The sequence below is a fragment of the Setaria viridis genome, chromosome 9 (assembly GCF_005286985.2).
Source record: "Setaria viridis chromosome 9, Setaria_viridis_v4.0, whole genome shotgun sequence".
NCBI lineage: Eukaryota > Viridiplantae > Streptophyta > Magnoliopsida > Poales > Poaceae > Setaria > Setaria viridis.
The window spans coordinates 42,543,015-42,678,751 of NC_048271.2; the positions used below are offsets into that span (position 1 = coordinate 42,543,015).

The following is a 135,737-nucleotide window of genomic DNA, read 5'->3' on the forward strand; positions in this document are numbered from 1 at the left end:
AACATCCTGCATTTCTGATTTTTGGACAATTTAAGGTCCATTTGCTTCTCAAATGGTCTCTTTAAGTTCCAAATGTCCATAAGGTCTAAATTCATGCATTTGCCAACTTTTTCTGAATTTGAAGCTCTTATTTGGCATTTTTGGCTAAAATTTGATCAAAAGTTGACTTTGGCCATAAAAGCTCATTAACCCCCAAATCTTTGTCATATCCTATTCTTGGCCATTCTTGAGTGTTTTTAACACCCCGGGTGCTCTGCCATTCAGTTCTCGGCAGATAGCTCGATAGTAACTTGTTCCCCTCTTTGAGTTCTGATTCGGGAATTTAAATTCATGTTTCTTGGGGCAAGAACTTCTGGAATGGTTAATTAAAGATTCCATTTCTCAAGTTGTCGCCCAACTCTTGGTTGTGGGAGTCCTTTGAATTTTTAAATCTTGAATCTTGAATTTGAATCTTTGGTCAAATTTGACTCAAATTTGACTTTGGTCCATAATACCTCCGTTGCATCCAAATTTCATCATTAACCTCTAAATTACCTTCTTAGGCTTTTAATAACACTGGGTGTTACAAGTGGCACAAGGAGGAGACGGGATGGCGCGAGGAGGAGACGGGAGCAAGACGTCGTCCAAGAGGGATGGATCGGTCCGCCAGTTTTGGAGGAACCATTCCATCCCTCTTTTCGAGGAATATTCCACTTTGATGCCGTCCTCGTTCCACCTGACCTCCAACCAAACACATGTAAAAGTGGGATGACCCCGTCCCGTCCCTCTATCCAAACACACCCGCACGCCTTGGGGCTTAGGCCAGTATATATACAAGCCACCGCTAGAGTCTAGACAGAAAATACATGTCGTGTGACAGAATACATTTAATACGAGCAGCATGGTAGAAAATTAACAGCATATAAACTGAAGAAAACATGTTGTAAGGAATCGAACACTTCTAGAAGACAGCACCAGCACATCACCTTAGCAGAATCCATCCATACTGATGAGTGATGACAACTTCCTCATCCATGCATCCATCACATCAGCCAAGTTGAATTAGCTTGTGTTTACTTCTGCACTCACCTGCAACTCAAGGGCACACTCGAGGTCCAAAAGCACATCTTCCATTGATGGACGATCAATACCCCGATCAGCAACACATTTCTCAGCAGTTTCAATGAACTTGTGGAAACACTGTGCATTAATTCTTCCTTTCATATATGGGCTAACAATTTGATCAATGTTACCCTCCTGCTTGCACTGCAGTGCCCAATCTACCACGTTACCTACTCGTATTGGAAAAATGCAGTTCCTAACTGATCCGGCACAGAGGACCTCAAACAATACAGCACCAAAAGAATAGACATCCGATTTCTCGGTCAGCTGAAAAGTGCGGAAATATTCAGGATCAATAAGACCACCACTGCTCTTGAAGGTTGTGGTCTCACCAGTTGATGGCTCAGTCGTGTAAAGACCAATACCTGTAATCTTGGCAATCCAATCCTCATCCAGCAGAATATCGGATGTGTTAATGTTGCGGTGAATGATCTGTAGCAGATGAAGGTGGTGCAAGCCCCGAGCTGCACCAATGCAGATCTCCAGACGCTGCTTCCAGGTAAGTCGTGGCTCCTGGGTCATGTAGAGGTGCTTGCGAAAACTTCCACGAGCCATGTATTCATAGACAAGGATCAACTCGTCCTTCTCATTGCAGTGACCAATTAGTGGCACAAGATGGTGGTGGCAGAGCTTTGACATAACCTCTATCTCAGCATAAAACTCAGGTGCACGGTACTTGGACCACGGCTGCCGGTGTTTGATAGCAACCTCAGTTGCTCCTCCATCAATTTTTCCATGGTAAACACTGCCAAATGCACCCTCACCGACAAGGAGAGATTCGTCAAAGTTGTTTGTTGCAGCCTTTATCTCTTCAAATGAGAAATGGCGGCATAGGTCTGATGGCAAAATCTTCGTAGCCATACTCACTACAGCTGGAGGTGCTCGCAAGCATTTCCCTATCCAAGAAAACAAATATACTGGTTCTTGTCCCTGATGTGAAGCTTTCTGTAGCATTCGAAGGTTTTCTGCCACATCAATCATTTCAGGACGTCTGTCCCTTTCCATTCTCAGGCATTCAATTGCTAGCTTTGCAACCTCTTCAAGAATAATCATGTTATTCTGATTTGCGATTTCAGGGTCAATCATCTCTCTCAATTCTCTGACCCCCCTTGCAACATCTTCAGTAAATACAGAAACAATGCTGACATCTCCTGCTGTGGCCCTTTTCCTAGTGATCAGTTCCAAGAGCACAACTCCAAAACTGTAAACATCACTCTTCACAGTGAGACGCCCATCCCTTGCAAACAAAGGGTCCATGTAACCTATGCTCCCTATTACATTCTCAGTATATAGTGTCTTGTCCGTGGTGACTAGCCTTGATATTCCAAAGTCTGATAACTTTGCATTAAAGTTGCTGTCTAACAGTATATTAGCAGGTTTAATATCACCATGAATGACTTGAGTATACATGTGAGAGTGCATGTATGCCAATGCCTCTGCACACTCTGTTGCAATCCTAAGTCGTATATCCAAAGGTATGGGAGCATTTTCATGATGAAGAACATCACTCAGGTTTCCATTAGGGATATACTCGGTGACCATAGTTAGGGCATTTTCGTCTATACAATAACCAATGAGCCTAACTACATTCCTATGGTTGATTTCACAGTGGATGGTCAACTCTTTAGCAAAGTTCTCTTTCACATTGTGGATAAACTTCTTCACTGCAACCATACTTTTGTCTTCAAGAACTCCTTCATATACTTCCCCAAAGCCACCACTCCCAAGAATATATCTGTAGTTGTTCGTAATTTGTTCTATATCGCCTTTACTGAAGCATTTTATGTTATGATTACTATGCACTATCCACTTTGATCTATCGGCCCCTTGCATCAGTTCCATCACTTTATTTCCGAGAAGATTCATCCTATGCAAGTAGGGAAGGAGTAAATTCACAGTTACATTTGGATAAGGAGATGATCAGCACAGCAAAAGACAGTAGTCAGTACCTTTGACTATAAACTTTGTTATCGCTATACAAATGGAATTGCCGTGTTTTGTTCAGATTTCTCCCAGAGAACTCAACAATAACCAATCCGTAATATGCAGTTTTAATCCTCCATCTTCAATGGATGAATCACAGCTCTCCTGATATTTTTCTTCAAGAAAAAAGACTAAATGTGGGGGACACACTGACCTATAAGTAGTTCCAGAGCATTACATTCAGTTTTAATGTAACCCAGATTTTACCAGTGCCATGGCAACTCCAAGAAACAAGGAAATATCTAGTAACTAGCATAATGAACACAGCTGATTTTCCTTTAGAAATGATCTGGCCATATCTTATTTATCATCTCCTCTATCTGTTTTATATCTTGTAATATTTCATAGTTATGGCAATATGGCATTGCTTGTCTACAATAGTGGGGTATCAGTGATAAAATTGTGTTTTATTGAAACTGGATTGGATGTTAGTTATGATAGTGATAAACTAGATTAAAAAGGTTTCTTTGTAAAAGGTTTACATTGAAGATTGAAACAGCAGTTAAGTATAGAATTACTCTCTAAAATATGTGAAGGAAGAGAAGAGTAGTAGTGCTAACACCATAAACCAAAAGGTCTGTTTGTCTTAGTTTGTGATGGATTAAAAGCTGTAAAGCAAGTTCTCTAAAAGTTACAGTGATTTGTGTGATTTAAAGGAGTGTTTCCAAGTTCCAAAACATTTTGGATGGTGTGGAGCTCTTTTGTACTTTGTTTTTTCATTTTGCTCAGATTTTAATTATGGTTTCCATCTAGGGGAATAATGTAAAAAAAGAACTAGGGATGATACAGGTCATTTTGTTTAATTTCATTGCTAGAATTGTTGATACAAAGATGAACAAATAGTAAACAGATGTCTGAGGAAATAACATTAATACATGGAAGCACCGTCAATTTCTCATGTTGATTAGGTAATCATTGAAATACTTTACCTATGACAAGAAAGAATCCAAATTTTTATGATTCAGACCATGAAAAGGAAGCAAATGGGAATAAGCTGCATCACACCACCAAGAACTAGACAACCAAGGGTGAGAATCTCTGTTACGACGGGAAGAACCAAAAGTCAACTGGAAATAGCTTGATTGTCATGTGAACACGAGCATTACTGATCACAACATACCTGTCAGGGATGGATTTGCAGATGCCAAAAATGAATCATTTCCCACCAATATTTAGTACTCGCATCGTGATGGTTGGAACATGGATAGCGTAGCCTACAGAGGATTCATGGAAAGGATTAAAGGAAGAAGAGATGCAAATGCCGGGTCAACTTTCGAGCAAGCCTCGACGCCAAAGGCCTTCTTCGTCTTAGGAGCCCTTTGGTCGGGCTTTGGCTCCGGCTTATTTGCCGGCTTATGCCGAAGCCCTACCAAACGCTAAAAATCAAAACGGCTTCTTCCCAGAAGCCGGTAAAAGCCTCTAGCGTTTTTGAACTAGGATGAGAGAGCCGAAAAAAGTGGCTTCCCCCGGCTTCTCTTCCTCCCTTGCGCCAAGACAAATGGAACTATCCCTCAACTTGGCTGGAATTGCAACGAAATTGCCATTCCTACCTCTCTGGTGGCGGCGTGAAGCTCACCGGTGATGAGAGGTCGCAGCTGCCCGGCGCGAATGGTAGCAGGTGCACGCGTGCAGCCGCAGCTGGATGGCGCGGACGGACAGCGGGGTGGAGCAGCGGCAGCGCGGTGCTGGGCAGATCAATGACGGCGTGACCCCGCGGGGCGCACTAGCGGCAGAGCTGCTCAGCGGCAGGTCGAATCGGCGGCGTAGCCTAGCAAGAGAGACGAGAGAGAGAAGACGAGAGAGCGAGATTGGGAGAGCGGACGGTGGACTCCGTATAAGAGGATAAGGATGTACGGAAAGAAAGGGAAATAGGAAAGGAGGAAAGGAAAAAATAGAAAAGAAAAATAAAAAAGATAAAAATAAATAGAAAAAAAGGAAGAAGGAAAAATGGTATTATCTTTTTATTTCACACAAATCACATTATCAATAGAGCCACACATAAAACTTGTATGGGCAAGCAACATACATATGCATGGGCAAAATGGACAATTGACATCTTCTATACATTCTAAAAAGCTAGGAGAAGCCGTTTTGCCAAATATTTTTCTACAAAATAAGCTAGAACTAAAAAAGGCTGCTTTTTCATATGAGTCAGAGCTAGAGTTATTTTTTCACGAGCCAAAACCGTGCCAAACGGACCCTCAGGGAACGCTGAATGCCCTTTTGTCTTTGTATATTTTGTGACAATGTGGGACCCAGAGTTGCGTGTTCTAGAAACAAATTGCCATTAGACTTCGGGGGTCTTGATTTACAAGCACATAATTAATTAGCCATGTTCTAGGGAAAAGCAAAAGATAAATTACCTGTTGCGGTATTTCATCGAGCATGTGTGTTGTGCGCGGCGACGGACCCACGCCCGCCACCGCGAACAGCGCCTGGCTGCCGGTTATCCCAGCGCACCCATGGGTTACCGATCGATCGCCCAGGCGAAGAGGCCTCGCTGTTTTGCACTCTGCTCGCGCGCTCGCTTGGGTGCCCCTTGCGCGTGGGCGCCGCAAGCCCGCGCCTGCAAGGCAGTGTCCGGCTTGCGCCCGCCACAAGAGCATGCCGGGATGACCGGCAGAGGGGATGGAGCGATTGTCAAACAGACGAGCAGGAGCTGTCGTGGCTGGGGCTATAAAGAAGGCGTGTCGTCCGCGTCGATCCTTCTCAACACAAGTTTCGGCCTGGTACAATCGAAATCGCTCGCCCTCCACCTCTGATCATCCAGGGGGATCTTGCTGTGCAAACCGCAACCGCAACCGCAATGAATAACCCCTTGCCTGCTCATCGCAGCAACACAACCACCTCACAGATGCAGGCCTCTCGTCACTGTAACTTGTTCAGCAGAGAACACAGCGAGTCCGTGGGCGACGTTCTACCTGTAATGTTGTGTCTTTCTGGATCCAGTTTTAGCAGCTTAAGGTTGTGTAACCAACACATCTTTACTTGTTCCAAGTGTTTCTGGAACCGACAAGATTGAACGGATTCTCTTATTCTGTTCCTATATACCACTTATCAGTTATCGCACTACGCACCTATCCGACAGTCGGCACGACTTCACGAGCCGGAAAACCGAATTCTACCGGTGCTAGGCAGCATTGATGGAAGCACGGGAAGTCAGTCGAATACTCCATAAAACAGCTCAAGTAGCAGTACATGTCAACAGCAGAGGTAACTGAATCACGGCGCGCAGCAAGACGGGATAATCGCAATAAAAGGACGGTCACTCTCACTCAGCCAGGACGGCGCAGCATGCGCGGAAGGTATCCCTCAGCTCAGAGGAGGTAGCAGTAGGCGAGCAGCGGTGCCACCACGGCGGCCACGAGGGCGGTTGCCGTCATCCGAGAGCTCGCCGCGGCCTTCGGCGGGGACGCGGTCGCTCCGCCGCTCGGTGATCCCCCGGTAGACGCTCCAGGTGCTGCAATCACAAGTTCACAACAAGAAGGTCAGAAGCCGGAACCAACATTTTCGCGGTTGGCTCAACAGATATTTCCCGTCAGATATATCAGGTAAGAGGACAATGGCAGTCTGAAATTGAGACACCATGCACCATGAGTGACAGCAACAATAGCAGTTTTTTCACAACGGCCAAGCCATCGGGTGAGCTGTCAGTTTTTAGATGGGAAACCACGAGACTCGTCAGTTTCCTAGGCTCGCCAACATCTGTTTACACGAGACTACCAAGAAAGCAAACTCTCCTTCCTCAACCGATGGAGGGAAAGCACCAGACATTGCAACTGGACCAAAATTTCTAGCCCCTGGCAAGATGGGCCATTCAGTCCAGCGGTTGCCTTCACTCCAGCACGGCTCTCATAAATCAACATCACTCAAGAGCTTGGTCACACAGATTATTCAACACGTTCCACGGTCTCTCGAGAAAAACCCGAGACAGATAAGTACTCTCTACAAGAACGTGGTGTGGCCCAGCAAAATGCTGGCTGTCCACTTTGATTGCATCCTGATGAGTGATGAGTACCCCCGTGACTTGCCAGTCAGCCTGAGCCCGTGACTACAGTGACAAGAACGGCTGCGGATCTCCAGGAATTAACTAAACAGACCTTTTGCACGGAGATCAACAATCTAGTGCCAGATTAAGGACAAACAATGAAATGTTCCAGGTTGGGATGCTAACCTAAGAATATACTAGTACCATCATGATTCACCCTACTCTGCCACAGAAATGGAGCAGCCTAACAAAATTGTCTCGTCTTCATAAGTGATTAAAGATGGGCTGCAGAAGCAGGTCTTACACCTTTCACACAAATGGCCTAACAAAGTAGCTTAAATGTCACTATCTGTAGCTCAAACCAAGCATACTCCTAGCATACAAGTTAATGCGAATGGCAACCATTACATTTCTAACTAGATCGTTTGCATTTAACAACATGGGTTGATCGATTCATAAAAAAGCTTTCTTTTAATTCATATGCTCCTGTCAAAATCATTTGGTTGCTCACATGTGATCCAATCACTCGCAAAGATGCAAAGGTAACGGAAAACTGAGAATAGTCTACTTTGTTTGCGGGGCAACAAACACTGTGGTGGACCCATTTATGCCAATCCAGTGATCGACACTGGAGTGCCACTCATGGGAAAGAACAATGCCTCTTTGTTTTGAGCGTGGTACAGCTCACCTCCTTCTAGTAGAAAGACAACTCATTTTTTGTTGGCATATGATCTGTCCTGTACTTTGTGACAGCTAAAATTCAGATTTTATTTTCCAAATTAAAGTTACAGTATTACCAGATTTCCGTTCTGTTCATACTTGAAGATCTAATCAAGCCTAACGCAACAAATTCATAGAGCACGATCTAGTACTATGTGTCCATCCATGGTATAATAGAAGGCGTGCAGATCAGACGCATGCCATGATAGCGAAAGAGAAAGGGAGAGGAGTTACCTTCGGCAGGAGAACCCGCGGAAACTGCAAGCAAGCAAATCAAAAGAGACAAATGTTAGATCAGATCGAAATTGCTTAGTGTAGCAGAGGAGAACAGAACCTAACTGATCAAAGATTACTGACTCCGAACATCTACACTTAAATCCCTAAGAGAAATCGAAGAGACGGTGAAATCCCAAGAATTTTTTCATAATTTAGGTATGGTTTCAGGACAAAAGGGGGGAAATTCTTGAAGGAGACGGCATGATACTAAGTTCCGTGTACACACGAGATATGCTGAAATTTAAGCAAGAAGAAACAAAGGCCAGGAAGGAGGAGGGTTCCACGGGGCGGCGCTCACTGTGGCACTTGCTGAAGACGGTGTTGGACGAGCCGCAGGCGCCGGGGAGCGCGAGCACGCGTTTCATGTCGATGGGTAAGCCCAGGTTCTTGTTGCCCGCGAGGGAGCAGAGGCAGTCGACGACGGCGGGATTGGCCACGGCGGTCTTGACCTCCCCGCAGCAGGTCTTGGACGGGCTCTTCTCCGTGCTCCCCGGGGAGACGTAGTTGAGGCAGTCGGCCAGGCCCGCGGCGGCCGCGATGCAGTCCACCGCCGGCGCCGGGGCAGGGGAGTGCGAGCCCTTCCCCGCGGCGGAGGAGGCGAGCGCGAGGAGGAGGCACGCCACGGCGGCGGCGGCGCGGGCTGCGGTGCGTGCCATGGCTGCTGCGGTGGCGCTCGGCTCGAGTGGGGAGGAGCGGAGTGGAGTGGAGTGGAGCGGGGAATGAGGTGATGAGTGGGGGTGGGGGTGGGGGTGGGGGTTTTCGTAGGCTGGTGGGACGCGGCGTGTGGACAGGTCACAGGCGGCGGCACGGCAGGAATGAGACGTGCCCTGGCTGGCTCGGCAGCTGGCTGCCTTTACGGAGAGGCTTGAGACGGGATGACTACGGCGGCAAGGTTGGCATGACCGCATGAGCGGGGGAATCAGAGGTTTGTTGACCGGTTTGCGTGTTCGGTACATTCTCATTTTCTCGTTTGAATTTGAAAGAGTTGTCCTCGGTTTTAGCAGCCAAATGATTTTAGAACTCTTCAGCATTGGTGCAGTGACCAAACGAATCTACTCCATCCATGTATAAATAAATAGTTTTTTATATATCTAGATATAATTTACATTTAAATGCATGGTAAACATTATGTACCTAGAAAAATCAAGCCGATTTAAATTTGAACGGTAGTAAATAATAAGATTCGGTTTGTAATGTGTTTGCAAGAAAACAAATGTCATCTTTTTACTAATACCATGTGTATTTAGACTAAGCAACCGCCGAACGTGCTAATCGGACATGATTAGAAACTCGAGCACAATAGAGGAAAATAATTAAATAGGGAAAAGGAATAAGGGCATGCTTTTGGAAACTTCGATTTCTTTGGGTTCGTGTTGAGTCCTCTGGCACGTCAAAATTATTAGATACTGCTTTCTTTCAAATAATATGCAATTTCTTTTTAAAAAAATAGGCATCCAAATAATAGAATAAGAGTCATTTATAATTATCTTTAAAAGACGATATGTCATCACCATGACATTGCTTTGTGTTGCAGGGCCATCCAATTTAAACTGATTCAAGTGCACACAATCATCGCCGCAACAATGATTGACATGTAATGCACTTGAAGCAATGTAAATTCAGCAATCTATAGGGTTTCCTCAGGACGAATGCAAATCGTTTTTGAGAGGAATAGCTCACAACAGACATCACGCATTTTACATAAATAATTTCAGAAGGTATGATTTATTCCAAACCAGTCTGATAGCCTGTTTGGATCCCTTTATTGTAATCCAGATATTGGTTGTAAAAGCCAAATATCTACAATGCCTTTGTCTCCTCTTTTTCTTTCATAGGCAAAGAGTTGGAGCGACGTAAAATTGTAATTTCTCATCTCAGAATGCTCCATAAGCTAGGGGAGAGGGGATTATGGATTATGGGTGGGGATTCTAGAACCCTATAGTAGAATCCGCTCTGTTTGGTTTGGATAGTGAATTTTTTTACTAGATTATGGAATCTTTATCAGATCCAAACGGCCCTAAGAAAGTTTCAAACAAACAACAAGTAGGGACAGTACCGTTATACAAGGCCATAGTTAAACAATATCTGCTCTGTACTCTCTGACATCTTAAATTCAGATTTTATTTTGCCAGTTTAAGTTACAGTTTTAACTGATTTTTGTTCTGTTCATACTCGAAGATCTAAACAAGCCTAAGAGAACGAAATTCATAGAGCACAACCTAGTACTATGTGTCAATTTCTCCTGCACTTCATATATGGAACTGATCAGACGGATCACGGATGTCGTGTCGTGATACTGAAACAGAAAGGGAGAGGAGTTTTGTTTCGTTTCTTTTCTTTTCTTTGAGGGCAGAAAGGGAGAGAAATGTTGGATCAAATCGAAATTGCTTAAAGTACCAGAGGACCTCTACACTAAAATCCTTAAGAGACATCAAAGAGACAGTGAAATCCCATTGAAAAAAAATTCATAATTTTGGTATGGTTTCTCGAAGGATGAGATGGCACGGTACTAAGTTTCTTGTACACATAAGATGTACTGAAGCATAAGCAAGAAGCAATGCCAGGGAGAAGCAGCATGGAGGAGGGAAGGCGCGGGCGGTTCTCACTGTTGCACTTGCTGGAGACGAAGTTGGACGCGCCGCAGGCGCCGGGGAGCGATGTCACGCGTTTCATGTCGATGGGAATGCCCAGGTTCTTGGAGCCGGCGAGGGAGCAGAGGCAGTCGACGACGGAGGGGTTGGCCACGGCGGTCTTGACCTCCCCGCAGCAGGCCCTGGACGGGCTCTTCTCCGAGCTATCCGGGGACACGTAGCCCATGCAGTCGATCAGGCTCGAGGCCGCCGCGATGCAATCCATTGCCGGCGCCGGCGCTGGCGCCGGGGAGTTGGAGCCCGCCCCTGCGGCAGAGGCGGCGAGCGCGAGGAGGAGCCACGCCACGGCGGCGGCGCGGGCAGCGGGGAGGGCGGCCATGGCTGCGCTGGTGCTCGGGCGCTCGGCTCGAGTGAGGAGCGGAGAGGGGAGTGGAGGACTGGAGGTGGTGGGGGTTTTCCGAAGTTGGTGGGCCGCGGGGAGTGGACAGGTCAGAGAGGAGGAAAGGAGACGTGGACTGGGCTGCCTTTATGGAGAGGCCCCGCTTGACCGCGCTCAGGTTCCCCGTTTCATTTTGATTTTTCCGTTCTCAAGTCGTCACCCCCTTCCCCCAGAAATTCGCAGATCCTCGCGATGGGAGCAGAAGCCGAGGGTACTGCCCCACCGCAGGCCGCCGCCGCCGGCGAGCCCGCGACCGCTGCGAGGGCGCAGCCCATCAGCGCTGCGCAGTTCCTCTCCTGGAAGCAGCGCAAGGTCCTTTTTCCCCCCTTCCCCAACTAGAAAGTTCGCTTACTTCTTATACCATCAATTTTTTTAGGTTTGCAAAATTCACGATTCGATCTAAATTCCTGTGCATGAGTAGACGAATTAAATTTTCGATCTTTATGGTTTCCCCATTCACTAAGCTTTAGAAGTGTCGGTTTTGAGTGCTGGATTTAGGTGTGGTGATGCGATGATATTGCGAATTTAGTTAGAATCCTAGTTTTTGTTAATTAGTTTTGTCCTGAGGTTCTTTTCCGTGGCATGTGGCTTTGTATCTCTAATTTTCTTTAGGTAATCTTTGTCTGTAATTATATTTATTGATTATAGGTTGCAAGTTCCTGGCGGGTTGTCATACTGAAGTAGTTATCTGCAAAGTTCCTGTGAGAATCTAACATTGTGATTGTTTCGGCTAGGGATCAAAACAGATCAAATAGTTCCTCGTGGCTCATTAGCTTCCATTTAGTTAGAAGTGGATGAATTTATAACTTGTTTGATGTGAAGATATCAATGATACTTCTTTATCATACGTGTAATAGTTCCATTTCATTTATTTATCTCAAGAATCGTGAAATGTTGTGAATAAAGATAAGAAATATAGACAATGAATACAAGTACAAATAGAAGAGGAATTGTTAATTGGATCGGAAATCTATGTCATGTCTGTATCAAACGGATACAAGTTACATTGCTACCCCTAGTTTGAGCTGGTTGGTTTGATAATTATTGAGTAATGAAATTCTGTTTAATTAAGACATTTTTCTTTTGATTTTAGTGTTCTAAACTATGTGGTCTTTTTTAAGTGAAATTGTGACCTTACCAAGAGGTTGGAAAGGCCTTGTTTCATCTTTAGTTTGATTTCACATTCTTGTTACTCAAATACCAACTGATCTTGCCAAATTCGTGCACTGTATTTCTTCTGCAACTTGAAGCATATACTTTTTCTTGCAAATCCTGTATATCGTTGTACAAAGTTCTTATGGCCTCTTCTCTGGTTCTGTCTATTGATGTCCATGCCAAGTGTATGCATAATTTTGTTGCTGGCATACCCTGAGGTTATGTTGTCATCTTTCACGGTTTGGGTTGTGACATTTCCCTGTGTGATTATCAATTATCTAGGAAGTTACAACCTCCATGAAACAGAAACAGTTGTTTGCTACCAGTATTACCCTGTGCTCTTTCATCCTTTTTGTTGGAAGTTCTTGCAAATCTTATGTAGTTTTGCTAAAGCAATAAAATCTGGAGAGTATTGCAGTGTATATTGAGACTCAAGTTATTGTTGCATTATGATAAGCTGGATGTTCTTATTCTGTTCTGCTACTCGTGCATTAGAGACTAGAAGAGTAAAGTAAAATGCTATTACTAGACAAGGTATAGCAATTGGTTCCAATATTAGTGCTGATATGAAATTGTATTGAGGTACACTCCTCAAAACAAGAGTCAATGTTGTTTCTATTCCAGTGAACAAGTAGCGTTTTACATTTATGAGTTTGTGATGATCTCAAATTCACCCTTTTTCCAGGGACCTATAAATAAACTTGTAGCGTGCATATATAGATATATGTCAAAGTTATATTGAGTTTATAGGTCTTGGTTTGTTGACTCATGCTAGAAATTTCTCTTCCTTTTTTTTTGTCTCGATTTCATCAGTCATAAAAACCTTTATGTATTGCATTATGCATTATGCATCTGAGTGTATGAGCTTTTTGATGTGATATCATCAAAGACAGTGGAGAAGCTTGAGCAGAGAGTTTGGGGGGGGGGGGTGTGGCAACACTAATTTCAACCCTCAATATCACTAAACAGTGGCTTAATCCATGGAGTTTTTTGTTTGGCAGGGGGCGGGGGCATGGCCCACCCTGGCCACAACTAAGCTTTGCTATTGATCAAAGAGAACTCAAATTGTCATCTTATTTTGTAATTCATTTGAGAGGGCTGGTGTTAGGTAATGATCTGCTGTCTATGTTGAGAAACTCTGTTTCTCAAGTTGAAGAACCCGTCCATTTTCTCTTTCACAGATTCCAGCATGTATAAACGATCACTGCATTGAAATCTTTCCTCATTTTCATTTACGGACAAATGGCTGTTTGTGTCCCACATTCAACTATGGAATCTGTATCCATTGGAAGATAGAATTAACAGTTTGCATTCCAGTTCAACTATCCAAGTAACAAGTTGCAGCAAACCTCTTTGGGAAAACAAAAATCTAGCAGGAATGTAGGATATGCTTTTGTGTTTACTGGCTGGCATAACAGAGCTTGCATAATGGGTCACAGCCTCACAGGACTGACCTTTCTTATAATGTATGTTGCTTAGGATTTGTTTTGGTATGCCACCCCAGCGAAGAGTTTGCATTTGTTTTCGTTTTGCACCTTCCAGATTTGTCTGATTGCACTGGCTGCAGCTTCCTTGAAACATAAATCACCCAACTCCAAAGAAACTTAATCGTTTTAACTTGCCCTGCTTTTGAGCAAAGCTGAACGAGCTGACTTGTTGCACTGGAGTGTTGTGATTCTTTCTAGTGTCTCAATCCATCTACCTACCGTCGTCCATATCTTGCATTGGCTACGTTTTCCAAACTCCCACATGTTGATACTGTACCCTACATCAAATGTACCTTGATAGCTGTTATTCTGTCATGTGTCAGGTGCAAGTTATAGGGGTGATTTCCTGCTTTACTAAAACTGAATGCTACTGAAATTTCTTCTGTTCTCTCTGGATGGTGTAGTTAAGTAGTTTGTTACTACATTCCAAACAGCATAATTGATTACGTGCTGATTTTTAAGCATTCTTTTTGTTTAGTTGATACTCTGAGGTTTGTCAACGACTAACCTCTGCTGTTTATTGTTTTTTCTGTGACTGAGGAATGTAATCTGGTCAGGTATATGCGAGCATTTATCTGATGACTTGTTCGCGTTCCTGACCTGCAGGATGCAGAGGAAGCCGCGAGGAAAGCTGAAGCAGCTCAGAAGCGAGCTGCTGATATCGCATCAGGAGCGGTACAGATGAACGGCCGCGAGCTGTTCCAACACGAGCCCTGGGTGTTCGACAACAACATTTACTGAGATGAGAGCGTCCTGCCTCATGGAAGTTGTAAAACGCCTTGGCAGATGTGATAAACTCGATAACATAATGTACCATGGCATATGTTTATTAGTAATCTGGATGTGTTTGAAGTCATTCAGGAGTTTAGCGAGAAGGCAATGGTTTCAGAGCCCTATTTAGTTGCCTCCTTCCACCAACGAACAAATCGTGTCTGATTGCCCATCTAACAAATTCCCACTGCATTTACTTCCAAAAAAAACAAATTCTCACTGCAGATGCGTCAAGAAATAAGCGCATATTCCCTCATGGTTCATGGAGTAAAGCTGATTACACGTGCCAGCTTGGGTAAAGCTGGAGCTTAGCCGCAAGATAAGAAGCATCGCAATCGTAATAAGACTTGCCAAAGCACATAGCCTGTCTGCACTCTGCAGCCGCCGTGCCCTTGCACAAAATGTCAAAAAAACATTTACCGTAACAGTACACACCAAAACACATCTGCGGCCAAGCTCTGTATCCGCCAAAGCAACGCCGCGGTAGCATGCGGCAGAACATGGCAGGCCGGAGTTGCAGCAACCCTTCGGCTCGCGCTCGCCTGCTGGTGGATGGAATGGTAACCTGCACCGCTGCACGCGAGACACAACTCTGCACGAGTCGTTCTCCTCTTCCCGGACCGCGCTTGCACAACCCAGCCCTCCGCGAATCGTGGCTGCGGCACGGACGCGCGCTGCACAGCGCGCGGCTTCTGGCACTCGCCCAAACCGGCTCCCCCCCACGGGATGGGAACGCGCGGGGCGTGTCGACTGGCAAGTGACCGGCGGCACCCGGCAGCGGTCGAGATGCTGTGATCGTGTGACCGCCTGCGCCGCGGCGATGGTGAGTTGCCGAATTGGTGGTCCTCATCCTCCACGCGCACTACGGATGCTCGACGAAATGCCTCAACAGCCTCCTTGGTCAAAACATCGAGAAAGGCGGGCCTACCTTCCGGCGGGATGGGACGCGGAAAAAGGAAGTTTCTCAGTCCTACTCCTACCACAGGGGGGCCGCATTGGCACGGCACACGGTTGACCCGTTGACCAGATATTGTCTTCAACCTTCTGCACACATAAGATGGCTTGATGCTTCCTTCCATGGCAGCCAGGTAAGCGTCGTGCACTGGAGGAGGGAGACGATTATATTCGACCTTGGCACCCGCAAACCCATCCGTAGCAGGTATGTCGTGATCAACCATGCTCGCTCGATCGTCATCCTTATTAGAAGCTACCCCTTTGCAATTTTAATCCTAGATAGACATTATATCCGTCTAAAAATTCTCCGGATACCTGCAACTCAGCTTATCCGTCAAGTTTCCCTTTTACCTGTAACACCCCGTCCTCCAAAGCCGCACCCGTCCAACCCTTCCGAGGGGTGGGCACGCGTACACATAGCACCCTACTTACACTTTCGTCCTCGCTTCGTGTAAAAGGGTTAACCCGAAGATGCTATGGCTGGTTGACAAAGGTTTATAAATTAGCTCCACTCTTGCTCAACTAGCAACGTAATACTAAACATGCGCGCTTGCGCTCATGGGCCACACTGGGCCAACCAAATTGGGCCGGGTGTCACAGCCCCCTTCTTTTGAGGAAACATGGCTGATCAAGAAATTGACCTTGCTACTACTTGCATGCCTTCGATCTTCCCTTATATGAACATCTGAATGAAAAATAAGCTCCTGTGGATTCAGAGTATACCACTCATCACCGTAAACTTAATACTTAGTTCTCCTGTAGATAGTAGGTACTGCTATTAACTCCCAACATCTGAATAGATTCTCCGATTTACCCAAATTAATTGCCATATTAGTCCAATTTCTTTTTGAACCAATCGAAAGCTAAGCAAGCAATGTCATGCTGTTATTGTTGTTTCTAATGAAAGGCACACCTATTTTTTTGGTCAACGGACATTTGTTTCTGACTTTCAACTACACGTCACTACATATCTCGTGGATTCTTGGAACTCCTCTTGCACTGTAAAAATCTGCGAGCCTGTTCGCTTCAGCTTATTCAGCTGGCTTATCAGCCACCAAACAGTATTTTTCTCTCACAATAAATCAGCTGTTTCAGCTTTTCAGCCGGCTTATAAGCTGAAGCCAGCAGGCCCGCATGCGTTGGATGAAGCTGAACTGAACTAATACTTTGGAACCACCATTTAAGTCAACAACTCCCTGGTTTTGGTCTTTTCTGATCCCCAAAGAAACATCAGAGAGCTGGAACTCATTCGTTGAATTGGGTGGAAAAGAACTCTTTGTTACAGGCTACTGGCTAAGTGGCTAACTAGGTTCTCAGAACCTGTTGACATAAACAGTGCACTGCCAGAAGTACCAATTAGTACAAAGAAAAGAACTATAAAGACCAAGGTTCTGATTTTTTTTTTCTGCATCGATCATCTTCTGTGTGTTTTACTTAAGGCTAGCTGTCATATTTATGAACTTCACTGTTTCCACAGGAGTAGTCCCCCACAAACGTGATGGAACTTATCCAAGAAGCTGATAGCTCCAAATGGATGGCGCATAGTAATCATAGCATAAAATGCTTTACAGAAGGTGACATAGACAGAATGACCAACAACTATAGAACTAGTCTTGGCAGTGGTCATTTTGGAGAAGTATATGAAGGGGTTCTTGATGACGGAAACATGGTTGCAGTGAAAAGGTTTATCCGCAATGTGAAAGAAAACTTTGCTAAAGAGTTGATCGTCCATCGTGAAATCAACCACAAGAATGTAGTGAGGCTCATTGGTTACTGTGAAGAGGAAAATGCCCTTATGCTGGTCACTGAGTATATCGCTAATGGAAATCTGAGTGATTTTCTTCACAATAACAACGGTCCCATCCCTTTTGATGTGAGACTTAGGATTGCCATCGAGTGTGCGGAGGCGTTGGCGTACATGCATTCTCACATGTATACTCAGGTTATCCATGGGGACATCAAGCCTGGTAACATACTCTTAGATAGCAACTTTCATGCGAAATTGTCTGACTTCGGAATATCAAGACTAGTCAACACGGATAAGACATTACTCACCAAGAGTGTAATAGGGAGCATAGGTTACATGGATCCTTTGTTTGCTCGGGATGGGTGCCTCACTGTGAAGTCTGATGTTTATAGCTTTGGAGTCGTCCTCCTTGAACTGATCGCTAGGAAAAAGGCAATAGCAGTAGTCGACAACGTCAACATTGTGTCTGCATTTACCAACGCTCTTGCAAGTGGGGTCAAAGGTGTGAGAGGGATGTTTGATGCTGAAATTGCAAGCAAGGATAACATGAAGATTCTTGAAAGGGTTGCAAAGTTAGCAGGCGAATGCCTAACCATGGAAAGGGGCAAACGGCCTGAGATGGTTGATGTCATGGAACGTCTTCGGATACTAAGGAAAGCTTCATATCAGGATCAAGGACAACGAGTAGATCTGTTCTCTTGGGTGGAAGAGCAAGCCAACACCTCCAGCAGCAGCGACCATCGTCCCTGCCAAGTTTTCGCTGTCCGGCCTGTGTCGTGAGTTCTCTCTTGCAGAGATGAAGGCTGCCACAAACAACTTTAATTGGTCACTCCTTATTGGTCAGGGTGCATTTGGTAGCGTGTACGATGGCAAGATTAATGGTGGCAAAACCATTGTGGCTATCAAGCACCGCAACTCGGACTCTTCGCGAGGTGAGCGTGACTTTCTAACTGTGATAGGGATGTCCTCGAAGCACCTCCGTTATAATGTTTTACCACTAGTCAGTTACTGCGATGCGATGGGTGAGATGATCCTCGTCTACAACTATATGACATTAGCAGAGGATGCAAAATACTACATCTCTGAATACTTAGAGCACCCACGATTACATGAGTTCATAACCTCATTTTACAAACTGCCGTCAAGAATTTGCAGCAGCCAGCTGAGCTGACATAGAGTCGTTTTGTGGCTTACCCATCCCAGTTTCGAACCGGATCAGTCATTCTTCAGCTTCCTTGTGGACCTAATCGCGCATCTCCCTGTTCCAAACCCCCGACAAAACCCGTCAACTCTGTTGCTGCCGCCGAGCGCCGTCATGTTCGCCAAGGCCCGCCCTCGATGGTTCGCTAAAAAAGGAGTCAGAGGCATTGGACAGAAGATACTTGACGCGCTTGTTCTGCCCACGCCGGTGCGGGCTTGCGTTTGCGTCACGGGCGCACGCTGCACGGCGTCCCTCGCCGCCGCCCCCACACCCACGCCAGCGCACGCGCGTCGACAAGCACCGATCCAGATTCCAGACCCGCGCGCGAGCGGGGGTTGACTGGCGACGCGCTCAAGACTCCGTTCTGCACGCGCAGGTCAAGCGCTCGATGGATTGCCTCAGCCGCCCTTGGTCAGACCCGTCCACTTCAGGAAACCGTCCAGCGACAGGTACGCCTAATAGAACAATTCCCACACTACAGTGCCCATTTTGCGCAATGACATCGTTTGATCAACTTGCTTGAGAGCTACCTGCCATTTGCATATGTTTCTACTTCTTTTTTCGATGGCGGTGCGAGCATCAACCGTTTGCGGGAGATGATCTGTGCTTGGCGTCTGCGTTTCCATCCATAGTTGCAACAGGTGTCCATACGTCATCTCGTTAGATGCATTTGCAACGAAATGAACTAAATAGGGGTTTGCAACAAAATGATTTAATTATGGGTGGCAATGTCAAACTTCAAGTGACTTATGGGGGGTTTATGCAGTTTTACCTAAATTACCAAATATATCTCATTGATGCTTTGAGTTGCCCCTGCACTTGTGTTGGACAAAACTTAAGTGCGTGATACTATCTGGGAACAATTTTAGGTCGGCCAATGTTACGAACCCACAAGTTTAATTAGTTTCAACAAACGGAGATGCAGTAGGATTATGACAAGGTTCTGAAAGTTTCTAGGTACAACAATAAAGGTAGTATAAGGAAAGAGGAAAAGGAAAGTGGATGAGGGTGACTCTCGACTCCCCTCAAGCAGCAGGTTGCCGCCGGTTCCAGTTTCTGGTTCTCCGTTGTCTTTCTCAGGAAGCCGTTGTTCCCTTGTACTATTGTGCTGCTAGGTTCGCTTGGCCCATGTCCAGAGTAGATTCTCATTCATCGGGTTAACCCCAAGCATCATAAGTTGTTGATGATCAAGCAGGCAGCAGCTAGGGAGGGACGTCCTCTAGATCTTCGTTAATAGTTCCCATGAATTCCATCCACTTCTGATCATCTGCATGTCCCTCTGGTAGAGGGTTCCCCATAGACTTGTATATTTTTCTTGGAGGGGAACCCAGTGATCCGGATGCTCTGACATGTTCAATACGAGATACAACCTCGGAAATTTTCGGCCTCAAGTTGAAACTAGTGCAGCAATCCATTGCGAGATGCAGGAGTTGTTCCATCTCTTGTGCCGCTGCGCTATGCTGCGCGACGAGTTCCACGTCGAAGACCTTGGTCATCCAGTCCTCGCGTGCGATAGAATGCACCCACCGTGACAAATCCAGGCCTTTGCCACGGAGGGAAGCTTCCGCCGGCTCCCTAGCCGTTAGGAGCTCGATCAGCAGGATGCCGAAGCTGTACACGTCTGCCTCCTTGGTGACTCTTGTGTCGGCCGTAACTTCCGGAGCGAGGTAGCCTGACACCCTAGTTGCATCAACGAAGGAGGACATGTTGAGGAGAGTGTAGACGCCATGCTCCGACAACCGTGCCTCATAGTCGCTGGTGAGGAGAATGTTGGAGGACTTGATGTTACCGTGGCAGGCCCTTGGTCCTGCCGAGTGGATGGCCGCCAGACCGTGCGCCACGGTGAGGGCGATGGTTGTCTGCTGCTCCCAGTCCAACTTAAACTTGCCGTAGTCCCCGTTTCCTGGCCACCACAATGTCATTATTGGTACTGAAACACTCCTATATCAAATAATGATGACTGGAATATCTCTCAGGTTGTGGGTTTACCATGAAGCAGCAATGAGAGGCTCCCCATAGGCATGTAGCTGTACATTAGAATCTTCTCACCGTTGCCGAAGTGATGCCAATGCAGTGGCACGAGCAGCTCGCTCTTGATGGCTTCGATCGCTGCTATGCGCCGATCAAACTCCGCCTCTGGCAAGTCTACGTTCTCTATCAACTTCATAACCATTATGCCTTCCCTTTCTGTTGTTGTGACCTTCCACGTTGTCCCAAATGAACCACTTCCGCCCAGGAGAACAAGCTCTATCATCGTCGCTAGTGGGCTAACCAGTTTTCCAGTGCTTTCCTGCAATGCTAGTTTGTTCTGAATTTCATATATTTTGTTTGCTGATACGTCCCGCTTTTGTGGGCTAACAATTTTTCCAGTGCTTTCCTGTGATGCTAGTTTGTTCTGAATTTCATATATTTTGTTTGCCGATACGTCCTGCTTTTGTTCCACTGCTAGCTCCGTTTCCTTCACAGGAATGGACGGTTCAGCTGGAGCACTTCCCCAATGAACAATGCTAAACCTTCGAATCCTCTCCATCTGCTGCACCACCTCAAATATCGTTGGCCTCTTAATGGCTGTCCGTGCGCAGCAAACCGTCGCGAGATGCAGAAGTTTCTGCATTTCTACTACAGCGCTTTTCTGTTGCTTATGGAGCTCTGCATCAAGCACCTTGGTCGTCCATTCCTTGCGGGGAACGGACTGCACCCAGTGTGGCAAATCCACGCCCTCCTTAAGCAACATGTGTTCTGGTGACTTGCCTGTGAGAAGCTCGAGCAGTAGTATGCCGAAGCTGTACGTGTCACTTTGCTTGGTGACGTCGCTGGAGATAACGGTGACCTCCGGAGAATGGTAGCCACTCACACTGGAAAGGGATATGCAGCTAAGAGTGTGGAGGCCATGCTCGGACAACCGCACATCGCAGTCGCTGGTGAGGAGAATGTTGGAGGACTTGATGTTGCCATGGCAGACCGCTGGTCCAGCAGAGTGGATGGCTGCCACACCATGTGCCACATTGAGCGCAATGCCTACTCGCTGCTCCCAGTCTAACCGAGCTCCAGCATAGCTCTTGTCTCCTGAACCATAAAATATTCAGTTGTATGGGATTAATCGGAACAATTGTGCAGGATAAACTTCTTAAATAAAGAAGGCAGGGACATTATGTTACCATGAAGCAGCGCTGCAAGGCTCCCCATGGGCATGTAATCGTACGCTAGCAACCACTCATTGTTGCTATAGTAGTAGTACCATAGGAGTGGCATGACCAAGAGATTCTGAATGTCATTGATCACTGCTATACGCCGCTTAAACTCCTCCTCCGGCAATTGGAAATCTCCCTTCATCCTCTTCATCGCCAGCACGGTTCCGCTGTCCAGTGTGACTTTGTACATCTTCCCCAATATGCCTTGGCCGATAACTTGTCCCCGTGACTCCAACAGGCCCTTGATCCTTTCAGCTGAAAAATCTAGTATGTTCTTCCTTCCCCAAGAAAATAGGCCTACTCTTTCTTGTCCTTGATGATGAGCTCTCCTGAGTACCTGAAGCCGTTCTGCCACAATTTTCATCTCAGGACGCTTGTGGATTTTCATGCCTAAGCATTCACCTATCAGTTTGGCAATCCCTTCAAGAATCTTTGTGTTGCCCCCATCTGAAATTTCGGCATCAAACATCTTTCTCACCCTTCTGTATCCTTTTGAATGTGATAGAATGAAACTATCAACGAGGCTTAACCCGTTATTGTCTGTTTTGACTTTTTTCCTTGTGAATATTTCTAGGAGGACAACTCCGAAGCTATAGACATCACTCTTTGGGGTGAGATGCCCGGTGCGAACGAACAAAGGGTCCATATAGCCAATGCTTCCCATCACATGCATAGTGTATAGAGTGTTGTCTGTGTTGACTAGCCTTGATATTCCAAAGTCTGAAATTTTAGCATTAAGCTTATGGTTTAAAAGTATATTGGCAGGCTTGATATCACCATGGATGACAGGGGTGTACATATGTGAATGAATATAGCCCAGTGCTTCTGCACACTCCATTGCAATTCTTAGTCGAGTGTCTAGAGAAATGGGACGAACATCTCGGTGAAGAATGTCGTTGAGATTTCCACCAGGCATGTATTCAGTGACCATCATCAGTGCATTTTCCTCCAAGCAATAGCCTATGAGCCTTGTTACGTTCCGGTGGTTGATTTGAGAGTGAACGATAATCTCTTTAGCCAAGTATTCTCTCATCTTGCTTTCATTGTGGTCAAGTTTCTTGACTGCAACCATACCTTTGTCCTCGAGGGTTCCTGCGTAAACTTTTCCAAAGGCTCCCTGTCCGACCATAGTCCTGTTCTTTCTTGTGATCTTTTCGATTTCATTTTCTGAGAAACGCTTTATATTATGACTGTTAAGTGCTGTCCACTTCAATTGGTCGGTCCCGTGCAATAGCTCTATCAAATTTTTGTGCGGCGGATCCATCTTATGGAAGTAGTAAAGTACTGTCACTTAGCTTTAAGGAATGTACCGGTGACTCCTTGGCCTAAAAAGCTTTTGAAAGTATTAAACTGGAACTCAATCAAGCAAATTAATGTTTTGTTTAGCACGATTTCAGCTTCAACATCTCTATATAACAAAATTGAAATGATGAAAACAAACAGGATTTAGCAGATTATGAGTAAACAAGAGCTGAGATTAAACTTAGAATAAAAAGTGATGCTACCTCCCACTAGCTTGCCCACAAACTTGCCACTTGCATGCTATATATGGCTTATGCAACAATCTAGTTAGAACGTAGTCACAGTATGAGACGTGCCATTATGAAATAGGGACTGCTATTTACTTACTCTCAGGCATTTAGTTATCAGCCCAGATTCAGTTATTCTTCTGATCTTCTCCAATCACTTGCTACAGCAAAGCATAGTATAATCAATTTACTTAATATAAGCTCGTTCCATCTTTCAGAAAAAAGTATAAGCTGGTTCCTGGTATTCCAATTAATTTTCTACAACTTTTTTTCTTACAACTTTCACCTCAACATCACTAGTTTCAGTTGTAGAATTAATCAAATGTGAACATAGCCTCTCTTATTCTTCTTCTAACTTTCATAATCTAAGGTGTGGTAGTAATACTTGCATTCAGTAATAATCTAATTCTTTTCAGTTGTCCACTTGTCCTAGGAAATGAGCCTACCTTAGTTAAGTTCGAATATATGTTGAGGAAAATTTGGGTGCCTATTTCTTCACAAAGTAACCCCCCCCCCCCTCCCCCCCCAAAAAAAAAGTTCCTCCTAGGTTGGTCTAGTTCTTTTAGTTGGTCTAGTTCTTTTAGTTGTTCTGTTTTGTAGGTGCTAGGGGCCATCCACATTGCTGATCCTATCATCTATTCGAGGACCCTTCTTGTTAGTTATTGGACATACTACCCAACTATATGCTACTTGTAAATCGTGTTAGTACTACGTATATGTTTGGAATTAAGGGCATGGCAAAAGACATTGTTGATCATGTTTACTCAACTTCTATCAAATGCAGGTGAATATTTTTTTATAAGCAAGTTCTAATAAGAAGATCGTGGGAATACTGTTAGACAGATTACCTTGGCCGGCCCTTGGGCCTTGGGTGCTGGCCGCACAGGTCTGTTGCCGTGCGCCGCCCCTTAGGGATTAGGTAGGTATTATCCTATTAGGCTAGGATCTCCTGATTGGTGATTTTTCTATAAACCCTGGAGACCCTAGCCTATATATGTAACCCTGGTGCTTTGCATCAATCAATCTACTATTCTCGAGCCATATTGCTTTTATGGTATCACGAGTTCAGGCTACCGCCCTCATTCACCTTCCTCTACCCTAAACCCCATGCGCCACCCCCTTGGCTGCGCTACCCATGGTCGGGACCCTTCCTCCCGCCGCCACCACCACCGATCAGGAGGGCGTCGCCCGCGAGCGCTCCTAGCGCCTAGCTGAGCGCGAGGCGGCCCTAGCATGCGCCCTCAGGTCCGAGCAGGAGGCGGCTGGCACATCAGCCGAGCACGACGCTGTCGTTGCCCGCGTCCGCGATGCCCATGCCCGCGTTGCTGCGGAGCGCAAGGCCGCCGCTGCCACCTCCCCCGACCCGGAGGCTCCGAACGGCGACGCTGACACCGCCACGGAGGTCGACGCCACCGCCAAGTCCCACGTCTCCAACCATCAACTCGATGACGCCCTGCAGTTCCACGAAGCTGCCGCCGTCATCAACCTCCACGCCCAAGCTATCGCTGTCCAGAACATTCGGAGCTTTGTACCCATCATCCTCGACGTCTCCTCGGGGAACTACACTCGCTGGTGTGATTAGTTCCTTCTCACCGTCAGCAAGTACTCCCTCCAGGATCACGTTCTTCGCGATGCCCCGGTGATGATCCTCCCGGACTGGACGCGCATGGACTACGTCGTCAAGTCCTGGATCTACGGCACGGTCTCTCCAGACCTTGCCAAGATCGTGATGGAATGTGACAAGCTTGCGCGTGCCTCCTGGCTTGCCATTGAAACCTAGTTCCTTAGCAACCGGGAGACCCGCGCCCTCTACCTCGACGCGCTGTTCTGCAACTTCGTCCAGGGCGACCTCTCCATCGCCGACTACTACTGCCGCTTCAAGAGCATGGCAGATGCGCTCAACGACTTGGTCGAAATCGTCTCCGATCGCACTCTCGTCCTTAACGTCATCCACGGCCTGAACAACCACTTCCTCGACATCGGGAAGCACATCCGGTGTGGGCGGCCCTTCCCCACCTTCCTGGCTGCCTGCTCCGAGCTGCTCATGGAGGAGCTCATCATGGCGCACCGATCCTCTGCGCCATCCACCGCCCTCCTCACCGGGACTAAGCCAGGTGCGCCAAGTGAGCAGCGCCTGCCCGCCCCTACTTCCTCTGGCGGCTCAGGCTCCGGGGGTGCCTCCAGCAAGCCCCCCAAGTCCAAGAGCTGCCGCAGCAAGCGTGGTGGCCATGGCTCCACCGACGGCTCTTAGCCACCCTCCAGCGGCGCTCCACCTGCCGGCTCCACTGATGGCTCGAAGGGGACAGGGCAGGGGGTGGCGCCCTAGCTGTCTCTCCACAACCCGTGGAAGGGTTTCATCCAGATGTGGCCTAGACCCCGGCCTCCCCTTGCGCCCCTACCCCAGCCCGGCCAGCCTCAGCAGCAGGCCCTCCTGGCGCAGGCTTACGCGCAGGCCCCAGCGCAAGCCTTTGCCCTGCAAGCAGGTTCAGTACATCCAAGCTGCCCAATCGCAGCAGGCCATGCTGCCATGGTCCAACCCAACGCTCTACACCCCTGCCGCTCCCTCCTAGGATCAACAGTCCCTAGCCTCCTCCTTCAGCACCATGAGTTTGCAACAGCCTCAACAAAACTAGTGGTACTTCGACAAAGGTGCTACTTCTCACATGATCTTCAGCCCTGGCACTCTCTCACACACTTCCACCCTACAGTATCCTTCTCTGTCTTTCATTGTTGTCAGTAACGGTTCCTTACTTCCAGTCACCGCCACAGGCACTGCGCACCTTCCTGGTCATTTTTTTCTTAATAACGTGCTTGTCTCACCTCGCCTTATTAAGAATCTTATTTCTATGCGCCAATTCACTTCAGACAACAACTGTTCAGTTGAGTTTGACCCTACTGGTTGTTCTGTGAAGGATTTGGAGTCCCAGAGAGTTCTCACCAGGTGCAATAGCTCAGGCCCCCTTTACCCGCTTTGCCAGCCCGCCACCTCTGCGCTCGTCGTCGATCCCTCCTCGTCGATGTGGCACCGGCGCCTCAGTCATCCCGGTCATGAGGCCCTATCCAAGCTTGCCTCCATGATCCCGTTTTGTAATAAAGAAACTAGCCCTTCACTTTTTCATGCGTGTTAGTTAGGTCGTCATGTTCGACTTCCATTTCATGCCTCCACCTCTCGTGCTGCTAGCAACTTTGATCTTATACATTGTGACATGTGGATGTCTCCCATCGTTAGTATTTCCGATTTTCAAATACTACTTGGTCATTCTGGATGATTGCTCCCATCACTTGTGGACTTTTCCCTTGCGCTTGAAATCTGACACATTTTCTACTCTGGCTAATTTCTTTGCTCATGTGGCCACTCAGTTCGGTGCTAAGATAAAGGCAGTCCAGTGCGACAACGGGCGCGAGTTTGACAACTCCAGCACCCGCACGTTCTTCCTCACCCATGGCATGCACCTGCGCATGTCCTGTTCCTACACCTCCTCCCAGAACGGTAAAGCTGAGCGCATCATTAGATCAACTAACAATGTTATCCGCTCCTTGCTGTTCTAGGCCAGGATGCTGCCATCCTACCGGGCTGAGGCCCTCGCCACTGCCACATACCTCCTCAACATCCTCCCTACGAGGACACTTCAGTTCGCGAGACCGCACTTTGCGCTTCATGGGAAACTTCCATCCTACGATCACTTGCGCATCTTCGGGTGCACCTGTTACCCGAACCTGTCCACCACGGCTAGCCATAAACTCGCCCCCAGGTCCACTCTCCGCGTTTTCCTTGGCTACTCTCCCCACCACAAAGGATACCGCGGCCTTGACATCACCTCCAACCGTGTCATCATCTCTCATCATGTCATCTTCGACGAGATAGCTTTTCCCTTTGCTGGACATCTCTGCGATTTTGAGGAGACTTTTAGCCCCATTGTGAAGCCTGTCACAGTCTGCACTGTTCTATCACTGGCTCTCTCCCGTGGGTGGTCTATTCATCAGCTCGATGTGAAGAATGCGTTTCTTCATGGCACCCTATCGGAGACCGTTTACTGTGCTCAACCCGCTGGTTTCGAGGGTCCCGCCCACCCTGACTTTGTCTGACGGTTGAACAGGTCCCTGTATGGCCTCAAGCAGGCGCCTTGGGCATGGTACAGTCGATTTACAGCATACCCGGTGACTCTTGGTTTCGTGGAGGCCAAGTCAGATACTTCGTTGTTCGTCTACAGCCGTGGCACTGATCTGATTTACCTGTTGCTATATGTTGATGATATTGTGCTTACAGCCTCCTCCTCAGACCTTCTTAGGTGCACCATCCTTGCTCTGCAGAAGGAGTTTTCCATGAAGGATCTTGGGGAGCTGCATCACTTCTTGGGGATGCGAGTTCAATGCGCATTGGTCTTCTCCTCTCCCAGCGATAGTATATGCTTGACATCCTCGAGCGCGTTGGTATGACAGATTGCAAGCCTTGCTCAACTTTGGTGGATACTAATCCTAAGTTGGTGACTGATGGTCCACCTGTGAAGGATGCCTCTGGTTTTCACAGTATCACTGGTACCTTGCAGTATCTGACTTTCACCAGGCCTGACATCACCTACGTTGTTCAGCAGGTTTGTGAACATCACCTACGCTGTTCAGCAGGTTTGCTTATTCACGCATGACCCACACGAACCCCACCTAGCTGCTCTGAAGCGGATTCCTCAGTACATTTAGGGCACTTTGGATCTTGGCTTGCTGCTGCGCTCATCTCCCAGTGCTGAGTTGATTGTGTACTCCGACGCTGACTGAGCAGGCTGCCCTGAGACCCGGAAATCCACTTCTGGTTATGCAGTTTTCCTTGGTGACAACCTGGTGTCCTGATCTTTGAAGTGTCAGAACACTATGTCACGATCTAGAGCTGAAGTTGAGTACTGCGCCATTGCTAATGGTGTTGCTAAAGTTGCATGGCTGCGCCAGCTTCTGGTTGAGCTTCATGCTCCACCTCGGCGCGCTTCCTTAGCCTATAGGATCTCCTGAATGGTGGTGTTTCTATAAACCCTAGAGACTTTAACCTATATATATATATATATATATATATATATATATATATATAACCCTGGTACTTTGTATCAATCAATCTACTATTCCTGAGCCATATTGCTTTCAAATACAAAACGTCTAGCTCATAAATGTTACACAAGTTAATTATTCCAGGTATGTCATGGAGAATATTGGATTGAACTATGACAGGATGCAGCTCAAAATGATATTTGTTCTATATATCTTGCCCTGTTCCTCTTTTCTAATAAACAACTTCATGTTCTCCTATTACTCATACATCAGCGGCAAGAACAAGTATCATTGCTTTGAGTACTAGGGACTGACTGCAACTATTCTCCCCACTCCCCAGAACAGCACTGCTGCTCTTTGATTTGTGATTTCTCACAACTAAGACACAACAGAAGACTTGCTGCCGCTGTTGCTGCCATTACTGAGGTCTGCTGCTGCCACAGCTGGATCAACCGGTGGCGAGTCGACCCAGGTCGTGCATCATCAAGTGAGCCACATGATCGAGCTACTGCTAAGAAAAGAGCAGGAAGATGCTGATCTTACCCTTTGCTAGTTGAAGATGTGGTGCAGCATGGAGAAAGAAGATCACTAGATGACAAATTGAGAAAGTTCTTGCTTGGCTTTCTGATGCAGCAAAGAATGACTTTTCGCTTTGTGGTGCATCATGGAGGAGGATTGCTGATTATGAGGGTTGAAGAAGAAGGGCTTCTATTTTTGTGATTTGTGAGTGCTGCCCACGACATGTAAGATAACGACATTCGGTCATCCACCATATGTAATATCCGTTGTGCTTAAACCTTATAGTTGCTCTAGTGTTATAATGGTTTAATGGGATAATGGTGAGTTGGCAGGGTGCCTTTCTTTCCTATTTCCAGAAGACCTGTGCACAAGGATGACCTGTGCACATTGCGACAACACGCAAAGACAAAAGACATATTCGCGTTGACTTGTTTTATTTAGCCACCATTTGCACCTGTCTTCTCCACCATACTGGCCTTCATGTAGTGCATGACTTAATGGCTCATGGACGAGAACAACGCATTAGGGTGGTACCGTGTTACCAAATTTAAAATGTATGTCTATCGTGATCGAAAAATTCCAACAAAAATATGAATGGATAGCTCATGTCATGCAAAATTTGAGATGCAACGGAAACTTCTCATGGACATCTGCGTGAGAGCCTCTACGAAACCCATGATGGACATCTGAGTGAAACCCATGAGCCACCGTTTGTTTGGAAACAGCGTAAGGGATCTGGTTGGTTTGGTGCTGCCCGTGGGCTGCACTGTCTTCACAGTTCACACGAATGCAGAGCGCGCCATCATCCACACACCGTTCCCATGAAGCTAACAAATATTCAAATTGGATGAGGAATGGGTCGCCATGATTTCACACGACATCGACACGATCCGTTAAACACCACAATATTTAGCGTGGACGATCCTGAATATACCTCAGTGCTGCTCGACTAAATGAGAAATCAGGTGTGTAGAGGTGCAAGCCGGTTGGTGTGCCTCCCCTCGGCCCCTCCCAGAGGTGAGGAGCGCACCCCGCCCGGACTACTGGTGGGCCTCTCTGCTGGTCTCACCTAGTAAAAAAATGTATTCAGTTTGAACTCATAGTTTGAGGACTGATCAAAGGGAAAGATAAAAATCAACATAGTTTGAATAAGTTTGTCGGAACCTGTGAGAAATGTCTTGCCAATCGGAGTATTGACCACCCATCAATGGTGGATGTGATTTCGTACCTGGAGTACGCCCTTCAGTTGCAGGAGAGTGCAGAGGCGAGCCAACGCCTTGCTGCTAGCGTGTGTGGTAACGCCATGAGTCAGGATATTGACAGCAACAAGGATGACATGAGCTGGTACCTATCAACGTCTTCTGGCAGCACCTGAACTCCACAAGACCATGAGAAGCAGGGAGATTAATAATCCCATTGCCACACCATGTTTTCATGAGTCTCAGGTTTTGTGATGTAGAGGCCGGAATATTGAGCTATTCCTTTATAAAAAAAATGAGTCTCAGGTTTCATAGAAGGGGTGTTCATGACCCTAAACCGGCTAAACGAGCCCAAACCGGATGAGGAAAAATGCACTACTCCCGTTTTGCTTCTTCTCTAGTTGACGTTCATAATTAGTGTTTCCCCTTCTGGTTTGGACTGGTTTGAGTACTAGTTTAGGGTTTTAAATACCCCTAGTGTCAAGGATCTTGTTACCTACTACTTCAATTATTACAATCTCCTGTTGGCTTGTAACGTATATATTGCTGTTATTCACCCAACGAATAGTGCTATGGAGTGTATGGAGAAATAAACTGATACCCAGGACCTTTGATTCACAGTTCTTTTTTTTTTAAAAAAAGAAATTCCTTTAGGGTTAGATTGACTGATTGATGATTAGGTATAAAGCATTCGGTGAGGTGGCCCTGGGCCTAACGGCTAGATGGTTTGCACTGACCGGATGCTCAGTGCAGAAGGCAAGAAATGCACTCAAGGCTAGTGAGGGATATGGGTACCTACGGGTCCCCACTGATTAGATACTGGTCGGACTTGACAAGTGGGCCCACATGATCAGGACGTGCGGGCCAAGGATATGAAGTTACTTGGAGTATACGGTAAGGCAACTAGACTATCCAAATCTACTCGAATACTGTGGGACGTGTATGCTAATCTGACTTAGATTACCTTCCATGTAATCCCGAGTAGATTAGATTCAAACCGACTTGTAACTCTTGGTCGCCAGACTATATAAGGCGACCAAGGGTGCCCCTAAGGGCAACGAACAACAGATGGACTCTCATACCAAGTAATACAATCCACGCATACAGGACATAAGGTATTACTCTTTGGAGGCCCGAACCTATCTAAAACCTCCGTGTTCTTTCGTGTTCTTGTGATTACCATCGAGTTCTTGATTTCGTGACCATCCTCACCTACAAATCAACCACCTAGGTAACTCCCTAGGGATTGCTGGATCCATAACTCCGATAGCTAGTTTCTCATGTTGGGGCTACACATACCTCCACGCACGACAAATTCAAGGATGTTAGATCATTTGGAGGATGTACAACATACTCCTACTTGATACCTTCCACCAAAAGGTTGACAATTGATACAAGATTTATGCCTTGGTTAATGATAGTTTTTGCCGCTTAGAGCATCTCACTAGGTGTTAACCTAGTGTTAAGCAGCGTAGGATCACAGTCCCTATCCATCATCCTGCGCCTCTTCCACCAACCTGAATCGTCAAATGCACAATATCTAAGGTCAGTCTCAATGAAGTTTTATAGGAGTTTCATGAGCATTAGATTTGTTACCACATCAGCAAATTGTCTGATTTGGCAACATCATTATAAGGGGAGTTTCATTAGATAAGAGTGGAGTTTCATCCATATGACACCTAGCAGACACAGTTACCAAGTTTTCAACCTTAATAACAGTGTAATGAAGCACACCTAACTCATAAATTTATAAATCCCCTACCTGTCAAAGAGGCATTAACTATGAGGAAATGGAAGAGGAGGAGGCCAATCTGGCTAGCTTAGGAGAGCAGGGTGAATATTTGAGTGAGGAAAAAATGGATAGTTCAAGCCAACACTAAGATGCAATATAGAAAATCAGTTGAGTTTTACACGACTCTTCGACAATGTGTGGAAAAATACTACTCCGTATACTCTAAAACCAAGCTCTGCTATGCATACTGATAGATCACGCTGTCGAACACCATTATTTTTTTTGCGGGTGTCGAACACCATTATTACACGGCTTACACGCACACACTCATCAAATTGTCAGTCAATCCTCCAAAAATATTATTGCATTGGGTGGTGTTGCGTGTTCACCAAGTAGATTTACGGATAGAGTTCGACGATCGACATGACCCCAAGAACCGACACGATTTTGTAGTCCGTGAATCCGGCTCTGGAGAAATGTCCTTCCACTCTTGCTCATCGCGCTCAGCGCCGCCGATAAACATGATGTAGAAATCAAAGAATACCTGTGCCTCTTTATGCTTGATGTCTTGCGGCCCGTCACCAACCACCATGTCTATTATTACTATCTTCCCCCCGGCGTCCCGAGGAGCGACAGCTTGCTTGCAGTTCTTCAGTATCTTGGCACACTCGTCATCACCCCAGTCATGTAGAGTCGACTGAAATAAGGAAGCATCAATCTAGCTAAAATAAATAAAATTTGCCATTTCACATCATTTTTTTAATAATTTGGTAGGTACACTATTATATTCAAAGGAAATGGAATAGACGAGGTACCTTGAGAAAAACAACTTTTGCCGGCGGAATGCTCTCAAACATGTCACCCGGGACGCACTCGACGTTGGTATCGGAGGGAGCATCGGCGACAACAACCTGGGGGAGATCCAACACGCTGCACTTGATGTGCGGGAACGCCGCCGCGATGGCGGCCGCCGCCGACGTCGACCAGGGAGTCCACCCCATCGAAGACCTCGCCGCACTCCCCGAGGAAGATGGGCATGAGGAAGCGGCTGTCCGCGGCCAGCGCCCTGTTGACCACCGCGTTGAGGTCGATCGGCGTCGTGGTCGTTGCGCTCCCAGACCATCTCGCCGTACGCCACGGCGAACGGGGACGGGCCCGCCGGCTCGTCCAGCCGGAACCACGCTATCATCCCCTTGACGAGCGGGGATACGAGGATGGGGGGTGGAGGTTGACGCCCATGAACGGCGCCAGGCTCGCCGGGGCCGCCGCCAGTGAGCTCTCGTCGCGGCTGACGAGGAGGCGGGAGGCCGGCGTGCTGCCCGTCGTCCAAGCACGAGGCGGTGAAGGTGCCCTGCTCACGGAACAATGCATTGCATTTATATAGCGGTTCTGCACACGAAGTGTTCGCCCGTGAGTAATAGGGTAAGGATACTGTTTGTTATCTATTTTTAATGACAACGCTAAAATAATCGGCTTGTCAGCCAAACTATAGCCGGCTAGCATGCAGCGCATTAACAAAGATGGTGGGTTCAAATTTTAAATGGGATCGAAAATGGCAAACTGTAATGCACACCAAACACGTTCCCAACTTTGCGAGCGAGCGAGAGAGAGAGATGGTAAAAAGCACAGAAATTTTGAAATTGTGCTCAAGGACTTGCATCAAACGAGGAAGAGGCCGGAACTTAGGGGGTGTTTGGGAGGGGTGGGCTAAACTTTAGCCCCGTCACATCGGATATTCGGATACTAATTAGGAGGACTAAACATAAGCTAATTACAAAACTAATTGCAGAACTCATAGGCTAAATCGCGAGACGAATCTATTAAGCCTAATTAATCCATCATTAGTGAATGGTTACTGTAGCACCACATTGTCAAATCATGACCTAATTAGGCTTAATAGATTCATCTCGCGATTTAGCCTAGGGGTTGTGTAATTAGTTTTGTAATTAATCTAAGTTTAATACTCCTAATTAGTATCCAAACATTCAATGTGACGGGGGGCTAAAATTTAGCCCCCTCCTTCCAAACACCCCCTTAATCTTTGTTGCCAAAGAGACGAGACATATAATTTGAAGTAGACTATGGAAGGCGGATTAGTTCGTTCCTTACGCTGAGAGGCACTGACTGGAACGCCATTATATTGCTACTGGGTACTGGCCTGGTGCTCAGTGTCGTGCTCGTTTCGGAGCTGGTGTTCTTTAGATCAAGATTATCCTTTTGGAGTTTGGAGCTTATTTTTCACAAACCAAAGATTCTGCTTTGGATGACGTCCATGGACAGCTGAGTCGAACCAAGCAGGTCGCAGAGAAGTAAAGAACACATACTTACTACCAAGGTGGTCCACGTGTGGAAATCATGCAATAAATTTCTTATCCTTTTTTTTTGAAAAAAAAATATGAGTAATATACTTACTGTCCTGATGTGGCGACAGGCCACGCATGCCCGGCAAGCGAAAGGTTCTCCGCAAACAAAGAGGTTTAGCAGTGGAACGACTAAACTATCTGCATGGCAGAGGTTTAGCAGAAAAATATTAGCTAATGATGTTGTTTAATTTATTGGCTAACACTGGGTTTTGATGGATCAGACCGAGAAAATAAAGAGGCGATCAGGCAATATATCGGAGTGGTGAGTACATTTATGCTGCAAAGGTTCCCAGCAAACAGACAGTACAACACATGTTTGAGCAGCAGCGGAGCGACAGGTGTATGAGCAACTTTTGTTGCTTTATTAATTGTTGAACAGTTGGGGTATGTAATTCTTAAACTTGACATGTGTCTTTCGGTGGTCAGTAAATCCCTGCGTCTCGTCTGGGCCAAGTGAGTTTGCACACCAGGGACACGATCCACAACCCCATACTAAAAACTTTTTAGTAAAAAGAAAGAAGAGAGGAGGGTGCCGAATAATCGTACAAGGAAAATTGCAAATGTAATTACCGGAAAATAAAGATACTGCACTAGCTTGCCTCGTCACCATGAATACCAGTGCGAGTGCTTAACGTCAATTGAAATAAACTGTGGAATCGCGGTTGAAATAAAGCAACTTTTTACTGATTAACTCAATTGATCTATCCATGTCCAACTAACTAGGATCGCAAAAATTGTTCATTTTGTTTTCAAGCATCATCTAGGAGTAGGAGTAGACATTTTCAGACTTTCCACATTTAGAAATCTTATCATTTTATCATCATGTGCACTGTGTGTGGGAACATAACAATAATACACACACAAATGTACTGCTCCATCCGTTCCAAATTGTAGTTCGTTTTGACTTTTGTTCATAGATATTATTATGATATTATTATGCATTAGGTGTATAGATATTATTACTGTAATAATATCTATACACCTAATGCATAATAATATCTACGAACAAAAGTCAAAACAGCTTACAATTTGGAATGGAGGGAGTACAATATAGCCCAACAATAAATCCTATCTTAACCGGTCCAAATGCGCAATATAAGCAAACATTTGCCAATTCTTGGCCCATCTTGATCTAGCATGCCCCTAGCTAGAGGGCTTGCGGAGATCGGAAGATGAATAGATAACAATCAAATCAAACTGTCAAAAATAGCTTTGCATTTTCCACGATAAGTCAACAACATTTTGCATTTTTTCACGATAAGTCAACAACATGATGAGAAAGTGGAGGGGGGCAAGTTTGAAGTGCAAATTCAAATCTAAGATGCAGATATGGGAAAGGGAAATGCATAAATTCTATCCGTCCTTTTGCAATCCGAGATGGTTTATAGATAGAACATGTTCCTATATCCAAATAAATCCGCGCTATTCTTTCACGACGATACGGTTCTTCTACAACGCCATGCCAGCACAACCTTAAAATGAACACAAGTCGACACGTGAGAGCAATACTGCGTGTCCTAGTCAAGAAAGCGTAGTCCCATTCCCCTCCAACTTGGGAGGCGCATTTGTTCCAAAGCCTTCCTCGGGGACCCCACCTGTCTGCGGCGTGACCCCCCCAAAGCCGCAACAAAAAGATCCAACCCCTCCATCGCCTCCCCCCTCCGCACCGCAAACCGCATCATCCTCTCCCTCCTGCTCGCCCTCCCACTCCAACCGCGCCGTGCCCCCAAACCCTAGCGCAGCCGCGGGGGGAGGCGCGCCGCGCGCAGCTCCAGTCCCCCACAATAGTTTCGGGTTCGGTCCGGATTCTCCCGCCACTCCCCCCTCAAACCCCGGCCTCCCTTCTCCTCCGCCTCCGCCGTCCTCTGTATTTTTTCGAATTTCGTATTGGGAATTTTTGTGGTGCTTTTTTGGTTGTTTGTTTCAGGAGCGCGCGGCCTCGGAGGATTCGCGGCGGCTGGTGCGTGGAATCGATTTTAGCATTCGCGCGTTTTGCGATTTTTTTTGTCGGTTTTGCTGGAGGCTCGGTTTCGATCTGACGGTAGCGTGTTTCTAGGGCTAGGGTTTTGGCGTCTCGGTCGAGGGTGGTGCGCCATCTGCTCCGTGGGATCTCCCGGCATCAGGATTGCTGTCAGGTGAGCCCCGTGCCTGTGCCCTTCTGTGTTACCCGCGCGCCTTGCGCGATTTGTTTGGTGCCCGGTATTTTAGTAGTGGCGTCGGGTCAGGTTTTGGATATATCTTTATAGTTTATTTGGTTTTTGCTCCTTATGCGTTTCCCTCATGGAACCCTGCGATCTAAGGAGATGTAAATGTGCCCTGCATAGTGAAAATATTTTGCTTTCATATGCTAGTGTTCGCTGGAGCTTAGTGCTCCAAAATTGGTAATGTTGCTCTGTTATTTTCTGGCTGAAAGTTGCATACTGTTATCATTTATCATATATTGTCATTTGTGCCATCTATTTTGTTCAGTTTTATTGGAAGGCAAGAACATTGTTGGTGTTATAGATGAATAGTTATCTTTCATCAAGACACATTGTCTAGTTTTTGCTTTTGCTGACTTTACTCCTGAATTATGCTCAGCTGTAAAATTGATAGAATGTAAGCGAGAGTTCTATAGTGCACTTAGTGTTCAATATTCCAGGAGCTGTAGTTGTTGAAGTATTTGAATCCGCTGTTCCTTTTCTCTGATTAAATTATTCTTTAGTGACATACCATTATAATTTTCAGCTAAAAATCTTTAGGTTATTTATTTATTTATTAATTAATCTAGCTATTTACTGGACTCCATAGGCAAATTCATGATTTATGCTATTTATTTATTTATTTTTGTCAACGGAAAAATATTGTACTTTACCAGGGAATGATGTAATTATAATATTAGTGAGATCTGATAATGTTGAGTCTGATTTTATTGTTTCTTCTGTTGTGCAGTCATCATGTCATCATATCCTGTGCTAAACAACCGTCCAATTGATCAGTGGAGAGTTACTGATCTGAAGGATGAACTCCGTAAAAGGAGGCTTCCTGTCAAGGGTTTGAAAGAAGAACTTGTGAGGCGACTCTTTGAATCCATTCAGAGTGAAACAGCAGCTGACGAAGCTTCTGAAGACGTGGAAGCAAACGCAGATGATCAGTTGCCTGATGCCAATGCTAGTGAGGAAACTACAGTTACCATTACAGAAGTTCATCAGGAATCTGTGGTTCATGTCACTCAGCAAGTTGAAGTTCCTACCACCGAAGTTAGTCAGGAATTCACAATTTCTGCCACTGGAGGGACCCCCAGTATCGATGTTGAAGCTTCCTTAAATGAGGCCTCTGCTGCCAAAGGAGAAGTACCTGATTCCATTGTTGGAGGAAATTTAGCATTTGAAGAAGTGCAACTGCATACTGAAAGTAATAATGAGCCTGTTCTTGAGAAGACCTCAGATGTAGAGACTAATGAGGCAGTCATTGTCAATGATGTCAGTACTGATGTGAAGTCAGACTTGGCCACTTCTGAAGTCAAGTCTGATGCCACTAAAGCAAGCAAAATTCAAGAACAGGATTCAGCACCAGCACCTGTTGATGCCATCACTTCAGATGCTGGTCCTATGGATACCGATGTTGTCACAGCTGCACCAGTAAGTGATGATGGGGAGAAACTGGCACCCAAGGATGATTTGGGTGACAAAGTGTCAATGTATGATGAAGAGCACAAAGATTCTGATACCATGAGCGAGGACTGCGAGCCCATCGTGTCAAAACCAAATAATCAGGTACCTGAGGTTAGCCCAGATTTAGGGTCTCAAATTAAGTGTGAGTCGATTTCTAGTGATCTATCAACTAATAAAAAGAATAATATAGAAGATAACTTGAATGCTAATAATTTTGATTTAGAACTAGAGGTTAAGCCGAAGATGGTCGAACCATCATCCGGCATTACTCCCTTAGGTGGAGATTTGCAGCCATTGGATGATGACAAAGAGCTGGTTAAGGACCAGTCATCTGTGGAAGACATAGATTCCACCGCTAATGAGGACTCATACAAGAAAGATAGTCCTGAAGGTTCTCCAGAGAAATTAAATTTAGACAGGAGTTCAGGTGATGAGTCAATGGAGGAGGATGTTATGGAAATTAAACAAGTTGAGTTGAATATGAAGTCTGATGATCTCAGAGGAAAGACCGAGCTTAACTCAGAAGATGTGAAATCGGTGACCCTCCCTGATTCTGTTGTTGAGGCTTCCTCTGTTGATACCAAGGAGGTTATAGCTGAAGAAAAGTCAGCAGCTTCAACAGAAAAGAGGAAACTTGAAGGTTTGTTTCTCTGCTACAAGTCCTTTCTGCTTGATTTTTGCCCTAAACTATCGTTATGATTTGCTACAGTTTTCAACTCTGCCTTCAGTGCTATCAACACATACTTGTCCATGTTTATAATTTCGCCTAGCATTTAAGTTGTGTAATCTTTACAATTCTGGTCAGCATACAAATGCTGCATGCATGTTTGTACGAGCTTGGCAGCTTTGCTTTAATATGCAATGGCTTTGCAAACATGAGGAACCATTACTCTTCCATTGGCACTTGAAAGTTTTAAGGAATAGCTCATGGGAACGTCAGCAGATAATCCAAAAGGAAAATGCTTAGAACAATCACATTGCTTCTCTAGTAGAAATCTGGTGTCTCTTGATTTTTTTTTCTTTTAGCACTCTTATTTAGGAAAACCAATTAAAGCCTTCAGTTCTGGATAATTTGATTGAGAGTTGTATAGATTGCATTGAGCTTGGAGTTATTTTAGTGTTCGTTTTTCTTCTCATTGTTCCTAAATTTTCTATATGCATTAATGTAGCAAGCATATGATTAGTGGTCATCAAGTTTCTTAAATTTGGATATAGTCATTGAATGTCCAAGTCTGTAAGTTATATTCTAACTCCTGGATGAATGCACAGCTGAAGAGGTTGTTGCAAACACTGAACCAATCAAGCGGCAGCGCCGGTGGACTGCAGACGGTGCCAAAGTTCCAGAGAGACAAACATTGGATCAAACTGGTTCTGATGCTCCCAAGGATGTTTTTCAGCCTGCTCTTAAACGCTCTTTTGGGAGGTCCGATTCAACAGCTAGTGTAGATTCTCCTAAGGAGCGGATTGGTGAGTCATCGGCTCCTTGCGGAACTTAAACCTTATCTATAAACTTTGTCAGTGAATATCTTTTAATGTATAATTTTTCTTTGTTGTAGTGCCACCGTCTCAGAAACCTGCAACAACTTCTTTGAGAATTGATCGATTTGTACGCCCATTTACTCTGAAAGCTGTGCAGGAGCTTCTTGGTAAAACTGGATCAGTACAAAACTTCTGGATGGATCATATCAAGACTCATTGCTATGTTACGGTATGTTTTCTTTGCTGGACCAAGACTTGTGCTCTTATCTTCAATTCGTTATTTATTGCATCATCTTAAATGAAAAATCACAGCTGCCCCTTCAGCCTCATTTATGCAGCAAAGCTGAAATGAATTATCTTTCAAACCATGCCAAGTGTATTGATCAAAGCATTCAAAATTGTTGCAATAGACAATCCTGATAATGTAATAATATCGAGGCCTTGTGAAATTTGATTCGTATACAGTGCCAACCACTTGAGAATTTAGTTTTCCCAGCTGGCTTTTAGTTTAAAGTATTTCATGTGTCGTGTGTGATTCACTGCCTGTTTATGTTCGGACTAAATTGTATGCATGTTCTCACTAATTGTTATGCTGACTATGCCTCATCTTGCACTCCCTCCTAATTTGCAGTTTTCCTCGGTTGATGAAGCTGTTGCTACCAGGGATGCTGTTTACAACCTACAGTGGCCCCCAAACAATGGCAATAAGTTGATTGCTGAATTTGTTGACCCTCAGGAAGTGAAGCTCAAGATTGAACCCCCTCCCCCACCAGCTGCTCCTGTTAGCCCAGCTGCCGCTGCAAGGACGCCTCCTGTTCAACAGGCTCAGGCTAATCAAAATGTGCCGCGCCAAGCTGCTACACCGAAGGAGCAACTGCCACCCCCACCGCCCCTTGCTAAGCCCCCTACTGCTGACCCAGTAGCATCAGCAAGGGAGAGGCTTCCGCCCACTCCAAAGAAGCCGGAGCCTCCTGTTGTGACGCTTGATGATCTCTTCAGGAAGACACAGTCGTCCCCGAGGATCTACTATCTGCCTTTGTCAGAAGAGGAGGTGGCAGCCAAGCTCGCCGCACAAGGCAAAGGGAAAAAGGAATAGGAGGCATTGGTTTCCATTTTTTGGCGCCAGTGTTGCGGTAAGCATATATCCTCTTGCAATGTCTTATGCTGTTTTTTTCTTGTCAGAATGATGGTGACAAGATCTCATTCTGTTTTCCTACAGGAACAATGTTGCGGGTGGTCACAGCAGCTGGCAGGTGTTACTACTGCAGTCCATTTGAAATAACAGGCGTTGTTGACTGCTGCGGTAAGGAGTAGTTGTAGGGCTGTTATGTGAAAAAGACTAGTGTAGAAGCAGCAGCAGCTTGTATTTCCTACAGAGTAGTTTTGATTGGGTCTCCGCCTAGAGCGTCTGAGGTACTCGGTTTAATTTATGCTGTCAGATACTGTTTGAGACACTGGTTTTAGTTGAGTCTTGGGAAAATACTGTTGAGATGCTTGGTTTAATTTTAGTCTTATCGTCGGTGTTGCACAATTGCTGTCCTTGGAAAGGTGACATGACCAAATCATCTGTCAAAAAGATCCTGCAGAAGAAGTTTGTGTTGCAAAGTACACAAAGTACTTCAGTACTTGCTGTTAGGGAAAAAAATCGTGTTTTCCGTTTGGTTAGTTGCATTTGAGTGCGGCGAGTCAGTGATTGATTAAATTGCATTTGAGTGCGGCGAGTCAGTGAACGCCTTCTACATTTTTTTTTTGGATAATAGCCTTCTACAATTCAGAGTAGGGATGAGTACTTAACGCTTTGCCAAATGCCGAAATATATTCAGTAAAAAAACATGCTTATACAAGGAAAAGAAAAATAGCAAGTCCGTATGTAATCCTTTCGAGAATAGAAGGTAAAGTTTTCTATGTTTGCCGAGTCTTTTTCAGCCAAGTTCAACTTTTCGACAAGGAAACCATCCTCTTGTTTGCCAAGTCTATTTTTCAGTTAAAAAAAATGCTTAAAGAAAAAAAAGGTAATCCGGATTATGTTCGGGGTATTGAACCCGACGTGAATCGAACACGCAACCTTCTGATCTGGAGTCAGACGCGCTACCATTGCGCCACGGATCCGGTTGTGATTGAACGGTACCCATTATTTTATATAAACATTTGATATCTGTTAGGGGCACCAATGGTTCGATCCGAACCTTTCCACCTGACCCACGCAACTAATAAGGAGCGATGTATTGATTCCATTTGCTAACACTACTTTGGTCCATATGATCCGATGGGTCTCACGGTTCGAACCTGATGTACGTGACGCTGATGAAAATACGTGACCGTGACAGACGTAATGCGGCGCCTATTCTTCTTACACAGCACCATATATGTATACAGCTATGTAAAGTCTCTTGCTTCCAACAGTATCGAGATTCTTGCTCGTGTTGGCCCATAGAAATCAACAGAAAGCTAGGCTTGATGTTTTAGAGTTCAGCGGTTCAAGCAATTGATTGGAGCTCTAACAATTCAAAGGAGTTTCCATACAGGGAAATTGCCAATTTTCCATATAATTAAAGGTAGAACAATTGTTTGCTTCTACCACATCACCCATAAATTATAAAACAAAAGAAATAGCTGGTCAAGAGATTTATTGCATAACAGTGAAGCACGAAGACCACCAGCTACTCAGAGTATACTACATCTGCATGTGAAACCTTTCCTTTGTCCATTTCTTGGCCCAAAACATCATTCTCCAGCCACAAGGCAGCAAGAACAAATCCAAAAATTCCTGTGAATGAAACAGACAGAAACATATTTATTCAGCTAACATGGCAACATAATATGAGTATTCAAAAAAATGGTGGATTAACTATAGCAGCCCCATCATGTGGTTGCAATAGGCACTACTGGGCTTATAAACTGGTGGTATACAAGTGCATGTGCATACAAGGCAGAAGAATGAGAGCTAAATGGATATGGTCACACAATAAGAGCCAATAAGCTGGAACAGAAATGTTTCAGAAATACTCATTTTTCACCTTTACTGACCACCACCAACTATTTCTGAACACTAGACAAAATACTTCTGCACAGCTTGTACTACAAATCTGTAATTTCTAGTATATGATGCACTACTACACTCTGCCACCATCATACAGGATCTCCTATGCAGACTCGATGCTGGTAAAAATAGTAAGGCACTCGTTGGAAAACGGCAAGTCCACAAGTGGCAGATCAATTATGCAGTGCTATACTATGTCTCAGTATGACTGTATGCAATCTAGTAATAGCTACTCATGTATGTTGAATGATCCTTATGAGGAAAAGATGACTCAAAAGTTCATTGCATTAACAACTGTACATGTTGTTACAGATTAATTTTCTACATAGTGATTAAGGATGTTTGCTCCAGATAAATATCAAGAGAAAAATTAGGACTTCATGCCTTGTTAGTTTAGAATAACTTTTCTAATGAACATCCATAAAAATGTTTAAAGCTACATTATTCCTGATAATTAGCTAAGATACATCCAGTCCTAACAGATCAGAGAATAAGTGGACTGCAGTTCAACTGCAGTGAACAAGCAAACACAGATCAAGAGAGGGAAAGACTGTTGGACCAGTGGTGTACATCGTTTCGAATCAACCAAGTAATAAGCATTGAGTTTCACATCAACATTGTTCATCCGAACCATAGAAATTGATGCACCGCACTTAACCAGACAATAAACATCAAACAGAGGTAAATGATTCAGCTGGCGTGGGAACTGGAGTGAACACAATACTAGATCGATTGCCCGCACGTCATCAATCCCCAAGGCCCGCCCAAATCGGACGGAGACCTACTCGAAAACCCCCGGGGATTGGCAGGAGAAATCAGCTTACCTTCTCTGCTAGGCGGATGAGGGGCCGGTTTGCCGTGGTTCTTGGAGATGGTGGAGGACCGGTGGGTAGCGACCGAAGTGGAGGAGCTCGAGGAGGCGGACGGACGGGGAACCGCTGGCGGGAGTGAGGGTGGCGTTGACGACAGGGGTGCCGACGGAGGAAGTGGGCGACGGACTCGGTGGGGGCGCCGTCGCTGCATGCACGGAAGATCTCCGAGGGGTGGGTCGAACCACTCGCCCCCAAGGTTCGAGTGCTTTCGATCCGCTAACCCTAACCTTGGTCGTGGACCTGATGAGGGGCCCAATAGGGTCATTTTTTTGGGTCGGGTCGACGAGTCGATGGGTCGACCCGCACCACACCCATCTTTACATATCTGTTGCGAGGGTGATAATAATCGTCTCTCTAGTCATGTATATCTCCGGAAGGGCAAGGGCTTGTGCATGCATGCAAAAGTTTTAGCCACACATTCTACCTGGATCTATAAATTAAACTTGAATAAGCAAGGGAAAAGAGTATCGGTGGCTTACAAAACAGGAATGACATTGCGAAGTGGCAATTGGAGTTTTTGTTAATGGGTTTGAGCAATATGTTTGATGATTGCCATTTGTGCACGACTCTCTTTAGTCATCCATCCAAGGGACTGATCCATTCCTATACTTGTTTGAGATGTCCTTTTGAAATTGATGCCATATCCCCTCAAAAGAAAGAAAGAAAGAAAGAAAGAATGGACGAATCGCGAAGCTGAATTTGCGATCGACCGGCAATTCTCGACCGGACGGCCAAATCTGCGACACATGCGCACGCAGCTGTCTCCACCGCACTTCTCCGCACCCACATGGTAGGTCCCACTAAATTTCTTTGGATCTCTCTCCCCCTTTCATTTCTCCGTCCCTATCCTCTGTCCTCTCTTGGCTCCTCAGAGGCTCAGATCCCTAACGCCTCGACGAGGAGCTTGCAGCCCAGGAGCTGAGCGGCGAGCGATCGGCGCGCAGCCCAAGGGAGGTCGTCACCCAACGAGGTAGCCCGCGACTCTGACGAGGAGCTCATGCCCCACGGGAGCGGCGGCTTCACCTGGAGGGGCAGGGTGCGATGGTGAGGTGGGCGGCCTAGGTGAGGGCGTCCCCCGACGGGTCATGCTCGCCTCCACCAGATCCGGCGAGCGCCGCTCGTTGGCTCGAGCAGAGGGCAAGGCAGCGGAGGGGCTAGCCATCTACCGGCGAGGCAAAACGACGCTGGCCGAGCTCGCTCTTCGCCGGATCAGGCGAGCTACGCCCAGCTCCCGTGGCGATGGGGACCGGTTCCCCCAGGCGGCGCACAGCTCCCTTCGGCGGCGTGGCGGCATTGGTCAGGCGCAGGAGCGGTTGAGATTTTTTTCCTTTTTTTTTCTTTTTTCTTTCCTTTTTTATGACTTTTGAGTTTTGGTACAAATCTTTTCAAAAAAAGTTTTGTACGCAACTTTGTATTCAATTTTTTTCAAAACTTTTCTTTTCCATTTTTTAAGAACTTTATTGAAGTTTTTGTTATCAAATTTTTGCTTCAAAAATTGATGTCCGAATTTTCTCCCAAAAACTTTGGCACACCGGATGCTATAAATTTTTCGTATAAGTTCTTGAGTTTTCAAATTTTGTGGAACACAAAAAAAATTGTACTTGAATTTGCATGTTAATTTTTTTATATAAAACTTTCCTTTTTCCCTTTTTGTTTCTGCTTGTTTTTTTGGTTTGGGGCCCGACTCACGTGGCCACATTAGCAACCCAAAAGCGAATATTACCAGAAAAAGTAATAAGGGGTTGTCGGAGATTGACCGCTCGCCCGTGAACTTGATTAACCTCAAAAATTAGGAAAGAAATCATGTGCCTGTTTTATCCAAGATAGTGCGTGACTGCTGCCTTCGCCACTAAGGATGTCCATTTAGGTCTATAAATTTTCTGGTTCACTGGTGAAAAAACTGAAATTTGCAAATCTAGAATTTTCATTTCAAATTTTGATGAAAAATGAACAAATTTTAGTAATCAAAATTTCATGTCTATAATTAATATGCTCACTCAAGCTACAGCTCAATGAATTGCCTGCTAGATGAGGTCACGTTCAAAGTTTTCACCCCCTAGTCCGAGTGTCTGAGATTGGGTCCTGGACTCCTGGTTGCCAGAAGAAATCTAGGTACGTAAAGAATGGTTTGACCATATATTGAACTAACATGTACCTATATAATATTTTGAAAAATTAAAACTTGTCTGAACCTTTTTTTTTACCAAAATAATATTTCCAATCCACCGGCAGCCCCCAAATTAAATAAATTTCTCTGAAATTTAAATCCCTGCTCTCCTTACTCATCAGAAGTCACAAGCTGCACGCATGCATCACAATGCGCACAAAAAAGAGGACAGCTAAAAGCCTAAAACAAAGGCAAGACTGCACGTCGCAACTATAGTTACTACCACTGTCCACTGAGGTTGAGCAACACGTACGATCTTTCCCATCTGGGCATGAATGTTTTTAACCGGGCAGCAGAGGGACCAATCCAATTTTTGTAGCAGGTGGTTTGAGCCGTTCTCTTCATCGCTCGACGATAAAAACAAAGAACACGCAGACCAAGCACTCCTCCACAACCAAGAAAACAAGAATCCGCGCATCAATCAGTTCTTCCAACCACGAGAGTGCGCGACAGCTAAAGCCTCGTCACAAGCCACCAGCCACCGTGATGGAGTCGGCGGCCCCCAGACCTAAGAAGAGGAGATCATCGGAGGCCCTGCCGCCAACGGCGACGGCGACGCCGAGTTCCGAAGAAGCTGCAAGGACCAAGAAGACAGGCCAAGAACCACCGGCGGCCGTTGCTGAAGGAGAAGAAGGCAGCAGCCGGGGCGGTGGCGTCGACCGCATCAGCGGCCTCCCCGACGCCATCCTAGGCGAGATCATCTCCCTCCTCCCAACCAAGGATGGCACGCGCACCGCCCAAGTCCTCGCCTCCAGGTGGGCTCACCTCTGGCGCTCGGCTCCGCTCAACCTCGACTGCCGCGACCTCCCCGACGACGACGAGGTCCTCGCCGTCGTCTCCCGTATCCTCTCCGCCCACGCTGGCCCCGGCCGCGCTTCTGCGTCCCCGCGGAGCACCTCCTCCACCGCGGTGCCGCCGTGGATTATTCCTGGCTGCGCTCCCCCGCCCTCGACAGCCTCCAGGAGATCGACATGGGCTGCCGCCGGCGATCTGGACCGGTGCAGCTCGGTGAGCGGGCAAAAGCTGCCGTCGTCTACCTTCCGCTTCTCGGCCACTCTCACCGTCGCCACCATCTGCCGGTGTTACGGTGTCTTCCCCTACGGCGCCGGGCAAATGTTCCATCTCCCGCGGCTCAAGCAGCTCGCGCTCGTCCATGTCTGCATCTCCAAGGGCTCACTGCACAACCTCATCTCCGGCTGCCCAGCACTGGAGTTCTTGCTTGTTGACGAAAGCTTTGGCTTTCCTTGCCTCCGGATCAACTCCAATACCCTTCGGGGCATCGGCGTGCGAGCTGCGCGGAGGTCACAACAGCTCGTCATCGAGGATGCCCCTTGCTTGGAGACGTTGCTGTCCGCTGATGGTGCGGGCCCCGCCGGCCTCGATGTGTCCGTGAAGGCTCAAGCTGCGCCTAAACTGGAGACCATAGGCTGCGCTCCGGATTGGTTTGGCAGATTCAGCAGGCACGTGTTCGGATCCACGGCTTTTCAGGTACCTGTGCTGTGTGCTCATTATCTTGCTCCATGTCCTCGTATTTCAATTCGTAAGGCTGCTAATTATGAATTTATGATATGATGCATTTCTGCTACAGATGAAATTTGCATCATTTGCGTTTGCAGATGGCTTAATATTGCATGGTTTGTTCAATGTGTAAAATTGGAAGAACGTGGATGCGTATCTCAGCTGTCCACGGTTGCATGTTTATATAGTCCCAATAGGGTACAAGATTACTAGTAAAGTTGTTGTATGAGTACAGGACTTGGTTATCTCTAACTTGTACAAGAAGATCAATTATATCTCTAGCAAACCGAGTCCTTCTACCTCACAACAACTTGAGTTGTTACAAATAGATCAAATACGATTACAAGTACATTTCTAACAGCCTTCCTCAATCTAAACTTCTCTTCTGTTTGAGATTTATATTAACCCTGAAATCTTCAAGTTTCACAACATGTAGCGCCTTGGTAAAGCCATCTGCAATTTGATCTTTAGTAGATATCAATGGGACCTGCAATTGTTTGTTGGTGACCCCGTTCTCTAACAAAATGAAAGTCAATTTCGATGTGCTTTGCCCGTGCAGGAAAGACAAGATTTGCTGAAAGATAAGTAGCTCCCAAATTATCACACCACAAAATCTGTGGCTGTCTCAAGTGAATTCCAAGCTCATTCAACAAGGACTCAAGCCAAATTACTTCGGTTGTTGCATTTGCCATTGCCTTATACTCAGCTTTAGTACTAGATCGCGACACAGACACAATAGCTTGTTTTCTAGCACTCCGTGAAACAAGATTATAGCCAAAAAGATATAACAAATCCTCCCGTTGATTTTCTATCATCTATACTACCAGTCCAATCCGCATCAAAAAATCACTTAACAAATTGGAATTTATCTTAAAAAATCTTAGACCAAGATCCACTGTATGTTTAACATACCTCAAAATTCATTTCACGGCCGTCCAATGAACAGAGGTTGGTTCATGTAGGGATTGACACACCTTGTTCACCGCAAAAGCCAAATCTGGTCTAGTAAGAGTTAAGTATTGAAGAGCACCAACTATGCTTCTGTAAAGTATACCTTCTTCGGCACCAAGAGGTTCCCTTCAAACCTTGAGAGCTTTTTTGACATTGATAATGGAGTTGGAGAGGGCTTGTAGTTTGACATCCCAACACCTGTAAGGATCTCTTGGGCATATTTTTCTTGAGACAAAAGTAAGCTTCGTTGAACTTCTATGCCCAAGAAATAATGTAAGTCACCAAGGTTCTTTAGAGCAAGATCTTTTCTTAAATCAGAGAGCAAGGCGGTAACTGCTTCTTTAGAAGAATTTGTAACAATAATGTCATCAACATAGATAAGCATATAAATGATAACTCCTGATTTTTTATGAATAAATAGGGAAGTATCTGATTTTGAAGGAGTAAAACCAAGATTGACAATAAGTTTGGTACTTAACCTTGCATACCAAGCTCTCGGAGCTTGTTTTAAACCATAGATGGCTTTGTCAAGATGACACACTAGATGTGGAGCATCAACATTCTCAAACCTAGGTGGTTGTTTCATATATACCTCTTCTTCCATAACACCATGCCAGAACGCGTTCTGAACATCCAATTGTCTAATACACCATCCACTTGACACGGCTACAGATAGAACCAATCTCACCGTGGCAATCTTTACAACTGGACTGAAAGTATCCTCGTAGTCAATCCCGAATCGTTGCTTGAACCCTTTGGCCACCAGTTGAGCTTTGTATCTGTCAATGGAGCCATCTGACTTCCTTTTAACTTTGAACACCCACTTGCAAACTATCACATTTTTACCTTTGCATGCTTCAACAAGATGCCATGTTTGATTTTTGAGAAGAGCACTGTACTCTTCTTACATTGCCTGTTTCCACTTTTGATCCTTGAGTGCTTCTTCTAAACTTTCAGGTTCACCAATCGAGCAAAACAGTACGGTACATCGTACGGTACTGTGCCATCCATAAATTTCTTTGGTTTTGTAATCTCATGTTGTAGACGAGTGCGCCTGGGCGGTGTAGCTTGTGCAGCTAAAGGAGTTGGCGAAGAGGCTGGCGCACTGGATCTAGAAGCCGTAGAGGATCCAGCTGCACTAGAGACAACAGCTAGAGGAGGCGTACGTGTCGCTGGTGGAGAGGGGGGGGGGGTGCGGTCGGAGATGCGTCCCCCGCGCGCGAGACTGTGCTGTCCTCCCACGCGGCGCAGCGGGAGAGGCTCCCAGGTCCTCGGGAGGCGAGGATAGACCTGACGGGCCTGTAGGCGGATCGAAATTGGGATCAGCGCTCGATCCTCCTCGCGTCACCACAGAATCGACTTGGGATCGCACGCCAGGATCTTCTGTGGCACTGTCTCCCACATTTCCAGGAGTTGGAATATCCAATATTCCATTGTTTTGCACTGAATTTTCAGTAGTTGCACCCTGCAACTTAGCGCTATCATCTGAATCATTAGAAGTATTAGTAGCATGAGAGTCAACACAATCAACATCCCCCAGATTTAGAAGATGGGTAGGTAAAAGAATAATTTCTTTACAATGAAGTGCACCAGCATTTGGATGAAGATGTGCAAAAGGAAAGAGATTTTCATCAAACACAACATCTTTGGAAAAATAGATGTGGTCAGTAGAGGGATCAAGACACATAAAACCTTTATGCAGGGAGCTATACCCAAGAAAAACACAACGAGTAAAGCGGAAAGCAAGCTTGCGTGAGTTATAAGGTCGAAGATTCAGCCAGCAAGCACAACCAAAAATTCTTAGAGAGCTATAGTTGGATTTTTCCTGAAAGAGCCGCTGAACAGGAGTATCATATCCAATAACTTTGCTAGGTAGAAGATTAATAAGATGCGTAGCTGTGAGAAAAGCTTGATCCCAATAATTTAAAGGCATTGAAGCATTTGCTAAAAAGGCAAGGCTACTTCAACAATGTGGCGATGCTTGCTTTCTGTAACACCATTCTATTGGTGAGCATGAGGGCAAGAAACATGATGGGCAATGCCAATACTTTGAAACAAAGAGTTTAATTTTTCATATTTTCCTCCCCAGTTAGATTGAATGGCTAAAATCTTTTTATTGAACTGCCGTTCTACAAGATTTTGGAAATCCTAGAATATCCGAAAAACATGTACTTGCTAAAGTCATCAATGAAGCTAACATAGTATATATGTTGACCAACAAAAGCTGGAGCAGGCCCCCACACATCAGAGAAAATTAAATCAAGAGGAGCTTTAGTAATACTATCTAATTTTAGATAAGGCAATTGATGGCTCTTGGACATTTGATAAGAATCACACACCGAATCTAACTCTTTATCACTAGCATAAGGAAGACTATTTGAACTAAGAACTCTTTCAACAATTGGAAGAGCAGGATAACCTAATCTACTATGCCACTTGGAAGTAGAAGGTTTATTGACACCAAAAGCTTGTTTATTGGGGCTTCCTCTTGAAAGATTCAACCCAAGGGGATATAGGCCTCCTCGACATCTACCTCAATGGAGAGTTGTCTTCGTTTCCTGATCCTTGATGAGAAAATAATTTGGATGAAACTCAAGCAAGGTATTGTTGTCTAAAGCTAGTTTATGAACAGAAACAAGACTTTTGCTAGCACTAGAAACATGGATGATATTCTTTAGATGTAGATCTTTATGTGGGGTATGTAAAATTTTGTGACCAACATTACTAATACTCATACATGTTCCATTGGCGGCATGGACTTGATCATGACTAGCATACTTGTCTCGAACAGTTAGCTTCTCAAGTTCTCCTATCACATGATCAGAGTTGTCGTTGTCCACATACCAATTGGAATCATAACCATAGCCTGTGGTTGTAGCTCATGGAGTCTTGTTGCTTGACTGATCATCATCATCATCATACTTGTACCAACATCTTGAGGTGTCATGACCGACCTTCTTACAGATCTGGTACACTGTCTTGTTGCACCCCGCTGCTTAGGCGCATTGACCACCTCGACCTCCTTGACCATGGCCACAATTGTTGCCTGAGGGACCTCGGCCACGATAACCATTGCCGCGGCCATGAGCTGTAGAATTTGCAGAGGATTGGTAGTGACCACCATCCTGAAATATCTCGATGTGCATATCATATGCTAAGCTGGGAGTACATATCACTCATAGATATAGATCCAATACAGTCAAAAATAGAAGATACAAAAGGATTGTAATCATAGTCAAGGCATTCACAATGTAGTTGATCATCTCATCATCTTCTATGATCTTACCAATATTTGATAGCTCATCTTTGATGGAACACATCTTTCTGTAGTAGGTCGAGGAAGACATACCGCCGTTCTTGCTGTAGTAAGAGTTGCATCCGAAGATTTGCAGCATGCGCCTTGGACTGCGCTGAGAACATCTCTTCAAGCGCCGCTCATGCTTCTACCGATGTCATTGCTGTCGCCACCGGTGCTAGAGCTTCTTTGGTGAGGGAATTTAGTAGGTAACTCGATACCTGTTGATCTTTGGCAACCCACGATGCATAGTTGGGGCTGGGAATCACTTCTTTCTTGTCCGCCTTGGCCACCGCCAGGGTCTTTGGCGGTTCATGGGTAGATCCATCTAGGAACCCCATGTATTGAGCACCACGAATGGCTAGAAGGAATTGAACCTTCCAGAGTAGATAGTTGTCACGAGTTAACTTCTCAGACACAACACCAAGCTGCGCCATTGTGGAGGAGGAAGATGCCATGGAAGCTTGGAGGAGTTTATGTATGTTTTGTGGAAGAAGATGCTTTGATTACCATGTAAAATTGGGAGAACGTGGATGGCTATCTCGGCTGTCCATGGTTGCATGTTTATATAGTCCCAATAGGGGACAATATTACAAGTAAAGTTGTTGTATGAGTATAGGACTCGGTTATCTCTAACTTGTACAAGAAGATCAATTCTATCTCTAGCAAACCTAACTTGTACAAGAAGATCAATTTTATCTCTAGCAAACCGAGTCCTTGTACCTCACAACAACTTGAGTTGTTACAGATAGATCAAATACGGTTACAAGTATATTTCTAACACTAGGTACAGGGATGGCACCTAACCAGCTTAAAGACTGTGGTGCACAATGTTAGGATTTTATCTGTTCACTCGTGGAGTTTTAACTTGGACATGGTTATTGACTTGATGAAGTGCTTTCCATGTTCAGAGAAGCTGTATATAAAGGTACTGACAATTCTTCACAGACAGTTCCTAATGTTTAGATAATCTTTCACTCACCTACTGTTACGTCGATCATTGTACCAAAGCAGTTTACTTAGCTTAATTTTCATCATCTTCTTCTTCTTTGGTTGTGTTCTTCTTCAGGGTTCAGTCTTGGGGACAAAGAATCTGTGGTGCCGAAAACACATCATTTTATCCAATGCTTTGACATCTGTCTCAAGACACTAGCCTTAGAAGGTTATTGTGACGCTCGACCCAATTTGGTTAAGATCCAGTAGTGGCTCATGAGCGCAAGTGCGTATGTTTAGTACCACCTTGCTGGTTGAGCAAGGGTGGAGCCAACTTATAAGCTTTTGTCCACCATCCATAGCACCTTCGGGTTAACCCTTTTACACGAAGCGAGGACGAAAGTGTAAGCAGGACGCTATGTGTACGCGTGCCCGCCCCTCGGAAGGGTTGGCGGTGCGACTTTGAAGGACGGGGTGTTATAGTTATCGCGGCACCAAGTCACAGGTTAGCTTTGCCTTATTCTTTCTATTGAATGCGAGAGAGCTAGAGTTAATGAGACTTAGAAGTTGTGGAAGGCAAAAGACACAATGAAGAGTTTCTTGCAAAACAAACAATTGATGCTTCAGATGCAGAAATGGGCTTCCCAAGGTGCTCGGTTAGAATTTGTTCTTTTAGGAATACATGTATGTTTTCTAACGTACTCTCCCAAGATGTAGTGTCTTAGCTGGTTAGTCATCGCATTTAATTTGTCTACTATATAGGTGTAAAAACCATGTGAGTTGATGTCGAACTTCTTTCATGTTATACCTAAGTAAAGTGCATCCTGAACATTAATTACAAGGTGCCATCTATGACTTTCCCAATTGCTGTGCTTACCAATCTCATGTGGACATGTGGTTCCATCACGCAATCAAAATAACAAAGACATCACATTGCTTTCTCATGTTGATGAGCTCCTATTTCAGCGTCGAAGTGTCAAACACCACATAATGCATCACCAATGTGACCGACAGGTTATTGGTGGAAACTTGCTTCGTGACAAATAATTTCACAATATGGTTCCTAAAATGAAAATTGCTTCCTTGTAGTAGTAAAGACATTTCTTGCTCATGAAATACGGGGAGGAAATATATGAAGGACAACAGGGTACTATTAATTAGTGCACACGCCTCACCTGTTTGGAAATGAAAAGACTGAAAAAACCTTTTTTTGAAGCTGTTTACAGTAGAAGTGCTGTTGGACAATCTCAGCTGGAATTTGGAAGCTCAATTGGTTGCATCAGGAAGTAGTACTCTACCATACATGTTCTGATTCTTTCAAAACTGAGCTCTTCTGGAGTTGACCCAAGTAAGAAAAAAAGGAGACCGGAGGCTTTTTTATCATGCTTTTTACTAAGGAAAAATAGCCTGATTCCTTTCGCAGTGTGTACGAGAGAGTAAAGGAACTGCAAGCATAGGCGAACAACTCAAACCAACAATTAATCATACTGGAGTGCAATGGTTGCCTTAAGAGGAATCTGTCCCAGATCTAAGCCATTGAAAAAGGTGAGGACCTTGCCAAGATTATTTCTAGGATCAGAAGACATACAAGCTACGGAATCAAAGAGAATAAGGGCAAAACTGAAACGGCATACAAGATAGAGAAACAAGATGGAAAGTTTGCTGTGTTCCGTTCAAGACCACGCCACTGGTAGTGGTAGGCTTCGTGTAAAGAGAAAAAGGAGGAGGTAGCAAGTTGCCTTGGAAAAAAAACATAGCTCAGGGTGTTGTGGCAACAAGAAAAAAGAAATAACTTCACTTCCCTGCTAATTGCGGCCCCTATAAAAACTAACTTAATTATTTGATTGGGGCCATCATTCCTCATGCACGAGCAATCCAATTTCACTAGTGATATATCACCTTTGTACATTTGCATCATATTGTGAAGTGAGGAACACAAGAAAAGGCAAGAGTGGACATTGCAAACTTTTGATTACTTACTATCCAGTTTCAATGATAAGTTGCAATTGGTGGTCATATCGTAGTTGACTGTAGTTCAGTAACGTGTTTTATATTTCCTAGTTGTGCATGACTCCTTTTAGCCGTCCATATAAGGGGATCTATCCATTTTTGTACTTGGTAGTTGAGTGGCCACCTTAAAAGTTGAGAAACTGCAGTGTCCCCTCTCAACGACAAAAAGAAAGTAAAGAAAGAAAAAGGTGTGTTTGTTCCATCCAGGGTCGAGAGGGACGGCGCAACGCCAACGCTAGTTGCTTACAAGCCACTAGCCATGGAAATTAAGTGAAAGCAGCAGCTTCCAATGCTAAGAATAAGAGGAGATGAGAGCCACTCGAGACTGACAAATTACCCCAATGGCAATGGAGGTGCACGTGCCCAATCTCCAAGCTACAACGATGATCACAGACATTTAGCCATAGTTTTCACTAACGATAAAATAGGTCGGGGGCAGTAGATTTCAGACTGCAGAAAGACATTCTAAATTGAGTGGTGACTTTCTCCTTTCACACAAGCATCACAATGTGCCCACACACATACGAACAAAACTCGAGTAGAACCAAGGCAAGACTGCAGGTTGAGAACTTTTGGCCTTTTTGATCTTTTTTGGTGGGAATGACAGGTCCTGTTCAAAGTTGAAAGGCTCGTCTTGCGTAGACAACGACAAGAAAATAAACTTCAGTTAAAAAGCAAGCAAGAGGCCAGGCGTCTCTGTTCCACTCCATCAAGAGAGAGTGCAACGGGCAACACCTCGTCACCAGCTGCCAGGCACAGTCATGGAGGCGGCGGCTCCCGGTGCGAAGAAGAGGAGAGCAGAGGCGCCGGAGACCGGCACGTCCTCGACGCCGGCGACAGCGGCCACGGATACGCCCACTCCCGAAGCTACACCAATCAAGAAGACAGGTGCACACAGCAGCCAAGAACCACCACCGCCCGGCGCCGGAGGAGAAGACGGCAGCGTGGACCGCATCAGCGGCCTCCCAGACGCCATACTCGGCGACATCATCTCCCTCCTCCCAACTAAGGAGGCCGCACGCACCCAAGTTCTCGCCTCCCGGTGGGCTCACCTCTGGCGCGCCGCCCCGCTCAATCTCGACTGCCGCGATCTCCCGGAAGCCGACGACGAGGTCCTCGCCGGCGTCGTCTCCCGCATCCTCTCCGCCCACCGCGGCCCCGGCCGCCTCTTCCGTGTCCCGGCGCACCACGTCCACGACCGCGCCGCCACCGTGGATGCCTGGCTGCGCTCCCCCGCCCTCGACAACCTTCAGGAGATCGAGTTCTGCGACCATCGTCGGCCGGCTCTGGAGCAACCACCGACGCCTCCGGCGTCCCTATTCCGCTTCTCGGCCACCCTCCGCGCCGCCACCATCTGCCGGTGCCACATCCCCGACGGCGGCCCCGTGCAAGGGATCCGCTTCCCCCAGCTCCAGCAGCTCGGACTCGTACGGGTTCGCATCTCCGAGGGCTCGCTGCACAGCATGATTTCCAGGTCCAGCTTCCCTGCCCTGGAGTACTTGTTTCTTGACAGCAGCCATGGCTTCCGTTGCGTCCGGATCAACTCCACCAGCCTTCGAAGCATCGGCGTCCGAACCGACTACTATGGCCAGGACCTCCGGTTTCAAGAACTCGTCATCGAGGATGCTCCGTGTCTTGAGAAGTTGCTGTGTGCTCAACGTGTAGGCTTCCATGTATCCGTCATGGCAGCACCGAAGCTGGAGACGTTAGGCTCCCTTTCTAATTGGCCTTCCAAACTCTCCAGGTCCAGACACGTGTTTGGATCCACGGTTTTTCAGGTACCTGTTGCGTTGTTCGTCTTGCTGCTGCTTGTCTTCATTATATAGTATAAGCTAATAAGGCTTGCTAATCAAAGCTAATAAGCTGCATTGCAGTTACAAACAAGTCTTGCATAATTTGCATTTCTTGATGGCCTGATGATGTCTTGTGTTCTCTAATAATTGAATAAGGGGTTGGACCTCGTTAGCTTCACGTCGGCGGTGCGCGGTGTCAAGATCTTATCAGTAGATTTGTTGATTGGTAATCTAGATATGGTCATTGGCTTGATGAAATGCTTCCCATGTTTGGAGAAGTTGTACGTAAAGGTGACAGTTCTTCCCGCCCTGATATTCTCACGTTCTGCTGACCTTTTCATTCACTTGCTGTTGCATCGAAATCCTCACGCCAAATGTGTTCTTTCTTCTGTGTTCATTTTCAGGGCAGTATATCAGGAAGAAGGGAAAAGAATCTGTGGCGCCGTAAGCATAGGCACCTTATCCAATGCTTTGACAGCCATATCAAGACACTAGTCTTGGAGAACTACGAGGGCATCAAGTCACACGTTAGCTTTGCCTCATTCTTCCTACTGAACGCGAGAGAGTTGGAGCTCATGAGACTTGAGGTTGCACAGAAAAACTGCAATGAGGAGTTCTTCGCTGAGCAGCGTGTAAAGCTTCAGGTGGAGGGAAGGGCTTGCAGAGGCGCTCGGTTAGATTTTGCATTAAATAGATGTCATTGCCGTATTATACACATCGATCATGTTCATGATTTAACCATAGCCGATCCCTTTGAATGTACATGCTGAAACTATAGCTTCAGTACATATACGCACTTTCATTAATCTTGATGGATTTAAACAAGGTGTGTTATAACGTTTGTTGTTTGTTTTATGATCCATGGGATGATGCTAGGATACCGAAAGTATACAGAGCCTTGTGAAATAGAAAATGGTAGCTTCCTTAGGCGCTCATTTTGGTCACCTACTGAAACTGAAGTTAAAATGATTTTATACTTCATGTGCACCTCCATGACGTGATTATGTGCCAATGCACGATTATGTGCTGATAGTTTATCCCTACCCACATCAAACTTAGGACAAAAACGACACAGATGACCATGACATCAAGCTTAGCTTAGGACAACACGTGAAAGGAATCATCTTCAAATTCTAGTGTTCCGTTGTTTCTCAGTTAGCACGCATGACCACGTGAAAATAAAAGAATTAAACCAACCATTACCGACTAGGCGACCAACAACCACAAGTACACAAGTGTTCAGATCTCTCAGCGATATATACTATACACCACATTTGCCATCAAAACGTATCCTAGCTTAGCACCCAACGCAGCTGATGGAGCTGATCGCTTTGCTCCTGGTGCTCCTCGTCGTGGCCGCCGCCTACTCGGCATCGGCGGCGGCCTCCCATCGCCGGCGCTCGCGGTGCTTCCTCCTCGACTACGTCTGCTACAAGCCGCCGGACGACCTCAAGTTCCCCACGGAGACGATGCGCGCGCTTCTGGACCGCAGCGAGCGCCTCGACGGCCCCGCGCGCCGCTTCCTCCTCCGCGTCGTCGTCCGCTCCGGGCTCGGCGAGCACACCTACGCCCCGCGCACCCTCGTCGCCGGCCGCGCGGACGGCAGAGCCACCCACCAGGACTGCCTCGACGAGATGGACCCCTTCTTCCACGGCGCCGTCGCGGAGCTCTTCGCCTGGACGCCGGGGCTCGGCCCCCGCGACGTCGACGTGCTGGTCGTCAACGTCAGCACGTTCCACCCGGCGCCGTCGCTCGCGTCGCGGATCGCGGGCGCGCACGGCATGCGCGACGACGTCGCGGCGTACAACCTCTCTGGGATGGGTTGCGGAGCCGTGCTCGTCGCCGTGGACCTCGCCCGGAACGCCCTGCGCGCGCGGTCAACGCGGCCGGCGCTGGCGCTGGTGGTCTCCGCGGAGTGCATCGTGCCCAACTGGTATGTGGGCAACGACAGGTCCATGATGCTGGGCAGCTGCCTCTTCCGCTGCGGCGGCGCGGCCGTGCTGCTCGCCAACGACCCGGCGCTTCGCGGGCGGCGCGCCAAGATGGAGCTGCGCCTCGTGGAGCGGGCCACCGTCGCCGCCGCCGACGACGCGCACGGGGCCATCGTCCAGCGCGAGGACGATGAGGGCCGCGTCGGGATCAGCCTCAGCAGGTCTCCCGAAGGTCGCCGTCGCCGCCTTCGCCGCGAACATGAGGCGCCTCGTGCCGCGCGTCCTCCCCGCCACGGAGCTCGCCCGGTTCGCCGCCGCCGTGGCATGTCGAAAGTTGCTGCGCCGCCGCGGGGGCGGCGCAGCTACCGGTAGCAAGATCAACTTCAAGGCCGGCGCCGACCAATTCTGCCTCCACCCCGGCGGCGTTGCGGTGATCGACGCGGTGAAGCGGAGCATGGGGCTGGAGGAGCGCGACGTGGAGCCGTCGAGGATGACGCTGCACCGGTGGGGGAACACGTCGGCGAGCAGCGTGTGGTACGTGCTGTCGTACATGGAGGCGAAGGGGCGGCTCAAGGTCGGGGACAGGGTGCTCATGGTGGCGTTCGGGTCGGGGTTCAAGTGCAACAGCTGCGTGTGGGAGGTGACCGGCGACATGGCCGACAAGGGCGCATGGGCCCACTGCATCGACAGCTACCCACCGGAGAGGCTGGCCAACCCGTACATGGAAAAGTACGGCTACATCAACGGAGGACAAGGCGACGGTGCGCTGCTGGTTCAAATGCCTGAGCACTTGGACCGCGACGGCCCAAAAAGAAAAAGCCGTTTTGACTTTGGATCTGCCTGCCTATATATCGTGTGTGTAGAAGTGGGCTAGAGCCCATCAAAATGAATAGGAAAAGCGAGATTGGGCCAAGAATTCGGTTTGCAAGCGCGCACTCGTGGTTTGATGTCTCTTTCTTTGTGGGCGGGCGCAGGAGCTCTGAGTCTATCCATCTCACGGAAGTGATAGCTAAGAGAACTTCTGTAACGGAGTTGCTAGTGCACGGACATCGACGGACATCCGGACGGACGTCCGCGCCTGGACTCCGTTTCGCACGTCCACGCGGTGATGTGCTGCCCGACCCCACACGGGGACCGCTTGAGCCCCCTCCGCTTCCCACGTGCATGCACGCGGGCCCGCCTGCGCTGAGGCCTGTTTGGCGGCGCCCAGCAACTACGGTAGGTGGGTCTCATTGCAACATGGGCAACACCAGATCTACTTTTGCAATATACAGATGAAACACTTGCAATATACGGCCGAAATAGCTGAAATAATTGAACATACATCTGAAACACACTAGAAAACTTGAAAAGCCATTGCAAATATATGCAACATTCGGATAAAACAGTTGCAACATATATGTGAAACATATGCAACATCCAAATAAAGCACTTGCGACATACGTTTGAAAAACAAATGAAACATTTGGAACAGACGCTTGCAACATATGTGTATAGTTATTGCAATATATGCAATATCTGGATCTACTCCAAGCTGTAATATCACGAAATAATTTGTAAACATCTCGTACAACATCCATAATCACCTACCGCGACATGGAAAATAATTTAATGCAACATTGAAAAATAATGACTATAGCATTATGTCTCCACACACCAGGCAGGCGTCCCTCCTCTGAGCTCGCCGAAGCACCGCTGCATGCCGCCCTCCCGGCAGCTCGCCGGAGTGCCGCCACCCTCCAATTCTCCATGGCGCGGGAGGGAGAGAGATGAACGAGTGGTAGACATGATAGGATCGGAGGGAATGCGGTGGTGGATAGATAAGCCAGATGTCCTGTGGGACTCGCGTTCAATTTTTCACTGGACATCGGACGTCCGAGTCCTAGCATTATCATTACCGTTTCTTAATTTACTCGGTTACATTTTTCTTTTTTTTCAAGTAAGTAGCTGAGGTGGTATTTTTGGAGACTTGGAGGAGGCTTCAATGCTACACGTTTCTTTTACGGGAAAAATGAATTATTATGGAATACCCAGCGGCCGGCACGCGCCGGGAGTCGCTCGTGCAGTGGTTGCTCGTCCCTCTCTGCCATTTATTTGCTACACTACAGGAGTAGTATATCCCCAAGGCACAGCTGAAGCAATTACTCGCAATTACTCGCCGGAGATATCTATCATGATCAATACCGGACTAATATGTCATATTAAATATTCGAAGGTTAATTAGGTGGACTAAATATGAGCTAATTATAAAACTAATTACACAGAAGGAGGTTATTCACGAGATGAATCTATTAAACCTAATTAATTCATCATTAGCACATGTTTACTGTGGCATCACATTGTCAAATCATGGACTAATTAGGCTTAATAGATTCGTCTTGCAAATTAATCTCCATCTGTGCAATTGGTTTTGTAATTAGTCTATATTTAATACTCCTAATTAATACCTAAACATGTGATGTGATAGAAATTTTAGGAGGAACTAAAGAAACAAACACCCCTTATCTGATTTTAACATCTCATTCTTTTCCAACTGTCTAGATACTGATGCTCGGGGAAGCTCCATCCACACCTATCCACAAATTAGTCAACGAGCAGACATTTGTGCCAGTTGAACAGTATAGCCTGCATTATTGCAATCAAGAAAGTAAACGACAACATCTCTCTAGGAACCCTCCTATGTGCGGGAAGGGAACGCGCTATTCTAGCTGAAAATAAAAGAATTCCGCTGCATTCAACAACTATTATAACTACTCTCTCCATTCTAAATTGTAGGTTGTTTTAACTTTTCTATGACTTCACTCCGACCAGCTGTAATTTTGTCCTCTCGTACACACACCTCCATCGACCGTCCATCTGCAACTCGGAGCATCCTACTGCTGATATTTGGTTTGACCTCACCCACATGGTGGGACCCACACATTGATCACACGATTACACAAACGCAATTCCTCTTCTGCTCCCCGATCCCTCAAGCACTCGCCTTCTCTCTCTCCTATCTTCCTCTCAGATAGGCAAACAGCGGGGCACAACATCTCTGGCACCTGCGGTGACCTGTGATGCGGCGGACGTCGGCCGCATGACACGGAAGGGCTTCGGATCCTCCGCATGAAGATGAGGAAGATCCGCGGGCAGCGCCACCTCCTCCCATGGAGTTAACAGTGAGCCGCCGTCGCCCTCCTAACCCTAGCTACCTCTTCTTCCCTCCTGTTGGGGGGAAATATTAACGACCTCCTAATGCCGCTTAAAAACAGCAGTCACGAAGGCCCTGGCCCAACTGCGGTAATTACGATTACCGCCGACCCGGTAGGGGCAGAGAACATCCCACTCCGTCCCGCCCGACCTAGGGCCCCGGGGTCGGACAATCCCGACCCCTCGATGGCGGGACTCCGCCTCGCCCGACCGCGGTCCCAGGGTCGGGAGCGCCCGACCCCTCGCCGCAAGGCTCCGCTTCGCCCGACCCCGGGCGTAGGATGTCGGGCTCATCCCGACCCCTCGATGGCGGAACTCCGCCTCGCCCGACCGCGGTCCCAGGGTCGGGGGCGCCCGACCCCTCGCCGCAAGGCTCCGCTTCGCCCGACCCCGGGCGTAAAAGGTCGGGCTCATCCCAGCCCACGAGACAAGAGTCCACCTCAGGCGCAGATCTCGTGGGTCCCCCTGTCGATCTCGCCATAAATGCGTCGCAGGACTGTCAGGAAGAAGGATGACCGCACTCCTCACGCAACCTGCTGCAAGTTCCCATGCATGGCCGCACTGTACAAGCTACAGTACCTGCGGCCTGCTTCCATTCGCCGCAAGGCACTCATGACCTGCGCCGCCCGGAACAGAGGGAAGACTCGCCCGTTCTCGTGCCCCGCGCGCCCGGCAGCAGGGATGTGACGTCCGCTCTCCGCGAGCCATCAGCAGGGCGGCGGCATCCGCCGTCCCTCCCAACGGACACCAGAGTCACGACGAAACGCCCTCATCATGACCCGGCGGCTACATTCACCGAGGAGGCCATCGACAGGGCGCAACGACAGTTGGCGCGCCACCATCCTCCTCCAGCATGCGCGTCGGCAGACGTCGAAGGCCGGTGAGGACGCCGGGAACCTGGGAACTTGGTTCCTCCCTTCATGTTGTACTTTTTACCCGGCTGTGTTTAACTCTTTACTGTTCTCCACACCCGGTCTCACCTGTAACCCGGTGATCTCCTTACGATATAAAAGGAGCATCGGGGGCCTGAGATGGGGGGGACTTCTTTTTCTCAAGCCAACAACACACTCTCGTACTTCCTGAGAGCACAAGCACACATAAGAGACCTGGGATCAGTTCCCTCTCTCGCCCATCTGTAACCCCTACTACAGAACCCCGCGTGGGTAACACGAGCTGCCTCGATACTGGACGTAGGGCTTCCTTTGCCCGAACCAGTCTGACCCCGTGTCTCCCATGCCACCATCCGAAGCCTTACGCGCATAAAAGAAATTTACTAGTCTAAGTCTTGATCTGCAAATCTTGACGACGACACCTCCAGATCTAGCCAGAGCAAGCCACCATGTGCGGCATCCTTGCCGTCCTTGGCATCACCGACGCCTCCCTCGCCAAGCGCTCCTCATCATCGAGCTCTCGCACAAGTAAGGCATTCCCTAAAGCGTCCCCACATAAGCAGAGACTAAATGTGATATAAATATCAGTCCCAGTAGGCTGATAACATATTTATTCAACAGATGGTTCAAGAACCGTACAACTCCTGAGGGAGCGGGCGCGAAAGTCATGCCAAAATGATAAGTAAATGAACAATGGTAATGATCCAAGCTACAAATGCTAGGCAGCACTCGGGACTACATGCCAGCGGAAGCATCCTGCAAAGGGCCAACGCCACAGGCAACGTTGGGTGCGGAAGCGACCACCTACTCGATGTCCTCGGCAACGAAGTCCGGGTCTTCCTCTGAAGCAACAAAACAAGAGTGAATACAAAAGTACTCAACAAGTCCAACCATGCCCACGGTGGGAGTATAATAAGAATATGCACAAGTCATAATAAGGATAAGACTAAGGTTCATTTGCAATAAAGCTAGATTTTTAACACATGCAGGGGTTCACTTTGAAAAGTTTTTCACAAAGCATTTATTTAGTAACCAAATAATTGAGTGGCATTGATCCTACACGAAGGATCCAAATTTTAGTGCTACCAAACTCCTCGTCCGTGGTAGCTCACGGCACAATTGCCGAACACTTCCAAAATCTAAGACACGCTATGAAATTCATCCATCTCCCAAATACTAGTTATGTGCCCAAACCATAACTTGTCCAATACCGTGGACACAGCTATTCGAATAGGTTTTAAGTCTGCAGATGTGTATACTTTACCCACAGGTAGGGTACTGCAGCACGATCACCTTAGTGTTAGTGCGGATCCTATCAAAGCCATTACCCATCTTAGCTAAGACCTGACTAGCCAACACGGAAGCAGCCAAGGGGTCGATGACCTACCAATGAGGTCTTAACCGGGACCTAAGCCACCCGTGCTTACTCCTTCTCCATGGTCTCTCATTGCTCACCAGCTCTCCTGATGGCTAACAAATTTGCTAGTAGGATTTATGCTAAGCCTTTGCCGCATACAAAGGTCGATTGGTTGCACGATAAATTGAATTAGGCAAGATGACACATCAACACGGTCCTTAATCCAGACAAGATGGATATCTCCCAACCTGCTCAACCACTAAGGTACGAGCCCATCTTGGCATTTCACACAAGAAGCACCCATCTGTCTCATCTAAACATCCTCTTTTTTCTTTCACCAAAACCCCATTTAATTTCACCAAAACACTCACACATTTATCTTTGGCAAATCATTGTATTCATGATTGAGTTGTATTAAATAAAGTAATCAATTCCTAAGCATTCTAGCAATAATTATCTCCTAAACAGAGCATATCATATTTAGAGATAATTTTAGGTCATCAAGGAATAATCATAGCAATCAAGGGGTGGCTATCTAACCAGGTTTTTAAGTAGTAAAACAATATGCAATTTTATAAAACTGACCAATAGGTTGTGTTTTGAAAAACTAGGATAAATATGCATCAAAGGGTGAGATTGGACTTGTCGTCCTCAAAGCCTTCCAGGAGTTCCTGCTTGCAGTACAGGTCCTCAGGCTCTAGTTCATGGTACGGGCCTTCAAGCTCCACTTTGGGATCCTCCTCGGTCACTCCGCGATCTACGACACACACAAGCGGGCACACAATAAATGAAAGAAAATAAAGTTTTACCTTTTGAGCTCGGAGAGAGAGAGAGAGAGTGAACCAAAAATAGAGGAAGGAAGAGTGTTTTCATGGAATTGGTAGATGACTCGGCGGGAATATGTTTAAGAATGATGTGGTCGAATTTGAAGTTCATAGGAGGAAGTTTGGTGCATAAAATATCGACGAGAAGGTGTTTAGGGGTTGCTTTGAAAGGGTTCAGGGACCTCTTTGTAATTATCTCTGGGAGAGGGAGGGCTTCTGATGAAAATAGAAACGAGAAAGGGGGGAAAGGTCTCGGTGTAAAAAGGAATAAGGGAAGGGGCAAAAGGCAAAACAACCTTTCTTCTCCATGGGACAGAAATAGGGGCGGGAGGAGGAAGGGGGCAGCCTGGCCGGCAGCGGCCAGGGAGAGGGGGCAAATGAAGAGGGGAGTGAGGGGGTTCCATTACCCTCCTCACCTTGGGTAATGGCGGCGCGTGAAGGTGGCTCCACGGCGGCAGCGGGATGTGGCGGTGGTGGCAGCACTGGGAGCACAGATGGGGGAGGAAGATGGCTGGGGCTTGGTGGTGGAGTGGAGGGTGAAGTGGGGGGGCCTTTTATAGGCTGGAGGCGATGGGGAGAGGGTGGCCAATGGGTGGCGCACATGGGCGCATAGGGAAGCGGCAAGCGGCGTTAATGGTGGCCGGAATGTACGGGCACAGGGCGGAGCACAGGGGACGCACAGGGCGGCACTCTAGCGGGCGGCGCAGAGACTTGGCGACGGGCGACGCACCGGCGGCAGGGGCGGTGGCGTGGCACGGTGGTGAAGCGCGTGCGCGGTGTGGTGGGGCCAGGGTGCGCGCGGCGAGGCGGGCATGCACGTGGGGCGGGGCGTAGATGCGCGCGCATGTGCAGTGAGCGTGGCGGGCGCGGCATGCGGGAGCGGGGCTAGGCGGGGGTGAGCGCGGTGGGAGTGGAGCTAGGCTATATCCATATGTTACCTCTGTGTACGCGAATCGTGCAAGGATGGGCACTTGATGAGTTTGCTTGGGGGGAGGATGGTGGAAATTCGTTGGTGGATTTGGGAGTGTTGGGATTGTGTATTACTTTTGACACGTTCTAGCTTATCTAACCATTTGTATGTGTACATCGGCCGAGTTAATTTAGATTAGCACTTTTCGGATGAATTCGCACAAGCTGAAATGAATCAATGGTATGTAGCCAATACAGTCAAACCTGCAATATTGTATAATAGTCGTCTCTAAGGATTTGGGAATGGGTTGTGGTTCCTAACGGGTTGAGAAGGCCCCCAGTTGAGTAAAGTTTTGTCTATGTCATGTGAAGAATTGGAAGGATCAGATTCTGAACATGTAGACTTGTATGTGGCCATGTAGACGGCATTTTTTTGTGAGGTTATCATACTGAAAATGTTCATTTCGAAATGAATGCGTGTGTTTCAAGAATAGTAGTAATGGGTATGTACGGACACGTTTCATCTGCAGCTGATGCACTTCCAGTGTGCTCTTACATGTCCATGGTTTTAAATGTAACTGACTTAAATTTAGTAAATGTAGCATGTGCTCATGCGCTTAATGTCCAGCAACACAAGTCCATGATTTGTTTGGTAGTTCTTGTGGTGGCAAGCATGGATGTCAGAATAGGAAGAAAAGAGAAAAAGATCGCCTAGAAGTTCTATGGTGGCTTATGATTAGAGAAATTGAGAAGTTTAAATTGATCATATAAAGAAATCGGAGTGAGTACAATTTATATGACTTATGACCAACTTCTCCATCTTTACGGGAACACACTATTATTGAATCATAGAGTTACACTTTCCTGAGCTTAACTTAAAACTTTTAGAATAAATAGCTGTTGGACACAGATTACTTTCTTCTTACAGAAATCTGTAGAATATTGAGCTTGAGTTTCTGATTTATCTTCCAATTAATTTAGTTGTGCCAGTAATTGGGTCATTTTGGGGCAATTTAGTTATTTATTCTTGCACTATTATGCTCGATTGGGATTGCCTACATTTTCCATAATTTCTCCTCTCTGTCGTATGCCAACAGGGATAACATGAGCTCATCACCTCATCTTTGATTGGGTCGGCACAACAGCAGTAGCGCCGCTACAACAGCAACAACGCCTGTCATTTGCTCGGGCCGGTAAGCAGCTCAGTAATCTAGCAAGGCTTCAGATGTAAGGTACAAGGACGATCATTTTCATGCTATAGTGATGCAACTGCTGGTTCCATTGTTAATCATGGCTTTCTTTATTTTGGCATGTGACTTGAGTAGTAACACAATAATAATAGCACTAAGCATTATGCAATGCCATACTTCTGAAATACGCAAAATAATATACTTCGGCCCTGTTTGGTTACTCTCGCTAAAGTTTAGCAGCTAAAATTTGCTAAACTTTAGTTGCTAAACTTTAGCAAAAGCTGTTTGGATACTCTTGCTAAAAGGTATTTAATGAGCTGTAAAAAGACCTATCTACCCTTATTAAAGGTGCGCAGGAGGGGGGAGACAAGCAATGAATGAGGGGTATAGGTTGTCCAACCCACCTTTTAGAAAGTTTTAGTAACCAAAAACTTGCTAAAGTGCTAAACTTTAGCAACTCAACTTTAGCAAATTTTAGCAAGGGTGTTTGGCAGTTTAGCAGCTAAAAGCTGCTAAACTTTAGCAACTAAAGTTTAGCAAGGTGGAACCAAACACCCCTTCATTAGGCAATAATATGATTATGAATTAGGCAAAACAATGTACTTCATTAGGCAATAATATCATTATGAATTATGATTCTGAATTAGCAAATATTAGGAAGAGTATTTAGGCAAAAAATATGGTTCCCAAGTAGGCAATAATATGAGCAGGAATTAGGCAAAACCGTGGTTGCTAAATTGGAAGTAATGTGGCCAGAAACTAGGAAATAATATGGTCTTGGATTACCCAAAACAATATAATAGACTTCATTAGGCAATAATATGGTTCTGATTAGGCAATAGTGTATTTATGTAACAGGCAAAATTGTGTACTGCATTAGGCAATGCTTCATTGGGAGTTTCATAATTCATTTTGATTGGCCGCCTTCAATATTAGGTCGCATATAACTACCAGCACTGGTATTTAGACAGAGTTGTTGCTGGATTCAATAGACATTCCATCCTCTTTGTCACTTTGAGCCCACATGCACTACGGGAAACAGGAAAGATGCCGAGTGCCAGGGGCACTCGGCGAAGCCCCAAAAACACTCGGCAAAGCGTTTGCCGAGTGTAACACTTGGCAAACGACACACGGCAAAAATCTTGACGGCAAACACTGATTCGCCGAGTGTTTTGTGTCGGGCACTCGGCAAAGACTTTGCCGAGTGCCCAGAAAACACTCGGCGAACAATTATTGAAAAAAATAAAAAAAAATCATGTTCCCCCACCAGCACATCCTGCTCCGCCGCCGCCGCCGCCGCCACCTGCTCCGCCACCGCCACCATCCACACCGCCGCCAGCCACCGCCACTGCTTCTCGCCGCCACGCCATGAAGCAGATCCGGTGGAGGGGCCGGGCGGGCGGCGGATCCGGGGCCGGGGGCGTCGGGCGGCGGCGGATCCGAGGCCGGGGGCGTCGGGCGGCGGCGAATCCGGGGCGAGCCGGCGAGCGGGCCGAAGGACTCCGGGATGAGGGACTCCGGGACGCCCCACGCGAAGGGGAAGACGAGGAAGCCCAAGAGCGTGAAGAGCGGGCCCGCTGCCTTGACCGCACGCTCGGCCCCGTACGGCCCGCCGGCGACCTCGAAGTAGATGAGGAAGATGAGCGGGAGGACTGTGAGCTTGTTCCGGTGGTGGCGGCCGGCGGCGCCACCGGCTTGCTCCCGCTGTTGTTGCTGGTCTTGCGACGTGTGAGCTTGTTCCGGGGGCGTCGGGCGGCGGCGGATCCGGGGCTGGGGGCGCAGGGCGGCGGCGGATCCGGGGCCGGGGGCGTCGGGCGGCGGCGGATCCGGGGCCGGGGGCGTCGGGCGGCGGGGCCTGGGGCGGCGGGGCTGGGGGCGCCGGGCGGCGGCGGGAGGGAGAGAGGAAGAGGTGGGAGTAGAGTGACGAGTGGGAGTGGGAGTGCGGTGCGGCCGGGACTTAAGTCCTTGGGGCCGGGGAATTAAGTCGCCGAGTGTCCTAGGGTGACACTCGGTGAAGGGTTCTTTGCCGAGTGTCTACCCTAGGACACTCAGCAAAGCTATTTTAAAAAAAAATTAAAAATATCTAACAGTTTCAAAAAATTGTCAAAAATTTACATGAAATAATATATATTCTCTATTGACTGTACAAAAAGTTTTGTAGTCAAATCAAAATTGGACCGTCATTTTGACTCCAAATCTTATGCAATCCTTCTCAACGTTACTATTTTTCTTTTGAAATACTTCAGTTTGTAAACATGGTACGTGATGAAATGGGCAAAATATTCTCAATTTTTTTCCACAGCCTCCACCTATGATATCATCACATCATGACAAATCTCATGATTTTCAGACTTTGCTTGTTTTTTTTATAATTTAAAAATACCACTGCCACACATTCATGGTCGTGTTTCCTGAACAAGATGTTCGAAATTTCTTGTCATTTCATGGGTCAGGTCTCAAATTGGGGCGAAAAACATGAATATCATTTTTCTACTCATTTTGTTCCATAATTTGAATCACTTGCAGTTCAAATTTGACTTATACCAAAAATTCCCTTGAAATGCAATTAATTAAATAAATATAGCAAATAAATCCAAAAATATACCAAATTTTAACATGGAGTACCACATGTTGTATGTGGGAAATAGGAAAAATTTCATGGTGAAAAGAGGAAAAAAATTATTTTTTTTGCCGAGTGTCAAAAAAAACACTCGGCGAACCCCCCTCTTTGCCGAGTGTTTTTTTTGACACTCGGCAAACCCCCCTCTTTGCCGAGTGTTTTTTTTGACACTTGGCAAAGAGGGGGGTTCGCCGAGTGTTCTTTATTTGACACTCGGCAAAGCCCCGATTTGCCGAGTGTTTTTTATTTGCCGAGTGTTTTTGGCTTGGCACTCGGCGAAGAGCTTGTTTGCCGAGTGCTCGAAAAAAATACTCGGCAAAAAAAATACACTCGGCAATTTTGAACTTTCCCGTAGTGATGTTTCGTCTTGTAAGCAACATATGCTAAATAAACTACCAAATTATTCATTTTAGTCTAGCATTTTTGTGTTCTGATTTAAGCATTTTTCAGTGCTCTGACAATTTGCCATCTTTTTTATTTTTCTATTGATCAATTTCATGCTTGTAGCTATCCTGTTGAGAAGCATGAAGCAAAAACAGTGATATTATTGGCAATACCGTTACCATGCCCCTTGTTTAATCTGTAATGCTTTGCTTTCGGTAGTAGGAGGTCACAACCAACCAATTGTACTAACTAACTACAGAAGCTAGCACTACTTTTATGGTCTTACATGTGTCTTTTTCAGTTGTCCTCTATTACCGCTAGTTTTTTTTTGTCATTTCATCTTTTTTTTTTCTGATCAGCCCTATATTTGTGTCATTATAGGGGCAGTCTAATGTTTCAAGTAGGCGAAATATTGCAAAATCTTCAACCTCTAGTGATTTTCTCTAATTATGCATTACATTCTATCTTAAACGCATTGCAGGTCATGAAGTGGTCAGGAAGGGAAGCAAATGTGTAGTCGTCATCTGTTTTCAGTGATTGTTAATGAAGATTATTTTGCTTATGACGTAAGGCAAACACACATCATACCATTGTGCGCAGATTAGAATTAATTGTTTGCAAAGACCCAACTTAGTTGTGATCATTGATTGGCAGGTCATATGGTTGTGCACAGAGAAAGCAAATACTTGAAATTGTAATGGGTATTATTTGAGAAAACCATATCAGGTTGCTTTTGTACAGAAAACTAAAAGCAAAATAGTTTGAAGTATAGATAGGGCTGCCAAAGAATTTGCTGAGATGTTGCATGATCAAATGATGTGCAGTTTATGTGCAGATTTGCATGCGTGCAGTTTCACAAATTTCCTGGGCAAATTATGGGCACTTCTGTGGAATAGTTGTTTTTTCTGTATTGCATTGGGATGGGCCGTGGGCAGGCAGAAAGTTGAAGGCCTGCTGCCTACAGCGACAGCTATAGCTAGGCGTGAGGTTTATTGCTAAAAACGGAAAGCTAATCTATTTGCTACTCAAAACGGTGCGGCTGTACGGTGCGGCTAATTTACAGCCGGCTGTAAATTAGCTGCATCTACATATTATTATGTATCTCGACATATACTATATCTAAGCACCTATAAAAATTAAAACAACCTACAATTTAAAACGGAGGGAGTAGTATATTGCTATTGATGGATGGACAATGCCAAGAAAAAAAAAAGAAGAGCTGGGAGACGCTATGATGAAAGTGAAACGAGTCTTTGTGCAGAGGGAGTCGTACCACATCAGACCTTCATGTCGACCCTCCCTTCCCGATGTTTGCTACTCCCTCCGTTTCAAATTATATGTCGTTTTGATTTTTCTAGGTTCATAAGTATTTATGTACATCTAGACATACACTATATATTTAAGTGCATATAAACATCTATGAACCTAGAGATGCATACAAACATTTATAAACATAGAAAAGCTAAAACTATCTATAATTTGGAACTGGAACGGAGGGATCAGTAGCTCCGTTCTTGGCCTCATCAGAATTCGGGGATCCCCCCAAAATCCTTCCTCGTCAATGTGGGAGAAGATGAAGTCAAATTGCATCGGCATGGGATGGGAGAACAAAAATCCAATCCAAGTTGGTGAGGGACTGGAAAATGGCGGGTAGAAGTAGGATTTAGCTTTCCCCATTATGATATATTATTAACATGCATGGACACACACTGCTGACTCTCGAGATCGGTTGCGCGTTCAATGCTTGCGAGTACAGAAATTAATTGTAGCAGTTGGCAGTGGCTGAGTGCGATCTCTTATATACTCTCTTCATTGTTTTGATAGCCCGGTTTGCAAAACTAAAATATTTCTCCTTTGATAGTCCCATTTGAGAGTCCCATTTGAGTTGATGTCTCTAAGTTTGATACAGATAACCGTTCAATTCCCATCCAAAGTAACTCCTCTAGAAATAATTGGTGCACGTATATGATGATATCGATACGGAGGTGCATATGATAACAAGAGTACTTAATGATATGGTTCACTAGATGATAAGTAAAATTTATTCTCCTTCGTCGTTATGCTAAGACGACATAAGTCTATCAAAAAGAAGCAGGAGTATGTTGCAAGAGAGCGTGCACAGTGCAATCCGCCGGGTCAAACATGCATGAACCACCCTGTCGATGTACAGTGAGCTTGCTTGAAGCTGTCAGACACGGGATGGACCGGAGCTTAGCCCTTGTTTACTTGGCGAATTTGGAAGGTGCCAAATTACTGTAGCAACACTGTAGCGTTTCGTTTGTATTTGTGAATTATTGTCCAAACATTGACTAATTAGGCTCAAAAGATTCGTCTCGCAAAGTACAACAAAACTGTGCAATTAGTTTTTAATTTCATCTACATTTAGTACTCCATACATGTACCGCAAGTTTGATGTGATGGGGAATCTTCTTTTTGCATAGTGCCAAAGTTAGGAGTTGGGAGTGAAGTAAACAAGGGGTTATTTCAAACACACACGAAGCGACGACAAGGACGACAACAACATTAGTAGCAGTATTTACTCTGAAGAGAGATGACCAAGGTTGACCTTGACTTGCTCGTTCATGGATGGTGCTGAAAAGTAGGCGTACTCTATACACCTTGCCGTCTCATCTCATGCATGCACCTAGCCTGTCACATGCATTGACTTGCCGCTGAATGTGTGCGGCCACATTATCACCATCGCGGTGGCTGTTTCCAGTTCGTGGGCGGATGGCGACAGCTCTTTTAATGGATGGAAATCGTAGAGCAGATCTTAAAATATATCTTATGTACACTTTATATTATAGAAACACAACAACCGGATCCGTGGCACAATGGTAGCGCTTCTAAGGGGTGATACCCCTGTCAAAGAGTTTAACACACGTTACATGTTTAGATGCTAATTAAAGTATTAAATATAGACTACTTATAAAACTAATTGCACAGATGGAGTATAATTCGCGAGACGAATCTATTAAGCCTAATTAGTCCATGATTTGACAATGTGTAGCACGGGGTTCTGCAATTAGTTTTATAATTAGCTCACGTTTAGTCCTTCTAATTAGCATCCAAACATCAGTTCAGTACTTCGTATCCAAACACGCCTCCAAACACGCCCTAGCTCTACCCTCAACACGCCTCCAAACACGCCCTAGCTCTACCCTCGATCCTAATCCGGAATATTTTTTATATTCAATTTTTTTGGAACCGTTTTTATAGTTTTCTGTTCCAGCGGATTCTTTGGTTTACCCACTTTCTTGAAGGCACTTTTGAATACTCTTTTCTGGCCGCTTTTGAAAAGAACTTAGCTAATACTCCCTCACTTGGAATGGAGGGAGTATATACTACTATTTTGATCTCATCACGTTCGCCGCAGCTCCAGTCATCCCCATCAGGAGAAAGGGGGCAGTTAGTCAAGAGCCAATCCACCAGATGAGGATGGAAGAGAAGGATGTGTGCTCGATCCGTGACCGCGTGTGCACAGGCAACCCAGCCGAGGACCATGCATGTAGCTTTAACTCAAAGACTAGCCTGTCAGACAGAGCAATCTCCTCTGGCGTCCGCCGCACCACCCCGATGTGACGCTGGACGACGACGGCAGCCATTAACCCTTTATATGCTGGTACTAATAACCTTCATTAACCTGCTGCCAGCGACGACGAAGCTATTGCCGATTAGTTGAGGGCTCAACTGTTGACGAGGACCGACGACGTACGGCAATTAACCCGCCGGCGATGCGCCATGTGCCCCGCGGCCCCCGCCCTCGATCGGCAGAGCTCCTACCCCGGCCGGCAGTGGGCACATGCGCATCGCTTTCGGCGCCTAGCTGCAAGCAAGCCCCCGCAAGTTGCCGCCTCCTCCGTTGCCCCACGGCTCCGTCGCCTTCAATTCCTCCGGGCTCCATGCAGACGACGAAAGGGACGCGCGGGCGCCTCTCGCCACACCCACACCCCACGCAGCTTGTTGCCGGCCCTCCTCGTGTTGTCAGCCGGGGTGGCGGCAGACGCGGTGCACTCTCTGTCAGTCTGTCTGTACTCCCCGCTTGCCAGGTACACGCGTTGCATCATAATCTCTGTTGCATAATATCTGTACTAGCTAGGCGGTATTCTTCATCCTCTCTTTTATTTTCCTTTCCTTTTTTTACTAATTTCCCGTTCGAAGTCTTCACCTTATTACTGACTACAAGTATATTATTATATGACAAAGTGGAAAAAAAATATTAAATAAAGCAGAGATAATCCAATGTGGGTGGAGGATAGGCGTGAGCGTCACCGGCGCTGTAGTGCGGTTATGGGGGAGATAGCAATAGCGCGCATGCAAGAAGTTATGGGGCTCGTTATTAGCCGGCCGCCGCCTCGTGTAGCGCCTGCGAGTTTTCCGCTGCCTTTCTTTCACGGCAAGGTATACTAGATCTTCCTTGCCCGCTTTCTCATTCTCTCACATGGCTGAAGTGGAGGAAAAAAAAGCCAAAGGTGGCGGAGGATGGGGGCGGCCCCGTGACAAACGAGCTGATATAGACTGTTGCGTGCCGACCCAATGGCCAATGCAAATGCCAGTTTTGTAACAGCGCAACGGCGACGAGATGCGCGTCATGGTGTTATATTTAGGGGGTGTTTGGATCTTTAGTTATGTCATATCGAATATTCGGAGGTTAATATAAGCTAATTATAAAAATTACACAGATGAACGCTAATTCGCGAGACGAATCTATTAAGCCTAATTAATCCATCATTAGCACATGTTTACTGTAGCATCATATTGTCAAATCATGAACTAATTAGGCTTAATAGATTTATCTCGCAAATTAGCCTCCATATGTGCAATTGATTTTGTAATTAGTCTATGTTTAATATTTCTAATTAGTATATAAATATTCGATGCGATAAGAAGGGAGTAAAGAACCAACGAGGCCAAGGATCTGGTTGATGTGCAACACCTTTGCTGCAAAAATATACGATCCAGATATCCGGCCATGCCCACAGGTGTTATTGCACCCGCCACTTGCTCCCCCAAGACTTTAAGAGCTTGGTTGTCAGTGGTAGTTCCAAAGTGGATCCCGCTGATTATAAGGGGTGTTTGGAAGACAGGGGCTAAATTTTAGCTATGTCACATCGGATGTTCGGATACGAATTAGGAGGATTAAATATGAGCTAATTACAAAACTAATAGCAGAACCCCTAGGCTAAATCACGAGACGAATCTATTGAGCCTAATTAATCCATCATTAGCGAATGGTTACTGTAGCACCACATTGTCAAATTATGGACTAATTAGGCTTAATAGATTCGTCTCGCGATTTAGCCTAGGGGTTGTGTAATTAGTTTTATAATTAATCTAGATTTAATACTCTTAATTAGTGTCCAAACCTTCGATGTGATGGGGGTTAAAATTTAACCCCCTCCTCCCAGCACCCCATAATTATCTGACTTTCAGTTCCTGTGAAGCCTGAGGAAGGACAGCAGTGGGCTGTGCCTATAGAATGCTAAAGTCAGGTGAAAGAAAAGTGCTGCATCCTGTTTGTCGTACGAGTCGTGTTCCCTGTGGAATCAAATCCAATCCATCGTACATCCCTCCACTGGCACGGTCCTCTCTCGTAATTTTCAGAGGTAAATTACATTTTATATGCAAACGTTTCTGTATGGACAGGGACGGCATCATTTCCAGTTTACAAGCAACCATACATGGTGCAACTCTGTTTCTCTAAAAATAAATATTTTTCTTTACGGTGGAAAATAAAAAAAAGGTAATGCTAAGCTCCCGACGTCCGACGCCAGCAAAATGTCGGACGCGACGTGACTCTTTACCGTCCAGGTAAATCTTATCCCTTCACATATTTATCCCCATAACCTCATTCACCGAACAAGATAATCCTCCAACAGCTCTCTCTCTCTCCACACACAACAAGTTCCCGGTGGCCTCATCCCCCACCCCAACGGCGGCGCGCTCCCCCAGCACGGCGTCCTCCTCATCCACCCCGGCGGCGGCGCGCTCCTCCACTCCGGAAACCTTGTCCCCCACCCTGGAGGCGCCCTCCCCCCACTCCGGCGTCCTCAACCAACCGGGAGCACCCAACGCCCCGGATCCGGTGGCCCTCTCCCCAACCCCAGCGAGATCCGAGCGGGGAAGGATCGGGCGGCGGCCATGGTGGACGACCTTCGGCGGCAGGCTGGTTGTCGTGGATCTGAGTGTTGGAATAGGTACCTCATGGTGTTGCAATAGTTATTTTTAGATGTTGCAACGGTGGCTTTTGATGTTTCATCTGTTTTGCAACAGTCTGACTTGCCAGCAATCGGTTGTTGCACTAACTTGTTCATTATGTTGCATATAGTTGTTTTCTTTGTTTCGTCTCTTCTTCTTTCATTGTTGCAATGTTGTAAGAGATGTTTTTTTTGTTATTGCAATGTGTCTGTTTTGAAAGTTGCACGAAGCAATTCGGGATGTTTCATGCACGTAAAGGTGTTGCAATCCTCGGTGTTGCAAGTATTGATTTTTGATGTTTCGATAGTTATTTTTCAATGTTGCGACGGAGCGTCCGATAAAACAAAATTATCGGACGTCCGGGCGGTAGCACTTCCGATAAAAAAAACATATATATGGTGCTACTGTGACTGAAGGCTACACATATCTCCATCAGTATAGTACTTACGTTCCAAAACGCCGTTCAAACTGAACGACGTGCATGCATTTTTAATTTACTGCATGCTTGGGTTGCTGTCATCGATCATGTGGCCGTCCGGTTTCAGTAGCATGCACGCACTCGCCATGGAGGCAGGCAGGTGTCAGCAGCTGTATTGTACTGTACCAAGCGAACGCGTTGGCCACTAATAGCCCAATTAGAGCATCAAGGTGTCGCCTTCGACGTCGTTGATCCACCCAAACTTGTCCATGTACGGGTTGGCGAGCCTCTCCGGCGGGTAGCTGTCGATGCAGCTCTCCCACGGCCCCTTGTCGGCCATGTCGCCGGTCACCTCCCACAGGCAGCTGTTGCACTTGAACCCCGACCCGAAGGTCACCATGAGCACCCTGTCCCCGACCTCGAGCCGTCCCTTGGCCTCCATGTAGGAGAGCACGTACCAGAGGCTGCTCGCCGACGTGTTCCCCCACCGGTGCAGCGTCATCCGCGCCGGCTCCACGTCGCCGTCGTCCAGCCCCAGGCTCTGCTTCACCGCCTCGATCACCGCCGTGCCGCCGGGGTGGAGGCAGAAGTGGTCCACGCCGGTCTTGAAGTTGATCCTGGGGCCGTCGCCGGCGCCGCCCTGCTTCTTGCCGGAGGAGGGGTGAAGGAGCCGCCGGGAGAGGAGGCGCGCGGCGAACCGCGCGAGCTCGGACACGGGGAGGATGCTCGGCGCGACGCGGCGCAGGTTGGCGGCGAAGGCGCGCACGGCGGCCTTGGGGAGCGCCTTGCTGAGGCTGATCCCGACGCGGCCCTCGGCGTCCTCGCGCTGCAGCGCGCACGCGTGCGCGTCGTCGTTGGCGCCGATGTGCGCGCGCACGAGGCAGCGGAGTTCCATCTTGGCGCGGCCGCGGCGGGCCGGGTCGTTGGTGATCAGGACGGCGGCGCCACCGCTGCGGAACAGGCAGTTGGCGAGCATCATGGACTTGTCGGTGCCGGAGTACCAGTTGGGCGCGATGGACTCCGACGAGACCACGAGCGCCAGCGCGCGTGGCCGCGTCCGGAGCGCGTTCCGGGCGAGGTCCAGCGCGACGAGGCCGGCGCTGCACCCCATCCCGGCGAGGTTGTACGCCGCGACGTCCTCGCGCAGGCCGTAGCGGCGGACAACCCGGGACGCCAGCGACGGCGCCGGGGAGAGCATAGAGACGTTGAAGACGAGCACGTCGACGTCGCGGGGCGCGACGCCGGTGCGGGCGAAGAGCCCGGCGACGGCCTCGTCGAGGAAGGCGTCCATCTCGTCCAGCGCGTCCTGCAGGGTGGGCGAGTCCTCGCGGCCCTCGAGGATGCTGCGCGGGGCGTAGGTCTCCTCGCCGATGCCGGAGCGGACGATGACGCGGAGGAGGAAGCGGTAGTCGGCGAGGCCCAGCCGCTTGTTGCGCTGGATCAAGTCGCCGGCCTCCTCCGTGGAGATCTTGCGGGTGTCGCAGGGTTTGTGGCAGACGTAGTCAAGGAGGTAGCACCGCGACTGCCGGCGGCGCGCGGCGGCCGTCCAGGCCAGGTAGGCCAGGGCGTGCGCCAGGAGGAGCGCCGTGAGCAGAGGAAGAAGCTCCATCGCTGGCCGACGACGGATCTTGCTCGATCAATCTCTTGATGCTAGATACTTACAGTACTAGCTAATAAGCTTAGCTGCTAATTACGTACTAGAATTTAGAAGCACGTTGGTCTGCCTCGATCTGCCAGTGGTTGGGAGTGTGGCTACTTGCATGCTTATGCCAGCCGGGTGTGGGTATATATAGGCCGCGCGACGCGTGCCGGGCCAGGCTGCGGCTGCTTAGCCAGTTAGCCTACAGAGTAGCTGGGCCAAAGCATAGCTGGACCATGAAAGAAAGGGTTTTTTTCCGTCGTCTACTACAAATTAGGAAATAGGAATTAGGAAACACTACAAATTTTGAGCTGCCACCGGCTTGCTGCTCAGAAAGCTGCGCCCATTTATTTTGTGCTCCTATCTTTCAGTTAAGGGTTAGGTCTAATTAAGGGCGTCTCCAGTCCAACGTTAGGAGATCAAGTGACAAGTCCTTTTCCTAAATGCTAGGAAGTCATTAGCACAAATTACACCTTAAAAATATTAAAGATTTCTCTCTTACCAATATATATCGATCGAGATGCAGCAAAACCTCGCTCTTGGTCAGTTGTTTTGAAACCGGAGGAGCTAGTGTTTACTCATGATGAAGGAGACGGGCACCTAGCCAGGTTCAAGTTGAGACGACGCACTGCTCACGTAAAAAAGATTATTAACATTGCTGATATTTTACTAATCTAGGCAGTCCGTGTCATTGCCTGGCCACACATATGCTCTCATCTCGATCAGTACGTCCCCACTAGCTATATGTCTGCAGCGTGGTGGCTTGCATCATAGCAATGTGAAAACACCATTATTTATTGCTGCTCGAACCGACTTACCGAGCTGCCACTGCCAGGCAGATGTGCTACCATATCGCAACAATTTGCATGCTCAGGTTTACGTTGCATCTATCGGCTATGATGAATTAATATTAGCGACGTCAAGCTCTTCCTTACTATACAATCTATAGTATGCCATCATCCTCTCTTTGACCGGGCCGTACCGACTACCATCTCAACTACACCTGTCACTATCTTACTATATATTATTCATTGGAGACTCCAAAGGTACCTTCTGACACCTCCACATTAATTAATCATCACGAGATTGGTAACAAAAGATAAATCCTACAAATAAATTCTCACAAAAATTAGAAATATATATCTAAATTAGCAACCTCCAACATTAAAAAAAGGTTAAAGTAACTCACATAATCTTTATCTAAATTATAAGCCACCTATGTTATTATAAGAAATAATCTAAAGTAGTCCTAAATGTGCGTCTAATTACGCACCTCCTCTTTAATTATTAACGATAAGCTAAATCAACCCCTGAATCTGTTTTTAAATTACCCTCATTATAAAACAAATATCCTAAAATACATCAATACATCATTCTAGATTACATATTTCTGGCATTATTAGTTTATAGAAAATACTAAGTGACCATGGGAGGAGGGTCGGATCTAGGGAGGCGTTGGATAGGGTTTGTTCGGCGGCGGCACGGTAGAGAGGAGATAGTGAGAACGAGTGGAAATGGTTAGAGTTTAGGTTGGACCGTGTTGGGACTTGGGACTATACTAGAGTCGACCACCGAGGTGCCTAAGGTGTCGTGTACGCGACAATCATCATAAACATTTTCCTACTGTAATATGGCGTATCACAGGCAAATCCGTTTGTGTTTATTGAGTCATCAAAGGCATTTCGCGGTGTACGGCTAAAAAACTGTTTGCCACGAATGGTTCTACTTCTACAATATTGCGTGTAGACAGTGTAGCACGTGACCAGCTGTCCAGCTTAAAGATTTGAAGGTCAGCGGCCAAGGCAGTCACAAATGAGGTCTGGCTCCTGGAAAGAGCTAGCCATGCATGAAGCCCAGGCCACACATCAGGTGCTTTTATCCCGGTTGACTTTAGACCCGGAGCTAAAATGTCATTAGCCCGGGTCAAAAATGAGGCACCGAAGGCTACCGACGGGAGGGGCTTTAGTCCCGGTTGTAACGGCTACAAAATATCGCACCGATGTTCCCCCTTTTATCCCGATTGGTAATTCCAACCAGGACTCCCGGTTGGAATTACCAACCGGGACTAAATCTTTTGTTCCAACGGTTGAAATTTCCAACCAGGACAAAATCTCACCGCCTATAAATCCAACCAGCCCGAGAGCTCTTCTTCCTCCCCCAGCCCGAGCCACTCCACCAGAGATCGAGAGGTTCTTCCTCCTCTCCATGGTGAGCAAGCAACCTTAGGGGAGGTGCTGTCGGGCATACACCCTAGGCCCACGAGTAGGCCTTGGACGGCCCACTAAGGGACGTACTCGGACAAGATCAGAACAAGGATGGACACATCCTACTCGGACTAGTCAAGTATGTTTATGGAAAACTACTCGGGTCTTTACCGAGTAGAACTCTGTAATAGTACCCGACTAGGACTCCAGCTTGTAACCCTGCCCTCCCGTGTATATAAGGGCGAGCAGGGACCCCTCTCAGCAACAACTCCAGTTCACCAAATACAAACCAACACACAGGACATAGGGTATTACGCGATCTAGCGGCCTGAACCTGTCTAAATCGTGTTCCTTGCGTCACCATTGATTCCTTGATTCTCGACGATCCTTACCGCATAAAAGACCATCTAGGGTACCCCCCACCTGGCGCGCCAGCTGTCGGTTACGACTACTTCTTCAGAAGCAGCCTCATCGCTACCAAGCGCCGTGTCAACAGCCTTTATGACAAAGAAGAATTGGTCATAAATAGCAAGTTCAAATTTATCAGCTACAGATAAGTTCACAACTACATAGCTTGGCACCCCGAAACTTCTCAGGGGTTGAAGCAGACTTAGCCGCAGACATCTTGCGGACCACTCTGTGTTTCTTGACGGGAGGAGAGGGTTCGTCCTTTGACTCCTCAGCAACAGCCTCTGACTCTTCTTCCAACTGCGCCAAGTAGCCGGCAAGAACTCGAGACTACAAAAAACAAGTCGATATCAACAAACAAATACCACACAAGTCAGAAAAGTACAAGTCAGGTGCAAAGACATACCACTTCTGGCTCATACCAGGCGTCATACTGACGAAGGGCCGCAGGGATTACTGGTACTCCCTGATAGTTCCTGAAGAACTTGGCCAGCAGCACCTCTACGTCATCATCGGATATATCCTCATCGGACATGCGCGATGGATCCTTAAGACCTGCGTACTCACTTCCCGAGTGAGCACGTTGTTGAAGCGGCTGGACCCTTCTCTTTAGAAAGCTAGCTGCCACATTGATTCCAGTAAGACCGAGTGCCTTCAACTCGGTAATCTGCTGCATCAGGTGATCAAGCTTGGGAGTGTCTTCGGGTTCGCTCACCCAGTTTTCCACGTGCTTGGGCGCGTGACCAGTCACCACAGGCAGGCGAGGATCGTGGTTCCCAATATAGAACCACCTCTTCTTCCACTCACCATGGGAATCAGTCAAGTTGTACTCAATGTATGCGCCCGAGTTCCTGAGTTGAAACCCGGCGCCTCCAAAGACTTCTGTCCTTTAGGCACTCGGCTGAGGTTTACAACGGAACAACTTCCTAAACAGCTCGAGGCTTGGAGAAACTCCCAAATAAACTTCGCAGAGGTGTACGAAAATGGACATATGCAGTACACCATTGGGGTTCAAATGCACGAGTTGAAGCTTATAGTACTCGAGGATACCTCTAAAAAAGTCAGAGGTGGGCACTGCCAACCCCCTCTCCACAAAGTGCGCGAGCATCACGGTCTTGCCTGGATGCTCTTCAAATTGCCACGCATTCCGAAATACGGGGCGCCACTCCAGAATCTCCTTCGGCTGAAGAAGCTTTGCATCGACCAGTGCTTGCACGGCTTCCTCCTTCATCACCGAGTGTTGCCACGTTGCCCCAGGCAGCGGCGGTGCAGTCTGGTTCGTCGGCCCCACCTTCGGCGCCGGCAGCACCAGCTCCTTCCCCTTCTTGGATTTTGCCTTGCCCGTCGCCGGAGCCTTGCCCTGGATTGTAACACCTGCCATTTTAGTCATTAAGGTAACTCTGAAGAAATAGAAGCAATTCATGAAGAAAAGGAGAAGAAATTGGCTAAAAATCAAATTCAGGTCAAATTTGACCGAAATTTGAATCTTGAATTCGAAATTCAGAAAAAATTGGCAAAAATATGGAATGGAAGTATAAGAGTGATTAGAACTTGAAGATCAAGATTTGGGACAAGATCTGGTCCTAAATGCCTCAAGAAAATCAAGAAAGAAATTAAAAACTGAAGTTACTATTCACCATCCGACAATAAGTTCAGAAAAAACAGCAATAGAGTCCATTTTGAAAATTAATTTCCGACCAATTTTCCAAATAAGTGGACCAAGACAACTATACCATAATAAAGTATGGACTTTGGACAAGTATCTTCAGGTGTTGTTGATCAAGAATAGTAGAGGGAACCATTTCAAATCGAGGCCCAAAGTCAGCACCTTGTCACGGTAGACTGCACTACTGAATTTGTCTAAGTCTGAAACAGCAATATGTGGCCGAGTTTGGAGCTGATTTCAGGGAAATGTAGAGCAAAAGGTGTAAGTGTTTATACGCAAAATGGAATCCTTGAAGGTTGTAGAACACAAATGGGAAGAAGTTGGACTACAAGAAAAGGATTTGGATCACTGAAATCATTTACAAAGTAGGTTAAATGACCCTGTCAAGTGACTGACGAGCTGAACTTCGAGTTTCAGAGTCATTCAAAAAATAAGAGAAAGAATTCAAAATTCGACTGTGCTAGGATGATTATCTCGGGTCAGAGCAAAAATAAAACTTGGAGAGTTCAAGTTTATCTACCACTTTGCCTAAGACACTTGTGGGCCGTCGGATGCACTTTTGACCGTGATTGAGCTCTGAAGTTTCGGGCTTCAGAAAGCAAAGAGGGGGGGGGGGCGACAGAGCAAGCAGGACGTGTCGTCACCGGCGCTCTGCCCCGCTGTCCAGCTCGACCTCTAGGCCACCTTCGCGCCACGCAAGTCCATAGCTAGGCCACGGTGTCAACCATGCGCGCGGAGAAAGCTTCGAATAACTACCGCTCCCGCGCTGCCCTTTTTACCGCCTCTTTTTCTACCGCCGCCGCCCTTTCTGTCCAAGCCACCGCCGCCGACCAAATTCCACTGCCACGCCTCACCTCCCGTCGATTCCTCTCGCCCACTCCCCCACAGATACCCCAGCTACACCCCGGTCCACTTGTTGCCCAACATCCTTGCCGGAGTACCCGTACTCGCCGTCGTTCCCGTCCGCCGCCGCCGCGCCTCCTGCTCACGGTGAGCACCTCCTTGCTCTTGTTCTCTTTCTTTATGGGTAGTCGTAGGCGGGTCCTTGGGGTGCTAGAAAGCCGTAGAGGGAGTCGTCGGGGTAAGCCAAGCCGTCGTCGTGCTTAGCCACGACCGGCCGTAAGCGCCGCCGCCCGCCGCCGTGGAGGGAATTCCTCCGGCCATCTCCCGGGGAGCTACCGCCGCGCACGGTTGCGTTAGGGCATGGGGATGCTTCCCCGGCCCAGACCCATCGCCGGTAGGGCGCCGGCCGGCGAGCCGCACCGCCCCCTGTCGCGCCTATTTTTGGCGGGAGGAAGAAGAAGCCTCTGGTGCTGCGGGCCCGCGCGTCAGGGAGGAGAAGAGAGGGAGGAGGCAGGCCGGGCGACGGCTTAGGTGGGCCGCGAGTCCAAGTCGGCCCAAGTGCCAGCGTGGGAGAGGGGCCGTTGGAGGGAGAGGCCGGAGGCCCAGGGGTCCAACGGGCCAGGTTTCGCTGAAGAGGAAGAAAAGGAGAGTTGGGCCGTGGGCCGGTGCTGGTCCGGGAAAAGAATAAGAAAAAGGAAAACGGCCCAGGAAGCCCATTAGAGGAGAGAGTAGGCCGGCGGGTGAGATGAATAGGAGAAACGGGTGGGTCCGTGCCACGGGCCTAGCGTAAGAGAGAGGGGGTAGAGTAGGGTCGCGTGAGAAAAGTAGCCGGGGGTGTTGTTCAGGAAAAATTAGATTTCCTTTATAGAATAAATAGTTTAAATCCGGATCTCACCATTTAAATCACAGAAATTTCTAGGAGTGTCCAAAATTAGTGAAACCAATTTTGTTAGGCTTGTTTTATTTTCCTTTATGCATTAAAATTTTTATACCCTAGAAAAATAATAAAAATTTGGGTATTTATTTAATGCCTTTCTTTTAAATACTTAATCTTTATTAAATGCATAAAATATGGAATAACATTTTCATAATCACAAATTATTATTAACTCATAGGAAATTAGATTTTAAGGCTAGAAAATAATTATAACATTTTCTAAAAATAAAAGAAAACGCCCTAGGTAAGGTTAGTTAAGGAAATAAAATTGTTGGGTTAATCTTTTCGGGTTTTTGTGTGTTGGCTTGCAACTTTATCATGATAAATTGTATAGTCCTTGTTGGCTTGCAACTTTATCATGAAGGAAAGTTGTATAGTCTTGTATTCAAAAAGTTGCATTCCTAACCCCTACATGTTGTGTTATAGACGCCGAAGCACCAGAAGGAGATTTCTCGGAATATTCAGAAGGATCTCCGGATTTTGAGGAAGTCTTTGAATTGGTTCCCTACGAGGCCAACCCTTCAGACAGTGCTAACTTTTTTAGCGAACAAGGCAAGCCCCGGTGCATTATACCTATTATTTTGGAGTCAATATTTCATGTATCCAATTATCGGTTATCTGTTATATGTATGCACTAAGTCTAGGAGTTGCTTGAAACCCATTCTTGTGCATTGTCATACCTTGTTTTAAGGACATCTTTGCCACTTGTTCAAACCTTTAGAAAATAACCCAAGTCTATAATTGCTTAGTTGCTCAAACACTTGCTTTACCAAACCTTAAGGTAAATTTTGAGTCATGCATGTTAATTATGGAAAGATAACTTGGAAATCAAGGAGCGGACAGAAGCTAAGGATGTAGTTCTGTCTGCTAGATTAATCTGGTTAAGGTCCGATTCGTTGTCTTAACCTTTGATCAAGTGAAAGACATCTGATCACTTACTGGGTATGGGACCAGTAAAGCCTAGTAGGTTAGTAAACCCTCTGATCGGGAATACTTCGTACCCGCGCTTGACGTGCTGGAGATTGGCAGGGGCGTAGCCTGAAACTCACATGGTGATCGGGCCAGACGTGGGCTCCCATGTGGGGGTGCGTCTCTGGGTCCGGGTAGTCTTATTCCCAATCGTTGGATTTGCTAATCGAAAATTCGTTATGTACGACCTGGACAGTCGTATATAACTGGTGATCAGGGTACTCTCCTGCAGGATGTAATTTGATCCGGATCGCCGCAATTCTCAGTTATGAATGCACTTGATTACTGTTGAGCATCGTAGCATAAATTCATGAATGCTATATCTTTCTACTAATGATTGGTGTATGACTTAATACCTTGTTGTTTACAAATAGTCTTTTATCATCACCTAGAATGGTTAGGTAATGACTTAATCCAAATAAAAGATAAAGCTAAGGTCTCACTTTTAGTAAGCTTTTTGGCAAAAATGTGTCAGCCAAGTACACCGAAAAAGCTATCATGTACTTCCAAGAAAAACTATTATATTGGTTAGTCGGGTAAGCCTTGCTGAGTACCTCGTACTCAGGGTTATCCCTTGTGGCTATTTTCAGAGGCACCGCAGGAATCTACCGAGGAGGAAGCCCCAAAAAATTAGGGTATTGTTATGAGTCTCACAATACCCTTAGAGGCAATCTTAAATGCTCATCTCCACCCGAACCATTTATGTTTAAAATCCTAGAACTTCTGTCTAACCTGCACTGTTAAGTTTGTTTCAAACTATGTCTTGTAAATAGTACCTCGTGTATGTATGTAAAAATGTAATATTTGTTGATGCTATCCCATCGCGGATACAATCCTGATGTATGGCTATGAGACACGACGTGGATCTTTCGAGGAGTCCTAGGGACACTCGACGGACGACCGGACTTATACTGTTTTAAGTGCGTTTCAGATAATTGCTGCATCGGCAGCAATTATGCGCATTTAAACCAGTTTAAGTTGGACGGTTCCGCCACATGGATCTTCTCGGGTTTCTTGCCCATCCTCTTGGTGCGCATTCGACGGACTCAACCTCAAGCGAGAACGGCACTCTCACTCAAATCTTTCTCAAGAGGCGGCAATGGCGGCGGCGGCGCTCGAGGTGGCGCAAATATGGAGCAGGAGGTCGAAGGAGGCAGATAATCGGATCTGATTACCGTGCGGCGTAAAAACAACCGAAAGGGGACTTTCCCAGTTTTATCTCCGCCAGCTCCGGTTTCCACGCGTCAGTTGCGCAACGGACATATTAATTTCAGATTAATCGCCTTTAACACTCAAACGGCTACTCTTTTCAACGGGTTGCTGACCACTTCAACGACAGAGATCGCCTAAGTGCTCGGGGGCTGCGGGTACCGTACCCGTTGGTCAGTTTTTTCTTTTTCAAGGATTTCCAGGGGTAAAATGGACAAAAGCTGGTTTGACCCTAAGCCTGACTCTTCGACTCAACCTAAGGCTCGGGGGCTACTCCATATGGAGTGCGATTGACATCGCACTGCCATATAAAATCTTTCGGACAGAAGCAACTCGAAGAGACAAAAAGAGTACCTTCCAGCCACGCGACAGTACTCGAGCACTTCAGTCTACGACTAGCTACTCGGATAGTGCCCGCATGCCCAAGACTGTGGCGCACGACTACTAAGTACTCGGGGGCTTGTCGGGCATACACCTCAGGCCCACGAGTAGGCCTTGGACGGCCCACTAAGGGACGTACTCGGACAAGATCAGAACAAGGATGGACACATCCTACTCGGACTAGTCAAGTATGTTTATGGAAAACTACTCGAGTCTTTACCGAGTAGAACTCTGTAATAGTACCCGACTAGGACTCCGGCTTGTAACCATGCCCTCCCATGTATATGAGGGCGGGCAGAGACCCCTCTCAGCAACAACTCCAGTTCACCAAATACAAACCAATACACAGGACGTAGGGTATTACGTGATCTAGCGGCCCGAACCTGTCTAAATCGTGTTCCTTGCGTCACCATTGATTCCTTGATTCCTTGATTCTCGACGATCCTTACCGCATAAAAGACCACCTAGGGTACCCCCTAGGCGGGTTGCCGGTCTAAAACACCGACAGGTGCTGCCCAAATTTTTGTCCTCATTTCCGTGGGGATTTCACTCATTCAAAATGTTGTGAAGGTTAGCTACTTCATCCTCCCTTCATTTATTGCTATTATGCTTAGTTTTATGCTTTAGAGATAGAGAAAAAAAAATGAGTTTTTTTTAGAATGAGGGAAAATGGAGAGGATTTTTATTTATACACGTTTTTGAGCTAGAGTTGTGATGGATAGCTTGCTTGTTATATATGATTCATATTAGTTAAAAGAACTTGATCAATATTAGGTACAGTAAAAAATAGAGTAAATATATTTTTAATATTTGGTCATTGCAATAAAATTTAGGTAAATAAATTGTAGGTGTAAGAAATTGAATTTGATCGTTGCTACAATTTTTCAAGTCACTGTAATTTAACAATAATTGTATTTTTTTGACCTATAATTTATTTATCTTATGTTTATTGCAACTTACTCTATTTTTTCCCTACTAATATTGATCAAGTTCTTTATGTAATACGAAACCCTATGTTCATTTTTCATGTAATACGATGCAGATGGACCGGCAATGGATGTACCACCGTCATCGGGACTAAGGCCCACAACGAGCAAGGAACCTGCAGCACCTCTGAAGAAGCCGTGACCACCACCATCCAAGGTAAGGTAGCCAAGGCGAAAGAAACTATTAAGAAAATAAAGAAGTCTGAACCCATTCAGAAGCTACCAGCCGATATGACTACTGAGGAATTGCGGGAGGTATCACAAGCAACGGTGAGAGGGAGTTCTTCAAATCATGCGCTAAACAAAGAAAAGCAAAGGTGATGGAGCTAAAGCCAGTAGATCCATCAAAATTAAAAAAATTTATTGGCATGAAAAAAGAAACAAAGAGGACTATGAGCATTCGTTAGTTAAGTCTGATCAGAAGAAAAAATGGTGAGGAGCATCGTATTCCAGTGGTACTGTCCCCCAGCTAGGGGACCAAGCAGATAAAGATGCTCAAACTATAGCAGCAATGCCCTTCAAACAACAAATCCAAGTTATTGGATTTATGCAAGAAATAGGTATGTCGCTTGCTGAAGTTCTGGGGCAAGTTGAACCGCCAGCTCTAGAGCCAATTGTACCTAAATGACCCTTTGAGGTAGGCAAGCCTCTAGTAAGGTCTGAATTGGTACGGAAGCTCTCCACGAAGATGTATGAATTCCATCAATGGCACATGGAGCAGTCTGCCAATGATAGGCTCATGTTCGCTCTTGGGGTTAAACTGATTGATTTTTTCGACGAAGGTGAGAAACTCCTGTAGATGGAATTCAAGGATATATATGAAGTCTACTATCAGGATGCCCTTGATGTCTTTCTCATCAGCGCCTGGGTTATATAAGTGTCTGTTTATCAATATGTAAATTTTGGCTCAGATCATTATTTTTTGTGTGTGCGTCGCCCTACTAACTTCGTCTTCCATTTTATGTAGGATGCTAATTCAGAGGTGCCGCAGAGAATCGTACTTCAATGTTGGCTTCATGGATCCATCGATCGTTAACCAAAAGCAGATACGGGATCAACCAAAGCAACAATATACAATTTCTTGGAGAAACAAAATTACGAGGAATACATACTACTGCCATACAACTTTAAGTAAGTGTGGGTACCGTCTATTTTCTTTTTCTTTTTCCTTACCTAATTAATTTATTTAGCTCTAATATGAACATTTATGTACGCACTTTCCATTAGATTCTCCTAATAATCATGATTGGCCACGCTGTTGTGTTCGATTCATTGAGGAAACCACCGACGGAGTACGAAGACATTCAAGACATGCTAAACACGTAATAATTCTGGACCTTTATCTCTATGTAAAAGTTTGTTTCCTAAATTTTCATCTAACACTGTATCATTCATTATTTTAATCCGTAGCGCATGGAAACAATTCCGTAGGACTCACCACGGTGAATTCAAAGAAAAACTTACATTCAATACAAAGTTCCCGGTACGTATGAAGTTTGCACATTTTGTACATTCTATAACATGAATATTTCATAACTTGTTTTTTTCCCACTAAAGTGCTTAAGATAGGAACAAGGTAATAATTTATGTGGATACACGTATGTGAGCACATGAACAGTTTTGTGCATGACAAGGTGTTGTCGTCACATGATCTAGATGTACGTAAAATAAAACTATTAATAATTAATTATTTTCTAGCTTTTTATATTTAATTGTTCGTGTAACATTCCTATATTTCCATATGTGGCGGATTCAAGAAAGACTCTTGGAGAAGGAGAGGATTTTGACAATCCATGAAGATCTCATAGGATTCCTGGTGGACGAGGTGATAAATCCTGCGGGAGAATTTTATTACGACGGACGTTCAATAGCCGCACCGAGCAACACCACGACGGGAGGATCCTAAGAACGAAGAAAACAAATTATTGTATATATAGTAATTGTATAAATACTAGTTTGGTGTTTATAATATACTAAGAATTGGTATATATATAGTATTGTCATGAAATATATATACGACTTGCATACAATATTAATATGGAAAATAATTTAAAAAGTTCTTAAGTACTAAAGGGGTACGTGGGTGCGCATGCAGGCGTATGCATGTACCCCCTTATTCCCGGTTGGTAAAGGCGGCCGCCCCTTTAGTCCCGGTTGGTTTTATCGGGATTAAAGGACCCCTTTTTGTCATGGAAACGTAATCCATGTTGGATTTTCAGGATCTATGACTCTATTCAATCAGGACTAAAGCCGTGTTTTGCAAGTAGTGGCTCAGGCTCGGTCAGGTGAGCACTGCTCTGAGTACCGTGGATATGAGGTCAAACGTTTGAAGGCTGCGTCGTCGATGGACATGGAATCGCCAATATAAATCGATGTTGAGTTGACTGTGGTTCCGGCTTGTCATTTCTGAAATTTCTTGGAGATGGATATATATACATATATGTTGTACTGTTGTACTTAGCCTGCCCACCTTATATCTTTTAATAACATTTGGCCATGCATACTGCTCCGTATAAAGAAGAGCATATATAGATAAGTCAAGCCAAAGTGGAAGCATTCGTGGAAGCCAGCTGCGAGCGAGGAAGGAACGGTGGCCCATGCCACCGCGAACGGGTTAATGCATATGGTTTTTGGTTGCCGGTTTGGAGCTCGCCTGTCGCCTGATCACACCGTCCGATCCGTTCCTCCACCAATCTTGTCCATGCACGTTGACGTACAGCTAGCTTTGTCTACTAGTCAATTTTATGCTACTCCCATTCTCCCAGACTCCCAGTTGCTGCTTGCTGGTCGCTCGTCAATTATAGCTGTCTCCTCTCCGGCTTGACGATCGAGAGCCCAGCTACGGACGAAGGTTCCAAAGGCCCACGAAATGAAGCTATTAATGTTTCATCTCTGACAGGCACAAGACATATGAGCGTCGTACAAGCTGATGGAGAGCCGACCAAGGACGTTACATGTTACTTGTCGCTGATGAATACGCATGCGTTGCCAAAAGCAATGGATTTTTTTAAAAAAAAAAGAAATGCAGACTAGCTAGTTGTTCTGCTGCTGGTTCTTCATGTTTTGATTTCCCCAAGGGAGAGATGTGTAGGATAATCTCATGACGAAAAACCTGTGTATATATGTAGGATGTGGATATATCCTTTATCTAAAAAAATGCAGTGTGGATTTATTCCTCGAAACAAAACATACGGTGGTATCTCTCTCTCTAGCAATATCTTGCGTGTTCATGCATGCAGATAATGCAAGCAGATCGATAAACATGGGCAACCACTACCGATCACGAATTGACCTCCATATAAGGCAAGGCTGGAGGTCGTCCATGTCACGGTTAGCTATGCTCTGACGTTGAGCGTACCGCAGGCAGTCATCGCTGATTCGTCCGGCCGACCCCATCAAATTGTAATGTGAGATATACATGTCCCATGAGAACGAAGGACAGAGACGAGATTCAATAGCGGAAAGGAATGGAGTACTGGACAACTGCACCGTGAGTTTAGTCTATTGTACGTATAATCTATGATTATCTGCATGCAAGTGACTTTGGCTTAATGGGAATTTCGTGCTAGCGTAGTAGGCTTCGACTACCCGTTCCTGGCCGACAAGGCTGTGGCTTCAAATTATGAGCTAAAATGGGTTTTAAGTCACGACATAGAGTACGTAGCATCCGCCTACAACTTCTCGATCAGTTCTTTGGGTTACACACACATGCAAGATTACTAAGGTCATGTTTTTGGATAGTTAGAGAGCTAATAATGGTTAGTTGGGATTAGCTATGTAGAGGTAGCGAACCGGATACTAGCTTGTTAGCTGTCTAGTTATAAGTTTTTGAAATTTGTCTCCAAATATAACCTGAGACTAAGGATAAATTAAGACTCATTTTATTATTCCTACATGCATCCACCTACTAGGTTTCAAATTTTCTGTACATTTTAAAATAAAGATGTAAATTGATTGTACGCATCCCGAATTGGCACAAAGGTTGGAGGGGTTACCTCTTCTATATCTAAAAAACATATCCAATTGAAAAGTCAACATTTTATTTTGTTTACGCATCAATCATTATATCTTTCTGTTGGGATAAAAGGCCAACTTGGTATTAGGCTTCGTGACATGCACATCATTTTTACCATCGCCATCTTCAAGTTAACTATATATGAGTACTTTTAATTTTATTTTTTTTCTCGAACACACAGGAGAGCTGCGTATCTTTGATTAAGAGAGAATAAAGGTCCAAATTACAGGGCATCACCCCACCTTGGACCAGGATGAGGGATGTAAACCATAGGCACTACTATTTCGTAACAACAAAAAGCACACAAGGACCTGACCAGACTAAACCCCTGTTTTAAACTCTAGATCACCACCCTTTCTAGGTGCAGGCCAGCAAGCCCCTTGGCTCCAACTACCTGCCACAAATGTGCTTCATCTATGAAGGCCTGAAGAGCTCTACGAAGATTTGGAGCAGAACCATCAAAGACACAAGCATTGCGATGTTTCCAGAGGGTCCATGATCCCAGAATGACAAGGGAATTAAATCACTTTCGATACTGTTTATGAATTTTCTTCCATGACCTTCTCCACCAATCTGCCAAGGATTTAGCTCTGCGGCCAGGCACCAAACTAGACAAGTTCAAGGGATTTAGAATATAGAAATAAAACTGTCGTGCGAATACACAGGTGGTAAGGATGTGTTGGACCGTCTCCTCTTCCTGATCACAAAAGGGGCATTGGTCAGGGTGAGGCAAGCCTCTTTTCTGCAGCCGATCAGATGTCCAACATTGGTTCCTGATTGCCAGCCAAACAAAGGTTTTGCATTTACCAGGTGCCCATGCTTTCCAAAGCCTCTTCCAAGGTTCAAAGGTAACAGACCCAACTAGGAAAGCTCTATAGGCTGATTTTGTAATGAAATGGCCCGAAGCTTCAAACCTCCATTGGTGTTGATCTTCCATAGTGTTTAGCATAATATTTGACAAAGCATCCCGAAGCTCCAGATAATCATGAAGTCCATGCCAGCTAAGAGCTCCTCTTATGTCTGATACCCGATATTGCGCTTGTAGCGCTTGTGCCACAGTTCTAGTTTTTCGCACCCTCAAGGGAACACTTTTATAAACATCTGGTACTTGAAATTTTAGACTCCCTCCGCTTACTAAAAATCGTCATCTGTTTGCCACCCACCAGGCATTTAAGGTTGAGACGTATATTTTATCTCCATCTCCAGTGAAAATGTATCGGGTATATATTGCAAATAGAACCTGTGTAGGGGTGCTCAAAATGGAGATATAAGTGAACCCTACCTGGTTCTAAACTACAAAAAGATAGTTCTGAACTTGCATGTTGTACTACATATGCAAATATCACGTTGTACAACTATCCAAACAACAACAATTTGTTTTATCAGCTAGCATGAAGCTACCATGCTGCAAGATTCTTCTTGCTGATCTTAAAACAAAATAAAAATATTTTTCTCCATAAAAGAACATAGTTAAATATGTTATGTGACGCCGGAGCTAATTGCGGGTCCAGGAAAATGGTAATTGGCACCACATGAGAAAATGAAAGATGAGAAGAGATTATGACACTACTGAAACCTCGGCTTCAGTCCCGGTTGGTAGGGGTCAAATCTCTCTAAAAACCATCCGGGATATAATTTTCGAGACGAAAGGGGGGTCTTTAGTTCCGGGTCGTTCAACCGGGACTAAAGCCCCCCTTTAGTCCCGGTTAGTTTTACCAACCTAAAACCAACCGGAGGTTGGTTTTTCCAACCGGGACTAAAGGGCATGCATCAAATTACAGGCGCCTGCATAGCACGCGCCTGTATGGTGCCTGTAATTTCATGCATCTCGTACCCCTTCAGTTACCCTTTAGTACTTAAGACTTTTTTATAATAAAATCAAAGTAGTATTTATACAAATCAAACTAATATTTATACAATTACTATATATACAATTCTTAGTATACTATACAATTATTAGCATATTATACAAATCAAACTAGTATTTATATAATTATTATATATACAAAATTTTGTCCTGGTCATTCCTAGGATCCTCCCGTCGTGGTGTTGTTCGGTGCGTCTAATTTTCGTCCGTTGTAATGAAATTCTCCTTGTGGATTTGTCACATCGCCCACCAGGAATCCTACGAGACCTTGGGAGGTGAGGGGGTGGCGAGCTTGGGGAGCAAGCGGAGTCCCCTTTTATAGGCGAGCTCAAGGGTGGCGGTGGTAGGGGCCTGGGCGCGGCGCGGGGCGGCGAGAAGGTGGTGTGCGTGCGGCGCTGCCAGGGCAGCGAGCGATGCGGGGCGGGGCTGGGGCCGGGGCGGCGTGTGGCGCGGAGGCGCATGGCGCAGCGCTGGGGAAGGTGCAGGCGCAGGGTCGGTGGTGGGGCTGGGCGCGAGCGCGTGGGGGTGCTGGCGCGCGGCGCGGTGGCGGGGCCAGGCGCGGGGGCGCTAGCGCGCTGCGCGGTGGGGGTCGGGGCGCGGGGTCGCTGCAGCGCGCGGCGAGCGGCCAGCGGGGGGGCCTGGCGCGGGCGGCAGGCGTGCGTGATGGGGGCCGGGGCGGTGGCGCTGGGAGGCAGGCGTGTGCGGCCACAGGGAAAAAGGGGAGGAAAAAAATAAAGGAGGGAGGGGAAGAAGAAGGAAGAGAGAGAGAGAGAGAAAGAGAATGGGAAGAAAAGGAAAAGAAGAAGAAGGAGATGAGGTAAAAAGGAAAAAGGATGGGAGTAAAAAGGGAAAGATAGAATTAAATTGTGTGAAGAGTTAAAGAGAGAGATGGCGGGGATTGTGGAAGCGGTTGCGGGCACGAGCGCGGCAGTCTTCCCACCGGCACACGGCATGATGCGCGGAGAGGAAAGGAAAAGAATGGACAGTGGTCGGCTTTGGTGCCGGGACGGCGGAATCGCCGGGAAGAAGGGATTTGGGAGCTCAAGCGGTGAAAAGATTTTTAGCGAACGATTTAATTTGGTAAATTTTAGGGATGTTACAAATTGCTTCTTTGCAACCGTAAGATAGTGAACATGGATGAGTACTACCTCTATTTTCAAATATATGATAATTAGTTTGTTTTTAGACTAAATGATCATTCTAAATATCATATAGTTAAAAAAAGAGGAATTACACGATAAGGTTATTCATCCATTACTTTTCCTCCCTTCCCTAGTTTGATGTATAAATTAATACATTTAACATCTTATAACTCACAACATGACTAAGGCTGGTAAAAAAATATGTAGTTTTAAAAAGTATGTCATTTTGAAAAAGGAAGGAAGTACGCATTACGGTCATTCATAGATTAGTTTCTTCTCTCCCTCCCTCCCTCCCTCCACCCCTATATTTCATTTTGTTTATCCAACCTTGCATTAAACATACAAATCATCTCAACTTTTTTAGATAATGGAAGAAAGTTTCGGCATCATCCTCCACGTGGAAGGAACCAATCCACAATTATTACAAGTAGTAGTAGCCAAAAACTACACAAATTTAAAGAAGGAACATGAATAAATAAATTCCAACTTAAAACCCAATTGACAAACTAAAAGGCCATCATAGGAAGCGGGGAAATAGAGTGCTGCTTCTCCAATGTGTGACATGCCAGAACCCGTCGATTTTGTAGCTCCATACTTTGCCGCAATTAAGCCCTAAATCGGAGCCAACACGTTACCTTGAGTAGAACATGCAAATAAGTTTTAGGATGGTATTTGTAAAAAAAAAATAGTATCATTCCTATGGATCAAATTGCCCAATAGAATGCTACAGCCCCATGAACAAGTATCGATTTGATTTTTGCCCCCTTATTTTCTCCACTGACTAAAAGGGTGAGAGATAGAAGAGAATGGGCCTGTAATTCCTTTAATCCTTTTTGGGAGAGAGATAGAAGAGAGTGGGCCTCATCTTCTGATGCCCAAGTAGCATATAAAATTGGTTCGGATGGGCCTGGTTCACGCATCAATGCAAACGCCCAAACCCGGCCCGTCGTGTTTTTTTTTTGTATAAAATTGATATAATGCCAGTTCAGGACGGTCTGGTCTGCCGCCCGCGCTCGACACGTGCTCCCGTGACTCACACGGCGCACGTACACCCCCGCCGCCGCCCACCTCCTCTCCTCGGCCTTCCCGTTTGGGCTGGACACGTATCGGCGACGTGTCACCGTTGCTTCACGACTCACGAGCAACTCGCGCCTACTACTAGGACAGGAGGCACGTCGTCACGTCGTGTACCCGCCGTGCGCATGCCCGGCAGCTAGTTCGATCTCGCTACCTCCAGTCTCTCACACCCCTGAAATGTCCGAATCCATGGCCGACGACGTCGACGCCAGGGCGGCGGCCGCGGCAACGGGCGACGCCGGCCGCGCCAGCGGCCTCGCGGAGGGCGGGCAGCCGCCGGCGGTGAAGGGCGGCGCGACCATATCCGTGGCGGTCGTCCTGCTCGCGGTGCTGGTGGCCTCCGTCGCGGCGCTGCTGGTGTCGTCGGTGCCGCGCGCCGGCGACGGAGTCGGCGAGGGCGCCGTCGGCAAGGGGATGCATGGGGCGGCGGGCGGCGGGGCGGCGGGGGAAGCCGCGGCGAAGCGCGCCGAGCCTGTCGAGCAAGCGCTCGGCGGCGACGTCGGCATCCCGGGGTTCAACAGCCGGCTGGACGCGTTCCGCGCGTGGGCGAGGCTCACGTGGATGAAGCTCCGGCGGCCGCGCTCCGACGAGCCTCGGTATCTCATCTAGCTCACCGTCTCCTGTTCGGTGTTTTAAGTGTGCCGCGAGGTCAACTCTGAACGTGTGTCGCCGTGTGTGTGTGCTTGTGCCAAGGTACGACGCCGACGCCGCCGCCGGGAGCGCCGGCTCTGTGGCGGGCGCGGCGAAGAAGAGCTTCGAGATGGGCAAGGAGACGGTGGAGCAGGCGGCGGCGACCGCGGCAAGAGCCACGGGGGACGCCGTGGAGGCGACCAAGGAGAAGGTGAAGGGAGCAGGCTCGCCGTCCTCCTCCGACTCGGAGCTCTGAGCAGAGCGCGCCGCGTTCGTTGGCCCTGTGCAGTGTTTTGTGTAGCATCATGTAAAAAGCTGTTCTGTTTCTCTATACGCTATACAGTGACCAGTAGCTACGTTACGTAGACTTGGCTGTTGGCTCTGAACAGAGTAACCTGCACTTGAGCAGACTGAACTCTAAATCCTGACCTGGCCATTCAGATATCCTATTCCGATGCTCCAGGAGCAAAGCCGCGGCACGCCGATGCCCTGTCCAGATCACACAGCATCTAGGCCATTATGCAAAGCAAACCAATTCAGCGCAATCATCAAGCAGAGCTGAAATTTAAGCCCAACCAGCATAAACTGTATCGATTCGACAGGCAGAGTACACGCACCAACCAACTACGGCTACATGTCCATTGTTCCGAGCTCCTCAAACGACCACGTTTGCAGAGGAATCCGATGCAGACTCAAAAACTAAGGTTCCAGCAGACAACCAACGGTCACCATCGTCACCATCCGGTGCGACGACTTGCAGAGACGGGGCTACGGGTCGGCACGGTTACGATGGGCGGGGATGAACAGGGCGGAGCGGCGATCCATGTCGCGCGCACGGCGGGGGAGGAGGGGCCTGGCCTGCTTCGTCGTCGGGGCAGATGTCCCTGAACACGGGCAGCCTGGGGCGGGCGCTGGTGCTGGGGCCGTACAGCACCTCCAAAACGAAGGATTCCTGCCCCGAGGTCGGCTCTGGCTGCTCAGGTGCCGGCGGCGGTGTCTCAGGCTGCTCAGGTGGCGGCAGCGGCGGCGGCGTCTCTGTCTGCTTCGGTGCCGACGTGCCTGCTTCGTCAGCCGGCGGGGCTCTGATGACGATCGGCGTCTCGGATCGCCTCGGCGGCGGCGCCGGCGAGCCATCCGGGTGGCGGATGGTGATCCCGGGTGGCGGGTAGACTCCGGGCCTCCTGATGCCGTATGGCGGGTAGTAAACCGCCGGCGGGATGGTCACCATGGCTGGAGCAAATGTGTAGCTAGGCGGGGATGCCGGCGCCACCCACGGCGCCATGTATGCCGGCGGGGTCATGTGGTGGGGGTACTGCGGCAGCTGCATGTTGTTGTATGTATACTGCTGCCCCTGCTGGATGTTGGAGGGGAAGGGCGGGAGCTGCTGCCCCTGCTGGAAGTTGGAGGGACCGGCTCCCTGCGCGTGCCGGCGGCTCGAGGAACCCAGCTGCATGCATCAACAACGACAAATGTGAAGGCTGGTGAAAAGAATCAGTTACCAAATGAAAATGCAGTCAGTTGTCTGTACGACACTATAGCATTAGCAAAGAGCAAATGAGCAACCATAGATGCACTTAATGCATTATTGATAACAGAGGCTAAAATTTATCTTGTGAAAAGCATGGAATTCCTAACAAAGTTCAGGAAAACAAATCCTCTATCTTTATGTGGTTTACACTTTTGATCTCCAAACAAATAATTGACATGTAGCCTAAGAATACACTGAACTTTAACAAGAATACATGCCAAGATAAATGCATTGCTGCCGAAAGAAATAGCATTTTTTGTTAGTACTCGGTACTGGCTGTTGCTTATGTCTCTAGTTGATTCAGGTCTTTGTTCATTAGACAGCTCATAATGGTCAATTTTCTAAACTTGACACAATTAGGGATTTGTAGCAAACCTAGTGCAATCCTGTTAATAAATCCAGAGAATCGTAAATATGTGTTCTAAGAGAACACAAACCAACAAACCATCATAATGTAACTGCAATTTTGGAAATTGCACCTTTAAATTAACTGAAGAAGCTAGGATTTTTCGTCTGCTAAGATAACTACTAGAATTGATCATAGCAACTATTCTAGAAAACAGAACAGTATATCACTACATCCTTCACTCTGCTTCTTATTATTCTGAAGTAAACCGTTCTCTGTCTGAATGATTAACTATGAAATGGCACATATGAAGTCATCTCTATTAAACTTTTGCATAAGAGGCAAGACTAAGGTTAACGGTTCTCGGATTTTAAAAAGCAGTGCCACACATACACAAATTATCGCGCACTTTGCCTATTATCAAACTACTTCATAATTTCAAAAATAACATTCAAAATCCGGGTTAAGCAATAGGAATCATGTATGAAATCATGCAGGAGATCATCCCACGAGTCAAAACGAATGGCCCAGAAATATGTACCTCGTAGTATCTGCTGGTCCTCTGGAATTGCGTCCCACGATGGTCCTCCCTCCTCTGGTAAAACTGAAGAATCAAAGGCAAAAAAGAAATGAGTAATCAGCGTATGCATATTCGAGGGCTATTTTATCATATTCCTATCAACAATTCTACTAACAAATTGTACCCTACACGCGCGCGCGCGCACGCACGCAGGACGGCATGGACCCGAAACTTTTGATATGAGATCATCAGTGCCAAGTGAACAATTACCTGACCACCGAAGCCGCTGCGCCTGCTGTTGCTACCACGACTGCTACCGCCGCCGCTCCTACCGCTGCTGGAACCCTGAGCGCCGGAGGAGATCACGATAAGGTCGCTGGTGGAGACGGAGCGCCTGATGCCGTGCCTGTTGTTGTCGATGGAGGAGATTGAGCGCATGGCACTAGAGGGGGTGCGGAGTCCGTCATCGACGAGCACACCATCCATGACGAGCACGTCGTCATCCGTCGACACCTGCGTGTGAACCGACGAGACTAGGAGGAGATGCTGCACTGGACTCGGTGTCGGCGAGTCCTCGGGGTTTACCCGGTGGATGTTGTGGCTGTTATGGGACTCGTCGAGCTCGAGGTCGCAGCTCGTGGAGGATGATAATGGTGAGGATGACTCTGAGCCCCTGCCGTTAGCAGTAGCGTCAAACTCTGACATGAGCTGGCTGCCCGTAGGCGAGGACGACTGAAGGCGGCGGCGCTGCGACAAGGTGTGCGCAAAGCATCCTCCATTCCCGTCGGTGCCGCTACCACCGTTGTCGGGGGTGACGCAAGGGTCCATCTCTGCACACGAGGAAGTTGATTAGTACTGCAGGACCAAATTCTCAAAACATTTTGAACACAAGATTGAAGAAACGCGATAATGAATTCTGAACTAAATGCCGCACAAATGCATGCCTAAGCTGCAGAGCCAGGAATTGAAGCAGGATCGTGCAAAGTGCAATTGAGCCTAGCAAAAACAAAATGCATAAGGTGAGAGGTCTTGCTCTCCTCCCGACGCACTTGAGTCTAGCTGAGCAGCGGGAAGAAGAGAAGAGAAGAGGATTCGGAAGAGAGAATGTGAAAGCAGAGGAGGTAGTGTTTAAATATGCGAGGTGGGCGTGGGGTTGCTGGCTCAGCTCGCTGCCTCGCTGTCGGCTGTTGGGTTTAAATTTCGAAATGCAGGCCGGAAGGCAGTCATGCGGCTGGGCTTCATTTCCTGGCCTAAAGCCCATGGGCTTAAAGTGGGGCTCCAACTAGAGATATCACTGTACCCGACCTTGGCTTTGCTACTGACTCCTTTCCCCCTTTTTCTATCTAAAGAAAAAAAACTTCTCCCTTTTACTCTATCGTTTCCTTCCGGGCCAGAAACTCATGGGCTTAAAGTGGGGGCCCAACTATAGATATAACTATAGCATCCTATGGTAACTCCTTTCCTTTTTTTTTTCTGGCGAAAGAAAAAAAACTCCTCTAGTTTACTTTATCTTTTTCTGGCCCAAAAACTCATGGGCTTAAAGTGGGGCCCAACTATAGATGTAACTGCAGGCTCCTACTTTTTCTTTACTCACTCCTTTTCCCCCTTTTCTAGCTAAAGGAAATAAACTCCTCCCTTCTACTCTATCTTTCTTGCACGGTAAAAATACTTTATGAAGGATAGAAACTGAAAATGAGTTGTAAAAAGAGGGGAAAATTACCATTCTCCAATGAGTCGACCAAATCGCTTGGCGAGGATGGAGACTGATGGAGAATGTCACGCAAGGGGGGTAATCCGCAGAGATCTCTATAGTCCGTCTTCACCATCGCAACTGGTTACGACTTTGCGGATCTTTGGCGGTTGCAATTTTACGGATCTCTGACGATTGCGTCGTTGGCAATCGATGGCGGCGATGTAGAGATTCGGCAATGGTGGCGATGAATACCTAAAGAGATGGCAGATGTGGCAATTTTAGAGTGACAAATATGGTGATTTTGAAGAAGTTGAGCAGAGGAATTTGTGATTTGTAGGTTAGCGGAGATTACCTAGGTGGAGATGCCGGAGACGCCTGATGATTTGAGGAGAACATCAAGGGGAGATGTCATCGCTAGGCTACCTTTGCAAGGAGTGTAATTTAGAGATGGGGAATTCGAGCCGGGGTAGTTTTATATATGGACGAAGCTAGTGGATTGGTGCACATACCGTATGGTGCCTTAGGTGGGATGACATCACTAAATAAGAATACCGGACAAGTGTGCATTGTTGACACATATAGGTTGTTGGGTTTGGACTACAAATGCAATGACTTGGCTTTTATAATTAAACTATTAAAATATACCATGAATTGCATAGAAAATATTAAAAATATATCCTCACAATTTTTCTAAGTTTGTTAACTTTATATTTGTAGAAAAGTATAAATGATTTCCATTTAAGTTAAAGTATGTCCATATTATTACACAGATTGTATATCAAGGCTAAAGTTGGATATATCCACGAAGATCGCACAGGAGTGAGGGTTTCTCTAAAAACATGGTTCTACATAGGTTTTCTAGGCAACCAAGCATATATTAAAAAAAAAAGCAGATGGTTTGACATGCTAGCACATGCAAAAAATGTTATAAATTTTTGATACATACCATTTTTTTTTGTTTTTTCCACTCATTGTATGCTTACAGTTGATCTTGCATTTTTGTGAAATAGGTAGCCTAATATCATCTCATACATATTAATCTCTGCAATTTTTCATTCAAATATTAAACTTAGGATATATGATGTAAAGTTAAAATAATTGTCTCAAATAACCAACCATTCTTGTCTCTAAATCTCACCTAGGTTGGCAACTTAGGTGATTTTGATGAAGTTGAGTGGAAAAGTAGGTGTGAGCTTACCAAAGATTCCTGAGGTGGTGGTGAAGACATCAAGACCCACATAGATCTAGGTTGAAGACATGAAGATCGTGTAGAGGGGAAACAGGGGTTAATGACGAATGTAGTTAGTTAAGATTTGTTAATTTGGAACATAAAAATACCAAGGCCATACTAAATTGAAGTATTTTTTAATGTATACCACAATCTATTATATAGAAACAAAAGCCAAATATAGTTACATAACTGTGGGATAGAGCTTTTTAGTAGTACACGGTGTATAGACACGTGGAATTTTTTAAAAAAAATATTTTTTCCTATCCCTGATGAATGGATTTTTTTTTAAGAAAACAAGCAAACGATTATCATTGTAATATTCCCTTGTTTTTTCTAATTCTCACTTGTAGCCATACTTATTTCTACACACCTTATTACAGCTTTTCACTTGAAGATGCTCTAAATATGTGGTCGATGAGGCCACTATGGAGAACAATTCTTTGTTCAAAGAGGATGTAGATATTCTCCTAAAGTGAAAAGGAAGATCCTAATATTCCCCTAAAAGGCCTTGATAGCATGTTTTCGTTTTCTTGAGCTACTTTTCTTTTATGCCTCCACGTATGCGAACAAATCTTGCCACTGAAATTATATGGCACACTAGACATCTATGCTTATGTTCTTTACGTACTCCCTCCGTCCTAAAAAGAATGCAATTTTCACTTTCCAAGAAGTCAACTAATTTTAAATTTGATCAAATTTATACAAACTAACTAGTACTAACATTTATGGTACAAAATAAATATCAATATATTAATCATGTAATATATTTTCATACTAAATCTATTTCGAGACGTGAATGTTAGTACTTTTTGTATAAATTTGGTCAAATTTAAAACTGTTTGATTCCTCGAGAAACGAGAGTTGCATTGTTTTGGGGACGGAGGGAATACACAACAACAAAAATAAATTTCAAACCAAACTCAGGCAAAAAAAATTCGACAATATGCTGATCAGTAAACAACACCCGAGAGATGTAGCAAAACCCTTTTACGATTGATGAATAACTACTATTGTTTAGGTAATCTGTTTGTAGTAGAGATTATCTGTACCTCGAAAGGGGAAGATAGGAGCAGATAACTGGTGCAGTATGTCAAGGAATTGGAGGGGGAAAAGGAAATCCAAGTGGCTCGGGACCCGAAGGAAATGGAACCATCCAGAGCCTTTTGGAAGCAGCAGCAGCGACCCCGCGGTTTGACGAGTTTGCCCCCGTCGCCCTCCCTTCTCCCCCGGTCCGCCGCTTCCTCTTCTTATACCCTCCTCCTCACCCACCCCTCTCCCGCAGCCTCTCCCCCCATCGGCGGTCTTCCCGAAGTCGTCTAAACCCTAATCCCCCAAATCCCCGACGCAAAACAACACGCAGCGTGCCGGAGCTCTCGAGGAGGAAGCATGAGGTACTAAACTCGCTGCGATCCTTCCGTAGTTCTTGAATTTCATGAGCCCTGGAGCTGCTGTTTGGTGCTGTTCTGGTTGTGGAGTTTGTGATATCTATTTATGTGCAATTATCGTGGTGTTATTCAGCCCGTAGGTTATCAGCAAGCCTGCTTTCTTGCTCGTTGGGGGAAATAGACTAGGAAACACGACGCGCCGGAGAAAATTTGTTGACAACTTGTTTAACATGGCCGCTTGGAAATGTGAAATTATCAGGCATCTGATTTCGATAGACATGCTCTTGATACTTGCTGTTATATGTGTATTGCTTATAATTGTTTTGAATACTTCTCGAGTAGCTTGGGGTGAATTATGCAATGATTGTGTCAAACTGTCAGTAGTCTGCAAGTTGCTGGTGTTTGGGGATTCGAATATTCTGTCGTACCATCTCTGGTTATCTAATATGTTCTTAGAGGCTGAGATATGTTGACTTTGAGTATGGTTTTCAGCTGCATATTCTTGTGATCGATTTGCTTTGCAGTCGCCATCCCATCACCAAGTGGGCGCAGAGGTCTGACAGGGTGTTCTTGACGATCGAGCTGCCAGATGCCAAGGATGTGAAGCTGAACTTGAAGCCTGAGGGCCATTTCAACTTCTCGGCGAAAGGCTCTGATGACTTGCCCTATGAGTTGGACCTCGAGCTGTTTGATGCTGTTAACGTGGAGGTTAGTGCAATTATTAACAGGTTTTCTTCAGGATGTAGCATTCTAGGCCGCTAATTGTATCAGTCCTGCTGTTTGCAGGAGAGCAAGGCAGCTGTTGCCCCAAGGACCATATGCTACCTGATCAAGAAAGCTGAGAGCAAGTGGTGGCCAAGGCTGCCGAAAAAGGAGGGCAAGCCACCTGTGTTCTTGAAGGTTGACTGGGACAAATGGCAGGATGAGGATGATGAGGACGTCGGATGTAAGTCTTCCAAGTTTTGGTTGATTCTGTATTTGTTTTCAAACCACTATCTAGTTTAGCTTGAATTGACTTATGTTATTCATGCTGCAGTTAATGACTTTGGTGACATGGACTTCTCGGTAAGTGTCTAATGAAAGCTTTCTTCAATGATTGAGAAGATGGAGCAAATGGTCTCATAGTATTTGTGCATGTAGAAACTGGACATGGGTGGTGCTGATGATGATGATATTGAGGATGATGAAGATGATGTGGTTGAAAGCGCTAACAACGGTATGCCATTCTCCTTGTCCTCTCAACGATTTATTTGGTTAAAGACAGCTGTTCCTGGATTTTAGCCATAGATTTTGCACTATCACGAGGATCTGGACATTCTAGTACGGATATTGGAATTTTCTCTAAATTTTGTTAACAGTTAACTTGTAATTGTAGAAACTTTCTGAATGGTGTACTGGCAGAGTAGTCTAGAAGGTCATCCAACCTTTACATTTAGCCCTTTAGTATTGCCATTTCTTGCAACCAGAATATAAATAGTTTTATGACACTTTCCAAATGACATCAATAACAAAATACAATAGCTCAATAGCTTGCGTATCACCCTGTCATCAAACAGATACAGAAGCTAGAACCCTTTTTCTTTGTACTTTATTCTTGACTTCCTGTGGCTGCTTAAAAAAAGTTGATAACGATATCCTTAAACGTGCTGGTAGACCCAGTCATTTGCCGCCTGGTGATTCTTAGGCAAGACACTGCCAGTCTTAAGGGTTGATTTCTTCACAGTGCTATATGGTCCAAGTCAGGGTCTTGGCCGTCAGAGTGTTGATTAGTATGCAAAAATGTTGTGGAGTTCTTAGTCCACATTGTCTTGTCTTTCCCTTGAAGGCTGTTCCAACCTTGACTTGCAACATATCTTGTGAGTTTTGAAGACATTATACTGAACTGATCTTGTTGCACGGAAAACAAAATGCAGATGGTGGTGCTAAGGCAGAGGAGAGCAAGGGGGAGGGAGCAGTTCCAGCAGCCGCCACTGCAGAGGAAGCAAAGCCATGAAGAAGGAAATGAGTTCGCTCGGCACCATCGGTGACCGAGCATGATATCTAGCTAGACTAGATGCTCCCTTAGATTTTTGGTGTAAAATCTGGAGGATTGGATTGATCACTCACTGCATATGAAGTAAAGAAAACCAAACAGTCGTGCACTCTGCTGTTGTAGTTTTCGGCTGAACCTTGTGAACTGCTGGTATAATATTTGGTCAGAGCTTATTTGCATCCACCATAGGAGATGCTTTTCGATGTTTGTATGACACGATAGCTCTGTTTATTGTAGCCGTCTTGTGATGCATCTTGTGGCTATCAGAATAGAGCAACGGACACCAACCATGCTTGGTCATTGATTTTAAGCATGGTTGGCATGAAAATGGCACAACCCAGTTAGGCCGAGGATTGGTTGTATGCCTGCTGGCGCTGGACCGTCATTAACGCATCATCGAATCCAAAGTCCAAACCAGCTGGAATGTCAACCTGGCGGCCGGCGGCTATCTTGGGGCGTTGCCGGCAGAGCTTGTCGCCGGGCCACTTGCCGCTGCAGGCTGTGGAGCCAAAGCACCCAGCTGTCCGGTTTTTTCTCAACATAATCAAGTACCAGTACCAGAACTCATACCGAGTCCAACTTTGTTCATCGGTTCAAGTGGATAATCTATCACTATCAGACCACAAGAGCACCAGACCTTCAGAATAGTAAACACAGTTCTGAAGATACAACACTCTCCTGACGAAACATCGCGGCTACAGCTGACACCTTCGCATCTCTCATTCAATCACAACAAATCGGAGGACAAAGAAGCTCCTATGATACCTCAACAAGGTGCCGGTTCTGATACACAGACTAGAAACTATATTAAGTACAAACAAAGAAGGGAAAAAGCACAAACTGACCATGCCTAACGAAATAATAGTGAAGACATGATATCTTTCTTTGTTAAATTGACACTTCTATGCACTGCTTCAACTGTCAGGTAGTCTCATATTAAGCACTTCTGGTGGTGGCCGAAGAGTGCAAACCATTTCCCTCGTCTTCCCGAAATAGACCTGCCACCAAAACCATATTAAGCTTGACGACCAATGAATTTGAAAATGGCAAATGATGGCCGCGGATCTCGGTATCCACAAAATTTGTGTCACTGTCGATGCAAAAGCGTTACCTGGTCCAGTGAATTTCTCAGCTTCCCCTCCATTTCTTCTATCATTTTCCCCATATTAACGAGGTGCCCATCTGCTACAGCAAGAGTCATGCTCATCTGCAAATAGAACCAGATACTTGTCGCATTAGCCCCTCCAAGTTTCTATATACCTCAGTAATGCTTCTAATCAAAGAAGTGTCCACCAGACAATGCCTACATAGTTGATAAACAAATTACCAACAATAGATACATAAACACATCAAAGTTATTCATTGTTTTTCTTAGTCCAGCTACCATGTTCCTATCTGTCTTCTTGGCTTTGATAAACTGCAAGTAGCATAGCAGTTCACTAATTGATAACCAGCCTACACATTTCTTTTTCTGGTGAACACCGTTACATGCACGAAGTCTCAGATCCATTAAATATACATCAATAGCAGTAGCTGGAAAATAGGGACGCCCGTTGTTCCTCATGTAAAATTAAAGAACCTTGATTAAAACAGCATGCCCTTGGTCTGGAAGAAATTTAACACTACATGAGCAAAGAGGAGGAGCGGGAGACAGACCTGCCGTCTAATTGATCCAGACAAATTGAAAGTTCCAGACTGCTTGTTGTCTGTTGTCAATGACAGCATCACAGTGCTGTTCAAGCAGTAATGTGCTGCTCCTTCTTCTTCAGGACCAACCTATTAGCATCACACATGTTTTTAACTGTTAAGTAGGAATATAAAAAAAAGGCAATAGAAGGAGACAAACCAGGTTATGAATTGACAATCCATGAGCAAGGTTACCATGAGAAAATAAACAGATGGTCTAACAATTGACTATTTATAGGCAAGGTTACTATGAGTTACCTGAATTACATGAATGGCATCCCATGAACCAATCTGCATGTACCCTCTTGTTCCTTGTCCATCTGAAACCACAAAACAGATGATTAAAAAAAGTTTAGAGTATTTAGTGAGAAAACAAGATCACTTCAGGCATTTGTGTGGACCTTTCTTAATTAAGAAGCATGCAATAAAACCACCATTATCTTCATCCTCCCAAATGTACACAGATGAGATCCCACCTTCATAGTACCTATTTGTTAACAGAAGATCTTGTTACTTGCTTTACATCCACATGATAAATATCATCATTCATATACTAAATTGAGGAACCATGCCATGCTACTATGGGTCATAGCCTTCTTCATATTGCATTTACTTCGCATTACAGCTTTAAGGAGACAGTAAGATGAAATATGAGTCTTACTGGTCACGATAGACAGAGAAAACTTCATTTGCCTCAATCTCGAGATTTCTCATCTCTTCAGAGGGAACTGTACCATCTTCCAAAGGAGGGTCATATTTGTTCGACCAAGGTGATCTGCAAGCCAACCTCATAATCAAAAGGCAAGAAGCAAAACAGACCCACAAGGTTTCAAGTTTGCCCAACAACCCAACTCAATCAGACTACTTAATGCATCCATGGTTCCGCACACTAATTTTCTTGATTGGGGATGCCACAGAGAATCAGGTGTCAGTATCACTAGGCAGTGTTTATCCAGATCAGGCACCACAATGAGAATTGCAACACGCTACAAAATGAAGAGATAATCGAATCTAATGCATCATTTCCATTCTCTTACTTTTTGTTTCCCTAGTTACCATTCTACAATGGCTGCACCTTCAAATGCTTATGAATAAAATGAAATCATGGGGGTAATGGTGAGCTACTGACCTATATGAGTCGGCGTCACGGTTATACTCGCATAGAATGTATTCCTTCAGATTCTCCTTATCCATGCAAACCTGCAAAAGGATACACCATTTTTTCCTTGTGTATCAGTAAGAGACTGGGAGCATGGAGAAACGAGAGGCAAGCAAAGGGAACTGAAGAATCTAACTGTTGGCAACAAGGTAGCACACGACTAGGATTCATTCACCCAGGGAATTCATTCAAGCTGTTGGCAACAAGGTACCACACTTGTAGGATTCCTTCAAGAATCCATTCGGCGGGCAGCAAACTTTGGTTCGGTTCCATTCAAAAGGGCAAAATGGGATTGGAACAGAACGATTCTATTGGACCTCGATTCAGACGAATCCAAGGCAAGCACAGGTGCGCGCGCGCGCGCACGCACGCACGTCAGGAACCAAAGGGGGCGCAACGCAAGGCAACGAATGCGCATTTGTTGATGAACACAAAGCAATCAAAGGAGACGCGCGCCCGGCGGAGCATCCAATTCCCACGAGCGACCTCCGAGACGACGAAATCAAATGCGCCGGCGCCCAATCCTAACCGAACCGAGGAGCCGGCGGGGACGGCGTGAGGGGTACCTGGAGCGGGAGGTCGACCTGGGAGAGGAGGTCGAGGGAGTGGTCGGGGAGGAGGGAGAGCAGCGCGTTGAGCGCCGTCTCCGCGCTGCCCGGCGGCATCCGCCGCATCAGATCCATCGCCGCCTCCATGCGACCCGGCACTCTGTTTCACCTTTGCTCGTCCTGTCCCCGCGTCCTCCTCTCGTGGATCCCTCGTCGCTTCTCCTCCTCCAGCTGCTACGTCGTCGTCGTCCTCTCCCCTCGTTTGGTTTCGTTGCTTCCGTCCTAATTCAGTTGATCGTCCCTCCTCAGCTTCGTCTTCTTCTGTGGCTCTCTTTCCATTTCGTCGTCTCTTTCTTTTGTTTTCTTTGCTTCTTTTGTGTGTTTGCGGTGCTGTTGATGTCGCGGAACAGCATCTCTCTGCAGATACACCCTGATGACCCGTTCGAGACAGGGAACTGGTAGCCCAGCCCCACCATGGGCAACCACCGATCTTCTAAACAAAGGGCTCGTTTGGTACCGTAGCGCACAGTGCTCTTTGGTACGGTAGCTCACAGTGCTAAATAGCACGTATTATTATAGCGTGAAGCTGAAATCCCTTTAGCCTAAGGCCTTGTTTAGTTCCCAATTTGGGAGTTGCAAAATTGGCATTTTGCCATAAATGCGCAACTGTAGCGTTTCGTTTGTATTTGTGAATTATTGTCCAAATATTGACTAATTAGGCTCAAAAGATTCGTCTCGCAAAGTACAACAAAACTGTGCAATTAGTTTTTGATTTCGTCTACATTTAGTACTCCATGCATGTACCGCAAGTTTGATGTGATAGGGAATCTTCTTTTTGCATAGTGTCAAAGTTGGGAGTCTGGAGGAAACTAAACATGGCCTAAGTCACGCTGAAGGGACCTAATTCTTTTAGAGAAAAAAAACGATACTCCCTCCGTTTCAAATTGTAGGTCGTTTTGGCTTTTCTAGATTCATCGATATTATTATACATCTAGACCTATGCTATATCTAAATGCATAATAATATCTATGTAGCTAGAAAAGCCAAAAATACCTACAATTTGGAACGGAGGAAGTAAATCCAAACTCATGGTTACCTCTTATTAAAGAAGACTCGAATTTGAGTGAGACATGCAGCCACATCATCAACCATTTGAGCTAAGTTCACTTCTCCACCTTAAAATGATTGCTTTCATTATTTTTAAATATATGAAGGATAAACTAATTAGTTCAAAGCGTTGTATACTTAAAAAATGGGTAGAGTGTTATTTGGTGATACCATAGAAATATTTGGACAATATCATCCGAGGGAATAGCACATTGGGCACATAACCTTGCAAGCAAAATTTGGACCCGAGATCGAATCTCATACACAAAGAACTTCATCGATCGATATAGCAAGGTACTTTCTACCACTCTGCTGTCATGGCATTCAAGTCTCGCACAACTTGTTCAAGATTTGATTGCTTACAACTATGCAGAGTGCAAAAAAGTGTTCCTCCGTAGAATCTTTCTCATTCCGTTTGTTGACCCTTGGCAACAAGAATAACTCTCAAGGCTCACCAATCCCAGAGCACGTCCGTTACAAATCTACAACTACCACATGACACTGACCAGGGCTGAATAAAGCTTGCTATTTCATTCTGTAGCAAAGTACAATTACCACAAGGGATGGGATGCACTCGAAGCAATGACGGATGGCCACATGAGAAAACCAAATGATTCTGCCTCAAGTGTCATCGTAACAGAAAAGGATGTTGCTTAGATGCGAGTGCAAGTAAACTTCGCATGCATAGCAGCGTTGCTCAATCCAAACCTGATCCAGCTGAGATCCAGCACTCCTTCGGGATATCTCTTACATGTCTTGTTTAATTATTTTTTGCAAGGGATGCTTGTTACAGTTTTGGTACAGCAGCATGTGAGAATAACGTTACATGATCTCTACATCTCTATACTAATTTACAACAGATTCAGAATACAAGATACTTATGCTCCATGAAGCACACAACACGACACGTCCCCAAAAGTAAGGGAGCGATCTACTCATCTGTTATGCTCTACATTCTGATTGCCGACTACTGTCCAATGACTGGAATAGGCAGCAACCGCTGGTAAAACCGTCTTAAACTGATGAAATCCGCTCGTTCTTGATCTCTGCTACTGTCCATCCCCGAATGTGAAACAGATCCAATTCGCTGCCATCAAACTGTGCGCATCATGAACCCATCACAAGCTTTAAGGAGCCAAAATTGGCATAAAGATATTGCATCTTAGCAAAGCAATCAAGTAAATCATGCAGCACATGAACTCTTAACAAAATATGCAGCATATAAGCAACAGCTTTAAGATTTTATGGAAATATGTAGATATGTTCTGCAAATGAAATAAAATCATAAAAATATCTCACCATACCTGTTGGTTGCAGTTGTGGTAGAATCTGCACTATAAGGACTGAGCTTCTACAGTTCCATCCGTTCTCTTCAAAGTATAGATGTTCCTATTCAAGGCGGACACTCTGCTAGAGAATATTTGTCTGCTTTGTTTTGACTTTTGCTATACGCTCCTCGTAAGAGGCTGAAATAAGAAAATTCATGAAGCATTAGTTTCAGATGTATGATTGTATGAAAGTGCAAGGGGAAAATGTTGAAACTAAGCACTGCATTGGACGATTAAAAATTAGATATGCATGCACAATGGACTGATTTTGTTGTGAAGTACTGCCCAAGAACTATCAAAATGGATTGCCAGAATAATGAAGAGGCAACTATAGACTGATATGATCAAACACAAAGCATAGTTTTTTCATAAGGAGACATAACACCAGAAGAATGTTCTACATGTTCAGACTGTAAAAAAAAGGAAACTTACGCTCTGTTTGTCGTGATAGGAGAGGAATATGATTCCTCTTCTTCTGTAGTGTTTCCAGTGGATTAGATTCTGCAGTGGAATCTGACTATTAGAACATTAGAGTACTAAATAGAACTAAATATTTAATTGTATGTACCTGGACAAGGTAAACAGGACAACGCCTCGTGAAATATTTCAGCTTGGAGCATATAATGATGATATTCATCATTCAAGTGCTCAGTCAGAGACTGACTCACATCTGAAGTGCAATAATATCATCACAATTAATATCCATGCAAAAGACAAAAAGTTTTGTGCAATGAAGACAATAGAATGTAGAGTCTAGCTTTATGCAAAAAATAAGTACTGATTTGACAACTCATTTCTCAAAAGATACTTGCTCAATGCCATGGTCAAAAGTTTTCTTATATACAATTATATTATGTTAATCCATTAAGTCTAAAGCATAAGCAGAAAAAAAATCATCTAGATCTACCATTTTTCACAGTCAAATCAAGATCTGGAAGTAAACTTTATGCGGTCAGACACGCAAGTGATACATCTTGCTTGCAGTGATAGTTAAATACCTCATGACGAAAAAATGATTTCTGAATGTTATGTCCAAAAGTCTAACAAGACAAACCTGATGAACACATAAAGTCGGCTTTATCAAATTGACAGGATCGCAAAATCAATGGAAGCTCAGCTGCCATTTTATACTGAGGTTTCCTAGGAGTTTTAGTAATATCCAATAGTGAATCAACTACCTGTGGGTAAATAAGAAAAATTGGCAAAGGTAAGTAATCTTTACAGAACCAGGGAAACATGCTTTCATCAAGTGTACATTACACCTGGTTCTTGCATGGATGTTCCACTCATATCCATGAACTTGAGAACTAAACATCAAGGTTTCTAAGCTTACACATGTGAATATGCGGCTGCCATTGCACCATAACAGCATAACGTATAGGGACTTAAGTGTCAAGAGTTCATAATTCATGGACCTAAGGGAACATTTATGCAGTTATTGACGCTTCAACAAAAGAAGGCTGAAGAGCAGGTTTCACTTACAGATGGTGACTCAAGGCCTTGACCTATTAGAAATAGCACAGCTACCATGCAGCGAACTTGATGCCACAGAAAAGCAGTACCCTTGATCGTCATGGAGCACAGCTCATCATTGTAGGACCTAGAAGATGAAGCATTTTTACTGGACATTGCAGTATATTAAGAGCCAAAGATAAGATTGTTCAACTAAAATGAAAATTTAACCTTTTGTCACATGAAGAAATAGTAAATTCTGTAATGCGCCGCTTGTAGTTACTCACATTTGCTGCATCCATCTTACAGAAATTCCTGAAGTCATGTTCTCCAATAAATTTGGATGCAGCTTTCTGCATTTCCTGCTTGCAAATGGAAGTTGGTAGCTCAGTAGACATGTGTCTTACTTATCTAGCAACTACAGAAATCAAGGGTAATGTAAGTACCAATATATCCAAGTCCCCCCTCCAAAATAAGTATTTGTATTCCCTGCCCAAACAGGTGAATCTGCAAAATAGCAGTGGGAGAAAAAACTAATGTTGATCAGTAATCACAAAGCACCATCACAGGATAATGTATGATAACTGGACATAATAACCAGATCAAGAAAAGAGGGAGCTATTCATCTTATTTTCAAAAAAATGTAAAGGAGGCAATATATCACCTCCTTGGCTCCTTCTAAGAATTAACACTTGTCAATAGCTATATCCTCGTTTGCAAAAGAGTACATTTACTCTTGCAAGAAAGAAAAATAAAACAAAACACAAAACATATGATTTGAGCTAACCTTGCATGAAAATCTGCTGGAACAGGACACCAACCTAGTACACGTATATCTCGGGGAAGAATTCTATTCAATACCTTCACATAATCAATTTCTGTGGACAAAAGATTTTAGTGAGACAGAATAATTGTAAGCAAAGCTCAGATGCAATTGAGACATCTTCTAGGAATATTTGATACTACGACAGGAACATATGAAATGCTTTTGATAGGGGAAAATCAAGGTTTTCCCCTTAGCAAAGATAGCAAGTCGTTTAAGAAACAAATCAGATCCTGTACTCATATCACTGCATTCCTTGTTGTCCACACTACAGGAATACAAGGCAGAAGCGTACCGGATCTTTCGTCTAGCATGTCCTCTCCAACATCCTTTATGTTCGATCGCAGATATAAGGAAATCACCTGTATGTTGCAAAAGGGGTAAAACATCTCTTTCATGCATATAGCTCCAGTTTCAGCACAATACCAAACAAAAATTATAGAACAAATAATACAATTTTAAGTGGATACAGTCAACATTCCTTAAATCTCTGGCTAATTATATCCTTTAGAAAAAAAAAATTCTTCTAGAATGTGTAACAACATTTCATACAGATTTGAAATCCTATTGCATATTGAAGACCAGAAGTTTAAGACTATGTATGTAAAGGAAAGAAGGGAGAAGTGATGTCAGTATAACTCCTATGATCAGTAGCACCAAAGTATTTATTCAATAGACATGATTTCTTGTGATTCTGCTGCTACCTGTCCAGAGGCAGAAACTCCTTTGTCAGTTCTTCCACACCTCGAATAACACGATTCTTTTCTACTGGCAACCATAAGTTTTGCTCTTTCCAATGCTTTAAAAATCTCAGACTGACAAAATAGGAAAATGGAGCTTCTTGAGGAAACTTTCATTGACTTCGAAATATCAAAATAGCAAAGCAAATAGCCCATCGAGGAAATCACCTCAACTGTTGGCTCCATGTTACCTTCTGAAGAAAAGCCATAGAATCTGCATAGGAACAAGCAAAGTCATATGATAGGATTGGAGGAAAGACAGATCACAAGTAATACAAATTAACCAGCTAAGAACAGAGCGCAGATGAAGATGCCACAGAAGTCAAACATTTTTTTCTAAAAAAAACATATTACAAAATTAGAGAAGGAAAATTGGGGTTTATTTAAAATTTTATTCGTTTGGAATTTAAGCAGTTTAGTGACCACATTGAATAACAACGGTTTTATAGTACAGACAAAGTTCGGTCGACAAAGAGACTCAGTTTAAGGAGGAAACATTCTTGACATTCAGCATTTAGTTTGCTTCCATTCAATCATAGAGTAGTATGATTCTAATGGTATAGTGATTCATCAGAAACTGTTACAGCAATGGTTACCAAGTCAAAAATTTACGAATAACAGAATGCATAATAAGCAAGATATATCAAGCATGCATGTTCTATTCAGAGGATAACACACCTCTGGCCGAAGTACATGACTTTGAGAGCAACAAGTCGCTTTGGGCAGTGACTTAAAATCGCGACCTGGTGACCTGTGCATTAAACAGAAAATTTCAGTTTCTACAGAATCATTGTAATGTAGTGTTTCTGAATAGTCAAGGGAAAAGGAAACATAAAAGGCCAACCACAATGTGGACATAATGAACATTTGTGAAAATGAAAGCAAACATCACTTTATCAAAATCAGAATCATTGTAAAATAGGTGTAGCTGGTGCATCTTTAGTAGCACCTGTTCTTTTAGTACGTTTGCTTGAATCGTCAGGCAAACCATTGCCTTCCGCATTTCTGTTGCACTGTAGGTCAAAAGTAAATATATTAATTAGTAATGCTCTTGATAAAAAAAAAAGAACTAGATCAGATGAGAATTTGTTTGAAAATATGTACCTGTATTTCATTTTCAGTAGATATTACTGTGTGATCAAATGGAGGGCTCAAATCTTTTTCCAAAGCACTACTTTGATGGAATTTCTCATTATGCCGTGCTTCTGGATCACTTCCATTTAAACATGAACTGGCAACTGCAACAGACCCAACATTTTCCTCCTGTAGAAGAACAAAGTTCAGCAAAGCATCAACAGCAAGAACCTCATGGTACATGGTACAAGTTCAAGGATGCAATACACTGACTTGCTTATACAAATGATACCAACATCCAGATAATTTGAATCCTACATATGCAAACAAACTGTCCTAAGTCCTAACGCATTGTTTGAATCTTATGTGCATGATGTGTCATGCTTGGGTTCTACAAATTTATATGAGTATGCATATAGTGTTGAGGATTGCCATTTACATCTGTCGAAATTCGTTTTCAGATAACCATGGTCATGGGGAAGATTAAGGACACTAATCTAGTATAATTATGAAAACGCAACCTTCCTTGTACCATGTAACCTCTGGCAGCAAATAATGACTACAAGTTTCTCAAGTCTCGCTATAACATGAAATGGCATGCTATAACAAAGGTTAACATGTTATAACAATTTATAGACAGAAAATCAAACTTAAAAAGAAACCCCGTTTTTGCCAAAGCCTGGAGACAAGGCTATCACTGGTTCACATGAAGTCATTGATGCAAATTCACCCTCGGCGGCTAATCGAATTTTATAGGTAGTGACTAACAGGCCATATGTCTTATCTTTCAACTAAAAAAAGAACACAAATAAAACTACAAAGCTTCCATTTTCCAGTTAGCGGACTATGGAACGAACAGCTATTGGAAATTGTACTGATACCTCGCACAATCAACCTCAAAAGAACCCTTTTTCTGCCAAATCCTGAAGCTGAGGGCATTGCGGCAATTTCACCCTTGGCAGCTAATTGAATCATTGTAGGTAGTGGCCAACTGGCCATATTTCCTCATTGATGTCTTATGATCCTATCTTTTCAACAAAAAAAAAACTGCAAGGCTTCCATTTTTCAGCTAGCGAACTATGGAACGAACAGCTATTGGAAATTGTACTGATACCTCACACAATATAGCATCCTCCAAAACATTAACATGGTATAAGATTGTAAGGAAACAAGTAATTAGCTTGTGAACTCCCACATGTCTGTAAAGCTCAAGGAACAAAACCGCTCTAACCCATTGTCTCTACCTATCTTTGCAGCCGAAAGAAAGTGAAGAGCATCACCTTGAATCCGCAGGTACAGCTCGAAGCAACCTTGGCCAGCCTCTGGTTCTCCCTCTCCAACTCCTAGCCACATCCAACTCAGCATTTGAGGAAGAAAATAAAAATCACCCAACCCATCAAAGCAATTAGGCGAAGATAGCAAGCACAAGCCACGACTGCGGCTAGGGTTCGACACCTGCACGCGCATCCGCAGCGCGGCGACCTCCGCCCGCAGCGCCGCCGCTGTCTCGCCCTCAGCCGCCGCCATGGTAGCTTCCTATCGGAGCCCTACCCGCGCCCGGTAAGAGGAATCTCTTCTCGCGGCTCGCGCTACTGTCATTGTATTAGCGGGTCCGGTTAGTTAGACGTGGGCACGTGTCCGCGTCGTATGGAACCAGACCCGTTAAGGACTAGGGAGAGGCGGGGCTTTGACTGGTCAAATCGCGGGCGGTTAGAATTACCAGCATTGGATTACGGCGCCCGTTGCCTGATTTCGCAACGAACGAGGGAAGAAATGCGAGATCAATCAGATAGATCCTGTTGACTCGGACAGTCATCTCCCACTCTCCTCAATCACAATGGTAGCCAGATCGTCCTCTATAAATACGAGGTCACATCTCAGAGCCAGAGCATCCAACTGCAGAAGTGAACTGTACTGTAGGTTGGAGAGGAAGCCATTGAATCGTCGATCGATCGATCAAGAATGGCAGGAGGCAAGAGCACCCTGCTGCTGTGCATTGCCATCGTCTTGCTGGCGATCGGAAATGGCGGCGTCCCCGGCGCGGAGGCGAGGAAGAAGGGGAAGCAGTCCCTGGGGTTCTACGAGCTGCGGCGGGGCGAGTTCTCCATGGTCGTCACCAACTGGGGCGCCACCATCCTCGCCGTCAGGATCCCCGACAAGAACGGTGACTGATTCTGATCTTTTTCTTCATGAACTTCAACTTGATCCATCCTCTAACGGGTGGTTCGTCTTCCTGATCGTTGGTACGTTCCTGGAATTCTGGTGCAGGGCACATCAACGACGTCGTTCTTGGCTACAAGGACATCGGATCTTACGTGGTGAGATTCAGTGAACTCCATGCATTTTATCTCATCTTCTTCTTCTTGCAATTTGATTGATTAAAGAAATGACGAAGTAAATGCTGTCGTGTTTCATCCATTGGCAAAAAACAAAAAAGAACGAGACGACCTACTTCGGCGCGCTGGTGGGCCGCGTGGCGAACCGCATCGCCGGCGGGCGCTTCACCATCAAGGACCGCGCCTACCACACGTACCGGAACGACGGCAACAACACGCTCCACGGCGGCCACCGCGGGTTCAACCAGGTGTTCTGGTCCGTCCGCGAGCGCGTCACCGGCGACTTCCCCCACATCACCTTCTCCTACCGCAGCTACGACGGCGAGCAGGGGTTCCCTGGCAACCTGGACGTGCTCGTCACCTACAAGATCGACGGCGACTTCTCCTACAGCGTCACCATGTACGCCCGGCCCCTCGACAAGCCCACCCCCGTCAACCTCGCGCAGCACACGTACTGGAACCTCCGCGGCCACGGCAACGGCTCGATCCTCGACCACGCCGTCCAGATCTTCGCGTCTGCCGTGACGCCCGTCGCCGGGGACCTCATCCCGACCGGCGCCGTCGCGCCCGTCGCCGGGACGCCGTTCGACTTCCGCGTCCCCGCCGCGCCCGGCGCGCGCATCGCGGAGGTGGAGGGAGGGTACGACATCAACTACGTCCTCGACGGCGCGGCGGACGGGCAGGGGGTGCGGAAGGTGGCGGTGGTGAGCGAGGCGGACTCCGGGCGGGTGATGGAGCTGTGGGCCGACCAGCCCGGGCTCCAGTTCTACACGGGCAACTTCCTCAAGGGCGACGAGGGCAAGGGTGGCGCCGTCTACGCCAAGCACGGCGGGCTGTGCCTGGAGACGCAGGACTACCCGGACGCCGTGCACGAGCCGGGGTTCCCCGCCGAGGTCTACCGCCCCGGGCAGGTGTACAAGCACTACATGCTCTACAAGTTCTCGCTCAAGAAATAGCTGCTGGATTGTAATTGTATAGTCTGGATGTGGGGTGCGTGCTAGGCTGCGACTGCGAGTAATAAAGAGTTCTTGAAAGTTGAAACTTGATCATGTGTAATTTAGCAAGCAGTGCATGCTTCGCCTCTGTTTAGCTCAGGAGTTGCAACAAAGATGTGTATGGCTCAAATGTGTGTAAAATCTTTCAGAGTTGGATTTTGTGGGATGAAACTTGAACTCTAGAAGTACATCTTTGGATGGACTATAGATGTGCCAAGTTTTTGGATGAATTTTCACCGGCATGTTACTCTCTCTTTCTCCCTGGCCCGTTGCAAACAAGTGAGCATCGAATATCAAAAATATCATTTCCATTCCCTCAAAAGAAATATCATTTTTCATATAACACCAACATAGAAATGGAAATGCATAAGGCCAATTTCTCTTAAATGTCACTCTGTTTTTTCTCCGAGGAAAAATGAACTCTTTTCTATGGGTTAAACTATCCAAAGTGGATGGCACTCAGATCTTCTGGGCGTTTTTTTCCTGTAAAAAGAAAAAATAATAAGAATAACGTATTCTAGATTTCTGTTGAAATCCACGAAAATGTTGACCAATGTGCTCGCTTGGATGCAATTTGTGCTGACACCATCACACCAATAGTCCTGATCCAAAAGTGTGTTAGCCAAACTGCACGTCTAATTGCAATTATCAATTCTCTTTGTGATGGGGATCTGATTAAACCATTACGTTTGGAGGGCTAATACCGTGCGCTAGCACCTGAAAAACCGAGCACAGTGGACACAATAATGCTACTATATAACCCGGTCGTCGCACAACCACACACAAAAACAGACTTTGCTCAGCATCAGCTAAGCACAATGCAATCAATTTATGATTCATTTTTACAAAAAAAAATACTGCATAATAGGACACCATGCAAGTCAATTGCTAGTTTGACAATAAAATTACAGTGGAACCAGGACTGCACGGCAATAACTTGGGCAACACCAGAGATTCAAAGGTAGCAAAAAATACAACAGAATTTTACTAAGCTCAAACCTCATCGACAGAAAAGATTATGTGCTCATTCAAGTAACAGGAGAAACAATTTTCTGAAGTCTCTCTTAATTCACATGCATATTCATCAGATAAAAACTCAACAATGAAACTGAGTCTCAGCAATGACGGTTTTCAATAATTTAAATAGCAATTTTAGACAACCCATGGTGACCAACTTTTGCTTCCGTTCATGTAACAAGATTAGGTCCTAACAAAGCCAGCAAAATTAGGTCCTAACAACAAAACCGGGAGCTAGCATTGCATGATCACTCTTCATCCTCATCACCATCACCACCTCCACCAGAAGCCTTGTTCTGGTTCTTTCTCTTCACTCTTCCAGGCTCACCACCACCAAGCGGGCTGGTAAGGGAGAAGTCGACGTGCTTCTCAGAGTCAACTCTAACCATGAATGAGGGAATGTTGACAAGCTGCCTCCCAACTCTGCATAAAAAGATCAGATTAAATTGGGAAGGACGCAATCAATGGAAAATACCACGCAGCAAAACTTTATCAATAAATCCAAGGGCACAGACAATATTATAATTGACAGTATGGTTTAAACAAAGTCGCCAAATTGGTGTGGATACAAACTGCGAAACCTTGCATGACTAAAGCTTGTGCACAGATCAAGCATCCAGCATGTCAACCTATTAACCAGTAAAGACCCATGTAACCATAGCTCAAAGATATCAACCTATTAATCAGTAAAGACCCATGTAAACATAGCTCAAACATAGTTAAAATAAACTTATACAAGGTTCTGCACATGGCATTGCTAAAGCTCAAGGACAAACAAAAGGTTAGTACCTTGAAGAGATAAACTAAGCAGTCAGATTGCCACAGTTAGCTACTCGTCAATCAGAATGACATTGTTCACAAGAAGGTGAAGGAAAAACACATTTATCATTTATGGGCACTCAGAATGAAAAGGACATTTGAGTCATTGGCCTTTTGACCTCATAGATACATTAGCAAAAGTAGTTCCTCATTGTGCCACCAAATGTACCAAAAGCACCTTAAAGCAAAACACATAATAAATGCAGAGTCAAAAACAGTGTTAAAAGCTTCAAAAGTAAAAGTGGGCATCAGAGAAAAATATGACTGCAACATTACACACAAAGTGTCTCAGACGACCGTCGTGAGTTGCATAAGGTTTCTCATCACATGGCCCAAAATACAAACAGGGCAAGAGATAGTGTGGTTTGTGACAGCCCTAAAAACTGTAGAATGACCATAATAAAAAAGAAATTGGCATTGAACCCTGACTTCACAATATCCGTACACATTCCATGACACTAGCCTGCTTAAGCGAAAATTCATAACAAGTGTCACAAGCATAATCACTAGGTGAAGAATGTTATTTTATACCTAATGTGGCGTTGCCTGATGAGCACACGAGCATGATGAATGGACTTTGCCATGCCATTCTTGAAAACAATGGTCTGGAGGCGACGCTGCAGGAAGTTCTCAACAGTGAGCGCAAGCACGTAATCAAGCTTGTTCTGGCCCTCGCCAAGAAGTCCGTAGCGGTTCATGCGGCGCAGGAGTGCCTCGCCCTCAAAGATACGGCGGGGGTTCTTCTCATCGAGGGTGAGCAACTCCCTTGCTGCATTTCGGATGCGGCTGAGGGCATACTGCACACGCCACAGCTCGCGCTTGCACCTCAGGCCATACTCACCTACCAGCTTCAGCTCAGCATCAAGACGCTCCTTCTCATACGGACGCCTTGGCTTCTTGAAAGTCTTCCCATCTGCATTACACAAACATTGTCAGAATGAGCAGGACAAACAACAACCACATTCTAGGCATCAGCAACATGTGCATTGAGCTCTGTAGCAATAGCATACAATCAAAATATTCATGTTCATTCATCAACCACTAAAGATTCCTAATCATGAATGCAGTTCAGGGTTCAACATCCTAACAAGCAAATCTGTTCGATAAACGCTAAATGTTTGGTGGCTGCAGATTTGACTGCTCTTTTTCCTAACAGTTGGCAACCATTGTAAAATCGAATCAGTATAATGGAACTTGATTTTGAAGTTTCAGCGTTGATGATGATAATCGACCGTACAGCTTATAATCTACCACGACGAAGAACTCAGCTTACGAAACTAAATCTGACTTTAACGCAGGTTAATATGCCTCAACGACAGTAAAAGGCTAAATCTCTTGGTGGGCATCGAGCATACGCTTCCAGAATACAAATACAGCGAGGGATCTCGAGTTACGGTCTTTCAGGTTCAAATGGACAAGGAAATAAGAACATAGCCACTCATCAAGATCATGTCCTACCGCTCAACGCTATGAGATCAAACAGAGCATGGCAATAGTGAAGCAGGATGTCGCTTACAGTTGCGGTAGAAGCTGACGTGCACCATGGCTGATGATGCCTCCGCCGCCCGCCGCCGGTCTCGAGCGCCGCCGCCGCCGCCGCCGCGAGGTCTGCTGTGACTTGCGAGGGGGAGGTGGGAAGGCGAATGAGGGTGTGGAGGCGGCGCACTTATAGAAAGGAGGCGCTAAAACCCTAACCCTAGAGCTTAAGGTTAGTTATACGGGCCAAGCTCGGTGGGCTTTACGTGCTACAGTGGGCTGGCTCTTTACGGGCCTTCTTCGGTGGTGAAATTCTTTATTCCTTTTCCTTTGCCGTTTTCTTTTCTTTTTTATTGTATATAATTTTTTTTGAAGTAATAGTTATTATATCTCGCTGCTTTCATGTTCTTTTCATCTCTTTAAGTTCATGTTTGTTAAAATGATCTCTATACTAGTATGATTTTGACTTGTTGGGGATTCATCCCAATCACTTTCAAATCAAATAAAGCCTAAAGAACAATTAATTATAAATATGAACACCCGTGTTAAGTTTGGGCTAATATTCAAGATGTGTACTTCAATGTCTAAAAAATAAATTGAAGTTCTTACCTTGTAAAATAAAGACTCGCGAACTAGAAATGCTCAATACTGTAAGCAATAGTTGTTTGCATCCAAATTACTATTTACAATGGCATTTTATCCCAGTAGCATATATTCTCCATTCCAGTGGCAGAGGCAGCCAAAAAAGCTAGCTTCCTTCTTCTTCCTCATCTCCATCTTCTTCTTATACTCCATTCATGACAAAAAATTATAGAGGGTCTTAGGGAATCCATCGGATTCACGCATATAGGGGGAGCAGGAAGCCTTTTAAGCAACTTTAAGAGGCTGCTAATCTTACACCCAATACTTTTTTTTAGAAAAAAGAGAAAGAAAATAAACTTCAACAATCCACCTAAACCTTCCCCAACTTTTTAGCGACGCTAAAAAACAGTATGCCACCGCGTATATTTTAGCGTTGACGTTCCTCCCCCAATCCTGATTCCCGCACGCCCGCGCGTCCCTTCCGATAGGCCCAATATGATGACATGGCCTGTGTTTGAAATATTGGGAGCTATTTATTAGCGATCTGCTATGAACTGATATGTTTTTGGTGGAAATTTTTTTAGGAGAACCCCCAATATATAGTTTTGGGGAAGAATTTTTTAGAATACTCTCGAAGTTGCTCTTAGATCCGCCTCTATCTCCATCCCTCACAGATTTGTTTTTTTATCTAATTTTATATTTGTATTCGTATTCCTCACATAACAGCACCACGAAATGACCTGATTTTTTAATAAAGTTTTTCCCCTCCATGGCACGCCTATTTTGCCCCATCAACTTTGTTCTCGCCATTTTTACATCACTATTGCTTCCTTGCCTTTACTATTGCCTATTCATCAATCATCACGCACTCAACGATAATTCAAGTCGCCGTAGCATTGTTCTTATGGACTCTAGATTGGAATAGCAGTTCATTTTCAAACGGGTTTGGGGTGTTTGGTTCCTCGGACTTATTTTTAGCACTCGTCACATCGAATGTTTAGATACTAATTAGAAGTATTAAACGTAGACTATTTACAAAACTCATTACATAAGTGAAGGTTAAATGGCGAGACGAATCTATTAAGCCTAATTAGTCCATGATTTGACAATGTGTTACTACAGTAAACATTTACTAATGATGGATTAATTAGGTTTAATAGATTCATCTCGCCGTTCGCCTCCACTTATGTAATGAGTTTTATAAATAATCTACGTTTAATACTTATAATTAGTATCTAAACATTCGATGTGACACGTGCTAAAAATAAGCAAAGAACCAAACGCCCTCTCAGTATCTTTCCGGAAATTGTGATCCGTGCCAAGTGCCAACTCCAGCTCAATCCAAAACGAGTAGCATGTACGCCGTAGCAGTGGACTTGTACACATCCCACGCTCTCTGCGGCATTTCGCCGAGCACCCGCCATGCACTCCCTTCGGCGCGCCCTTCGCCTCCCCGCCCCTTCCACCTACCCCGCCGCCGCCGCCGCCTCCTCCTGCCTCCGCGCTTTCTCCTCCCACCGCCGCGCGCCGCCGCCGCCGCCCCGTTCCGCGGCCACCGGCGACGACGAGTGGAACGACGCGTGGGAGACCGCATGGCTTCCGGGCGACTCCCCCGCCTCCTCCCCAGCGCCCGCCGCGCCGTGGGAGTCCCCCACCTCGGCCTCGGCGCCCGCCGTCCCGGCCGTCTCCGCCGAGGTGGACCCGGACACGAAGGCCTTCGTGGCGGACATGGACGAGCGCTGGGCCGAGCGCCGCGCCGCGTCGAGGCGGGGCCCGCCGACGCGCGTCCCTCGCGCGGCGGAAGGCGGGGAGGGCGGCACCGCGGCGAAGAAGAAGGCGCGGGCGGACGAGTACAGGACCAGGAAGCAGCGCGTGCACGCCGCGCTGTGGGTGAAGGAGATCGAGAAGATGGAGGAGGCGCGCCTCGGCGGCGGAGGCGTCGGCGCTGACGACATCGACCGGCTCCTCGACTCGTGCTCTGAGTACGTTGCTACTCCATTACCATTCTTTGGTGTTCTCGGAGCGAATTGCGATCCATATCTATGGTTGATTTATGCCATAGTATTGCTTGCTTAAATTTGATTGCTCGCGAGTTGTCACATACCCATATATTAGTGGAGTATTTTGCCTTTGGCTATCCTCCCTGTCCCTGACGCCACGTTGATGAAGATTCTATCGAAATTATGAGACCAGTTATATTTGTGATTTAGATGATCACATGGATTGGTTAGTTACGTACTGGAACCACATGCAGTAAGTTTCTTTGCAAGGATCTTCTTTTCAGATTCTTGGCAAAGCTTAAAAATGTAGTGTTTGTCTATGATTCTTGCTTTTTTTTAGGAAGTCAGGGAGGGGAGACCCCTAACTAAATTTTATTTGTGACATGCAAAAAGCTGTACACATGTGAACCAAATAAAAATAAAAGTAAGTGATAAAGGAGTACATCGAAGAAAAAGATTAAGGTCTTAATGAAATCTGGGAGCTTCCTGTGCCCAGTGCAGCAAAACGTCTCTTCTTTTCTGAGATCTTGCTCTATGATTCCGTAGTGCCAGAATGTCAGTGCAATTTTGTGTCACTACCTCCACTGGAATGGTAGTTCCATGAAAAGTCTTTCTGTTTCTTGCAAGCCCAATGTTCCATGCGTTACCTATCATTAGATAAGTTACAAAGATGTACCAAATGCATGGCAATAGCAATCATGATAAATGTGTCATTTAGACATTCTAGTATGGAAGATCGATTGCCATGTCGTTTGTTAAATGATTCTGTCATGGTTCCTGTTGATGTTTGCTGTTCGGTAGACCATTCAACAATCAGTAGAACACCAGAAATTTTGCTAAAGTGGATTGTGGTGCTATACAACATGGGCTTGAAAGCATCTGTTGCATGTCAAAATAAAACACATTTGATGTCTTAGTTAATTGCAATAGTTTGACTGAAATTTTGGTGAAAACGGTTCACTGAGAAAACTAAATCCTGATGGCAATTTACACATTAAACCAGTTCTCTACCAAAATCCTGATGACATCTTGCACATTAAACCGGTTAATGACCTAAATCCTGGTGGCGACTTACACATTAAACTGGTTCACCGCTTAAATGGTAAATCCTGATCAACTTGTGCATTGCATTGGTTCACTGCCTTAATCTTTATGGCAAGCTACATGTTTAGCCAGTTCACTGCCTGAATCCTGATGGACAGATTACATGCTGTTTTATTTTCTGTCATGCTTGTCCAAATAATCCAAATTAGAATCAATGTCACATGACCCATACCATTTTCCACCTAATTTCCATTCTAGCAGGATGACAGCACGAATCAAGTTTACTAGATGAGGGTAAACCCTGGGTCCAGTACATACCACATTTCTTTGTAGACTTTGAGTTGAGTTTTTGTTTAGTTGTAACAGTAAGCACTTGTGGTTGAGTATCAATTGCTCTTGATTGACCGAAGAGATGCCAACTTTTTCAGATATTGCTGCTCATCACCTAGTTGGCAGGAATAAGCATCGGCAGCTTAAAGTAGCATGCCAGATTGACTGACCAATGCATCCTTCACATTCTAGTTATATAATAAGCCCTATTTCTGTGGCTGTGCTACTATTGCTTAAAGCCTTAAACTGATCAACCTTGCCCAGTATGCACTGTATCTATTAAGCTGGCCTGTATCACCTGGGTCAAGGGCTTATAGAAACTTTTCATACTGTAAAATCATTTCTAGCTTACTCGTCTTCCTGTGGTAGCAGATTTATAGCGCATGACAGGCTAGGATTTGTGTTGTGCTCGTGCATACTAAAGTTTTATTTTTTGTTACGTGGTTATAGTTGATTTTGTTAACTTGGTTACAATCCTTTTTGAATGCAGTATCTTTGATTCCGGCAATGCTGATTTTGGTGATTCCAAGATCCCAAGCACTACTGAGATCAAAACCAAGCCTGACGGTTGGGAAACTACCACAAGAGGTCAGGATGGCAATATATGGGAGATCTCACAGCGAGAAGAGGACATTCTTCTCCAGGAATTCGAAAGGAGAATGGCTTTCAGTAAACAGCAGGTCCAGAAGTTATACATCGTCACCCAATGCTATTTCTGACAATGGTTTCTATAATGACGTTAAAATTGTGGTTGCAGATTGCTAGCTTCATCAAAACCCACATTTTCAGTCGGAGGCGTCCTATCGATGGCTGGAAGTACATGATTGAAGAGATTGGCCCAAACGCAAGAAAAGGAAAGGGGAGCGTCCAAAGGCTACCAAGTGTGACTGATCCTGCAACCCAGTCATACATAGAAGACACTCCTGCGATTGCCTCAAATTCCTCCTTCAGAGGAAATCGGCCACAGTGATATGCAGTAAAATCACCCCCTTGCCTAATTTCATTGGTATAGTGCAAACAAGCTTGGGCTTTTTTTTTTTAATCTTAAAATGTATGGTGGATAATTCCTTGTTGATAGCTGAGAACAGGCTGAATGTGATCCTTTCCAATTAACCAGCAATCGAAGCGTCTAAGCTTATAACTCTAGTTGGCATTATCACACGTTATACAACATTATGGTATGATTGCCATCGTTATAAGCTTTATCGGAACATTGATCATGCCAGACTCGTAGCCTGTAACTTCAGCATGCAAAGTGGCAACAAGATCAATCTGCAATTCTGCTTTTGCTGAGATTTATCAACAAAAATTACAAGGCGAGGGCGCTATTGCAATCAGAATACAACAAAAAATGTGGGATGAGGGCAAGGGAATCCTATCTAAAATCCGTCTCGCCGAGGGACTGCTTAGGAGTTAAGAGGCCATGAGAGATGGTCACCGGCAAAAGGCCCGTTTATCCTTCGGTACCTCCATCAGCGGAATGGCACCAGCGAAATAATAGAATCACAACTAGGTCCCACATAATTTACTCTCCTTCTATGTGAATTTTTTATATTTTCAATAACCAACATGTACTGCCGATTTCAAACGCAGCCAGGGGCCAAGTTATCCGTGTGACTGGAGAAAAGTAATGTTATCCAAACATTGTTAGCTGCTCGTCATGGCTGATAAAAGAACAATGACCTCTAAGCTAGTAACTTTGCTAGTTCATCCACTCTTAAGGTACCTTGTGGAACCACATCCGATAGGAACTCTTGCGCACGGCCATTTGTCCGCATTGCCAAACATCCATTGGCATTATCTTTCTTTTCAATATGACTGCTGGATAGTTTATTTTCTACAAGATGCTTTTTAATTTTTACTTGCTTGTCTAGCCCATTTCTCCTGGCACTGGTCTTAGTTTGAGTACGCTTGAAAACCAGTTCACGTGGAATTGACTTTGTGAATGCAACGCACTTTTGATAGACCAGATCTGAATCAACAAACTCATTCTCACTCAGAACAAGTGCCCTGCCACTGTCAATGGCCTGTTCCAAAAGGCATAACACTCCCACCATATAAGAAGGCCGCACTTCAGAACTACTATTGAGAACATCCGTACCTTCTATACCTTCGTTGCCTTTCCTCTTAGTTTCCAAATCATCACCTATGCTTGTTACACCAGGGTGTGGTTCTAAATCATCTGGACAGTGTTCAGATCTTGCAGAATGATCAAGGGACTTCTCAACCAGACCTCTATTAGTGTCTGCTGAGGGTTCAGTTCCAGATATACCTGTAGAATGAAACAATCCAGGGACTTCTACTGCAGAACTCAGCACCATATCAGTGCCATGATTAAGCTTCATGGTACCTTTCAACTCTTGTTCAGCTTGACCCAAGTTGCAGTTCTTGTGAGATGTTGCAATACTGGCCAACTCAATCTCGGTTAAAACAGTTCCTGAATGTCTAACCTTTTCATTAAATTCTTCACCACTAAAATGTTCATCCGCCTTTGTCACTTCAAAATTATTTTCTTCTAATGGAGGAAGAGATGATTTCCAATCACTTCCCCTCCACATCAGTATATGTTCAAACTCAAAAGACAGTAAGATACATGGTACTAGATCCTGTAAAGGTAGAGTTCATCAACTTTTGAACAAAAAAAAAATCCATAACCAAACAGTATTCTTCAAGATTTTTCGAACCTTTAGTTTAGCTCCAATTTTCCTGCAATCACTTTTGTTTAGACCTGAGCAATCAACACGGACAAGATCACATGCTTCAAATGCTTCTCTAACTTGCTTCACAAGGTTAACATAAACACCATTTTTCCCTATAAAAATTGGATGAGTAAATGAGTGAGCAAAGAGTTAGGAATGCACAATTACTGAATGATACAATGCAGCATTAGTATATGCCCTTCAAATGTGAATTTGCTGAGCCTTGTACTCATCAAATTGTTGCTTCCAGTGCACAGTGAGTGAGAGGCATTGAAAGGTTACTGCCTGTGCACAATGAGCTGATGGCATTGAAAGGCCATTCTCACCACATGGCGGTACAAAAACAGGAGGAAGGCATGAAAATCAGAATACGTGCGTCAAAGCCTTACACAATATATCAGATGGATTCAACAATTGATGCTAGTCCAAGAATATGGTTTACCATACTAATTGGCAGTTATAGTGGTTTTTCCCGATTAAAGACAAACTGCGGGAGGGGGGGGGGGGGGGGGGCATGAAATCTTCTGCGTATCCAAAATTCAAAACAGTTTGAAGCAACCATTACTCCGAAGAGAAGAAGTTTCATGAACACGTGGACAGGAAGAAGGAAACTTGGCCTTACCAAGTCTGCAAATTGGCGGTAATTGATTTCCTCTCATTCGCATTTCTGCGGCCTCATCTGGAGTTAAGCCATCTGGGACCTTCTTAACAAGGCGAGGGTACACTGGTGCAACAGGTTTCCAGAGCATAAGAGGAAAACTTGGGCGAGTCCTGTAATTGTAGTTTCTACCACGAAAAAGAAATATGACACCCCCTTGGCGGTGTATTACTTTTCCTCCAACTTTTTCCTGTTGCAGTATAAGATAAAGTTATCAAAACAGGGATAAGAATCATGCAACTGCAGGAAGGAGATCAGTAGTCATTATGGATCTGTTTAGTTCTCACTGAGGTTTGCCGTGCCGCAACTGCAACGTGCTGCAGCTCTGTTCGCCAATACTCACCTAAACTGTGGCACCGGGTTTCAACGGCGGAGTTTGGCAGTTGTGGTGCGGATAACCTCAGCGAGAACGAAACAGAACCTATATCTGTAACTACGGTGACTTCTAAAATTATGTGTGATGTATTTGTCTCAAGGAGCAAACATGAGCCTTTCAAGAATGAGAAAATATTAGCGGTAGGCGCATGAGACCATATTGTTGAACATATAAAAACTCAACCACATCCTTCAGATCTAATCTGAGAGGCCCAAGTTAGAGAAGTGGTATTTCTGTACTGTACACCCTCTGAGAAATTCACCTGAACTTCTCTTTACTGTTATGCTCTAGATGTAGAAGCCCAGAAAAAAGAATTATGGTTCAAGGCGACTACCATGCTCGTTATTCCGATACATCTAGTGCTAGCATGAGGTTAAACCAGAAAAAGTACTCAGTTCATTAAAAGCCAATTTCTCTTTCATGAAAAGTTTTATAACTTTTGTGGGGGGGATTGTTAGCAAAATATATTCATAGAAATCTTTTCCTTAAAACAGTTACAATTTAGAAACTCCATTGCTACTCCCTCTTTTCCAAATTATAGTTCATTGTAGCTTTGTCCTAACTCAAACTTTTCCTAAATTTGACCAAATTTATAAGGAAAAGGCACCAGCATTTACAACATCCAATCAGTTTCATTAAATCTACCATGAAATATGTTTTGATTATGCATTTATCTTGGTACTATAGATGTTAGTCTATTTTTCTAAAAACTTGATCAAAGTTAGAGTAGTTTGACTTAGGACAAAGCTAAAGTGAACTATAATTTGGTACGCAAGGAGCACATAAATATATTTATTAGCTAAAGTAATCTTTTCCTAGCAGCAGAGTGCTTCATAGCTTCAGTAGCCTAATACACTCACAGCTTCAGTAGCCTAATACACACGTACATACTCTGGGTTCCAAAATTGATAATCCTTCAAGAACTTTTGTTTTCTAAAATACATGACTTGATGTGTTTGGCGATGATCTGTTGATCCGTGACTATGCTACTGGAGGGGCACACCTGGGTTGTACTTTGGGACCAAAGATCGGAAAATTCTATATGTCAAGGGTGTAATTTGGTCTTAGGATAGTGCAAATTCTGCCTGCCTCTCCAGGAATTTACTTATCTATTGGTGTTTTCACACCTTGACTGGATTACATTCTATTTGTGTATTGATATCATTATTGACTCAGCTCGATTAACACAAACAACTTTGTCAAAAAGAAGGGAAATGAGCTAGCTACCTCTAGCTGCTGGCAGACATTATCCATATCCACTGTACAGACACCTTTGCATTTTATCTTGCAAACTCTCTTTCTCTTCCAATGTGAATGAATGTTCTCCAGCATATTGTGCGTCAAACCATCCCTACCTGCAGAAGTCAAAAGGAGACCAGAAATTACAGCAGGCAAAACTCCAAGTATATGCTTCAGAGCCCATGCGCACAAAGCCAACATGCAATAGCAATCCACATCGGCACATCCTAATCCTGCAACACGCGACAGTTGAATCCACGACATGAGAGGGAACCCACCCATATTGAGCTGTCGATTGGTCTTGAGGCTCCCTTTGACGAGTTCGGCGACCTCTTCCTTTGTGAGGGGCTCCCCGAGCACCTCCTCTCGTGACGCCGCTTGGTACCTCGGCTCCATCCCGGCGAGGAACGGCCCCGGTGACTGCACGGGCTTCACCCCCTTCTTGCCCGGTTGTGGCAGCACGAACGAGTCGAACTCCGGCAGCTCCTTGCGGCTCTTCGGCAGCGGCTTCCTCCCCGTCCACGGGCGCGGCGTGGCCTCGGGCCCGAACGGCAGGAACGGGGCCTCACGGAGCGCAACGGGCCGCGCGCGCGGGGCCTCGGTGTAGCTGTACTGGAACTCGAACGGCGCGCCGTCGAGGCGGTAGGAGAGGCCGCGGTCGGTGACGCGGACTCCGGCGGCGGGCTCCTCGGTGTCCGGGACGGGGATCTTCTTGGCACGACCCCGCGCGGCTGCGGAGAAGGCCGGATGCGAAGCGGCATGGTGCCGGCGGCGCTTCGGGTCGGCGGGAGGTTGCTTGGGGTGGGAGAGGTCGAGGCGGATGGAGGCAGGCAGCCGTGGATGGGATTGCTGTGCCGGGGCGAGGAGCGAGCGACAGCTGAAGGGGGCGGCAGTCGCCATGGATGGGATTGCCTGCAAGGCGGACTGCTGCTTCCTTTTCATTTCTTTACCTCGTAAAAAAGATAAGGGTTCGTTTGGTTGTGGCCTTCTGGGCCAGGGATCGTCGAATTGGAAATGGGCTTCGGCGCTTCGCTAAATGCCGCTGTGTTTGGATGTCACCGGAACGTTCTCCAATAAACCATCACCTTGCAATTTCACTGGCATAGTGCAAACAGGCTTGCTTTTCTTTTTGTCTCAAAATGTATGGCGGATAATTCCTTTTGGAGAGCTGAGAACATGGGCACATGGCTGAATGTGATCCTTCCTAATTAATCAGTAATCAAAGCGTCCAAGCTTATTAAATACTATACTCCCTTTGTTCCAAAATGTATGTCGTTTTGACTTTTTTAGATACATAGATTTTCCTATATATCTAGACATAACCGTGCATAGCAAAATCTATGTACCTAGAAAATCCAAAAAATCCAAAACGATCTACATTTTGGAACGGAGGGAGTACAATAGTTGATATTATCAGATGTTATACAGCATCCTGGTATAATTGCCATTGGCCACATTGTTATAAGCTTTATCGAAAACATTGATCATGCCAGACTCGTAGATTGTAACTTCAGCATGCAAAGTTGCAACAAGGTCAATCTGCATTTGCAGAGATTTATCAACAATTGCAAGGGGAGGGTGCTATTTCCATCAGAGTAAAATTTATCGTTCTGAGATCCAAAATGGAGATTCATATTTACATGCGCACAGCTTGTGCTGTCAGTACATCCAATAGGCTCAGAAACAGAAACTCTTTAGATTGTTGGAGTTGGAGCTGATCCACTCAGTCTCTACCTGTGCTAGTCTCCTTGCTGCTGCTGGTTGTGCTGCTACTGCATTGCTCATCCTCCATTCTTGGAAGCCCAGAAAACAAGGTTACTGGCCACGAGGCTGATTGTGGTGGGTACCTTGCCTGTGGTCGTGCCACATGGTTGGGAGCCTCCTGGTCTTCTGATCGCTCGTGAACTTCGACAGATTCAGCTCCTGGGAAGAGCTTCAGTTCCAGTGATGGTGGTGTGGCGTAGGACTGCTCGATCACTGCTGATGGTGCCAGTGGCGGCTGCAAGGGGAATACAGTGCTTGCGATGGTGGGTGGTTGCATTGCCTGCTGGGATGAGAATACTGCACTTGCAGGGTGAGGAACAGGGGGATTCAATCCAGCGTTGCCATGGCCCCAATCCGCTGGATTGCTGGAAGTCCGCATTCTCAACTCGTCTTGAAGCTCTGAAATTTCTTTGCGGAGCACACCGTTCTCATCCTGCAGCTCATTTCTCTCTATTGCAACCTGTTTGTGCAAAAAGGAAAACAGATTGAATAATGGTTGAATCATGCTGGAAAATGCAACAAATGTAGTGTGACAAGCCAAATATTATGCATATTAAAGAAGAGTTGGCTTAAGAGTCTAGGCATTTGTACAAAGCATTTACAGTAGATAAAATCAGATAACAATTCTTAATCAAGTTTGTTAGATAAGGGTTATTACTACAACTGCCAAAAATAATTGAATACTAGTTTACATATTAGAAAAAACCTTACGTAATGAGATTCATTCTGCAGGTTGCTATGTTCCTTTCGAAGAGATTCTACTTGAAGAAGCAGATCTCTTAGTATCCGAGTAGTATCAGTTAGTATGCATGCTTTCCCATTGTTCTGCCTATCTGCTTCTGCAAAGAGATGTTACACGTGAATTGTGATCAGAAAATGTCCTACAGGAAAAATGAGCAGTAAGAAATCACTACGAATACAAAGCAAAGAGCAGGTTAAGTCTAAAACCCCAAAGTAAATGGTTTTGTAAAAATCAGCAAACGCTTCATACATTCATAGTGATATGTGCTTGGGCTCTTCTAGAGAAGACCGCTTTATATGCTAATCTAGGAGGCAGAACTTCAGTTGATTGTTTTGTGTATAATTTTCTATCAATCCAAAACTTTTACAAACAATATACTTTGACATGTTGCAGAACCATCTAAGCTCTGTTGTACCCAACAAAATTTTGACACCAGTAAGACTGACAACCCCTGCATCTGGGTTCAATTGCATCTTATTTTTAACTGAAACAGCCACATCTAAGAGAAGTGGTCTGTGGCATCTCATACTGCATACCATGATGCAGATTGAGAAACATCAAACAATAAACATGAACTCTGCAGCAACACTGAGACTATGAATATTAGCCTATGAATGCTCACCTAGCATATTACCCAGCTCAACGAAGAGATCATTTAGGTGGTCGCGTTTAAGCTTCTCCCTCTCAGCCTTGTGAACCTTCCTCGGGGCCGCCTTCTTGCACTTCTTGCCAGCGATAGGCCTGCACAAGGTCAAAACAGAATTGCATCTTCAGCAACAGAGCAACATTTCCATGTCAAACCCAATTTCCCATGACGAAACGGAGGACTCAAATTGCTAGCAATTAAAAATTCGATTCAACTGATGGTAGTTATGCAGAAGTTCAGTGCTTTATCCTACATTAGTTTGTTACAGCAATGATCTTCTCGACTACCCAGCTCTGTTCATTTAATAATCTGCACCGGAAGCATCTGAAGCTAAGGATACACTTCCAAAGTCTATACTGAAGAAGCTCTCCAACACAGCACCCAATGAAACCACCAAAGGAACGAAATTTGGAACATCCCCAAGAGGAAACTCCAAGCTTAAAGTCTCTTACCCATGGAGCAGCTTATCGGCGGCAGCCGTGCTGACGGCGGTGGCGACGCTCCCCCTCTCTGATGGAACCATCGCGGCTGGCCAAATCTTTGAACCAACCTCCTCTCCCCCCCCAGCAGTCTGCAGATACCGACGAACCAATAAGCCACCAGTCAATCAACCAAGAACCAACCCATCAATCTCTCCTAGTCCAAACTCCGAACCAAACAGAAAGAGGACGTAGGACGCGAGAGGCGCACCTCCAATCGAATGAGAAGGCGCGAGGACGACGGCAGCGAGGCGTCCGGATTCGGGTTCCTGCGGAGGGCGCTCGATGCGGGTCAGGCAGGAACAGTTGGCTTCCGCCTTCGCTGCTCGTGGGAGGAGGAGAAGAAAAGGGGGGAGAGATAGCGGCGGAGGGCGGTGGGGGTCCCGCGCGGCCACGTAACGGCTCGTGCCGTCCCCGTTGGGTGCCGGTGGCGTCGGATGGGTCTGTGGCCCTGCGGGCCATGAGCCCGGTGGAGCCCGCGCGTCGGTGGCTGCGGGTGCGTGACGCGGGAGGCGGCGGGAGAGGAGGCGGGCACGGGGGCGCGAGTGGGCGCGTGGCTGGCACCCTCCGGCGCTACAGGCCGGAGCGTGCCGCTGCGTGCTCTTCGCCTCAGCGCACGCGCCCTCCCATTGCAGGGCCTCTGCTCACCTCACCTCAGCCTACGTTAATTTTATTTCTTTTGAGGCCGGTTCACTATATCTATCGAACGATTCTATACAGGCGGTCCCGATGGAATCCAACCGGGAATCTGGCCCCTCTTGGGATACAAGAAATGTAATGGCACCAAACATTATGTCTCGTCATGTATTTGTCCTCTCTCTCTAGGAGGGATTCAAAATCATTTGAATGGATTCCTTTCTCTCTCCTCAAATGTAGATTCGGTGAAGGAAAGCGGCGGTGCCCAAGACGTGCGGCAGGGCACGGGCGGCCGACGGCGGCAAGCTTCGCAAGGGTGGCGCCCTGGCGGTGTTATTGGCAGTCGGTTAGCACGTTATTCATGGACAGGAAGTGTACACATCATCGTAGTTTTTCTGTGGATCGGCAGCGAACTGGCTAAAATCTTCTATCTAGTCTAATAGATCTATCCTAACATAAAGCATCGATTGCATACGAGGGATAAACCTGTAGATACATATAAGATAGCATAATCAAGGGTAACAACATCCTATCGCCTTCTAGTTGTAGTTCTAGCTAACGAGCAAGCACATCATACATCTTATCCAAAGCAATCTTTAAACTACTACCTCCGGTAAACCTCTCGAAAACTCCCACCCTATACGGAAGCGGTGAAAGTGCACCTAGACCCCTAAGTGGGTTTTGATGAATTGAATGACAAAATGATTAAAGGACTAACTTGTTTGCTTAAGATTATGAGCGAGATTTTATTCTCATATTTATGATGCAATATTATCTCATATGTTAAATATGTATTATATGGCTCACAATAAAGAAAAACAAGCAAGTATGTGATCCCGTGATGCAATTATATGATAAATGGCAAGCAAGGCTGAAGTAAAACTTGGGATATGTTTTATGGTTGATCTATAAGTCTCCAAATCATGTGATACCTTGATTGACAAGTAAAGGGATCATTAAGAAAAGAACAGTGATATTCACAAATGGATATTGGAAGACTTCATGTACATATGATAAAAAGACATGAGCTTATGTGTTACATATTGGTCTTGTTATTGAAAGTTTACAATTCATGAGATATTCTTTATCAATCAAGAATGAGCATTTGAAGAGGGTTTCAAATGGAATTTCATTGTTGGTGTCAAAAGCAAAGCTAAACTTAAAGTGGCAAGAGTAGGTGAAGAAATCAAGCGACGTACTAGAGCGAGGGACTAAGCAAGGTTTGGTCAAGCGACAGTTTGGACTATGTGTATTTTGCTAAGGTGAAGTGGCTAGTATCGGGGGGTTTCGAAGTATCGTATCTAATCCTTACCGAGGGAAGCAATGCAATGCATCTAATCTATTATGATTGATAAAATGGAGTGACTTAAGAATTTGACTATATCTTATCATGAACGAGGGAAAATCTTAAGTCACTAGTTCAAGATGGATGTGCTCAAGATGATAGCTATATTGAGAGCCCTCAAGTGACTATTGATCAAAGTATTGTACGGATGAAGACTTATAAGCTCAAGTGGATGATATAGTATTTATATTTATTCTTGAGTATAGGTATGCCGTACTATCAAGAGGGATGCAACATTAGCTAATTGACAACACTAAAAGTGCTCTTAGTTGACCTATGTGAGATTGGCCTTGAGAAAACCCTTGAGCGAGCTAATTGTTCTGGCTCAG

General features: G+C 45.8%; 19 protein-coding genes, 1 long non-coding RNA gene, 3 other non-coding genes and 4 pseudogenes across 26 annotated transcripts; 11 read left to right on the forward strand and 16 right to left on the reverse strand.

Annotated features, from left to right (window-relative positions):
- Positions 1-842: 842 nt before the first annotated feature.
- Positions 843-6,094, reverse strand: LOC117837017 (receptor like protein kinase S.2). Its single transcript, XM_072290612.1, has 2 exons — positions 3,051-6,094; positions 843-2,968 (listed from the first exon to the last, which is right to left on the reverse strand). The coding sequence occupies exon 2, from the start codon at positions 2,965-2,967 to the stop codon at positions 1,042-1,044; it is 1,926 nt and encodes a 641-aa protein (XP_072146713.1). The 5' UTR covers position 2,968; positions 3,051-6,094; the 3' UTR covers positions 843-1,041.
- A 136-nt stretch (positions 6,095-6,230) lies between these two features.
- LOC117837020 (non-specific lipid transfer protein-like 1) lies at positions 6,231-11,136 on the reverse strand. 2 transcript variants are annotated; one of them, XM_034716569.2, is made up of 3 exons: positions 10,675-11,136; positions 8,027-8,050; positions 6,231-6,544 (listed from the first exon to the last, which is right to left on the reverse strand). In XM_034716569.2, the coding sequence occupies exons 1-3, from the start codon at positions 11,036-11,038 to the stop codon at positions 6,402-6,404; spliced, it is 531 nt and encodes a 176-aa protein (XP_034572460.1). In that variant the 5' UTR covers positions 11,039-11,136; the 3' UTR covers positions 6,231-6,401. The 2 variants fall into 2 exon arrangements, with proteins under 2 accessions (XP_034572460.1, XP_034572459.1); XM_034716568.2 differs by lacking the exon at positions 10,675-11,136 and adding an exon at positions 8,367-8,804.
- Positions 11,137-11,203: 67 nt separating this feature from the next.
- Positions 11,204-14,596, forward strand: LOC117837021 (uncharacterized). Its single transcript, XM_034716570.2, has 2 exons — positions 11,204-11,410; positions 14,347-14,596. Exons 1-2 carry the CDS (start codon positions 11,291-11,293, stop codon positions 14,479-14,481), a joined length of 255 nt encoding a protein of 84 aa, XP_034572461.1. The 5' UTR covers positions 11,204-11,290; the 3' UTR covers positions 14,482-14,596.
- Positions 14,597-14,729: 133 nt separating this feature from the next.
- Positions 14,730-18,405, forward strand: LOC117837019 (probable serine/threonine-protein kinase PBL28; annotated as a pseudogene).
- Positions 18,406-19,267: 862 nt separating this feature from the next.
- On the reverse strand, positions 19,268-28,926 carry LOC117837016 (uncharacterized). Its single transcript, XM_034716553.1, has 4 exons — positions 28,708-28,926; positions 21,572-22,929; positions 20,403-21,479; positions 19,268-20,316 (listed from the first exon to the last, which is right to left on the reverse strand). The coding sequence occupies exons 2-4, from the start codon at positions 22,866-22,868 to the stop codon at positions 19,616-19,618; spliced, it is 3,075 nt and encodes a 1,024-aa protein (XP_034572444.1). The 5' UTR covers positions 22,869-22,929; positions 28,708-28,926; the 3' UTR covers positions 19,268-19,615.
- Positions 24,776-25,384, forward strand: LOC140221214 (uncharacterized). Its single transcript, XM_072290530.1, has 2 exons — positions 24,776-24,859; positions 24,914-25,384. The coding sequence occupies exons 1-2, from the start codon at positions 24,776-24,778 to the stop codon at positions 25,382-25,384; spliced, it is 555 nt and encodes a 184-aa protein (XP_072146631.1).
- Positions 28,927-31,721: 2,795 nt separating the features above from the next.
- On the reverse strand, positions 31,722-32,985 carry LOC117835696 (5-pentadecatrienyl resorcinol O-methyltransferase-like; annotated as a pseudogene).
- Positions 32,986-35,625: 2,640 nt separating this feature from the next.
- LOC117838034 (uncharacterized) lies at positions 35,626-40,640 on the forward strand. Of its 2 annotated transcripts, none has more exons than XM_034717899.2 (7): positions 35,626-35,937; positions 36,034-36,112; positions 36,909-38,270; positions 38,900-39,097; positions 39,187-39,338; positions 39,741-40,242; positions 40,329-40,640. In XM_034717899.2, the coding sequence occupies exons 3-6, from the start codon at positions 36,914-36,916 to the stop codon at positions 40,203-40,205; spliced, it is 2,172 nt and encodes a 723-aa protein (XP_034573790.1). In that variant the 5' UTR covers positions 35,626-35,937; positions 36,034-36,112; positions 36,909-36,913; the 3' UTR covers positions 40,206-40,242; positions 40,329-40,640. The 2 variants fall into 2 exon arrangements, with proteins under 2 accessions (XP_034573790.1, XP_034573791.1); XM_034717900.2 differs by having other exon boundaries at positions 36,040-36,112.
- Positions 40,641-41,146: 506 nt separating this feature from the next.
- On the reverse strand, positions 41,147-41,218 carry TRNAW-CCA (transfer RNA tryptophan (anticodon CCA)). The gene has a single exon. It is a non-coding gene; the product is annotated as a tRNA-Trp (tRNA).
- A 367-nt stretch (positions 41,219-41,585) lies between these two features.
- LOC117839977 (uncharacterized) lies at positions 41,586-43,333 on the reverse strand. Its single transcript, XR_004636926.2, has 2 exons — positions 42,974-43,333; positions 41,586-41,876 (listed from the first exon to the last, which is right to left on the reverse strand). It is a non-coding gene; the product is annotated as an uncharacterized lncRNA (long non-coding RNA).
- A 2,341-nt stretch (positions 43,334-45,674) lies between these two features.
- LOC117835697 (F-box/LRR-repeat protein At4g14103-like) lies at positions 45,675-46,813 on the forward strand. The gene is made up of 2 exons (XM_034715036.1): positions 45,675-46,676; positions 46,805-46,813. The coding sequence occupies exons 1-2, from the start codon at positions 45,675-45,677 to the stop codon at positions 46,811-46,813; spliced, it is 1,011 nt and encodes a 336-aa protein (XP_034570927.1).
- A 4,027-nt stretch (positions 46,814-50,840) lies between these two features.
- On the reverse strand, positions 50,841-50,938 carry LOC117841158 (small nucleolar RNA Z247; annotated as a pseudogene).
- Positions 50,939-54,656: 3,718 nt separating this feature from the next.
- On the forward strand, positions 54,657-56,713 carry LOC117835698 (FBD-associated F-box protein At4g10400). Its single transcript, XM_072290975.1, has 2 exons — positions 54,657-55,979; positions 56,093-56,713. Exon 1 carries the CDS (start codon positions 54,657-54,659, stop codon positions 55,719-55,721), a length of 1,065 nt encoding a protein of 354 aa, XP_072147076.1. The 3' UTR covers positions 55,722-55,979; positions 56,093-56,713.
- Positions 56,714-56,992: 279 nt separating this feature from the next.
- LOC117840218 (3-ketoacyl-CoA synthase 12-like) lies at positions 56,993-58,570 on the forward strand (annotated as a pseudogene).
- Positions 58,571-75,442: 16,872 nt separating this feature from the next.
- On the reverse strand, positions 75,443-77,372 carry LOC117836150 (3-ketoacyl-CoA synthase 12). Its single transcript, XM_034715525.2, has one exon. The coding sequence runs from the start codon at positions 77,208-77,210 to the stop codon at positions 75,819-75,821; it is 1,392 nt and encodes a 463-aa protein (XP_034571416.1). The 5' UTR covers positions 77,211-77,372; the 3' UTR covers positions 75,443-75,818.
- A 17,271-nt stretch (positions 77,373-94,643) lies between these two features.
- Positions 94,644-96,013, forward strand: LOC117840198 (uncharacterized). The gene is made up of 2 exons (XM_034720657.2): positions 94,644-95,539; positions 95,637-96,013. Exons 1-2 carry the CDS (start codon positions 95,121-95,123, stop codon positions 95,827-95,829), a joined length of 612 nt encoding a protein of 203 aa, XP_034576548.1. The 5' UTR covers positions 94,644-95,120; the 3' UTR covers positions 95,830-96,013.
- Positions 96,014-96,357: 344 nt separating this feature from the next.
- On the reverse strand, positions 96,358-98,795 carry LOC117835699 (uncharacterized). Its single transcript, XM_034715038.2, has 3 exons — positions 98,238-98,795; positions 97,989-98,051; positions 96,358-97,020 (listed from the first exon to the last, which is right to left on the reverse strand). Exons 1-3 carry the CDS (start codon positions 98,793-98,795, stop codon positions 96,358-96,360), a joined length of 1,284 nt encoding a protein of 427 aa, XP_034570929.2.
- Positions 98,796-102,110: 3,315 nt separating this feature from the next.
- On the forward strand, positions 102,111-104,491 carry LOC117836262 (co-chaperone protein p23-1). The gene is made up of 6 exons (XM_034715650.2): positions 102,111-102,282; positions 102,801-102,984; positions 103,063-103,222; positions 103,313-103,341; positions 103,417-103,492; positions 104,190-104,491. The coding sequence occupies exons 1-6, from the start codon at positions 102,278-102,280 to the stop codon at positions 104,267-104,269; spliced, it is 534 nt and encodes a 177-aa protein (XP_034571541.1). The 5' UTR covers positions 102,111-102,277; the 3' UTR covers positions 104,270-104,491.
- Positions 104,492-105,004: 513 nt separating this feature from the next.
- LOC117836259 (F-actin-capping protein subunit beta) lies at positions 105,005-108,121 on the reverse strand. The gene is made up of 8 exons (XM_034715648.2): positions 107,720-108,121; positions 107,124-107,194; positions 106,656-106,769; positions 106,396-106,481; positions 106,253-106,314; positions 105,965-106,084; positions 105,420-105,515; positions 105,005-105,306 (listed from the first exon to the last, which is right to left on the reverse strand). The coding sequence occupies exons 1-8, from the start codon at positions 107,846-107,848 to the stop codon at positions 105,223-105,225; spliced, it is 762 nt and encodes a 253-aa protein (XP_034571539.1). The 5' UTR covers positions 107,849-108,121; the 3' UTR covers positions 105,005-105,222.
- A 1,428-nt stretch (positions 108,122-109,549) lies between these two features.
- Positions 109,550-115,837, reverse strand: LOC117836257 (uncharacterized). 2 transcript variants are annotated; one of them, XM_034715646.2, is made up of 17 exons: positions 115,681-115,837; positions 115,506-115,568; positions 114,256-114,414; positions 114,101-114,164; positions 113,830-113,902; positions 113,320-113,365; positions 113,116-113,226; positions 112,707-112,773; positions 112,376-112,466; positions 112,035-112,095; positions 111,820-111,950; positions 111,619-111,736; positions 111,191-111,314; positions 110,705-110,806; positions 110,569-110,637; positions 110,113-110,274; positions 109,550-109,895 (listed from the first exon to the last, which is right to left on the reverse strand). In XM_034715646.2, the coding sequence occupies exons 1-16, from the start codon at positions 115,750-115,752 to the stop codon at positions 110,219-110,221; spliced, it is 1,407 nt and encodes a 468-aa protein (XP_034571537.1). In that variant the 5' UTR covers positions 115,753-115,837; the 3' UTR covers positions 109,550-109,895; positions 110,113-110,218. The 2 variants fall into 2 exon arrangements, with proteins under 2 accessions (XP_034571537.1, XP_034571536.1); XM_034715645.2 differs by having other exon boundaries at positions 109,550-109,906.
- A 36-nt stretch (positions 115,838-115,873) lies between these two features.
- Positions 115,874-117,669, forward strand: LOC117836258 (uncharacterized). Its single transcript, XM_034715647.2, has 3 exons — positions 115,874-116,389; positions 116,494-116,543; positions 116,663-117,669. The coding sequence occupies exons 1-3, from the start codon at positions 116,188-116,190 to the stop codon at positions 117,515-117,517; spliced, it is 1,107 nt and encodes a 368-aa protein (XP_034571538.1). The 5' UTR covers positions 115,874-116,187; the 3' UTR covers positions 117,518-117,669.
- A 996-nt stretch (positions 117,670-118,665) lies between these two features.
- Positions 118,666-121,069, reverse strand: LOC117836261 (small ribosomal subunit protein uS4y). Its single transcript, XM_034715649.2, has 3 exons — positions 120,909-121,069; positions 119,924-120,305; positions 118,666-118,996 (listed from the first exon to the last, which is right to left on the reverse strand). Exons 1-3 carry the CDS (start codon positions 120,934-120,936, stop codon positions 118,822-118,824), a joined length of 585 nt encoding a protein of 194 aa, XP_034571540.1. The 5' UTR covers positions 120,937-121,069; the 3' UTR covers positions 118,666-118,821.
- On the reverse strand, positions 119,466-119,553 carry LOC117841170 (small nucleolar RNA Z162). Its single transcript, XR_004637197.1, has one exon. It is a non-coding gene; the product is annotated as a small nucleolar RNA Z162 (small nucleolar RNA).
- LOC117841169 (small nucleolar RNA Z161/Z228) lies at positions 119,636-119,726 on the reverse strand. The gene has a single exon (XR_004637196.1). It is a non-coding gene; the product is annotated as a small nucleolar RNA Z161/Z228 (small nucleolar RNA).
- Positions 121,070-122,814: 1,745 nt separating the features above from the next.
- On the forward strand, positions 122,815-125,970 carry LOC117837778 (small ribosomal subunit protein mS75). Its single transcript, XM_034717539.2, has 3 exons — positions 122,815-123,432; positions 125,315-125,504; positions 125,582-125,970. Exons 1-3 carry the CDS (start codon positions 122,873-122,875, stop codon positions 125,792-125,794), a joined length of 963 nt encoding a protein of 320 aa, XP_034573430.1. The 5' UTR covers positions 122,815-122,872; the 3' UTR covers positions 125,795-125,970.
- Positions 125,971-126,091: 121 nt separating this feature from the next.
- On the reverse strand, positions 126,092-130,740 carry LOC117837777 (CRS2-associated factor 1, chloroplastic). Its single transcript, XM_034717538.2, has 5 exons — positions 130,075-130,740; positions 129,785-129,912; positions 128,146-128,371; positions 127,509-127,636; positions 126,092-127,430 (listed from the first exon to the last, which is right to left on the reverse strand). The coding sequence occupies exons 1-5, from the start codon at positions 130,736-130,738 to the stop codon at positions 126,510-126,512; spliced, it is 2,067 nt and encodes a 688-aa protein (XP_034573429.2). The 5' UTR covers positions 130,739-130,740; the 3' UTR covers positions 126,092-126,509.
- A 610-nt stretch (positions 130,741-131,350) lies between these two features.
- On the reverse strand, positions 131,351-133,799 carry LOC117837779 (protein IRON-RELATED TRANSCRIPTION FACTOR 3). The gene is made up of 5 exons (XM_034717540.2): positions 133,639-133,799; positions 133,401-133,519; positions 132,925-133,043; positions 132,272-132,399; positions 131,351-132,020 (listed from the first exon to the last, which is right to left on the reverse strand). Exons 2-5 carry the CDS (start codon positions 133,469-133,471, stop codon positions 131,520-131,522), a joined length of 819 nt encoding a protein of 272 aa, XP_034573431.1. The 5' UTR covers positions 133,472-133,519; positions 133,639-133,799; the 3' UTR covers positions 131,351-131,519.
- Between the last annotated feature and the right edge of the window lie 1,938 nt (positions 133,800-135,737).

Bases quoted from the DNA above. Each gene is read 5' to 3' on its own strand.
- LOC117835699 (XM_034715038.2), bottom strand. From the start codon at position 98,795: ATGGACCCTTGCGTCACCCCCGACAACGGTGGTAGCGGCACCGACGGG. The intron at 98,052-98,237 runs GTAATTGTTCAC...TTGATTCTTCAG, and splicing joins GCAGCGGCTTCGGTGGTCAG to TTTTACCAGAGGAGGGAGGA. The intron at 97,021-97,988 runs GTACATATTTCT...TGATGCATGCAG, and splicing joins GGACCAGCAGATACTACGAG to CTGGGTTCCTCGAGCCGCCG.
- LOC117837016 (XM_034716553.1), bottom strand. From the start codon at position 22,868: ATGGATCCGCCGCACAAAAATTTGATAGAGCTATTGCACGGGACCGAC. The intron at 21,480-21,571 runs GTAACATAATGT...TTTATGGTTCAG, and splicing joins CCTTGCAGCGCTGCTTCATG to GAGACAAGAGCTATGCTGGA. The intron at 20,317-20,402 runs GTAAACCCACAA...TGTGGTGGCCAG, and splicing joins CCTCTCATTGCTGCTTCATG to GAAACGGGGACTACGGCAAG.
- LOC117836150 (XM_034715525.2), bottom strand. From the start codon at position 77,210: ATGGAGCTTCTTCCTCTGCTCACGGCGCTCCTCCTGGCGCACGCCCTG.
- LOC117840198 (XM_034720657.2), top strand. From the start codon at position 95,121: ATGTCCGAATCCATGGCCGACGACGTCGACGCCAGGGCGGCGGCCGCG. The intron at 95,540-95,636 runs GTATCTCATCTA...GCTTGTGCCAAG, and splicing joins CCGCGCTCCGACGAGCCTCG to GTACGACGCCGACGCCGCCG.
- LOC117836257 (XM_034715646.2), bottom strand. From the start codon at position 115,752: ATGGCGGCGGCTGAGGGCGAGACAGCGGCGGCGCTGCGGGCGGAGGTC. The intron at 112,774-113,115 runs GTAGCAGCAGAA...TGCAACATACAG, and splicing joins GAGTTTCTGCCTCTGGACAG to GTGATTTCCTTATATCTGCG. The intron at 111,951-112,034 runs GTACTTACATTA...ATTTGCAAGCAG, and splicing joins GGGGGGACTTGGATATATTG to GAAATGCAGAAAGCTGCATC.
- LOC117836262 (XM_034715650.2), top strand. The intron at 102,985-103,062 runs GTTAGTGCAATT...TGCTGTTTGCAG, and splicing joins TTGATGCTGTTAACGTGGAG to GAGAGCAAGGCAGCTGTTGC. The intron at 103,223-103,312 runs GTAAGTCTTCCA...TTCATGCTGCAG, and splicing joins GGATGATGAGGACGTCGGAT to TTAATGACTTTGGTGACATG.
- LOC117836261 (XM_034715649.2), bottom strand. From the start codon at position 120,936: ATGGTGCACGTCAGCTTCTACCGCAACT. The intron at 120,306-120,908 runs GTAAGCGACATC...TGTGTAATGCAG, and splicing joins CGTCAGCTTCTACCGCAACT to ATGGGAAGACTTTCAAGAAG. The intron at 118,997-119,923 runs GTATAAAATAAC...CTTTTTATGCAG, and splicing joins ATCAGGCAACGCCACATTAG to AGTTGGGAGGCAGCTTGTCA.
- LOC117836259 (XM_034715648.2), bottom strand. From the start codon at position 107,848: ATGGAGGCGGCGATGGATCTGATGCGGCGGATGCCGCCGGGCAGCGCG. The intron at 106,770-107,123 runs GTCAGTAGCTCA...GTTGGCTTGCAG, and splicing joins CGTGACGCCGACTCATATAG to ATCACCTTGGTCGAACAAAT. The intron at 106,085-106,252 runs GTAACTCATAGT...TGATGCTAATAG, and splicing joins ATGCCATTCATGTAATTCAG to GTTGGTCCTGAAGAAGAAGG.
- LOC117836258 (XM_034715647.2), top strand. From the start codon at position 116,188: ATGGCAGGAGGCAAGAGCACCCTGCTGCTGTGCATTGCCATCGTCTTG. The intron at 116,390-116,493 runs GTGACTGATTCT...ATTCTGGTGCAG, and splicing joins CAGGATCCCCGACAAGAACG to GGCACATCAACGACGTCGTT. The intron at 116,544-116,662 runs GTGAGATTCAGT...AAAACAAAAAAG, and splicing joins AGGACATCGGATCTTACGTG to AACGAGACGACCTACTTCGG.
- LOC117837779 (XM_034717540.2), bottom strand. From the start codon at position 133,471: ATGGTTCCATCAGAGAGGGGGAGCGTCGCCACCGCCGTCAGCACGGCT. The intron at 133,044-133,400 runs GTAAGAGACTTT...GACCTTGTGCAG, and splicing joins GCCGATAAGCTGCTCCATGG to GCCTATCGCTGGCAAGAAGT. The intron at 132,021-132,271 runs GTAAGGTTTTTT...TTGCACAAACAG, and splicing joins TGCAGAATGAATCTCATTAC to GTTGCAATAGAGAGAAATGA.
- LOC117837777 (XM_034717538.2), bottom strand. From the start codon at position 130,738: ATGAAAAGGAAGCAGCAGTCCGCCTTGCAGGCAATCCCATCCATGGCG. The intron at 129,913-130,074 runs GTGGGTTCCCTC...TGACTTCTGCAG, and splicing joins CAATCGACAGCTCAATATGG to GTAGGGATGGTTTGACGCAC. The intron at 128,372-129,784 runs GTAGCTAGCTCA...ATACTGCAACAG, and splicing joins ATGTCTGCCAGCAGCTAGAG to GAAAAAGTTGGAGGAAAAGT.
- LOC117837017 (XM_072290612.1), bottom strand. From the start codon at position 2,967: ATGAATCTTCTCGGAAATAAAGTGATGGAACTGATGCAAGGGGCCGAT.
- LOC117837020 (XM_034716569.2), bottom strand. From the start codon at position 11,038: ATGGCCGCCCTCCCCGCTGCCCGCGCCGCCGCCGTGGCGTGGCTCCTC. The intron at 8,051-10,674 runs GTGAGAACCGCC...GCTTGCTTGCAG, and splicing joins CGTCTCCAGCAAGTGCAACA to TTTCCGCGGGTTCTCCTGCC. The intron at 6,545-8,026 runs GTAACTCCTCTC...TTGTGATTGCAG, and splicing joins CGCGGGTTCTCCTGCCGAAG to CACCTGGAGCGTCTACCGGG.
- LOC117837778 (XM_034717539.2), top strand. From the start codon at position 122,873: ATGCACTCCCTTCGGCGCGCCCTTCGCCTCCCCGCCCCTTCCACCTAC. The intron at 123,433-125,314 runs GTACGTTGCTAC...TTTTGAATGCAG, and splicing joins CTCCTCGACTCGTGCTCTGA to TATCTTTGATTCCGGCAATG. The intron at 125,505-125,581 runs GTCCAGAAGTTA...TTGTGGTTGCAG, and splicing joins TGGCTTTCAGTAAACAGCAG to ATTGCTAGCTTCATCAAAAC.
- LOC117835697 (XM_034715036.1), top strand. From the start codon at position 45,675: ATGGAGTCGGCGGCCCCCAGACCTAAGAAGAGGAGATCATCGGAGGCC.
- LOC117838034 (XM_034717899.2), top strand. From the start codon at position 36,914: ATGTCATCATATCCTGTGCTAAACAACCGTCCAATTGATCAGTGGAGA. The intron at 38,271-38,899 runs GTTTGTTTCTCT...ATGAATGCACAG, and splicing joins AGAAAAGAGGAAACTTGAAG to CTGAAGAGGTTGTTGCAAAC. The intron at 39,098-39,186 runs GTGAGTCATCGG...TCTTTGTTGTAG, and splicing joins TTCTCCTAAGGAGCGGATTG to TGCCACCGTCTCAGAAACCT.
- LOC117835698 (XM_072290975.1), top strand. From the start codon at position 54,657: ATGGAGGCGGCGGCTCCCGGTGCGAAGAAGAGGAGAGCAGAGGCGCCG.
- LOC140221214 (XM_072290530.1), top strand. From the start codon at position 24,776: ATGATCCTCCCGGACTGGACGCGCATGGACTACGTCGTCAAGTCCTGG. The intron at 24,860-24,913 runs GTGATGGAATGT...ATTGAAACCTAG, and splicing joins CTCCAGACCTTGCCAAGATC to TTCCTTAGCAACCGGGAGAC.
- LOC117837021 (XM_034716570.2), top strand. From the start codon at position 11,291: ATGGGAGCAGAAGCCGAGGGTACTGCCCCACCGCAGGCCGCCGCCGCC. The intron at 11,411-14,346 runs GTCCTTTTTCCC...CCTGACCTGCAG, and splicing joins TCTCCTGGAAGCAGCGCAAG to GATGCAGAGGAAGCCGCGAG.